General features: G+C 39.6%; 1 protein-coding gene across 3 annotated transcripts; it reads right to left on the bottom strand.

The window, feature by feature from the left end:
* Window positions 1-74,504: 74,504 nt before the first annotated feature.
* LRIG3 (leucine rich repeats and immunoglobulin like domains 3) lies at window positions 74,505-119,914 on the bottom strand. 3 transcript variants are annotated; one of them, XM_075080941.1, is made up of 20 exons: window positions 119,589-119,914; window positions 112,194-112,265; window positions 111,828-111,902; window positions 97,897-98,031; window positions 97,107-97,250; window positions 94,738-94,881; window positions 94,267-94,410; window positions 93,718-93,861; window positions 92,268-92,348; window positions 91,529-91,600; window positions 91,095-91,166; window positions 88,330-88,493; window positions 84,381-84,701; window positions 83,033-83,314; window positions 82,357-82,404; window positions 81,952-82,245; window positions 81,587-81,745; window positions 80,328-80,471; window positions 79,971-80,246; window positions 74,505-76,751 (listed from the first exon to the last, which is right to left on the bottom strand). In XM_075080941.1, exons 1-20 carry the CDS (start codon window positions 119,786-119,788, stop codon window positions 76,507-76,509), a joined length of 3,216 nt encoding a protein of 1,071 aa, XP_074937042.1. In that variant the 5' UTR covers window positions 119,789-119,914; the 3' UTR covers window positions 74,505-76,506. The 3 variants fall into 3 exon arrangements, with proteins under 3 accessions (XP_074937042.1, XP_074937041.1, XP_074937043.1); XM_075080940.1 differs by having other exon boundaries at window positions 81,952-82,404; window positions 119,589-119,913; XM_075080942.1 differs by lacking the exon at window positions 97,107-97,250 and having other exon boundaries at window positions 81,952-82,404.
* Window positions 119,915-144,179: the final 24,265 nt, after the last annotated feature.

Here is a 144,179-nt window from a genome sequence, read left to right as displayed (position 1 = left end):
TTTTGAAATAAATTAGAAATTAATCTTGAGATACCATATTTTTTTTCAAATTATAGCATTGCTGCCCTAGAGAGAAAAGAAGACAATGGTTAAGGAGACAAAATAATAGAACTTATTTAATTTATTTTGTAACTTATTGAATTCATGGTGTATTTATTGACAAAACAGAAGAAATTTGGTGATTCTAGAAAAAAAAATCCTGACTGAGAAACAAAATAAGATTTTCTTAATATTTAGGAAAATCAATCCTACTTTGCACTAGAGAAATGTTAGAATTGTGCAGAAATGAGACATGGATTCAATATTTTAGCAAAGCTCTGTTTAAATTCTGAATAGGTGGCTCATCACAAGTTTGTGATCAATATTATTTTTTAATAGAAGACACACATTCGTGGCCGCTCAAACAATTGAGCCATCCTTGAGTCTCCTGTAAGTACATAAGTCATTGTGCTGCCAACAGCTTTGAATATTGGAGGCTGCTCTCCCTTTATAAGTTACATTGAAATGCCTTGAGGAACAGTGTTTCTATGTAAGACATTCATGGGCAAAAACATGCAGCCACTTTACTCTATTGTGATGAATTTTAGAGGTCACTGTTATTTATTTCCTTTCAGAAGAGCCTGTAATGCAGTAGGTAATGTTCAAAGATTCACAGCTTATTTGTTTTTCTGTTCTAAAAATCTCTACAATTCTATGTCTGGAAATAATGGCAGATGCAACAAAGCCAGATTTTCTTTGAAAAATATCCTAGCCGGGCAGAGATTTCATTTTATTGTTATTTTTACATTGTTGTTTAAATAATGCTCTCACTGTTAAAGAGAAAAACAGAAGTTGAAATGAAAGGAGGGATACCTCTGGCAAGAAGAAAATTACCAAGATATACCTTGAAAAGTCTACAAAACCCTCACTTACAAGGGCACAGAAAAATATAGTCCATTAAGAGTCAAATAACCAATTAGAACCTAAGCGTACTGGGAATGCTGTGAAACGTTGGTGGGGTGTTTTCCATTTTTTGATAGAGCTGATAGGAAATTCAGGACTTTCGCTGCACTTACATGAAGCAAAACCAACCCTGGGGTCATATTCAGTATGTCACGTTGGACAAAACCAGACAGAAGCCTGGGGTCTGCCACACACTTGTTGCCACACCTGTGTAAATTTCTTTTTAAGTGAAAATTTTTCAGTCCTCTGGGCATGCATTCAACCTTACATTCAAAGCAAATGCTTTTCTGTTTTGTGATGAATGTTGAAGGTTCTTTAAAAGCCATGGAACTGTGGCAGTCCTGAGGAAATGCCCCAGTTTTGCTTGTCTGTGGTCCTGGTCAATGGCAATAGGAGACCAAACTGCTCCCTGTGTTCCTGTTGCATTGTAATAGGAAGGTGTTTGAGCAATAATAATCCTTTGTGTGCTTTTGTCCTCAAAACGCAAGTTTACTTTCATTGGAGTACGTGTGAGTAATGATTCAATTTCGTAATTGATACACCATAAGAAATTGTCTTCCTCTGATATGTTTTACTCCTACTCCCCATCATTTTTTTTCTTTTTTAGTTTATTTGTTATTACTGAACTGAATCAGCTCGCATATAGGGATCAGACAAAGTCCATGTCTGTCCAAGGTGCTGTATGTGAGGAAGCAGTGGCAATGAATGGCGTTGAGGGGGTGGGATAATTTTTCTCCTATTCATATTCATCACTCCACTTATTCTTTATGTTTCTAGCCTTTTAATCAAAGAGGATCTTGGCCTTCCTTCTGTGTCATACAAACTACAGATTATAGAAGCTGACCCAGAAATTTCTGAATCAAGTATTAGTTTCTTATTGATTCGGTGCATATGCAACTGAAAGATATGCTAAAGGTATCTAGTATTGATTGAAATATGTGAAGTGTTAAAATAAAATTAATCTGGCATTGAGTGTATGTTCCCTATTCCTGGTGTGAACTTACCATCAGCTTTCAGCCTTGGACTCCAGATTTTTTGCTTTGTTAGATTGTAGTACTCTAAACTTTTCACATAACGGCATATCACCCAGTGATGCAGATTTCTCTATAAAACTGACCTGTTCAAGTGAGTATGCAGCTGCTGGTGGAAAGCAAGCTGTCTTACATATTTTATAAGGGATGTTTTGATACTTTCTGCAGGCCTTTAACAAAGATATTAATTGCATTTGAACCAGTTACAGACCCAAACAAAACCCCTTAGAAAGCTCCTTTATTGGTGATTACTTTTTGTGAGATCTCCTGTCAGTATGATTTGTCTAAACATGATTTTTTTCATGTTAGTACTCGATGGAAGGTTGTGTTGTTCTAATGAAAATTTCTTACTGGAGTCAGTTATTTCAAAGCAGTTGTCTAGTAACCAAACTCATAATCTCATAAACATATATTTAAAAGCTAGTTATAATAGAAACATAAAGAGTCCTAGTATTTGTCCAATTTGAGTCTGTAAGGTATTCATCATGTTTATGAGCATGCTCATGAAAACCACTGAATGCTTTTGCTTCCTGGGGATACACGTATCCATCTCAGATTAGAAGCATTTGGAAAGGGTGCTTGTTTGCTTATGTTAGCATAACAGCTTGCCTGCAAACTTTTGTGCTGCAAACCAACTGTAAGCCCAAAAAGTGCATGTGCTTGCCATGTCAAATGGCAAAGGTGTGTAGTTTTTTTGAATTCTAATGAAAATCTTGCAAATAAATCCAACATACTACCAGCAACTCCTAAAAGGATCAGAATAAGTTTCTGCAAAGTGAAATGTCTCTGCAACATACATTACTGAAGAAATGGAAGAGAAAAAGTTTGGAGACCTACTTCTCCTGAAGAAAAGAGTGACTTCAGCACTGCTTTTTGCTGAACTTTGGTTTTAGTTACCTTTTCAATGACAACATTTCACTTCAAAATGTGTGTGTTCCCTTTATACTTGTACCCCTTTATGGCACATAAGAGAAGAGACTGACACAACTTGACACAATGACTTTCAGGCCTTTATGGAAACTGACACCTTTTAAATCAGAAAAACAAAAACATTGCAGAGTGCTGACAAAAATGAAGTAAAAAAGAAAAGAAACAGATTCACGTCACTACCCTCTCCAAATAATCTATGTTCACCATCTGAAACTTCTTAGATGTGAGTTTGCAGCAAGTCATGTACCCGTCAAATCCTGTCTTGAAGCATTTATAGTTAATATGAACATATTGATACAATATTAAATGTAACTGGACAGATAAGTAGAATATAAGAACTACACCCTCCAAATTCAGGAATTTTTTTTCCAGGAGCCATGGGTCATCTATTGAAAGTACAGAACAGTAAACCTGGCAAAGTCTCTAAGAAGGGGAGACTCTCTTCTACCACTGGGAGACAGTGGTACCTGCAAATCTCCTTAAACATTGAAATTAGCTGATTTAGTTGAGAGTCAAAAACTGTCAGAAGCAAGAGAAGAAGAGGTACAAGACAGAAGACCTAGAGAAGCATCTATGGAGAAAAGAGGGGAGAAAGAATATTCCATGAAGAGCAATGGCAAATACACCTAGAGCCTTACAGCCTAGGAGAGGGATAGAAAAGGTTTTTTTTTCCTTTTATTCCAGGACATGTTTTTCCAAAGAAAGAAAGGATCTAGGACATGCTGGATAATTTCGTACAAGCTCTGCAAAGCTCTGGGTTACAATCAACTGCTTTTTCCTCTTACCTTTCACCATAAATAAACAAACAAATAAATCTGTGCAGGTTGCAAACGAGGGTGACCCCTCAAACACTTTCCAGGCATCTTGCATCTCAAAGGCATTACAGGTTATCAACAACATACAGCATAGAGTTCATCACCCCAGGTTTCTTGTTCCACACGAGTATAGTAGCTTTGCAATGATATTCATGCACCACCCCCTTCTACAAGTTGTAATGGCACTGGTAAAGGTAGGTATCTCCTTCACGTGACAGCTTCAGGTACATAGGCACAAACCAGACCTCTGAGCAGTGCATGGGGAAATAAGGGTCACTGTCTATGCCACTAAATCAAACAAGCTGAGGCAAATTATCCTGCCCTAATGAAAACAGCCTTGGTAAGGCTGTAGCCATAGCGCCACAATCTCTTACTTTCCCCCAGAAAAACTGTAGACGTCCAAATGGCCCCCACTGTTCTTAAATGCCAAGCTGTGCCCAAAAATTACTCGCTCCAAAACTGTGCCAAGGTTTATGCTAACTGTGTCACTGTAAGAATGGTTTGGGGCCATTACTCAGCACAAGTCCTCGTTCTATTTAGATTACCAGAGCAGGTTTGACTGTAGGATACTTTAAGGCCACTCAGGAAAACCCTGAGCCAAAATTTAAAACCGAGGTGTCACAGTATTAAAGTGAAAATAAACATATAAACGATGAGGCTACTTGTGAGGGAAGAACAGAGATTTGTACACATCACTTAGTCTGGCTGTTAGCACCACTAGTTTAGATCAATAAAATCTATTCTCTTATTACATCTGTGGCTAGCCTTACATCTTCCCTTTCCAGAGGGGAAAAAGTGTGCCATCTCTTATACTGCATCTCAGCTCTCTATCAGTCCCTAGGCTGGTTTTCTTGCCTTGTAGATCTCTGAAGAGAGATGGTTGCAGACTTTTGTTACTCTAGTACTCTAGTCAGCACTTTCCTACAATGTTGTTTGAGTCTGGCTCCTCTGCAACCACCTCTTCCTGTCTTCCTGTCAAGGAAGCTCAGGATGTCTATAACGTTTTCTACAGTCTGACCCTCACCGAGACACAACCTTCCAGAAAATATGCATGTCTTCACTAGAGATGACAATTTTGGTGCCTGTGTTCTGTCATTATGCTCACAGACATTGTCTTGTGGCTAGGAAGGCATTGAAGTCATGTCATCCTTTGTCAGAATAAACATTTTGCATTTGCTGTCTTGATTTGTTTACATCAGTTCACACTTGCTAGTTTCAACATGGTATGCTAGGTCCAGAGGCAATCCAACTTTCAGTCCACACTGCTAGCGCTGTCCCTTATCTAATACAGCTTTTGGCACTTGCCTGATCATAATATCTAATTTAATTTATTAACCTGGCAAGGTATTATCTCTGTTTTTCTTTGTTAGATTAGTTTTCCAATCAGATGAATGCCAGGTCAGGCACCATAGCAGTGGCAGGAGTGCAGATCAGTGAAGAGCAGGGAAGGGAAGGAGGATTAGGAAGGATGGGAGGTGGAAATAGGAACAAGATCTCCTCCTTTTGTTTGTGGGGAATTGTTAATTCAGTATTAGGTATTATGCTGTATTATGAAATTGCATTTCTAGGTTCAGGGGAGGGCTGCTATTCCTTGCCTATTAGGTTATTCTGTGTTTCTAAGGATCTTTTTAAAATTTCAACATATTTTTTTCATAATACCAAAAGACTTTGTGTGTCTTATGTTCTACATCACATGCCTAAATCACACATTTTTTCAGAATATTTAATCTAGTGGAAATCTAATTGTAACCATTTACCTGTCATTATCATAGCAGGGATGTCACATCTAACAAATACAGATCTTATGAGATTTCATGTCTGAGAGTCATTTTCTGTGGTAATGAAGTTTCTTGATGGTGAGAATAAGAAACTAAAAACAATACGCAATTGTTTCTTCAGTGTATACAAACAAAAGTGTGCCAGTCCTGGAGAGAACCACAGTTTCATTAAACTTACCTACCTGCATAATACTGGACTAGTAAGTTTTTGTGATTTCATTCACGTACTTTAACACCACCAATGTTTTTAGCCCGTAATTTTCTATATGGCACTTTTTGTCTTTGGGGAATTTTTCTTTTCCTTGCTATATCTTCACTTCTTTTGCTTTAATTTCTATTTTTCTACATTTTTCTTTCTGCCTTCATGGGATGATAATATTTTATACATGGCATCTCTTTCAGGGACTCCTGAGAGGTAAACACACCTTACATCAATATGCCTCCAATACCAACATTTTCATCTGAACTGGTCCTCTACAATCCATTTATACTTAATGCAGAGAAACAGGCATATCCTTTAATATAACCTCAGTCATTGTTATAACTGCAATGCCAATACCTATCTCACATGCAATCAAGATTTCATCTGTGCTGCAGTTTGCATCCCAGCTAATGATATATCCATCACATGTTCTTACATATAGATTCTCTTCTTTGACAATGCTTAGTATGTGTTTTCTCACACACCTTCTGCTGTCTTCCATGTTGCCTCCCTTTGTAGTAGCCTTCTTTGTTTTGTTGACCCTTCCTATGATTTTGCTTTTGCTCTTTGGTAACGCAACTGTGTCACACAATCTGGTCTGCCTCTGCTCTATAGACTGGCAAACTCTCAGGGGTTTTCTACATTTAATTCATGATTTTCTAACAGTAATTTTTCAGTTGCTGTTCCTCATTTTACCTGATGTTGGATTCCACAATACTCTGTGGACTGCACATTTGGCTTTACAGACTGAAGTCTGTTATAAATGTCCTCAGGGATGCTCCATCATTTCATTCTTTCACACAAAGATAACAGCTTCCAGAAGTTCATTGTAGGTGTGCAATATGCTGTGGATATTGTGCCATTTAGTGCCATCCCATCCTGCTATTCATGTGTGCTTTATTATTAAAAAAGTCTAGAGTCTCTGCATCAGCAATATTAAAATAAAAATCTTCTGGCAGCATACACTTTCATGAAGAGACAGAACTCTCTTTTGAACCTCTTCCAATCTTTGCAGAAGAGTTTTGTTCTTGTATCTGGTTAAATAACGTTCTGGATTGGCATTAGTATCTTCCTTGCAACAGAAGATAAAGAAGTGATGAAGTGGACAGAGGCAGGAAAAGTGACCTCCGTGTTGTCTAACACTTACCAGCTCAAACTGCAACTGCTTCAAACCAGTATGTTCCATTTCCCTTAGAGAAACTACCCAGGATATCTTTACCATAGTGGCATTTCTTACACCAGTTTGGCCACTGTGTGAAATGAGAAATAAAAAGATATGAGCTCTATCACATCTCCAATCACAATAGGGTTGAAATTGTCTGAGCCAGAATTTAGCCAGTCAGCTTCCTGGAGATATGGCCTGCTGCCCTGGGCATCATGACTTCCGCCCTGTCCTAAATCTCTGTGTTAAGAGCATGCTGTATGTACATCACCAAAAGCTCACAGTTTTGGAAAAGAATAAATACTTTAAAGCCCCAGCTGGAATGGCCTTCAGGAGGTCACTGCCCCTTTTGCTTTGCAACAAAAAAATTACTACTTGAATATTCTGGTTGACGTAGGTGAAAGTCATATTTCTGAGGGGAGCTAGGAAGAGTAAGGGTCTTGATACCTAACACCATACCTTGAACCTCCTTGAACCTCCCCACTACTTTTTTATCATTCAGCTGTTTTCAGCTTTGGGCCATCAGAGAGATGTGGCCCCTCAGAGAGCCTAGTTTCAGGCAGTGTATCATAGTGTGCAGTAAATTAAATGTGTTCTCTCAATTTGTGTCCCTCCTGTGCTACAGTCTCCCTGCCTGCTGTGCTGTCCTTGAAATGCAATGTGAAATTAGCTCTTGATAGTGCAACATGGCAGAAATCAATAACAGAATTATGCCACCGCATAGGACAGGCTGCTAAACCCTGGCAGCCCGGCCAGCATCTCAATGCACGTCATTATGAACACTGAACTCTGGAAAAGAGAGGTGTCTCTCTTGTTAACTGCTGTGGTTCTGGCTGATATGATCCCAGAATGGCTGAGATATTGGAAAAGTACTGAAATACATCACCCGGTGATTTCTGGCTTTTATAAGTACATTTCCTGACTATGTAAGCAGACTTTAACTCACTGAGAATACAAGCTTCTTTATTACTACACTGAAAATGATCAGATAAAAGCTTCTAGAGATAAATATTTTGGAGTATGTTTGTGTGTCCCTTCAAGGAAACAGAATAATCTGTCACAATAGATGAATCTTCAATCAGATTTGATGGTTTTTACATCAATTTACTAGGTAATCTGATTAAAGCCTCAAAGTCTTCTCACTATGATACTTAATGACTTGTCCTGGGAAGAATGTAATACTGTCTACAAAGATGTGATTAGGACTTGTGGTTCTTTCTGGATTCAAAATGCTCAAGGTACATGAATAAAGATGAATTTTAGTGATATAGGTAATAGGAAATAATAATTAAATCATTTACTACTTCTGTGTTATTGTAGCCATAGAAAGATATAAAACTTAGCAGAACAAGTTGTTTTCAAGGGAATGAATTCTATAAAAAAGAAATAAATATTTTATTTGTAATGCTGTGGGCCAAATTCTGCCCTGGCAAGAGTCCTTTGAGCCAGATCCCTGACCCTTCTCCAGTAACTTTGTGTGATAAAAAAATGCACAAATCATTTTAACAGGCCTAGGAGAATTTCAAACTACTGCAGAAACTGCAAAATTGGACTGCAATTTTTTTAACAAAATGCTCATTCACTGGAAAACATAAACAAACTGAAGCCTAAACTGTTGGAGGGAAGGGGTTGCTTTGGACAAATTACTTCAGTACATTATATTATTCAAGTATACATGTTGCACAATTTTGATAATGTTTATTTCTTGAGCTAGTCTTGTTTTCAAGGAGATGAAGGCAGACACTTGAATTTTCTCCACTTCTGGTTTTATCAAGGACTCCAGCTTGATATTCATGGCATTTATTTATGGGTGATTATGTACCTGAGGACCACCTTCAGAGTGTAGTAAAAATAAAACACAAGGGTGCCTGCAAGAGCCTCGTTTGTTAACATGTTAAAAAGCCATGGTATGTAGAGGAAAAGGAGAGGACTTCTGTTCTCCTGTCTCTTCCCTACCTTCTCCTCCTACACACATATATCACCCCTTTGGCTGGTTCGGTATAGTCTTACATTGTAACTCAGCTTCTAGAGGAAAACAAGAAAATAAACGGATGCACCAGCGAATGTCCCCAGGCAGGCAGGAGGCCACCTCATCAGCCTGACTTCTGCAGCTGCCAGGCTTTGAGGTGTTCCTCTAGTGATATGTCCTCTAAAAGCAAGACATGAGTAACTCTGTTGGGGTCAGGCAACGGTCAGAAATCCTCTTCAGGAAAAGTATAAGGCTACCCTTACTCCTTATTACAACATCAATTTTTTGTATGACTTATCTGAATCCTGTCTTTCCGAACTGAGCCCTCCAGTGCTACAATCAACCTTTCTAATTTTCCCTCCCATTTTCCTTCTTCTTCCTGGCCTAATTGCCATGAGGCACCCTGAAATAGCTCCTGATGGGTCTCTCTTCTCTGCTGACTCTCTCTTGCCAAGTCAGTCAGTGGGGGAGAAGGAGAGGAAAGGAGGCAACGTTCCCGCTTTTGCAGCCCCATGGCAGTGGGGCCATCTGTGGCAAGGGCTCTGCTGGCCTCTGAGACCTGCACTTGCACACACACCTTCCTGCAGGGCTGTCAAAATACTTCAGCACAGAGCCAACATCCTGGGGAGAAGGCAAGGATGCATCTAAATTATTTCCTTCAGAAAATATCCAAGATGTTTAACTGCAGCAAATCAATTCTGATTATCACCAGGTGGATTTCAGATAGAACTTTGCTCAGCTTTCTGCCAGCCTATCCACCTCCTGGATCCCAAGGCAACCCTGCCAGAAACTCCCATCTCCTGGGAAGCCTACCAGGCACACGGCCAAATAAGTCTTTTTGAATCTGGCTTCCAGATTCTCCTGCTCTCTAGTTCCCCAGATGTTAACTCCTGTGCTGCCCTCCAGGAAAGCCTTTAGTGGCACATAGGATTCATAGCCCTGTTGGCAGGCCGCCAGGGAGATGAAATTACTAAATACATTGCAATTTACACTTTTCCAAATTTTCTTTTTGTCTCTCCTCAATCTTCTTGGTTGAATTTGAATTAAAGTATAGCTGGAAATGCAAATTTCCCAGGGCTCAGAGATTACAGTCTTTGCATAGATTAAGTTAGAGGCTTAGTTTCGGGATGCCATTTCAAGATATGCATTAGGTTAGCCGCTGATTAGTTTGGCGGATGGAATGGTGCGAAATCCCCAGCACTGAGATTTTCCAGGGGAAGGAAATGCTGTAGAAAGACTAGAGAGACAGCCAAGAAAAACAGAGAGAACTAAAGAAAGGAGGATGAGAAGTTAGAAGACAGAGAAAAATTCAAGATGAGGGGGGTGACAGAGTTTATGAACAGTATTATGAACTACAAAACTTTGGTTTTGTTGTACTGTAAAACTTGTTATTTTTTCAGTTAGGGAAAAATAATCTGAAAAAGAACCCTAAATACATTTAGGACAAGTTTGCAAAAGTTTAGCTCTATTGAACCAGCTCTAATTAATGTCCCAGGGTGAGTCTGAATGAGCCAATGAATTCTGAATAATAAAAATTTAAAAGCTAGAAGTTCAGCTGCTACTCAAAGACAATGACCTTGATTGCTATACAAGCCTCCTTTTGCTATCACTGGGAGAGGTACGGTGGTAGATTCACTTTATTCTAGCATGTTGAGTTTATATCCTGACTCCTGGATAATAATTTAGCAGATAATCCTGCCTTTTTATAAAGTAATTTTGACTTTGCTCACATAAATGAATCAAAGGGAAGAAAATGCTTTTAAACAGAGACTTTATTTGTGCTTGAAAATGAAGGTGTGAAAAATGAGGCTGTGCTTTAAAAATCTGTCTCTGAGCAGTCTTGGGGCCAAATTACAAATTGATTTACATTCTCTCTTAACCTCATGTCAGGAAATCACTTATAATTTGTGCAACTCTTTTTTTCTCTCTGAACAGTTCCAAGTGCTGTCTCTGATGATGTCACCCCAATCCCAGTTCTCCAGCTGCAGAGTTCCAGGCAGAAAGAAGCAGATTCAAAATAAATACAGAAAATAAAGCATTCAGACCTTCTTCATGCATCAAAAATCAAGGTAGACGAGGCTGGAGGGGCCAGGGGATGCAAACATAAAACTATTTTTTTTTCTCTTTGAATATACCTTAAATGTTTTTATTAAGTGTTTTCTGGTATATTCTATCCAAATACTATTTAAATGTGTAGTTCTTAGTACACAGCTAAGCATTTGATTCCAAGTAATGTTAAATAGGAAAGGAACTTAATCAGTTCATTTTAAGATACTTACAGCTCTTTGATATGTGTTTGGAAATCTGAAAGTTGGCCAGATCCCGAGTTTGACTATTTAAAGGAAGTTTCACTGATTTCAACAGAGCTGCACACATTTACACCAAATGAAGATTTGACCTATACTTCCTCATACACTTTCTGAAAAGTGCTGCAAAGAAAGATCTGGATTTCTCTAAGTAACAGTTCCCTTTTCTTGGCTTAATATTGCACACATGTTTTCTCACTTAAACTTTGCCTCATTTGGCTTTGGTTTTTTATGTAGCCTTTGAAACCATTTCTAATGGAAAAATGCAGCTGTTAGCAAGATTTCCTAAAATGTACATGGAACTAATTTTCCAGGCATTTCTCTCAAGGACTCTGATGTATCTAGAGAAGACACTCTGCCAAAAGGATTTTTAATGTAACTGAATGATGAAAAAAAAAAAAGAACAAAAGAAAAAAAATGTAGAGAGAAAACATTCACTATAAGGCTAACAAGAAGGAAAAATTTACTTTTAGTAGATCACATTTACATACTTGTGTTAAAGTATATCTTGAAACTGCCTCAACAGCAAGGTTATTTTGCAGAAAATCAGTGAATTTTTATTGTGAATTAAAATAATCAGAGATAAAAAGGTTCAGTAATGTGACGTGATCTATAATTGTATAAATATCATCGCCATGGTATCTGATTTTATACACTGTCTCTCTGCATCATGTTTTCAAAGGCACAAATGACCAAGACTATACAGTGCTCAGCACATGACTCACTAAGAGTAAGCAAGCACATCACAAAGAGCTATCTTCTCAGCCTGTATGACAGACAACGCAAGGGCAGTCAAAGCAGTTGGTCTACAGAGGAATAGGTTCTCAAGATAAGAGGGAGCAAGGTTCAGCTCATGTATCCTTCCTGTTCCAGTCTCTTCTCAGACATCAGAGCTGCAAATTTATCCATGTCTACCTCCATAAAAATCACAACACGAACCTCAGTTATCACAGATGAAGTTAAATGACACAATTATTAGGGGAAATAAACATATTTTTAAACAATCCCATCAGAAAGAGACAGTCTTGCAGTTAATTTTTAAAACCTTGGTCTACTCTTGGCTCTGAACTGGCTCACTACTGTTAAGGAATGTATCTCAAATTCTCTGGGACTGATTCTCTGTTGTCTTTTTTCTTTGTTGTCCTTATTCTTCATTGTAATTTACAGCTGTTAAATTTCAAGAAACTGACCAGGAGAGGTTACACTGGAAGTTTCTAGTCCATTCTGTGGATCAGTTAGAAGTTATACCACAACGTACAACATTTTAGAGAATCATAATTTTGTTTCTTTATTAATCCCAGCAGCAAAATATATTTAAGATACTGTCTGGCCCTGTAACTTATATACATAAACACATCATGAATTTTAATCTGTTTATCCTCATAAAAACACAGAACGGAAAGTGTTGTTATTCCCATTTTATTGATGAGTAATTGAGAGCACAGTTTCATGTTAATGGAAAACTAATTTGATGTTAAGTGGCTGCCAAAGGTATGGTCCTATTCCACCCTCTGCACCAGCTTGCTGTTTCTGCTTCTTCATTTATACAGGTCTAAGTGCATAGGTCCTTCATGCAGCTAAAGCTGCAGGAAGCTTACCCAGCAAGGTAGGAAGACAATAAATTCTCCTTTCAGCATCATCTAGTCAGTAGATAAGTTAGCACCACCCTAAATGCACTTCACCCAATGGCAAGAAATTATTTCAAAATTAAGGAGCCAATTTCAGCTTGCCTCAGAATGAGTGGGATATTTGTGACAGACCATAAAAATTAAACTTGGGCTCTCATCTCCTATGCTACTTTTCTAATGACTTGGTTCCTTGCTTTTGCTGCATCTACTTTAGGAATGATATGATGGGTTTTAAGGGAAGACAAAATACGACAATGAAAATTAGAATTATAAAAGTTGATATACTTTTTTACAAACAGTAATAATTCCACTTGTCTCAGGAGTTAGACTGAGATCATAGTTTCATGATACTGGCGCTTAAATAAATAAGACCAGTTCATGGATTTCATGCCTCCTTCCTGCCTCTGGTGGCCTGTGTTCAATAGCTCTTTACTATTCTGTTTTACCACTGCAGCTGTTTAAGGGGTCAAGCAGCAAATGGAATCAATGAAATGATCCAGGTTAAAGAAAGATCTTTATCTGTTTTGGAGGGCAGGGAAAGGTTACTTTTAAATTACCACATTTACTGCATAGTCCACAGTCATCTGTGTCAAAATGACTTGGAGGAAGAATAGCAACACTGATCAGGTTGGAAGCTGGAAGGCAGCGGGATGGAAATAGTTTAAGTCATATTTCCATTGCAAACAGAATATTGTGAAATGATGGCTTTATACTGTCAAAGGCAGAGGTGGCCAGAAGAATTTTTGGACTGTTTTAGATGACTGGAAGCCTAAATGTCAACATAGATGTTAAATGTGTATTATGTGTGAATGCATATAGTAACAAAACTGGATGATTCATAGAATCATTAAAATTGGAAAAGACCTCTGGGATCATCAAGTCCAACCATCAACCTAACACTGCCATGTCCCCTAAGCCATGTCCTGAAGTGCCATGTCTACACGTTTTTTAAATACCTCCAGGAATGGTGACTCCACCACCTCTCTGGGCAGCTTGTTCCAACATCTGACCACTCTTTCAGTAAAGAACGTTTTCCTAATATCCAATGTAAACCTTCCCTGATGCACCTTGAAGCCATTTCCTCTCATTCTATCACTAGTGACCTGGGAGAAGAGACCAACACCCACCTTGCTACAACAACATTTCAAGTAGTTGTAGAGAGCGATAAGGGCTCCCCTCAGCCTCCTCTTCTCCAGGCTAAACAATCCCAGCTCCCTCAGCCGCTCCTCATAAGACTTGTTCTCTAGATCCTCCAACAGCTTCGTTGCCCTTCTCTGGACACGCTCCAGCACCTCAATGTCCTTCTTATAGTGAGGGGCCCAAAACTGAACACAATATTCAAGGTGCAGCCTCACCAGGGCCGGGTACAGGGGCACAATCACTTCCCTACTCCTGCTGGCCACACTATGGCTGATACAAGCCAGGATGCTGTTGGCCTTCTTGGCTGCCTGGGCACACTGATGGCTCATGGTCAGCTGGCTGTCAAACAACACCCCCAGGTCCTTCTCGGCCGGGCAGCTTTCCGGCCACTCTTCCCCAAGCCTGTAGCATTGCATGAGGTTGTTGTGATCAAAGTGCAGGACCCGGCACTTGGCCTTGTTACACCTCAGACAATTGGTCTCGGCCCATCAACCCAGCCTGTCCAGATCCCTCTGCAGCACCTTCCTACCCTCGAGCAGATCAACACTCCCACCCAACTTGGTTTCATCTGTAAACTTACTAAGGGTGCGTTCAATCCCCTCATCCAGATCATTGATAAAGATATTAAACAAGACTGGCCCCAAAACTGAGCCCTGGGGAATCCCGAACGTGACCAGCCACCAACTGGACTTAGCTACATTCACAACTCTCTGGGCTTAGCCATCCAGCCAGGTTTTTACCCAGCAAAGAGTACACCCGAACAAGTCATGAGCCACCAGCTTCTCTAGGAGGATACTGTGGGAGACAGTATTAAAGGCCTTGCTAAAGTCCAGGTAGACAATATGCACAGCCTTTCCCTCATCCACTCGGCAGTGACCTGTCATAGAAGGAGATCAGGTTGGTCAGGCAGGACCTGCCTTTCATGAACCCATGCTGGCTGGGCCTGATCCCCTGGTTGTCCTGCACAAGCCTGGTGAACGTACTGAAGGTGAACTGCTCCGTAATCTTCCCTGGTACCGAGGTCAGGCTGACAGGCCTGTAGTTCCCTGGATCCTCCTTCCAGCCCTTCTTGTAGATGGGCATCACATCAGCAAGCCTCCAGTCATCTGGGACCTCCCCTGTTAACCAGGACTGCTGGTAGATGATGGTGGGTGTCTTGGCGAGCTCCTCTGCCAGCTCCCTCAGTACTCTTGGGTGGATCCCATCCGGCCCCATAGACTTGTGAGTGTCCAGGTGGAGCAGCAGTTCCTAATCTGCTTCCTCCTGGATTATAGGGGGTTTATTCTGAGATCCATCCCTGCCTTCCAGCTCAGGGGGCTGAATACCCTGGGGATAACTGGTCTTACTGTTAAAGACTGAAGCAAAGAAGGCATTTAGTACCTCAGCCTTTTCCTCATCCTCATTTGCAATGTTCCCCTCCACATCCAATAGAGGATGGAGATTCTCTTTGATCCTCTTTTTGTTGTTGATATATTTGTAAAAACATTTTTTGTTACCCCATCCCAACATTTTTTGTTATTTGTTAGTAATAATGGTTATTTCCAGAATACAAAAATAAAATGTAGGGAGGATTATTGAAAAGATTATTGAAGAAATAAATATGAACAAATAAAAATGACATAATTAGCCAACAACATAGACAGAGCAAAAAATGTTTACTGTTAGGTGGTGACCACATGCTAATAGTGGCTTCCCAGTCATATACTTATCATTCTCCATTCAACCTTTCTAAATGACAACAGATGGATGGCTCCCTGAATACAACAGAGAACAAGTCATAACATGACTCTCTCTTTGAAACATATATAGAAAACTCAGGTAATTAAAGTATCAATTAATATCATGTATGTTCTGTACTAATTGTTTTCATGAGTTAAAGATGGCAATTATTACAAACTAATGATCCAAGGTTGTGGAAATAAACTAAAATCAATTAAAAAGTATTAGAGCACAAGCAGCCACATTCATCAGTAACAGATACGATTCTGACTGAACAATGAGAAGTTTTAAGAAACTCTGTTTATTGAATGTTTGGCATATGCATTTATTATGCTTAATAGAAACTTAAGCAAAATAAAACACCTCTTCAAGGACTCTTTCATTCCCTAAGACAGGGGTTAGAAACATTTCATGGCCATGTCAGCTCTATAAACATAGACTACCTCATGTTACCTCAAAAAGCAATATATAGTGTATGGTGTGGCTGGGAAAAAGTACTGGGTGTGGGAAGTAACATAAAACTTGTTATTGCCAGAGCCAAATATTTTGTTAATCCTCATCCTGAAGTTCATTTCTCTGCATTGAGAATGCAGTGATAAAACCTCTCTGCATCTTGTCTCCATGAAATTTTTCATCCTGTTCTCAAATTCTTTATAGTTGCCTTGCTATAAAAACATTTTATTTTAGGAGTAAAGATTTACCTTGTGTTCACCAAGCAGGGAACTGCAGTGGTTTAAGACATTATCACTGTCCAGTTGTCTGCTACTGCACCACTGGATGCTACTGACCCATTAAGAAAACAGAGAGAGGGAAAGCGTACCTCTACTCCTTGCATCAACGGTGAAGGCTCATTCTTCTGTTCCTTTCCTACATAAAACTTAATTCAGCCTGTTTGCATTATTATATATGTTCTATTCTCCAAACAGTAGAGCAGAGGGATATTTTAGTATTGTCAAATGAAAACAACATCTTGACCCTGAAAAAAATTACTTGGAAAAATTTTTTTTTGCTTTCGTTACACTATAAAAAGGATTGTTTATAAAATGGGCCTCGGTTATTTATGGCAGGTCTGAGAGGAGGCAGGCATTCAGATTAGGAAAGGATGTCATTTGGAAAAAGGTCATATTTATAGATATGTGGTCTCCTTGGTAGTGTGAATGCAGAGACAGAATTGGCAGTGTTCCTGATTTGATTGTTTAAGTCTCAAAGGTACTTTTTCTATTGGTAAATAAATATTATGCTCCCTGATTATTTTTCTCAAAGAGTTTGAAACAGAGATGGTTTCTAATTGTATAGTTTTCAACTGGTTACAGTGATATAAAAATAGATTAGTGAGTGCTTTACAGGAAAGCAAAGACCTTTTTAGGGACACAGAACAAACTAAAGAAATAGTGATTGACATGGGATCACTATGTCAAGAATTAGGCATTGGCAATGGAAGACTTCAGAGATGTTGATGGGGATGGGGATGGATTCTGCACTTCCTTTGCCTGGCAGATAGTTCACCTGGCAAATAATTCCTCAGGTCTATATGATCTCCGACTTTGTTATTTACTTTCCCCGAGTCCTGTTTAGACCTTATGGGTTTTTTTTTCAGTGATGTAGTTTAGATAGTTGGAATACAGATGATGCTAACTGATTTAGTCATTTGTGCTCCTTTAATGAAAGGAAAATGAAAGGAAAACATAGACTGTTACAGCAGATGAGTCATCTGACATGTATTTTAGATGTCCACTGTGAAATTAGATAAATGTCATGAGATGCAGGTGTCTGCCTTCGGGCAGATCAGTCCTACTCACTGCCTCTAGGTGTTGACTTCAGCTTCCCTTAAGCATACACCAAAATAGTTTCTCAATTTAATTCAACATAAAGGGAAAGAAACAAAAGGAAATCATATAATGAGCAGATAAAATAGTGAGTGAAAACATTAGCAAAGCTTTTAAAGGAAGACAAATACCAATGGAATTATGTGCATTTTAAAATACATCCAGCACAAAATGCAAGACAAAATCCCAGCAGTTCATGACCTCAAAAATTCAGAACTAGCTGCAATAGAGAACTTAAATTTTACAGCTAGATGCCATAATACTTACCTTTTAGGTTCCTATTCTCTAGATTTGAATAGAAAAAACAGAGTGAGATAATTAAAATCTAACGCTCCCAGGCACTTTTGCTTACTGTTACCCTCCATTGAATGGGAAGGATATGGACAGTCTGAAAAAAATTGCAGTTGAACCAGATAGTAGAAAATGCTAAACAGAGGAATGTACCAAAAAACCACATTTTCTAAAGAGCCCATACACACAGATAAGGGTGCAAGAAAGTTTCTTCATCTGTTTTGAATCCAGACTTTTCTCCTCAGAAAAGGTGTCTGATTATTTTCATCTTATTAAACCCCATCTAATTATTTCACAAAGTGCCTGGAGGAGAAAAAAGCACTGCTGGTATCTACAGAATATATAGATGCTTGGTCTGTCTTACCCTGATTATTTGGTTTTTTAGCCAATGACTGTTGTATGTACAATGACAGAACATTGCTGTGAGCAGAGGCAAGAGTGCAGGTCTTCTCCTTCCTAGGTTAAAGTCCCAAAATACTGAACATCAGATTTAGACTTCCTTCTTCATGCTCTCCTTTTCCCTGTCTATGAATATTACATTTCCTGCTACACGGGTGCAGTGCAACAAAAGGAGGTGGGCTGAACCTTCTGAGGAATTCACTGATTCTAGGTGTCTTTTTCTGAGTCAATGCTCTAACCATTAGATTATTTAAAAAAAAAAAAAGACACCGTTTTGTCTTCTACATATATATTTGGAGGAAGTGTAACTGTGTCTACATTTTACTTCATCCTTCATTCTGTTACTGATTGTAATGAGCACATAGAACATCTAAACTCTAAGATGTTGCAGAATCCAGGAATGAGGGATTTGAAGATGGTAAAAAATGTGAACCTACACACAAAAATATGGTTTTACCTTCTTAACTTTACACATCCATCTTCCAGGCTCCTCGCCCTAGGCAGTGGAAATAGACACAGGCATCAAGAGCTATATTATCCTCTAGATTGGAACATTTCTCTCTACAGATGAAAGCTGCTAAATTTGGTGTCTCAGATGCCAAATGTCTAAGTAAGGAAGGATGAAGATGGGCCCACCCATATCTTAGTTTAGATGCCAAAATCCTTATTTTTAGATCACTTTATTTTTTTGGATCCAGTCCTGACTTCTCAAAAGAAAATAGACAAAGTAGAAATAATGAATTAAGAAGAGCAGCAGCCAACAAGGATTTTATTAGTTTACATATACGAGGTTAGGTTCTCCACTGGCATATCCTGAGGCAACTCTTCTATTGGAACTACATTAATATGCATCCACTGAGATCTGACCTTACATTTTCAATGGATTATTCTGTTCTTCGAGAAATCTGAGTCTTTGGGCACAACTGTAATAAAAATAGAGAGATGACAAGAAAACACATTTTTATATAACTAGTCAGTTGTTGTATCAGTAGCATCTCCCTTCAACAAAGCACATAAAATGGAAAACCTGGATTACTGAAAGACTGTGGGTCTACTTGATTAAAGGATGAGTTGCGTAGCAAAACCTTAGCTCCTTTATCATGTGACTGGATGCATGAGTGATTATGAAGCTCAATATGTCCCTGATATGCCCTTTCTCCATAGATACTCTTCTGGGCTAAATCAATTACTGCTCTCAGCTTCCACGGAAATTTTGTATGGATAGGTTTGCAGAGGGTTGTTTTTCCCCTGGGTCTTGAAAGAAAGTAAACCTGTAAAATAAAGCTTGACCATGAACAATAAAGTGTTAATAATTTCCAAACGCTTTATCAAAATATTAACTGAAAATCATGTTAAAACTTAAAGCACAGAAAACTTGAAACTAGATGATGACTCTGTCAGCCTTATAAAATAGTTTAATTCATATCATGTCTATGAATGACTTACCTCTGCACAGCTTTTAAGAAGTTACCTGCATTTTTTACTCAAATCTTCATCATTTAACAACTTCCTGTCTTTATTTTTTTAAACAGACTCCTGATTTTTTCCCACTGAATTCCCTCTGAATTGTCACATTCTTCACCAATATTTTAAATAGATGTGCACTATAATTTTTCTAGTAGATAAGATCAGAAACAATAGACTAAAATTGGTGATGCAGGAAATGATAAAGGGCTGAGAGAACTAGATAACCCCTTGTGGTCCATGCTGGACCTAGGTTTTTACAACAGTGGTCTGTGGCCAAAGATAAACCCATGAGAACATGGCATGTCAGGATCATGCCTGACAGAATTTACACCTTCTGAAGAAAAACTCCAGCCTTCTGCAGAATATCTCATTTGACAGTGTGAGAACTGACTGCTGGTCTTTTGTTCAGTAGGTCTCTGAGTTCTCTGTTGGTTTGCATATACCGTAGTAATCCAGGGGACGAAGTCCAGAAGGAATATTTATTTGGGCCTAGAGCTGATACATTCCAATTCAATCCACATAAAGAATAGTATCTATGTCACTGCTGTACCCTTTTATCACCCCAAAACTGGCATAGTGGAGACTTTGCTTCAGAAAAGCTTCAGATGAACTTTCCTGTACCTTCTCTATTTTTTCCATGGTATGATGGGGTGCTACCCATCCTCCTCAGGAACTGGTAGCATATATATCTCTTCTTTTCTTCCCACCTTAATACTGTAGCTATTTGTTACCCACGCACAGCCTTTTATGCAGGAGAGGGAATAGCAGTTCGTTGTCAACACTTTTCTCTCCTCTCTGATGATTTGACAAGTCCATATAGGGGAAGAAAACGTTACCTTAATCTCCTTACAGCTCTCTGCATGTGGCATCATTCTGAGCATAGTAGCTCATGCATATTTGCAGGCACAAAAAGCTATGAGCATCTAGATCTTTCTATTTTGTTTGTGCTTGCTTAATAAAGCCTGCTACCAGGCTGTTCTCAGCTCTCTATCCATGCACTGGATTCTCTTGAAGGAGAATTGTAAGGACCTCTCTCCTTTTCTTTTTTTTATGCCTGTCTAGAATTAAAGCAAGTTGGTGAAGGTTGACTGTTTTATTTTACGTTTTAAATTTAAACTGAGTCATGGGTTAACCACATTTCCACACCTGGGATTTGTTTTTCTTGGATTTAGTTTATATCTTTAATAAGTGTTAGAGCAAATGTGCTAAGGAAATACTTTCCAGTTTTACTATTTTTATGTTGTTATACTGAACTTAGTTTCAATTTTTGTTTTGAAGTCAGTTTTATTTTCTTAACGAGTTCCTTTGAAAAGAAAAACTTCAATTTCAGTGCTGGACTCTTCTCCCCTCCAAGTTGCCTCCTGCCCCCATTTCTTTTAAGTCTGGTGGTAATGAATGAATTCACACGCAGGTGGGCACAGAAAGTTAGCAGATCCCAGAGTTTATTTTTAATGTGGTTGGAATGGTGTTCCTTACACTCTCTTCTTGCCAAGCTGAGAGTGAAAGTGTTGGGGTGATCTCATCCACAGAAAGGTGTGTCTACATGCTCCCTTTCACAGGTGCAGCAATAGAAATCCTCCCTGCTTAGTAACTGAAAACCCATCATGTTTACTCAGTATATTGCAAGCCCGCCTTCTGCTCTTCGGGTGAGTGCTGGAATTGGCTCAAAACCAACATCAATTTATTATTGTTTTTAAGATCAGAGGCAACTCCAAAATTTTTATTTTTTCAATCAAATAATTTTCAAATTATCTTGATTCAAAGTTTCATTTAACATCTCAAGGAGGTTCCATGCAGATAAGCCTTTCTCTTCCCAGGGACAATATAATTTCTTGTTTATTTTTATGCAATCTAATACCGTGTTGTTCATGTCTGCACAATGTCAATCTTACTCATGACTGTATCGTCAAGAAAATTGTAGTGTCAAGTGTCATTTAAAATTTACAAAATGCCTCCTCTGGGAGGTGCTTACAATTTACAGATCCTACTCAGCTGAAAATTACATCTCCTTTATTTTAATCTTATAATTTCTAGTTATAACCTTGTTAAAGATATTCAATAATTCTTGTTCACCATTGGTGTTTACACTTAGCAAGTACATACAGCCTTTTATCCAACCTATTAAAGTGTTATAACTGAAACAAACTGGGTAAATAACAGAAGAAATTTTCAAACAATTATTAATACCCTCAGTACGCATCCATTTGCATAGCACATTTTGCAAACATCAAGGCAAGCAAGGTTCTGTCTGCATGAATGTGAATGGAAATGGAAATTATTTGGGATTTTAGAGGCAAAACCCATTTCAAGTGGTTGCAGAAGTCAGGTGGTAACCATAAATGAGGTCTGGCTCAGCAAGCCTAGTGCAGAAGGAGAAGCAGGGAAGTCACAAACAGTACACAGCAAATTGCATGCAGCCTACATTTTTCAAGTCAAACAAATCTGCTCAAGTATGACTGCGGACAGTGAGGGGGCACCAGCAATGGGGTTCAAATTAGTTACACTTAACATACATAGCAGTACAGCTTTGAGCCTCAAAATGAACCCAACCAGTTGATGGGCCACAGAGCAAGTGCATTGACTGTCATCCTCCCTGTGCTTTGGGGTCATCCAGTTGCCTCACCTGGCAGGGAGAAGTAGGAAAAGGGTATCTGATAACTGAAACCTATCTCTACACTCAGTATGGACAGAATTGTCACAAGGCACCCCATTGCAGACTTGGGCATAAGATCAGCTATCAAAGGCAGCATGGGTTCACTACCCGCTTTCACAAAGGGCATGTAAGTAGAAAGTTCCCATTAATTACTGAACGTTGTCCAAACTGTTTTAGCCATGCCCATAGGCACACATGTAGCACTGGGATGGTTTACTTCCTAATTCATGAAGACGTGATGGAGTACACCGACTCTTCCCGTCCGTCTAGGGAAAGCTAAGCTGGAAAATTTTCTTTCCATTTTTACCTCCAGTCATGTACAAATCTCCTCCCAATATCTTTGGAGAGTATGTTGGAGAGGAACCAAAAGCAGAGTTAGAAAGAGCCAAATGGAGAAGCCAGAATCAATACTCAGGAGAGGCACAAACCTCACAACCCAGAAAGGCAGATTTATATCTCTATAACCAAGGCTTCACTGTGCCTGCTAGTACTCTCTTTCTCTAATCTCCAGCAAAGGCTTTGCCATTGGACTCCATTTCTGGATGCCAAATCACTGTACCACCCTTGAACTGTAGCTGTGAGACACGATATAGCACTTAACTAATAGCACAGAACCCAAAAGGTCAAAAGAGAATTGATATTAGCTTAATTTCAATTTTTATGCTTTTGCTTAAGGACAAAGGTAATATAATTTTGGCAGAGAACCGTTATCTTAAATCTGCTAGCAAGCTGGAGGGGGAAAAGCCCTGAACAAATACTGCATTTTAAAATGTGAAATAATATGAACAATAGCACATTAAATTTCTATGTGCCCTGTTTACAGGAACAGGTAGGAGGGAATTAATCAAAGGATATTGTCATCAACTGCACTTTAGTAAAACAGCTACCCTGTGAATATATTGGCCTACCTGCCCACCTACCTCTTAACTGAAAGTTTGGATGCAGTGAGGTGGGGGAGAGGAGGAGTAGGGGGAGGAAGTGGAAGCACAAATTGCATGATGGAAAATTGTTTCTGCATTAAATGTGCAGGCCAAAACACCTGCATGATGAGCAGATCATCACCCCAGCACTACAGGGAGATTTATGAGACTTTTAAATACAGCTTCGCTCCAGGCCCTTAATTAACACACAGATTTGTCTGAAAGTAGAACTAAAATCTAATTAAACTTTGCATTTAAAGAGTTTACATTAAAGGCACTGAGCAACTGCAAGAGCAATTTTATGTATTGCCCTTAAAGCAAACACAGTAAGTACATGCTAAAGAAAGGAATGCAGATTCTGTTTTCTTTGTGTAATGCTTCTTTCCTCCATATGCTCACACATGCAGAAGATCCATGTAGGTCTCCCAGTATGGCTGTATTCTTGAAATGGGGGAAGGACAGATTCAGCTGATCTCCAATTTCAAACGTGGCTTCTTATAGCCACCTACTGTTTTATAACACTTCCTTGCCACCATTTCTTTTGCTTAACTTAAACTGAAAGCTCACTGTCTAGCTTAGTTTTATTGGGGTTCTCTTTACAGTCAATGAAAAGAGGCACCTCTGTATGGCAGTTCATCCCACCTACATCAGATACCTCTTTTCAGACGACAAAAATCTCTTTATGGAGGTTCTGGTCTTCTTCTATTCACTGCAGAGTAAATTTAACACAACCAGCTTAGATAAGATGTTACCTTTGAGATTATTAAAGGTCAGCTGCATTGAATCCCCAGGCGGGAATTACGCACATTTGTATTTATATCTGTACATTGGGATTATTTGAGGAGATACACTATAATGAACAATTTTGGACATTTCCAAGGCTAGAAATTTTAACTCAGAGGGCCTTATTCTGGACATAGCTTGCTCCTTACTCCGGGGTTTTTCACGTGGAGGAGAATCCAGAAAAATCTTTTCTGGTTCACACTAAGAGGAGGTGCTTGAATTGTAAAGATATGCATAAAAGAATAGCAGATCTGGGTAGCAGAGTGGATACAACGGTAGGGCTGCAGTTTGGAGCGCTGGAACAAAAGTGTCAAGTGGGAACAGCCTAGGAAGGAAGGAGTTAGAAAAACAAGCATCTCTGTATATAATGATACCCCTGTGCTTTTTGGTAGTAGGTAAATTTGAAACATGTAGTATGATGCACAAGTGCAGGAAACAGGTTGATTTCTGCTGCCCAAAGATGTTGAAGGCACGGCAATGACGTGCAGCTTACTTTAGATTAATGAAAATGCACAGGGCACAGCAGAAGAGGCAAGACCCAGCTGTTCTCTTGGGCCTCCTGGACGGTGTTTTTTAGGTGGCTTAAATATTCTCTGTTATCTAATATAATTTCTGTAAATACTGGTCTGAATTTGCATCATAAAAGTGCTGCATACCTAATCACCTATGTAAGAGAAAGACAAATCTTTTCTGTCCTTTTCTCCTTAGGTGGCAAAACAAGAAAGGGCTGAGGGGAATCAAAGCTGTATGCTGTCAATCAGGGATTGACTTTTTCATTTAAATCCATGATGAAGGAAGGGGAGACCTTTCAGGTCTTGATGCTACTTGCAAGAGCTGTTAGACTGGTTGCATTTTTAAAAATAATTAAGAAGGAAATTTCAAAAAGAAATAATAATGGTGTACAGTCTTACTCTTCCAAAGATAGGCTTAGATAGTGATATGAAATAATAATCCTCTAAATACCTGGAACATATTTTTCAGTGTAAAACTGTACCCAAACCAATTTTTAAAGTTCCTGTGGAAACATATAGAGGCATTAGCACAGAAAAAATTTCCAAGGATAGTTTTACTTGTAATTGAGAAGTACTTATTGGAATTAGCTATTTGCTTGCAGCAGTGCACTTCCAGTATTAAAAAAAAATAGTAATTTCCAGCCAAGAAAAAGAATTTCCATTACATTAAGTGTATTCAGTGATCATTGGAGTGAGACTCACATTAGGACAGGTGAATTAGTTTTGCCTGCGTTTAGACACCTATAAGATAGATGTCTATTTAAGCTAGTTGTTCAGTCTCCTCCATTACTCCATTTGAGTCCTTTCACTCATCCTTTCTCAGTCTCTGTCCCTCTCTGTTGACTGTGGAAATAACTCATTTAAAAATAGATATTTAACTTACAGGTAGCTAAGGTACATGTAATGTGTTTCCAGGTCTGTGGATTTCTCTAGCCAACTGCAGACAAACTCACAGCCTTAGAAATATCATCAATAAATAATGCTAAGGACAAACACGTTGGCAAATAATTGTCATACTCCTTTCTGTGACTTTGCAGCTTTCTTTTTCCTCTGCATTTTTAAATCCTCCTAAAAGCTCTAAGGAGAACATAGAGGTCACTGTTTTATTATTTTAAATAATATCATTATTTAGAAGTCCCCTTAAGAAAAGAAGCTTGTTTTCTTATACCTTTCAGGGTATCCTATTACATTACATTTTACTTTTGCAGAGAATCAAGAAATTTCAGGCATTTTCACAAAATGTGCTAAAAAAAAGCTATTTTGTTTCTTTTTAAAAGTACATATGTCTCTTTGGTTTTTTCTAAGTGTCTGGTGAAAAATGATTAGATAGTTCTGCACTTCAAAAAATTTCAGTGACAAGTTCTGTTGAGAGCCATACATCCTCCAATGTTGCTGTACGCTTCTATGGGAGAACTTATCTGGGGCCGCATATCTCCGGGACACAGGGCTCTACCCACCCTGGGGACAGTGATGCACAGACATCAATGTGATGGATACAATATGTCCATTTATTTAACTGCGTCACACACTTATATAGCTCTTGCACTTCCTGTTCCTGCCACCCCTATGGGGAGGAGTCTATCTTTCCGTCACATCCCGTGATCTTCCGGTCGCCGATCCCTGTCTATTCCCCTACACTCTGAAAATTTTTATGCTTTGCTAAAACAATCATCTTTCATCAAGAGCACATTTTTTATTCTAACCAGATCTACCTATAAACAAATGGGCAGGGAATGTGCTTTATCTGAATAGAGTTTGACAAGAAAAAGAGGGATTTATGGTTGAAGGCAATACGTAAAGATATGGATGATTTTCAGTAAGTTGCCAAAGCTAAGAGAGGCTTGCGTATCCTTAGATGAGTCCCTCCTTCAGATTCATAACAGCATTCAGTTGGTATTTCATGGAAAAACACAAAGTTCAAAATTTTTATTTAAAATATCTTTGGTGATTTAGGTGCTTCTGGAAATGTTTGTATAACAACAGGAAGGTGGGATGATATCATGTGCTAACATCATTTCATTAGTTTAGACAGACTAACACTGCTGCAGTAACAGAGCACAAGCTTTAGTGCATGGAAACAACCAAAATACCTGTCCTGGCCCTGGAGACTGTGTGCTCTCATTATGGGCTCATTTAAAAAGTGTATTGTCCCAGCTCGACTCCTGTTGTTCTCTGACCTAATTAAATGAAGTTTGCACTCAGAAGCAACGCATCTTCATGGTAAACGTATCCCACATCTTCAGCCTTGGGGAAGCATTTCCTATCCATGCAGCTGTGAGCCTGTATATGTGGTAGGGTGTGATGAGCCTGAAAGTGCTGATAGCAGTGGAGTTGAGGCTTTCAGCAGGCTACAATAAAGGAAAAGGTCTGGGATCCATAAGCTGGAGGACATCGTAGATGACCTTCCTGTCTCTCCCTTTTGGCTTAATGCTAATTCAGATTGTGTCTTCCCATACTAATGCAGAAGCACAGGGCATGGTTTTAGTAAGAGTGATAATATCTGTCTTTCCTCCCTTTCCTTCCCCAGCACACACTGCCTTCCTCTAGGCAGCACACATGTCCTTTCTACCTGGGAGGAACGAATCATCATTAATAGCCTGAGCCCTCGTTCTCCAGCCAAGGGCCTAAACCTGTCTGACTGGTGGCTTCACTCTGCAAGTGTTAGGTGCCTCCAGTGGGTCCAGTTCCCTGTGGCAGCAAGGTGGCTGGGGGAGAAAGTCTCCTGGGACAGGGACATGTGTTGCAGGGAGGTAGCCAGACAAATATGCAAGCTGATCTGAGGGTCTCAGGATGCAGACCATGAAATATTCTCTTGAGGGGGTGTTCATGTAAATCAGGAAATGGTAGCACCGGCCTGAATGGACTAAAGCATATGAAACAGTTTTTATGATTTCAGGTAAATGTCTCTGTGTATTAGCTCATTTCCAAATATCAAGAATGTCTTTCATTGCTGTTTACCTCAGGCTTACCACAGGGCCCAAGTATTCACACAGGCAGTTGCAGGGGCCATTTGATACCCAAACTGATCACACATGGTTACCTGTTCATTTGCCCTGCCTTTAGCATAACACCCTGATGAAAATTTTTCTTGTTTCACATGTTTAATATTTATGTTGGATAGCTGCAAGATATAATGAAAATTAATTTTTACAGCTGGTTTGAATCTGCTTATTTCTGCTCTTCCGAAAGGCAAGAAGACAGAGAGATGAGATATCTTCCACAAGAAGGTAAAAAAGAAGGGCAACAGTTAGAGGGAAAATAATGTAAGTGTTCTGCAGATAAAAACAATATGAGAGAAAAGATTGATTTTATTTTTATCTCTGAAATGAGACCTCCCCAAAGCACGGGGAGGGTCATTATCTAATGACAGAGTAGGTCCCTTGATACTTCTCCTTTATATGTCATCAGTGCATGTCCACAAGGACCTGTCAGCTTGATTAGAACCCAACAATTAGCTTTAGCAGGCTTTGAATCAACCCCTGTACTGCTTATTGGCTCTATTTCTGTATCAGATCCGTGTGAAGAAGCCTCCTGCCAGCAGGGGGTGGATCTGGTCTGGAAACAGGGACAAACCAAGAATGCATCTTAATGCACCAGACACCACCCTGTTTTAATCATTATATTTATTTATAACAGTATAATAGGGAAAGTGCCAAGACATTATCTAATACATGGATGGTGCCGCAACAGCTTTTCATCTTAGTCTGGGAACCATTAGGACATTTTGCTCATAAATAACAATGAATTAAGTCTTCTCTTTGTATCAGCACCATATGTTAATAACAAACATATTTATAAGGTTTATTTGAATAGCTTCAAAAGGGGATATTACAACAGAGCAGTTGAACTGTAAACACTATTAAAACACTTTTTAAATTGTGTTGCTAATGCCTCTTAGTAGATGGAGAAAAATACTGGTGAGAAATTTCAAAAGTACTGGAGAAAACACAACATTTCTACATATGAAGTTTTAATTTCTAGCTACCTTTATTAGCCATGTGAGTTCACTGCTGTCAGTAACCTGTATGCTTACTATTCGCTGATAGATGAGTAACAGCAAATGCTGGGCTGTGTTACTAGTCTGTGGTCTTCCATCAGTAAAAACTCCTTCTATTACAGGGAGCTGTAATGCTGACATTTACAAGTTCCTTGGTGATGTATTAGAGTTACCATAAATACAGCTGATAGTAGCAGTTGCTGTGGCCACAAATTAGGCTAGTAAATCAAATATAAGTACTCACATGGCTATTTTTGAGAGAAAGACGCAAATTAGCAGATCATTTTATGCAAGTTCACGTACCACGGAAAAATATTAGTGAGTTCAATCCAAGTGACACTCTATTTTTTTCCATTTTCCTTGTTTGTTAACAGTACTTCCATCAGCATTTTTTTGCCCTTTTTCAAAAAGGCTCACTATTCATTTCCAAAGGCAGTGTCAAACAGCAGGTCACCTGTATTATTTTTCGTGTGCTGTTTCCTTTAAATGCATTCTGGAGTAAACCCTGGTAGCTGTTAAGACAGTGATGGGACTACTCAGTGGGAAAGGATATTTAGCTTTCTGCAACACAGGGAGATGCTGATTTTTTGTGTCTGTATCCAGCCAGGTTAGTCAGCAGAAAAGCTGGCTGCACAATGAAAATATTTTCAAAGGTTTCCACAATGGATTAAATATTAATGCCAGAGGTTCACGTATCCTGAGTTAGTCCTTTAAAAGAAAAAAAACAGTGATACCAAAGTTTTGATCTAATGCAAGGAAATAAGTAAAATATTATATTGGCTGGAATTCACTTGCCTAAACACAGGCACCTAATGTCATGTAAAACGTGCTAAGATACATAGACTGTTGTGTGTGGCTGGCGTGTATGATACAGGATCTATAGGGGACTCTTATTTTTCTACAACATCAGTTGGAGGTCTGACAGGGTACCACAGAGCCTCTGAAATGGCATTACACTCCTATGCATCAGCAAATGAATCCTGTCCACACTGACAAAATCCCAGTTGCCAGTAAGTACATCTAAATGTCTGTGTATGTTCAACAGTTCTTTTCTGCTTATGTTCCAGAGACATGCCTCCCTCCTTGGCTATTTCCTGCAATTTAAGTCAGTCTGAGAAATTGGGTTCTTTCTCGATAGTGAAAACCTCCCCACATATGTGACTGGTCTAATTATCTGTCCCAAATTTGAGGGACTAGTTTTCTGAATAAGAACTGTTTCTGGCTAGAGGACTGCTAGTCTCAACTTCGTAAAAGAGTCCAGGAATGGGTTTATGGGCTAAGAGCTTGTTTGCTTGTAGAAACGAACTCACTAACTGTACTGTTTGACCATGTCTCACACAAGTTGTATATGTGAAGCTCTTTAAAACAGCTGAGCCCGTCTGCAGCTTCTAACCTTCTACAGTGAAGTTTGTGTACCAAAATAGAGAGCCAGCACTGAAATAATTCAGCTGGACTTGGCAATGTAGTTGCACAAGTATGGTATTTTCCATCCAAATCCCTGAAATTTCATGACCTAGACATAGATGCTCGCTGGCCATTTCAGCATGTGTGGATGGATCTAGGGCACTGTGTTGTATGAACCTGACTCTTCGTACCAATAATATGGCTTAGAAGCCAAACTTCTGAAGTCAATGCAAACTCAGAGTAACTGTAAAGACATTTTGACATATGAAACTTAAAAAAAAGCTGTCTGAAGAGCATTAAAAGAATATAATATTCTTTTTTGGCAAAGCCAAAGACTCCAGAGGTTAGGAAATGCCAGAGTTCATCTGGTACTGGCCACATACAATCCTAATTTCTTTTTCTTCAGGTATATGTATTATAGCATGGTGTGTAATTGCATTCAAACCTGTCACAGAGTATGAGCTATTTCAGTGCACAGGACAACACAAGTTCTGAATAAGAATAAAAACACCTGACAGCTACTTGTGCAGTAAGCACTGTCACTCAGAGACTGAAAAAGAAAGAGCAGTGTAAGGCTTTGTTTCATTCTATTGGTTTGCTATGCTCCCAGGCCATAGGTTTTAATATGTTATATGAGCTATGAAGGTGGGATGGAAATGAAGGTAATCACCAGCTATAAAGTGGATAAGGGGTCCCTAATCAATACTTGCACCTTGTCTCCTAAAAACCCCATTATTGTACTGTATGTGTATTCACTTTTAATATTCATAACGGGCCAGTTGTGTGCTCTTTGTCAAAGATGGCTTAAGATTCATTGAGTACTTTTCTTGGTGTCATAGTTTGAGAGTGTGGCAAGAAAACCTAATACAAAATATTGTGATTTCTATTGCATTTCATATGGGCTTTAATCCATATTTCTCTTTTTGCAAACAGTTTGCTGCTTTAAGAATGGTTCACGTCTTGTATTTCTAAACCAACAGAAGAATAATTCTGAATATATGGGTGACACCAAGCTGCATCGTGCAGTTGATTCAATAGAGGGAAGGGATGCCATCCAGAAGGACCCAGTCAGGTTTGAGGGGTGGGCTCATATGAACCTCATGAAGCAACAAGGCCAAGTGCAAGGTCCTGCACCTGGGTCAGGGCAACCCCTGGTATCAACACAGGATGGGGGATGAACTGATTGAGAGCAGCCCTGCGGAGAAGTACTTGGGGATGCTGGTGGATGAAAAAATGGACGTGAGCTGGCAACAGGTGCCTGCAGACCAGAAAGCTAATAATATCCTGGGCTGCAACAAAAGAATCTACTGCTCTCTGGTGAGACCCCACCTGGACTACTGCATCCAGCTCTGGGGTTCCTAGTGCAAGAAAGACATGGACCTGTTAGAGTGGGACCAGGGGAGAGCCACAAAAATGATCTGTGGACGGGAACATCTGTCCTATCAAGGTCAGGTTTGAATAGGGTTTTGAGCAACCTGATCTAGTTGAAGATGTCCCTGCCCATGGCAGGGGGGTTGGACTAGATGATCTTTAAAGGTACCTTCCAACCCAAACCATTCTGTGATTCTAGGTCTAAACTAAATGAGTCTGCAGACTGAGACTTGAGCATCTGGGCTGTGCTACTTACTCGTGACACCTAGCTGTGAATTCTGTAGTGCTGCTAGACTCTTGGATTATTGGAAAGATCAGGTCAAGCTGGGGGCATGGCGGGGGGGTGGTGTCAGCTCCTGAATTTGCCATTTCTCATGCACAGTTACACAGGAAAAAACATATGTTGTGACTACAATGGCATTATTCACTTAGCATGGCAGGAGCAAATTGCTGTTTTGAAATAACTGTTCCTGTATTAAGCATGCTAACAAGCAGAAAGGAAGAAATAGCTCATACGAGTACTCAGATCATCCTCCAAGATGCAGGAATGGCACCGGTTTTGACTTTATTTTATTTTCGCCAGTCTTATAACCTTTCATGCACTTTTGGTCTGATTACCAGAATCAAGTTTGAGAGCTTTGGGGAAGTCCACAGAGTAAACAGCCAGTCTCTACAATGGCAGAGTTTATGCTAAATGCAGGTCTTAAATAAGATATTATTTTAACTTTTTTTTTTTTATTATATTGTCTGAAGTGGAGCCACTCAGTCTGCCTTGTGCAGTCTGCCAATTTTTAATCATGAACTGAAATTTGAAATGCTTATTTTATTAGAGAAAAAATGCCAACATTGAAAATATTATTATTAATTAAAAAATAATGTTTTGGTTATTTTACCTCCAAAAATGTAGTCAAATCTTCTGTACATAAATTTAGAAAAGCATGTAACTTATTTTGTTTGTTTCTCTGAGAATGTAAGAAGAGTTTTTTGTGATAAAATCTTTACGTGATTAGAGACAGAGTAACCAGTAAACATGTTATACCCACAGACAAGATGGGTATATGTACTATTTAACCCATATGAACCCATTATGTCAAAACATTTAACAGCTGCCTGCTCTTCATTTTTATTCTTCAGTTTAATGGAAATTCCTTCTGCTAAATTCTTTGCTATGCAGACATTTTCCATTGCACACTTTTCTGCCATTGCTCTTTAAAAGGATTCTTTTTACCAGTGCTTATTGATATTTAATGATGGGCAATGGACCAAAAGTTCAAGTCTCAGAATGACCTCATTACTTAATTTTGGCTTCACTCTAGTTCTATATTTGAGGTTGAAACAAAAGACAAGTGAGTAAAGAACTCAATTCACTACACTACGGATCACCACGACCTTGAAAGCTGTATTTTTCCCCTTCATGTCCACCACCCATACTTTTAATGCAAATAGACTGCTCTAACGACTTTGCTTGTTGTTTCCTCAGTAAGATACTTGACTAGGTCTATCTTGTCACATTTTCTGCCACATTTAGGTCTACTGCTGTGACTCTATGAATCATGTTTCTTCAGTAAAGCTCTAATGATCCTGGCAATTATATGGTAGGCTACACTACTGACAAGGCATATTCATTTAAACACCTTAAATATTTTAAGGGATCTCACAGAACTTTGCTACTGCCTGAAAACCATCGCTTATCTAATGATATGGAGTATATATTTGCATTACAAACACTTTAAGATTTTGCTTCCCATGAGAATTTTTCACTCAGGGTTAAGTGCAACCCATTACCTCAGCTTATTGCTATTCTTAACTCAGGATATGTCTAATGGAAGTCACAGAAGTAATATACCCTTAGATTTTCTTATGCAATTTCTTCTCTGTCCTTCCAGACTTTGACAAAGAAAACCCAAACACACCAAAAAGAAAAGTCAATTGCAGAGGTTGTAGTTTGCAATTGATGTGGAAGAAAGAGAAAGATTAATTTATAAGAAGGAACATCTATTTTCACGTGAAAGTACACCTTTACCAAAAAGTGTGGTATTTTCAGCTGGATTCAACAGTGTTTTCCATGCCAATGTACCTGAGCTAGTTCCTAGAGGACTATGTTTTACACCATACAGAATAACCATACCACAGCATCTTTCTATTCAGATCATGTGAGGGTAGAAAAAGAGGCATCTCAGAGTAGGGTTGACAGCAGTAAGAGGCAGAGGAAGCATCCACTAGGAGGAAAACAATAAGGAAGGCTGCGCATAGATCTGTGTCAGTATGAATCTATGCCAGTATTTCCCCAGAACTTAGCTACATGGGAGGCACCCTGGGACTCACAGTCCAGCATTCTTTCTTGAGGGAAGTCCTTATGTGCTTCACTCCAGGAAATTAAACAGAAAGAACTCTTCTCTTTTTAATAATTTCACATAATACCTTAATGGATATTAACATGAGATATTGGCAATGACTTTGTGAACCTCCTCACCACCTTAAGGAAATTCTTACTTAAATTTCTCACCATACCATCAGGTTCCTTTATTATTCCAGTAAGTCGTGCTCCTCTTCTTTGTGTTGGTTTTGACTGGGATAGAGTTAATTTTCTTCACAGTAGCTATTATGGGGCTATGTTTTGTTTTTGTGCTGAAAACAGTGGTGATAATCTGGAGATGTTTTAGTTGTTGCTCAGTAGTGCTCACACTAGTCAAGGACTTTTTCAGCTCCCCATGCTCTGCCGGGTGCACAAGAAGCTGGGAGGGGACACAGCCGGGACAGCTGATCCCAACTGACCAACGGGATATTCCACGCCATATGACGCCATGCTCAGCATATCTGAGCTCAGCTGGGGGAAGAAGGAGGAAGTGGAGGATGTTCAGGGTTATGGAATTTGTCTTCCCAAGTCACCATTATGCTTAATGGAGCCCTGCTTTCCTGGACATGGCTGAACACCTGCCTGCCCATGCGAAATTTTTCTTTGCATGAGCACGTGGCTTTAGTTTTTTCCTATTAAACTGCCTTTATCTCAACCCATGAGTTTTCTCGCTTCTACTCTTCTGTTTCCCTCCCCCATCCCACCAGGGGGGAGTGAGCAAGTGGCTGTGTGGTGCTTAGTTGTCAGCTGGGATTATACCATGACATTCCTCCAGTTAAAAACCTACTGCTATGTACTGAAGAACTCGAGAGCTAGCGAGTTAAAAAGAAAGAATGAGGAGCAGATTGCTTCTCACTTTCTGAAAGAAAGCGTGTTGGTTCTTCTCCAGGACAGGATAAAACCAGAAATAATACTGATTCCATAGACCAGAAACCAGATTTTTCACCTGCCAGCTCAATACTCTTAAGCAGCAAAATGGGAGAAGCAGAGTCATATTCCACTGTGTCTCATTTCTTTATTTGCTCTGGCCCAGGACCATAGTTATTGGCTCTATCATAACCATACTTCACTGAGAGCAATGAATTGCTTCCCTGTCTAGACTGCCTCACTGCTTGGTGATAGGGGCATTACCTGGGAATAAAGGGAGGGGAATTTATCTGACAAGGGAACTGAATACCGACATCCAACATTGAGTAACAATAACATTTGGTGTCAAAGGTGTGTGGCTCCTTGTCTTTTAGAACAGACCTTCCATTTCTGTGCCATAAAAATGGTTTTAGAAAAATATAAGCCCATATCAACTGATTGTCACTGACAAAAAAGCCTCCATGTTCTGAATCCTGAGTGGAGGCCAGTGAGACACAGGTCTCTGCTTGATATTTATTAGTGGCTAAGTCTAAACAAGACTTCATTCTGGGTGGAGGCTTTCTGGTTCTTTGAAGTGCCTGGCTTCCTCCTATCAGCTATGCAAAGTATCAGGGTACTTAGCCTGGTTTAATTGCCTTGACAAGCCCCTACATTTTAGGTTTTCTAACCTTTAAACACACACAGAAAAAAACCTCAGGGTAAGATACCAACATCAGTGAAAATTTTACAACTAATAATCTTTGGATATCAAACCAACTTAATATATCTGCTGTAGTACTACACCTTATATGGGATGTTAGGGGCAAAATCACCTTCAAAGTGCATTTAGTTTGTGTAGTTTGCATAAATATAGTCTACAATTATGGTTCCATTTTTATAAAACAGGCAAGAATAACTTGTCAAAAACATTTCTAAAGGCCTTTGCATGATCCTTTCATGTCTATTACATTCTTGACAACTAAAGGATATAAAGTATTTAAGTAGACATGGAAATTCAACTAGAAATGAAGAAGATAATTCAGAAGTCCAGTCACAACTCTCTTTTGGGGAGGAAATTAAACATAAACCTGCTGAACTCACGGCTTTTGACTGATTAAAAAAAAGAAAGAATGTGTGTCCTTACTTGCATGATTGATCCAATTGCTTGTTAATGTATACATTTCTTTTCGTGAAGAAATCTCTTCTCCTTTTTTTTTTTTTTTTTTTTATGAATCATGAATGCTCAGTATTCCTGAGCTGTTCAGGCTCATAAAGTAAAATGAGCTGCTAACACCCATTACCAGTATGGCTTGGTCCATTTCTGCTGCTGCCTAACCTGGGGACCTGAGAGTCCATCCTAGACTACAGTAGCAGCTCTTCATCCCCTGGTCTGATCAGGTTCAAATGCAGAATCACATCCTTCAAGAGAATTTGGGGTAATTCTTGCTGTTTCCTCACTTGGGGCCCTACACTGACCCCACTTCTTGTCAGGAACAGGCTGGTATTCAAAGGTCAGCATGCTCCTTCCTTCTTCTTCCTTTTGTTTCTATTTCCCATGTTTTAAAAAAATAAACCTTTTTCTTGGTTTGAGTTTGTGGCGTTGCCTGTGTATAAAGAATTTTGTTAAATAACTAAGAATGAGTAAGTGCTGAATTCTATGCTGAGGAAAGCTTTCTACCTTCCTCAAGCTTGTAAAGAGCAATATTTCAACCAGCTTGTAGTGGTCAGTCATTGTAATGATGTAAATAGGCGTTTTGTATGTGGAAAGAGGAATAATGGGCCTACAATTTTACTTCCTATCATGTAGGCAAATCCCAAAATTCATGGGTAATGATCTCAAGTATAAGGTATATGGATACCAACCCAAACTTGTTACTAGTTAGTCAGGATTATGCTCTCATGCAAATAACCCAGATGGTTCATCATTGTTTGCATAATTGTGAACAGACATTGTTCTCAAACAATGAAAATCTTTTGAAGTGCTCTTTTTTTGTCCAGACAATAAATCAAGATCAGGAAAATAGAAAATACTAAAGTGCAAAAAGATAATCTATGAAAAAAAGACCCCAAATTAAATGAAAATTTTCTATACTTCTACTTAAGGCAACCTCTAGTTGCTGAAGAAGTTCCTAAATTGATGTCTGCATAATGATTTAAGTTTCTTATTGATGGAATTTTTAGAAGTAATTTTCCCAACTTCAGTCTTTTGGAATAGGTTGGATCATTTTCACAGATATTCCAGACACAAAGATTGTGACATATCAGCACCTCACCAGAGGGAAATTATCCCCAGGCTGCAGAAGTCCCTAGACAAAAGTACACCACTCTAATTACAGAATATGAAAATTTCATCCAAAAATAAAGTACAAGACAAGGAGTAAAGGAGCAAAGCTGGAGTCTGTGCCAGACTGGAAAGGAAACGAAGTAAACTCTGCAACTTAAATCTGTATGGGGAGGGCCTTAGATACCAATTGAAAAGCGAGCGTCACCCTAGAGAGGACAATACACTAAATATGTTCCTCTAGCTGAAGTTTTTCTCAGCTAGGATAAAACATACAATGCTTGTAGTTCCCCTCGGTAAGGGACTAGAAACTTGTCTCAACACTGTCGGCAGAATGGCTTGACTACCAAGGCTTCACCATGATGACAACTGAGGAAGTTCTACCCAGCAGGAACATATATATATATCTATATCTTGTTGTCTTGGAGCACATAGGCCCAGTCCTCTGCACATGCACCTGGCCCCAGCGTCATATTACAACATATGGGAGCGGGACTTGGACCCCCTGGAACCCTCTGGAACCGTCGAGCACCCTCTAGTGACGATACTGCGCATGCGCCCCACTGCCGAGTGGGAGGTGTGGCCCTGCAAACCAGCTCATTGACTCTGCAAGGAGACAATGCTATAAAAGGCGGAACCAGCGGAGACCAGTTGGAGCGCTCCCCCACTGGACTGAAGATACATCGGACTGATGGGATGCCGCAGATCCGTGGTGGTAGCTATTGTAACTCTCTCTTTCTCTTTTTTCTTTTTTTCTCCTCTTTCTCTCCTTTTCTCTTGCATACTTGTTGGCGGCCAAATAAAGTGACTTGGCACTTGACTCCGTTTTGAGTCTTAATTCTGTTCCCAAGAATACAACAAACCTGGTCACGATAACACATCCAATTGAGCATCACTCAGAAGTTAAGCCCAGCTGCCCCTAGCCACCCAGAATTATCTGAGGTTGGTTAGAAAGTAAGGGGCCTCAACTTCTGCCAAATTGTGCAACCCAACAGTGGATCGTGACACCCTCTTACATATTTTTAATGCTTCAGACAGCTGTTGCAGTTGGGAAGACAATGTGAAGTTTTAACTTTGTCCAATTTCTGAAAACCTCATAAATTCCTTTAAATTCTATTCCTTGGGACTTAAATGTATATTTAAATGTTATGGAACAAATAAATGGAATAATTCCAATATTCCTAAAATTGTCTAGTGACGTGTGGTCTCACTAAAGATGCTTCACAAAATCCTTAAGTGAAATTTTTTTCTTTTGTGACAGGACAGTCCTCTTTAATATTGAAGGAGTCCTTCAATAAGATGACCAGCTGAGATAGCCAAACTCAAACACAAACTCCTGGCCAGATTCAAACAAAAAAGGAAGCATATAGAAAGTGGAAGCAAGGTTGGATAACCTGTAAGAAATACAGAGACATTGTCTGAGCACCCAGAGATGAAGTTTAGGAAAGCTAAAGCCCAGATGGATTTGAACCTGGCCATGGATGTCAAAGACAACATGAAAGGTTTCTATAAGTACATAGGTGACAAAAGGAAGAACAGGGAAAATGGGGGCCCATTGCTGAATCAGACAGGGCATCTGGTTACACAGGACATGGCTGAGGTACAGAAAGCCTTCTTTGCCTCAGTCTTTACCAGTAACACTGACCTGGAGTCCCAGGTCCCAGAGACCAACAGGATAATCTGGAGGAAGGAAGATGCGCCATTGGTAGAAGAGCATTATGTCAAGGAATACTTAAGAAAGCTGAACACATAAGTTCACAGCCTGTACACACAAGTACTGAGGGAGCTGGCAGGTATCGTTTCAAGGCCACTCTCAATACTATTTGATCAGTCATGGTGATTCAGAGAAGTGTTCGAAGACTGGAGGAAAGCAAATGTCACTCCTGTCTTCAAGGACAGGAATGACGACCCAGGGAACTACAGGTTGGTCAACCTCACCTTGATGGTGATGGAGAAGCTAATCCTGTAAAACATTTCTAGGCACATTAAGGACAAGAATATCATCAGGAGTAGTGACCATGGATTCAACAAGGGGAAGTCATGCTTGACCAACTTGATAAACTACTGCGATGAAATGACTGGCCTGGTAGATAAAGGGAAAGCAGTGGATATTGTCTGCCTGGACCTCAGTAAGGCTTTTGACAGTGTTTCCTAGAGAATCCTCATAGACAAGCTGTTGATGTATTGACTGGATGAGCACACAGTAAGGTGGATTGAAAACTGGCTGAATGACCAGGCACAGAGGAAGTTTAACATCTTTTTTAATGGCCTGGTTGATAAGGCAGAGTGTACCCTCAGCAAATTTGCAGACACCACCAAACGGGGAGGAATGACTGATATGCCAGAGCGTCATCCTGCCATCCAGAGGGACCTCAGTAGGCTGGAGAAATGGGCTCACAGGGACCTCCTGAAGTTCAACAAGGAGAAGCACAAAGCCCTGCACCTGGGGAGGAACAACCCCATGCACCGGTATACACTGGGGGCCACCCAGCTGGAAAGCAGCTTAACAGAAAATGACAGAGGGATGCTGGTGGACACCAAGTTCCACATAAGCCAGCAATGTGCCCTTGCCACAAAGAAGGCTAATGGTATCTTGGGGTACATTAGGCAAAGTACTGCCAGCAGGTCGAGGGAGGTGATCCTTACACCCTACTCAGCACTGGTGAGGCCACAGCTGGAGTGCTGTTTCCAGTCTTGGGCTTCCCGGTACAAGAGAGACATGAGCATACTGGAGAGAGTCCAGTGAAGGGCCTCAAAGATGTTTAAGGGACTGGAACATCTCTCACATGGGGAAATGCTGAAAGAGCTGAGACTGTCCAGCCTCAAGAAGAGAAGGCTCAGAGTTGAGCTTGTCAATATTTATAAATACCTGAAGAGAGGGTGCAAAAAGGACAGAGTCAGACTCTTGTCAGTGGTGTGCAGTGACAGGACAACAAGCAATGAGCACAAGCAAACACAGGAGGTTTCATCTAAACTTCAGGAAACACTTTTTTACAGTGAGGGTGACCAAGCACCAGCACAGGTTGCCCAGATAGGTTGTGGACTCTCCATTCTTGGAGTTATTCAAAAGCCATCTGGACATGGTCCTGAGCAACTGGCTGTAGGTGGCCCTGTCTGAGCAGGGGGCATTGACAAGATGACCTTCAGAGGTCCCTTCCAACCTCAACCATCTGTGATTCTGTGTGAAATACTGAAAGGCAAAAATTAATGAACACACAATTACTGTTAGCTGGGGAAGAGAGGATTAAGTCTCTCTCGCTTAAAAGACTGCAGTTTTCTCAGCTATTTTAGTTACTCAGAATGACTCCAGCAATCCCTAAAAACACAGTATGGCTCCAACAGTTTCCGGAAAATTGCCAATATTTGAAATTATACTGTTCCTGCATTGCTGAAATATTGCTATGTTCAGCCTTTCAAGAAATTTTCTGGATGAAGTAAAAGACATGGATTATCAAGTTATGTATGAAGGCCCTTAGAAATTTACTTGGATGTGAGAACAACTTATTGCATGTGCAGAGTTGGTTTTACCTAACAGTTATTCACCCATCAGTTCATCTGCATTGGAGTTAAAGTTTGCACTTCTAATAACAGCATTCACAAACCTGGATGATCTAGTAAACAGATCATCACAGGACCATCACTGTCCAGGAGCCAGAACAATAAAAATACAGCCAGAATCTTCAGGTAAAGGCAGGTGAAAGTATTTTTCACACACACATACGGACATATCAAGTTGAAGAAAGGGAAATCTAGGAACACCACCAGAATACTTCCTGATGTTGCACTGATGCTACTGAGTGGTTCATTAGAAAGAACACTAAGACATTCCAGTTTAAACTAAGTATTGTGGTTATAAGGGATTGTTTGTGCATTTCTTGACTGTATTTGAGCTACAATAATCATCTTTTGAGCCATTTATAAACTGCAGAAGTTTCTGAAAAAATAAAAAAAATTCATAAGGGAACATTTCCATTGCCAAAGAAGAATAATTTATATGTGGGACTGGGACAATTCCTACAGGTCACTAGAAACACACTGTGTAACTGTAGTCCCGCTTCTTCAAATGAAAAGACCAAGGGATGAAGGCTCAACTCCCAATGGATGTACACATTTGATTCACACTAAAATAATACTTAGGCCTTAAGCTGATTAACTTCAGGCATCAGGATTACAGGGAAAACCATTTTCACAGTCCACCCATTATGGAGAAATGAAGGTGCACATGAAGTTGTCCACCCATTTCCATTGGCATCACTGAAATATTTATATTTGGGTTTTCTTGGTCATTTTTGTGTGCCTATACCTACTGAATTACTACCAGGGCACCACAAGGTCAGTGGTTCCTGTGGGCCAGGGCTACCCATGGGGTCCGTCAGGGCCTGGCAGCCCAGGACTGTCCCACTGCCCCAGCCCCGAGCAGAGCAGCAGGGGCTGCCAGGGCAGAACAAGCCCTGGCCATTGGGCACCTCTGTGGGGATGGCAGGCCAGGATGTGAGCTCATGGGTGGGCCTGGCTCAGCAGGGCCCATGGCTGGGAAGGGCAGGTCCTGGGCCATGGGTGGGGTAGAGGTAGATCCCAGGGGAAGGGTCAGGGACAGTCAGGGCTGGCTGTGCATAAAACTGACAAAGTTAAATGTCATGGCTAGTAAATGAGCTCACCAGTAATGCCCCAGACATACACTTCTGCAGTGCTAAGAAAAAACAGGTCAGGATCCATAAAAGCACATTCAGTGCACATTAAAGGCTCCCGCAATAGCTTTACTATCCCTAGATTCCCAAACAACATTTGTAGCGCTGCAGCCGTTCCAACAGCAAACTGGACTCAGGACAGTAGGTCCTTCATGCTCATGGGGCGAGGTGCAAAATCAGCATGTCATGCTCATCACAGCCTTGCCATGACAGAGATCTCTTCCTCTGGTGCTGCCTCTGCAGACACAGTAAATCATTTTCCCCAGCTACTGTTTGTGAGAATGAAGCCAAGGGAAAACTTTAAATTGTTACAGGGGTGACAATTCCTGGCAAAGATGAGTTATAGTACAGTAAAAAGAGCCAAGGAACTGGTTTATGTGCCATTCTGAACAGTGATGGATATTCTGCACTAAGTTGCATTTAGGAGCTACAGGGAAAGAAAGCATTTGCCATTTTCTGCTCTTACTCCTTCATTTAAAAGTCTCTCCAAATTGAAACTTATGTATAACATGCATAAGGCAGGTACAGCACCTATGTTGTACTGTATAGGAAATCTTACTTTGCATGCATATTTCTTCCATTAGAATTAGTTGAATATTGATTTTTTTCTACATTAGCATTTCTTATTTTCAGACTGATTTAAAGCTTCAGAAATATTCAAGCTTGTAGCAAAAGAGGACTTGCACAGCTTACTAATGCATTACATTTGCACTAGTAGAGGGGCTCTGGAGACACAAAACAACAGCATACCTATCTTTACCAGACAGTTTTGTGGGCTGGATGTCCCTTTATAGTAGATCTGGCTGTTACAATTCACTTTCTTAAGCCCGTAGCCTACTTTACTGATGCTTATCATGACAAATTGTGCTCACTTAGACCTAGAAGACCCCTTCCCAGTTCTTGCTCTAGAACTGTTTGTCATCAGTTTGACAGTATAGCCTTAATTAAAGTCAGACAGTAAGAATGGCACCCAAACAGAATTAGGTATGAATGGACATGATGAAAGAAAATGCAAAAAACTATTTCTCCCATCTGGCAGGTAGGAAGCTAAAGTGCAGTGATTCAGTGGCTTTATTCTCAACCATATTTTCTACCAAGCACCTCCTCTCTTGAGCACCATCCAAATCAAGTATTCTAACAACCAGCATAACTTTATTCCTCTGTAGCAAGGCATCTTCTCCTATTTTGATTTACTGTAGAATTATAAAATGCAGTTAAATCTTGGTTACTTGAAATTCAATGATGCAAAATCATTCCTTATTGGAAACAGATTTCTGTTGCCTGAATACATCAGTGAATTACTAAATCCTTGTTTACCTGAAGTTATGAAAATACCTAAGGTTACTCATAATTCTAACATAAGAAACACATAGCAAAATTTAGAATATCAATAATAAAAATAACTAGCAAATTTTCTCCCTAATCCTCTGAAGCAAAGTCATGGGACTTTGTTACAGGTAACTCCACACTTTGTCACCCACCCACCCATTTGATATGACAGGTGAAAAACTAATGGCTCATATTTAAAAACTTCTTTCTGGCTGGTGCCACCCACCTTACTTTGCACTCAACATCAAGGAGAGGAGTGAGTGGACTTTAAAATTTATCCAGCAGGAAGTGTAAAATGTGAAGAAAAGTCTTCTAGAGACTTCAACTTCTTAAAGTAATTTACTTGTCCTTGAACAAACTGACTGTAAACCCTCACTTGGAGATTACATTACACAGATAAATTACCTTACATCACATGCACCCAGGTTTTTTGTCTGGTATGTGTTTGTGTATTGGTTTTTCTTTTTTAATAAAATCAATCACTTCTATCTGATTTCAGAAAATTGTAGCAACCCACCTGTGCTGTGAAACAGCTGTACAGTCACACAGAGAGGAAGAAAAATGATCAGACAATGTTTTAAGCTACATGTTGGCTCACTTAATTACTATTGATATAAAGAAAAACACATTAGTTTTGTCACGAAAATCACAACTTTCTCAAGAAATGTTCTATGCTCTTTCATGAGCCTTAAAGAGAAAAGTACAACTGAAAACAAGGCCATTGTAACAATTATTCCCACAAACGCCTGTCAGATTTTTGGATGCAAACATGGATTTAAATTTTGCAGCATGAGGTTATTTCCAGTTTTAAAGATTATTTCCTTTTGGGACTCTTTTAAATTTTCCGCCTCATCATCTGTAAGTTAGAGCATTGGTTGTTGGTTTTCTTTACCATGTTGCCTTAATTTTAAAGCAGATTAAGTTCATTTCTTTAATTGACCTACTTTAATCAAACCCTTCCTAAATTTACAGCTGTGGAGTCACTGAAAGAAGATTAAAGAGAAAGGCTGTTGGTGGGTTTGTGTGTTGGGATTTTTTTTAAATTTCACTTTCTTGATATTCTGATACAACTGCCCTCCCTTAGGTAGTTGCCTTACAAATATCAGAAAACGAATATTCTTTTTTCTTTTCCTTCAAAGTCTCAAGAAATTGAATCAGCAAGTCCCAAATAGTTAATAACTTTTTGATATCTCTTTCAATCATTTTAAAAAACCCTTACTTGTATCTGACAGCTTTGCCACTGCTATCAAAGAAGGCAGACCTGAGTAACAATTTTTTTTATATATATAAAAAAAAAATTATCCAAAGATAAATTTTACTTTCTATTTCTTTCCTAGTCTGTTGAACACACTTTAACCAGTTGGGTAGGGAACCCCTAGAGATTATTATTTCATTCCCTAACCTCTAGGAAAATATCTTTACTTATCTTTATATTTGTAACATCAGTAAGATTCTTTTGTGAATACGGAATGACCAGTATGACAAAAACACATAGAACAGAGTAGTTTTTGTGACCAAAAGTGCCTGAAACTTCCTCACTCATTAAGGAGCCATTAGCAACAATAACAACAGTATCGCTCTCAACTAATATTGTAATATTTAAGCATCTTCTCCGAATTAGTCATCTAGACTAACAATATATATAAACTATTCAATGGGGAGAAACAGGCACTCCCAGAACTTGATTCATTTAATTTTTTTCAGATGTCTTTATTTTGGTTTGATGAATCACGCTTTGGAGATATTTATAAAGGCAGACTTTCACACGAGTCTAGACAAGCAGACCCCTTGTTTTCAGAGGATTAGGAGCAGTTGACATGGACTTTACCTTGCTGATTTGAGCAACTCCTTGAAATTTTTCTCATGCATCCAGAATCATTATAGGGCTGAACATTATACGTAAAGGCAGATTGACAGGGTGTGTTTTTCTTTCTCTGTAGCAAGTAACATTTTCATCTGCTGAATTTCCTCTCACAGCAGTGACCTAGAACAGAGTTTATATCACCAGTCCCTCTTGTTGACTTCTGTCTGAAATTTTTGTTATGACATTATTTCTAAATGTCTACAAATGCAGGGACCTTACCATGATAGCATAAGTAGTCACTTCAAGCTTAAAATTTTTAAATTTCTGGGATTTTAGGGGTGATTGACAATTACAAAAAGGAAAGTCACAGAATGGTAGACGTTGGAAGGGACCTCTGGAATTCATCTCCAACTCCCCTGCTTGAGCAGGGACACCTAGAGCAGGGGGCACAGGAACACGTCCAGGCAGGTTTTGAATACTTCCAGGGAAGGAGACTCCACAGCCTCTCTGGGCAGCCTGTTCCACTGCTCTGGCACCCTCACAGGAAAGAAGTTTTCTCTCATACTGAGGTGGAACTCCCTGTGTTCCAACTTGTGCCCGTTGCCCCTTGTCCTGGCATTGGGCACCACTGAAAAGAGTGTGGCCCCATACTCTTGACACCCACCCTTTAGATATTTACAAGCATTGGTAAGATCCCCCCTTAGCTTTCTCTTCTCCAGGCTAAACAAACCCAGGTGTCTCAGCCTTTCATCATAAGGGAGATGCTCCAGTCCCCTGGTCATCTTTGTAGCTCTCTGCCAGACTCTTTCCAGTAGTTCCCTGTCTTTCTTGAACTGGGGAGCCCAGAACTGGACGCAGCACTCCAGATGTGGCCTCAAGAGGGCGGAGCAGAGGGGGATGATAACCTCCCTCCTCTTGCTGGCCACACTCTTTTTAATGCACCTCAGGATACCGTTGGCCTTCTTGGCCACAAGGGCACATTGCTGGCTCATGGTTAGCTTGGTGTTCACCAGCACCCCCAGGTCCTTCTCAGCGGACCTGCTTTGCAACTCGTCAAAATGCTAAAGATCAGTCTTTAGGGACCAAATAAGTGGTCAACCAAATCATGACACATGCAAAAAATATCAATTTAAGCGTGCTGCTGTTGTTGGCATTATCTCATAAATTTGTGTTTTCATAGATAAAATATTTTTTTTTCTACTGGGGAAGAAATAAAGGAGAGGAAAAACACAAAACAAGGAAGAGAAAGCTAACAGTGGTGTGACACATTATGGCCTCTGCAAGTGGTTATGGTGAAAGAACAGAGATCAGAATCATAACTTTAGGAACCAGAAAGGTGGAATTGTAAAGGTCATTAGAGGTTGCTTAGGGTGAGAAAAAAACCTTGAGAAATAATCAAAGTAGAAAGAAACAGCTGGAGATGGCAAAAAGATGACAATCTTAACATAAAACCATATGTGGGTTCTTTAGAAATGAGTTGGTGGCTGTTACCAAGGCCGGGAGTGAACAAGTGGTAGCAATGGATTTGTGAAGAAAGTAGAAAACATTGAGCTTAGACATTTTATGTGTGGTGAGTCAGAAGAATTTAGCGACAGTCAGAATGTGGGAATGCCCGACTCGATTACTGGCTTCAATAAACCTAGTACAATTGCTGGGGATTGCAGGACTGCACCCATAATCATAGGTTTCGCCATCAGGATTATAGTCTAGAAACTGCTTCTCCAAATTAGCTTGCATTTATGTGGTCGTGTTTGTTTTGGCACTGCAATATGCATGCAGTGTACTACATATTGCTGCCTTTAAGTCTTTTTAACAAATACATTATTCGTGGCTTTTCTGAAACATAATTCTAATTGAGTCTAATTCTTTGTTAAACTGCACACTTCTTTACTACAAGCATATCTAGCTATGAGACTTATCCATGCTATAATTGTGTTGACAAGTTGTAAAAGACAAAGAAATTCTCATTCTGAAATATTTGATTTATACCTTTTATTCCTCTAGGCCTTTCAATCAGCCAATATAAGATTTGTTGTCTATTTTGTAGCTCTTGCATTTCATATTGATGCTCTGAGATGTGTAAAGTTGTTGCATTTTAGAATTCTTACTAAACTAAATTGTATTTCTTGTTGTTTTATTGTAACTTGTGATAAGAATAATATTGGACATTCTACTTATAGCTAATGACCAAAAAAGAAAACAAGTTAAAACCATATATTTAGTACACAACCTGGAGTTCATCTTTAGTCTAAGTCTAATCCGTAGTTAATAAATGATGGTACAGATGCTATTAGAGAAGTAAAATATGTATTCAAAACCTGCTAGTATGTTTTTATTTTGTTTCCCCCCAACCATTCTGTTATAAAACACGTTGTTATGGGGTTGTTGGGGTTTTTCTCGTTTTGGTTTGGTTTGGGTTTTTTTTTTTTAAATGGCTATACTGCATATAACAGCTCATTCCCAGGTAGAATAGTTCTTATTTGTTCTGCTTTCCCATATCTTCACCTTTTCTCCTGCCTTCTCCTGAGATCCTTCTCCTTCCCTGCCTTTGCTCATCACCTTGGAATCTTGTTCTGGTCAATGTTATACTATTTCATTTAGCTGAAATGACTCCCTGGGAAACCAGGTGAGAAGCAGAAATGGAAGCAGCAGATGAAATCCAACCAGAGAGAGCAAGAGTAGGTGATAGCAACAGAAGTGGGACCTGATTATTTTAGTCAAGGTTTGACCAATTTTGCTTCAGTTGTAGTGTGAGACCATGGCCAGACTGTCCTTGCTGCCTTCTTCCTTGTTTTATAGTGTAAATCCTCAGGACCTTCTGCAACAATATCTTATTGTGCATGAATAATCAAATATTTAGAAAACTGGAATACATGTAACCAAGGCATCATTTGGCCAGGGGAGATCTGGTAAAGGATGTCATGTTTCAGTTAATGTTAATTAATATATTCAAAATTATTTATGCAAGCATTTACACTGAGAGACTGCTAGACGAGAATATCAGTAATGCTGTAATCGGGAATTTAGGAGACTTAGTTACAAGTCACTTCTTTTGTACCATCGAAGGTAAGTGCCTTAACCACAGATATCTCCTTTTTTAAAGATGTCAGAAGATTGCAGGTTTGCCCTATTAGGGGAGGAGAATGTAATAAAAATATCAGAAACATTTAGTGAAACAGAAAAAAAGCACCCTACCTTTCTCTATTAATAACACCGACACTACTCATAGTTTATGCCTCGACATCCCAGGTCTTGTGGGTAAAGTTTTCAAGAGCATTCATACATTCATAAACTAAGACTTAAGCACTGTAAAAAATATAAACCCTAAGAGCTGACTGAAAGGGTCTTTAAGTTGTTAATCTTATTTTCAATAACTCTAGAAAGACTGGAATAATTTCAGAAACTGGAAGAAATTTAGTGTTGCGCCAGTAGTTAAAAGGGATAAACAAGATGACCTAAATATATCCTGTCAGCCTGATCTTGACCCTAAGCAAAATAGTAGAACAGATGATGAAAGATTACATCGACAAATAATAAAATATTATTAATGCCACTGAAACTAGTCTTCAGGAAAATAGACTGACAAGTTAACATGATTTTTTTTTTTCTGGTGGGGTTACAGCTTGAGTTGACAAAGGTAGCAATATTAGTGTATAAAATCAAAGCTCAGTCAAACCTTTGACAGTGTATCCCAGGACATTTTTGTTAAAAATATAGGATGCTACAAAGTTAACACAATGAACAGTGCATATATAATCCATTAACTAAGTGACAGATGTCAGAGGAATCGTTATCAAGCAGGTGTGCTTTTAGTGTGATCCCATAGGTAATACATTGGTAATATATTTTAACGAGTTTTTATCAATGGCCTGGAAGGTAACATAAAAATGTCATTAACAAAGTTTTGCAGTTATCAGGAAGTGTTAGAGCTTGGCAAGTAATAAAGAAGAAATGTTACTACCAAAGGGCAATCTTGATTGCTTGATAAGCTAGCAGCTTGCAAGCAGTATGTATGTGTTTTGATTTGGATAAGCAAAAAATATATATAAAGAGAGATTAAAGAACAAAGGACATAAATGATACTAACAGGAGAGGAGACACTAACATGGGAAACCGTAATTCTGGGAAGATCCATGGTGGTGATCCTGCTCTGAACTGATCTGAGCTTCACATGCAATCCTGTGTTTCAAAAGCCTAACAAGACCCTTGAATTTAGTAACAAGGGAGTCCTAAGCAAGTGCAAAGAGTCAATAACACTTATGTATTTGGCCCAAAGTAAACATTACTGGAATACTCAAGTCAATTCCTATGCCTGCAGTTCAAGAAGGATTGATATTTGGAAAGAGTTCAGAGAAGATTTGTGAGAATAATTAGATTAAAAAGAAAACATGACTCATAGCAAAAAAATCCAGGCACCCAAATCACTTTATCAAAGATAAACTGAAGGTATGAGGTGATCTTAGCAGACCAAGCTTCCTATTTGAGGAAAAAACAAAATAAAAAGGGGTTATTCTAAAGGTCATGATCTAGCTACAGTAATATCTAATTCAGGCTAGCCTGATGTCCTGTGTCACAGGTCAAGGTAGTTAACAACACTGGTCCTTTTTGAACATGTAATCTGACTCATGCACAACTACTTATTTCAAACCAAGCAGAATTACAAGTTGGATTTGAATAATGTGATGTAAGGTTATATATGGTTATGTTGTTGAGACAGACTTCTGTAAGGTATTGTATCTTAAAAGATTTGTCTTGACTGACATAGGACCTACCAAGCAGGAATGAAAACTGAACAATTTATTAGACTATAGGAATAATGAGGCTTAGTAATGGATGACATACCTCAAATATATAGTGCAAATGACTAACGTTTTTAGGAAGCAAAAGACTGTGAAAGAGATACAGTGTTTTTTTCAGTTTTTGATCAAACTGACTTTTTTTTTTAGTTAAGGTCCAATACTTAATTCTTTAAGATAATTAGGAGTGAGAAAAGCAGTTCAGTTAAAGTATTAAATGAATCACCTCTGTCCCAGATTCTAACAAAACATGGATGACCATGTGAAGAATGAGGTCAGGGCAAATGCTCCCGTAGTTTAAAGGGAACAAATAATTCATATTCTGAGCTCTGCTCTGGAAAAGTAGAGTAAAAACAACAGTCACAGCTGCTGCCAGAACTACAAGTGCGGCTGCATGCAGATATACAGAGGCAGCTTTAGGGAGAAATGCAGCATCACTTCTGCAGCAACAGACAAACAGCTAGTCATATTACCTAATAAGCTGCAATCACTTTGCCAAAGAGGACACATGCCGATGTTCAAAATGTTGCAGTGGACAAAAGGGAACAACAGCAGAAAGGACAGTATCACCACCAGCTTGCTCAGTTACAGGTCATTGCTTAACAACTTATCTGTCTTTGCATGCTTTGCTTTATGGTTAGGCAAGCTAAACTCAGTTCTTTCAGCTGCCTGACCTGTATGAGTGGAGAACCAGACAGAGATGTCTGCAGAGGGAAGTGCCACAACCATGAAGAGTTGATGACGGCTCTCGTTCAGGTGGGGAGAGGCAAAAGGAAGAAGAATCTGATAAGTATTCAAACTTTTGAATGCCTCTCTGGCCTGGAAACAAGACTGGAAATAACTTAAGCAGGATTTCTTAAAAGATTTCCAGAAGCACGTGGTTTTGGCTGGGTCAGTAGTACAGCAAGAATAGCCTTTCTGGTATATTTTGGTATTGCTGTTTCCTGTGTCAGGCACAAACACATCATTGGGTCTTCTCTTCTCTTCTCTTTCTCTTTCTCTTTCTCTTTCTCTTTCTCTTTCTCTTTCTCTTCTCTTCTCTTCTTCTCTCTTTCTCTTTCTCTTCTCTTTCTCTTTCTCTTCCTCTTCCTCTTCCTCTTTCTCTTTCTCTTTCTCTTTCTTTGTCTTTCTCTTCTTGCTTTTCTGCCTTCTTCTCCTCTCTCTCTCTCTGCTTTCAACATTTCCAAACAGTTAGGGCTGTAGTTCAGCTAGAGGTTAGGACAAAAGCTTGGATCAATCCCACTGAGTTGGTTGAAATAGTCACCAAACGCCCTACATGCTTCCTAAAGAAGACTGCTACACACCAAAGCCCAGGACTTTACAAAGAAATAAGAACATTTGGTACAGAAAGGAAATGGGAAGATAACGAATATTATCATTCAGGAAAATATATTTCTCTTTCTTCTTACAACTACTGTATATACAGAGATGCATATGTATACATATGTGTACATACTCGCAGCCAGATTCTATCCTCAGCTATGCATACACTGTTCGGGTTGAAGCACGGAAGCCACACACATGCATCTGAGGGCAAAATGCGGACCCAACAGCTGGATGTTTTAATGTAGCCACATTAATTACAGAGCTTAATGACCACTACATACAACTGCAACTCTGACCGCACTGAGCAGATCAGCCTTGCAGTGCCGTTCCCAGCTCCTGGACTGCAGGCAATGGTGTCTGAGAAAAGAGAAACAACACAGTTTTGAAAATTCTCACCTGTTCATTCTTCCCTTGCACACTAGCATTGGTGCCATCCTTCCTTCGCCAAGGACTGATTGTTACATACATGGCCACACACAAAGCCTGCCTGGCAGCCAAACAGCTCATAAACCTAGCACTGTAATCTACTCTGCTGGCAGTACTTAGTGTTATGGATGCAACTGGGATAGTAGTGTTGCTGACTTGGCAAAACTTTCTTTAGCTGCTTCTGTTAACATTTCAAGGTTTGGCTGCCACAAGGCCTTCCCAGCTGCCTTCTTTCACTGGCTTCAAAGGCTCAAGTGAATTGAGTACACATAGGCTAGTTCTACTTTGTTCTGGTATGTTCATACACCCAGACATAACTGCATTTATTGAGCTTAAAGTGGTCTGTCCATACACATCCTTATCAACAGTCAAGCAAATGAAAATCAATTTCCAACTCATGATAATAAAAATTATTTAAAATGACAAAAATTATGCGATACAATTAAGTACTGGTGAAAAGGATATAATGAAATAAACATGACATAAAATTAATACAAAAAGTACTCTGTATTTCTGGGTGTTGTACAAGGCCTTAGGAAACGCTCACCTGAAAAAAGGCAGTGGTTTTTTGGCAGAGAAAAGAATCTGACATCATACATTGGATTCTAGCCCCACCTTTCATGTTTTTGACAAAAAACATGCATCTTGGCCTGAAAGTTTAGTGGAAGTACAGCAGGTTGAATTTTGCTCTCTGTGATTCATTAACTACTTGTTTACCTCTCCCTTTGTTTTAATGCGGAAGAAAATGAAAAAAAAAAAAAAAAAAGAAAAGGTTGATTCTTTGGGTGCATCCCCTTCTTAAAAATAAAGGAGATACAAATTACTCTTCCCCCAAGAGCTAGCACCACTGCACAACAGCTGAAGAGTTACTCTCTAACAGTATGTCACCGATTTTGCTTTTTTTGCCCAATGCTGAATATACCTTTGGAAGGTGGAAGACATGGTGAAAGTGCCTTTAGCATACAAATAATTAGCTTGGCTGATTTCTTTACAGATACAGTTAGGAGTCAGAAAGACTGACTACATTTTACCCACTGGAAATCCTACCCTACAAGACCAGAAGGGAATAATGCTGCTAACATCAAGAGGAATGAGACAACAAGGGAAAGCACTGTTACCACAAAAACGTACTACATCAGGGGACATCTGCAGTTAATAACAGCTTTTGGGGGTAGTTAGTTCAATTGTGGACTAGTTGATTTTTATTTTCTTCCCTGAAAGTATTTTATATATTTATATTTTAAATATTGTTCCTTCTGCATCAAAGATTTGCAAGCTTTTTTGATTTATTGACCTAAGAAATACCAAGTGAATGCACAGACTCCACTACCGGACACTCTGTGGCCCCAGGTTGCAACTGTAAATTAAAAATAAATTATAGTCTCATAATCTGCTTTAAAATAAAAAAAAAATACATGCCACAGAAACAGTGGTATTCCAGTAAGGAAAGAAGCTGTGTTTTTCACAGCAAGGAACAATACCCAGTGCAATTAAAGTAACAAAGAAAATAATAAAAGAATGGAGGATAGCTCTGAAGTACTTGCAGCTGAGATATTTCCATTTGCTTGATGTAGACCTTTTATTCCAGATGCTCACTTAGCTCTCACCCTTAGTCTCTGCTCTTTCATGTGTGAGATTCACTCATTCACTCCTGTTCTCTATGCTGTTAATGGAAACTGTCATGCCTTGAACCCATCTCCGCGTAGCTAAGGTTCTGTATTTTCTTTTGCCCCCCTAATATAGCACTCAGCCAGTGATGAGTACACCTAGATTCTTCATCTCGTCACACCTCCCTCACTGTTCTTTAGACCAGGTATTTCTGCTTGTTGATTTGAAAATACAACAAAAAGAAAAAGAAAAAAAACAAGCAGTCTGCCAGGCAAATGGATTTTACAAACCGCCGTCTTCTTTGCTGATATTAAATATAATATAGATTTATTTAAATAGTGTTACATTTTAAAGATATAGTTCCTAAAAATTTCTCAGGCATGTCACAGCACAGATTCATTAAATACATGTTCCTCAAAATTATAGTTTTCAGGTTATAAGGACCTTTGTTCTGAGGTTGTAATCTTTAGCATTAAAAGCCTGATAATGAAGTAATGATTTAGCGCTGCAAAAATAACAAGAAGAAATAGTTGCTAGCATTGTAACAAAACATTTTAAAATATTTAAATGATGGCTTTTTTTAAGAAAATGGTATTTTGAAACAATGTATGCAGATAAACTGAATATATATAGAAATACCAAGAAAATTAACTTTAAAAAGAATACCATCAAGATTTTTAATTTTGTTAGAGGAAGACAGGTTAAAAATAGCAAAATATTTACAGTTAAATTCTTTTGCTTGCCTTTTTACCTTACTTTTCTCCATGGAATATGCTTCTGTTGCAGTGATTTCACATGTATATAAACATCCTCTGGTGTAGTTTGGATAAGTCTGTTCAAGACATGGCTACATGCGAGCAGGGCAAAGCCATGTAGAAGTGCACATATTAACTTTAAATGAACCATCTTAGAGTCTTGGGACAAGAGAGTTTCTTTAGTGAGATCAAATGCTGGGATCAAAGTGGGGAAAACCCCACATCACTCTTATCCAGTACATAGAGTAGCTCATTTAGGACTAGTCCCTATAGTGTAGTTTAGCACTGCCTACTCTGAATTTACATTCAGTGGATGTAAGGCTTCAATGAACAACCCTTGAAGGATAACTTCCTATGGCTTGGTCCAAGTCTGCTCTGTTTAATTTTGATTCAGAATGTGTGGAGTTTGGACTGCATCAAATATCTTGATGCAGAAGACAGCACATGTCACTTTTAATAGGACAAAAGGGAGGATACAGCCTGCCTTGCAACCTGGTCAAGAAGCTGAAGGAGCAGATGGCAGAGAGATTTGCTGCACTGACTATCTGCTCTAATCTTACTCTCCAATAGTGATGGGTTCATATTATATCACTTTATGATTTCACTACCTCAACTGCTCCTTTTATCTAGAAATTCTGCAGCTAGGCAGACGTTAGGGATTTTCAGTTCAATATTTTTAATATTGTTATTTAAATTAAGTGAAATTTAATTCAGCAATTGAGATAGTTGGGAACAATACAACCAACCCCCTGACATTTTTGAGCAATTGCCAATGTTCTCACCACCTGTTTAGTCACAGATGCAAGTCTGTGTCTAAGATATACCCACAAGTGTACCTACATACATAAACTATTAATCTTAACTCCAAAAGAAAAATAGTATTTTTCTTTTAAGTAATTTTTGTGTGTATGTTGCTACATTTATTCGTAATCTTCATTGATTCACTTACGTAAGTATTTGATGATCGTACTCAAGCATATGATTAAATCTCATAGCCATATTGAGGCATGCTGGTCAATATTTGATTCTCATTCACCATAGAATTGTTAAGGATCCTGAATACACAGGATCCTGTGCACCCCTTTCATCATGAAGCATGCCATGTTTCGGACTACAACTCTATCAAAATACCAAAAAATAGTGCAAGACTTCAACTTCCATAAAATTGCAAGTGAGATTCATCTCAGTGAATATTTAAGCACTTATGCAGCAGGCAGGTTTATCTCAGTTACTCAGCTAGATTCTTTTTATTGTTGTTGGAGAGAAAAAGGCACTACTAAATCACATTTTATCTGACTTACTTTAAATCTGCGAATCAGGATGAGATGAAGTGCTTTCTAGGAGTAGCTGTTTCTTATAGCAGTCTGCGAAAGAAGATGGGAATACCCTGTTAAGTACAGATTTCTACAGAACAGATATGTACGCTAGAGACAATTTGAAAGCTACTGTTCTTGCCTCTGACGTTAAAGGAGTCTTTTGAAATACAGCCCTTCAGAGAGAGCTATACTAGGCTCTTATGTACATACTTTAGGTTGTTAAGTTTAATTACCTATTTTCCCTGTGATTTCATTCAATTCATCAGGCTTACCTCTTGGCCATTTTTTTTCCCCTTGAATAATGCAGATCACGTCCCTCTCTCCTCATGAAAAAAAACCACAGTTATATCTTCATGTGCAAGGACTAAAGGACAGAAAACTAAATATAGTGAATTCCGTGTAGCAGACATGTTCTACTAATATATGTGGGATAAAAAGCAAGATCAATAGATGAATGAACTTCCTGTATCCATTACCCTTCTTCAGGTATAATCTGTTGCTAGTGTAGCATTGACTTGTGATAAGAGTATCTGCTGCCCAAGTAAGATAGGAGCTGAAAAAGAAAATAAATGAATTTGATTTATGTTCTCAAGGCCAATTGCCAGCCCAAAACATATTATGCCAGTACCCACTGGTATGTGAAATGGCTAATGTTAATTCAACAGAAACCCAGTCCAAAGACCTTTGCCTGTATCTTTTCCAAGCTGCACTTACTAAACCATTCAGATCAAAATAAATAGGAAAATAGATCATAAAGGAATTACAATCCCAAAGGTAGTTGACTGAGGCTCAGATGCTCTTGGCAGCACTACAAATGACGTGCATATGATCAGCAAAAAGCATGGAAAAGATGCAAAGGATAATGACATATTTGGCTATCGTGTTTGTTTTTCTTCTATTTTGTTCATTATATACAAAATTAGAGGTGGAAGCAACAGCCAGAAAACAACAGCTCAATACAAAGTAAAACATAAAGCCTATCTAAACAGCTGGCTGAAATCAACCAGGAACCATAAGAAAAGCAGCAACAACACAGAATAGAGGCCTGGGTAGGGAAAAAACTCAAAGACCCAACCAACAAATGAACAAACAACAAAGCAAAACAAAGTAAAGCAAATCAAAACACTCATCTTTCCATGGCTGTCATAAGGGATGAAAAGATTGAGAAAATAAGTTTTAAAAAAAATCGGTCATACTCAGTGCTTAATTCTTGCATCAGCTTCAAGACAAATTCCTACCAGAATTCTCTGGGAGAATACTGCAGCTTCCCTGGGGTCCTGCTGGTTTCCACCCTCACTTGACTGCTCAGCCACCCTTGCTGTATCATCATCACCTGCCAAACGTGTCGCTAGGCCCTGCTGAGAAGCTGGAGCCAGGTACATGGGATAAGAACAGATGAACCTGGGGCAAGTGTGGGATGTGAATTCCACCTGCTGTGTCATGACTGCTAGATCGTGGCTCTTGATGAAGGCTACAAGACAGCACATCACAGAATCTGAATGCTATATAGCACAATTAGGCAATGGAGATAGCTAGAGATAGGCAGTAAGATGTTGCCTATCTCATTTACTCTACATTACAGTGGATTCAAAGTCCCATAAAATAACCTACAATAGCATCATATAAATTACTGTAGCCTGAAAGAGCAAAGATTCAGCATTTCAGATTACCACAGATACACTGAGTCTTACAGAAAGGGTTTCACCTCAACCCTTGCACTACAGCTGCTGCTTTAACAGAAGCTGTCTTCCACTATCAGTCCTATATAAAACTGATGAAAGCATATACGTAATCATTTATGCAGGGTGGAAAATTTACTGGTCCAACTGGGGAGGAGGTCTGTCTTTAGTTACTGTGAACGCTCATGAACACCCAGTTGCGGTGCTGATTGCCCCTGGGAGAGCTGGGAAGTCCTGGCCTCTCACTGAGCACTGCTGTGGACAGCTGATCTTGTGGAAGGGCTTGGAAGGAAAGCAGCTTTTCCTCAAAATGATTTGAAGGATGAAAATTTTCTCTCTTCAAGTCTCTTCCTCCTATTCATATACCAGTTTGAGTAATCACCCCCAAAACAGGCTAGCCATAGTAAGCATTTTCAGCACTCTTCTAACCAGAAATTTTTAAGTTGTTGGAAAGAAATAATTTTCTTCCTTAAAAGTAAAACTAACATGAATTCTACAAAATTACTTTCTATTTTTAGAGAAAATATCTTTAAAAAGTGGAAAAAATATAAAACCTCAGAGTTTCTGACAAAAAACTATCTAAAGTTAGTTAAAAAATATTCTATGCCAAACAAAATTTTAAAGGAAATATTTCCACCAGTTCCAACTTACGGTTTCTGTGATCATTTTATACCTTTCTTTACAAGAATGTTTTGTACTCTTTAAATTCACCCAACCTTTTCTGCGGGCTCTGAAGGAGGATTTATTGAGTACAGCCTCATACAGAAAGGTTGATGTCAGTAAGTTTTTCTGGTTTGTGTTTTGATTCTAAGGAGATATCTTGGTAGCTGTGCTTGTGATAGTGTCCCTGAAAACTGCCTTTTGCATCAATGAATTAATAAAAAGCCAAACTCAAACAACGTTTTGCCTTGTTGTGAACCCTTGCAAAATAACAGCCTCAGGAGCTATCAGTCAGATGAGACTGGGAAATATACAGCAGGGTAAGCACCTTGAGGTACCTTTCGCTATCCACCCTCCCACTTTGTCTTCTGATTTTCTCTATTTCAAAGCTTCTCTGTGAGTGCCAATCAACAGGTTAAACAGAGAGTGAAAACAGTGCAGTCATGTTATTCTTAATTCCTGTTGCATTTTAAAGGATTGGGTTTTATCTATCTTCTGTTCATTCCCTCAGCTGGACTAGGTGCCTCTGAAATTTCATGCACTTCCCTCTGGATCCAATTCCAGCCTGACCCAATGGGGGGGGGGGGGCGGAAAGAGAGATTTGGGTTCTTTATGGCTCTGGCTTTCCACATGACCTTGGACAAGTCAGTATACAGTTGTCTGATTTAGTTTCCCCACCACTGTAATTTTTAAAGGCTACTTTCCTTTCTCTGGTGTGTTGATATCGCAAATTGAAATTACATTAGTGCCAGAAAACCTGTCACAGGAGTTTGGCAAACTAACAGAAATGGATGAGAGACTGAATCCCTATAAAAATCCCTTAAAATAGCACTGGGGGCTATTCCAGTTTAGGGAAGATTGCACTGCTAGTGTTCGTGACTTCCCTGTTATGCATGTAAGGAGGGAAAATTGCTCTCTAGAACTGACAAAGTCACAAGCTGTAAATTCACTACATAAACAGATGAAATGTTAAAGCATGCTTCTCCTTTCTCAGTATGGATTGCGCTTGTAGCTTTCTTTTATCAGCTCAGCACTCGCCACACACACACAGAATTAAGGTGATTTTTAAAGACTTATAGGTTAAAACCATAAATAAACTGTAGTCAATCAATAGTTGTAATGTATCCCATCTTTTTCTTTTATCAGCCAAGTGTGAAACACAGGCACAGCCACTGAACATTGGTTTAATTGAATCACTGTTGCTTAAATGCTCTCAAGAGGTGATAAATTAAAAAGTATTATGCATGAAAGAAATAGGTTTCTGCAAGCTGGAGAGGCAATATGTCAGGTACCTAGTAACAAATTGTTGGTTATCCATTAACACCAAGTTGCTACCAATAAAAATTGTCTGTGAGTGTTTTAACAAGGAAGGAAGAATAAACAGAAGATTCTATCACAGACATGATTTTGTTTTGCTCTTGTCAAATTATTGCCAAGTTAACCGGAAAGCTTGTCAAATTTTATCTTGAAGACAATTATTTCAGTGAATCCAATTAATTTTGTCTTGAATAAGTCTTCCCCAGAAGATCGCTGGTTAGATTTTATGGCTGTTTGCCAAATTTTGAGACCATGACCTTTTGTTTTCTGCAAATTTTATTAAAAAAAAAAAGTCAACTTTTGAAAGGATTGGAATTCAAAATTCAAACTACTGTATTTGTTTACTCAAATCATATGATAGTGGTTATGTAAAGTGAATGGATATGGTAAGAGGTTTACAGGCTTACCTCCAAAAATCTTTTTTATATTTTAATGCTTTTTTTTTTTTCTAAAAGCTTTTGGGCTAAATCCTGACCTGTCTAAAGCTAATTGATTTCAGCAAGGGCAAGATGTCATATTGAATGTCTTGTAAGTAATTTAGAAAGGCAATGGAAAGAAAAAAAAGAGGAAAAGTACTTAGAAAATAACCAAAAAAGGATGTTATCAGGTAAATTTAACAATATTCCCCATTTATGATCTCATACTGCCTTTTCCTCATGTACTGGTTTTTGCTGGAATAGAGTTATTTTTCTCATAGTAGCTTTTAAGTTGCTGTGTTTTGGATTTGTGATGACAACAGTGTTGGTAACACCAGTATGTTTTAGTTACTGCTGAGCAGCGCTTACACAGAGTCAGGGCCTTTTCTGCTTCTCACACCACCCCAACAGCGAGTGGGCTGGGGGTGCACAAGAAGCTGGGAGAGGACACAGCCGGGACAGCTGACCCCAGCTGAACCAAGGGATATTCCATGACGTCATGCTCAGCGTAAAAAGCTGGGAGAAGAAGGGGGGATTTTAGGAGGTATGGCGTTTGTCTTCCCAAGTAACTGTTACACAGGGCAGAGAGAGCCCTGCTTTCCTGGAGATGGCTGAACACTTGCCCGCTGCTGAGAGGTAGTGAATGAATGCCTTGTTTTGCTTTGCTTCCGCGCGCAGCTTTTGCTTTGCCTATTAAACTGTCTTTATCTCAACCCACGAGTTTTCTCACTTTTATCCTTCTGATTCTCTCCCCCATCCCACTGAGGGGAGGGAGCAAGAGGCTGTGGTGCTTAGCTGCCTACTGGGGTTAAACCACAACACCCTCCTGAAATATGAAGCAGTAAGACTTTCAGCATATTTGGCCAACAGTCAGGGCAAAGTATGAGAAGGAATTGAGTGCTTATGGAACTGAATGGAAAACCATCCCATGAGCTAACTGTGCTATACTGATATTCTGTAGAAATATTGTACAGGGCAGAACAGGACCCCGGTGGAAAAACTCCATCCCTTGAGTCAGAAATTGATTAAGTCCTCAGATTCCAGCTCAAGCCAGCTCAGACTACTTCAGCTGCAGTCTTATCTGGACTCATTCTTAGCAAACTTCATTATTATAAACACCTCCCCCAACCTCCTTTCATCTTTGCTGACATTCTGCGTTCTGTTGGTGTTTTTTTCCTCTCTACTTTTTCCCCTAGAGTTTTTTCTCATCCATCTCCCCCACTTTTCTCATTTCACGTGTGAGTAAAAGGCTTTGCTATGGAAGCAAAGATCATAGCCACAGCTTTATTAAACATAAAGTGTAATAAAGTATTTTCTTCAGAGGCCTGTTGAATAAGTAAGTGGAAACTAACAGATACAAACACAACCCAAATAGTCCCAAACTGATAGATGCTCAGAGCTATTCCTCCTTCTCCCCTGTCTGCACATGGAGACTGATGCTGTTATAGCTTTTAACACAGATCATGCTGTGGATTCATCCAGCCAAAGATCTAAATTGCACTTGCGGGATGCCAGGACTTGTTTTGCATCACGCAGAGCCATCCACCCAAGGGACCAATGCCTGGCTCCCGATCAAGTGACACAGGGTGGGTTGTGTGCCTGCTGCTCAGAACAACCTCTGCTACAAAACCCTGGCAGCAGCCCTATGGAATAGCTGTAAGCCTGGGTTGCCTCCAGGCTGCATTTGACAACTCTGTGAATTTAAGGCATTACTTCTGGGGCTTTTTAAAATTTATTTCTTTCTTTCTTTCCAAATACAATATCCTGAAATGATGTAAGGACTGTGTTACAGCCTGTCAAGCCAATGGTTGTACACCATGATACCAAGGGCATGTGTTGCAAGCCCTGGACCTTGGTTTGAAGGCACGTGAGAAGGTTCTGCAGGGAAGAATGGTGGCCCTACTCTTTCCCCAGCTGACCACTGGAAACAGACTCAGAGTCATCCATAGAAACACGTCTGAATTTCATCCCAGAGAAACTGGTTGATTCATTCCCAAAAAAACAGATCAGGCCTGGACAGGAAAACCGAGATTTTCCTGTCAGTGAAGAAACAGTGAAGATATTCTCATAACCCTGCAGGCTTCCAGCCCAGAAATCTCATTTTGCTGTGCAAGTTTACCAAAGCTAAGAGTGAATCTTTCTGATATATGAAAGACAGGCTTTTGATGTATCGGAACATCAGAGATTTCTCTTTCATCAAACAAACTGATAATGATGATGTTTCTGAAAACTTGAAGACACTGGTTGGGAAGCACCTTAAAATTCACTAAAGGAAACTAAATTTGAAAGATTCAAACTTCAGAAAAAAGCAAAGAAAGTAAAATAAAAAAATTACTTTTTTTCAGTCTGCAGCTATTTCAAAAGGTCATAAACTTTTTTCAGGATTTATTGACAGGGAACAATATTTTTTGTGGAAAAAAATTTTCTTAATCTCTCTTCCCATTCTGTATCTTAAGAAACACCTTAACTTTTGTTTATTTATCTAGGTGGTAGTATAAAATTATTAGTTTCTAAATAAGTTTCTAGCAGCAAAAATTTTCCCATTCAAACTTACAAAATAAATACCTACATAGTAGAACATTTTATAACAAAACAGTAAATTAAATACAATACTTCTTCATGTTCTTTGGGCTCACCTCTCAGGATTCATAATCACAGTGAATATATTAGGCCTTTGGGGAGTGTGTGATTAAAACTGTGCCTGTTTTCACATTTGCGTGCTTAAACAAAGAGTTTATAGTTATAGTTCCATCCAGTTTAATAATGAAATCCTGTTAGCTGTTAGAACCTCATACATGAGTACAACACTTCTCACTGTATGTTAGCGATAAAGTAGTCTCTCTCCATCATGCGTGAGAAGAGCAATGCAAAGCAAAAGCCCACAAGTGATTCTTGTTAACTCAAGATATTTCCCTAGGTCTCTGTCCCAAGAATGCTTTCTTGTCATTAGAGAAACACAGGCACTTCCAAAGGGCCATCTGGACCGTGGGCTCAGCCAGCCTCTGCAAGGCAAGGATGGCAATGCTTCCCTTACAGCACTCTTGTCAAGTGTTTCAGGACCAATAGGATGAATTTTCAAAAGACTTAAATTTCCTTTCTCCGTTTGTACAATTTCTTGTATCTCTAGGTGGTTCTGTGCTCAGCTGATGAGGGGTTTGAACAACCTTTTCAATTAAGGAAGTATTAACAGGAAACTATGCATTCTGTTGTGAGAAAACAAATTCCTTTTAGGTGATGCTGGCTGCTCAATATGTAAGGACAAAACCCTTCACCAAATACACAAAAGCAAAAACCAAACCACAGCCAAAAGCTAGAAGCAAACACCTATTGAGCTAACAAAGAGTAATCCCACAGTTGCAGAGCAATGCCAGATGCCCTCTTTGTGAAATCATGATGAGCGTGAGGAAGACAGAAGAAAGAAGCACCTGGGACACAAAGGTGGACCTGAGGGCTGAAATAACGTGGAACTTGCAAATGCTCCGCAGAAAGCTGTGAAGCTGCCTCTGCTTACTGAAGGAATGGCCCTCTTAAGGAATAACCTGCTTTCCCCTGCTTGGCCTTAGCTTCATGTCACAACACAGACAGAGACAGAGAGGCATTTAATAAATACCTGAGCGTGGCAGCGTGGCAACCATTTCCACCTAAGGTTTGCAATTCAGGTGATTATAAACTCAGAAGAAAGACCATGTTTCCTTCATATGCATGTCAGTTGAAAGAAGGAGGGAGATAAACATGAAAAACAAGACCACAAGGTTTTGAAGAGACTTTAACTCTGTGAAAATACATTGAGGAAAAATTTTTTCTGCCACACGCAGCTAAGATTCAGATTGATGCATCTCTCAGGCCGTATGTGGTAGGTGCTAGCTTCAGGGCATTTTCAACCATCTACCACTTGTTTTGGGATTCATTTCACCCAGCTTTCCCACCTAGCAGTTACGTATTCACTCCCTGTGGTCCTGGAGGTTCCTTGTGAAGGGAGAAAGACTGATCAGCCAAATCTCCTCCTGGAAATGCTGGTTCTACGAAGGGCCCAGGGAAGTACCAGTGGTTCTTTCTCACTATTGTCTCTGAGGAAAGGCTGGATGGGTACACAGATGCCTTACTTTTAGGCAACAGAAGCACCATGAGGTAAATTCCAACAATATGCAAGTTTAAGGTAAAAAGTGTCATCCAGTCATACGCTGCCCATACAGAAAGAAAGGTTCCTGTACCCCTGGATAGCCTGCAGCCGAAATGCTTCGTTGCATTCTTGAATTCAGATGCAGAAGCTATTGCAGCAACAGTGTTGGACATGGTGGTGGTCTGAATATGGCTTTATTTGCTTCGTTAGTTACTTTCTGGGGAAAGTTTATGTTCTGCTTTTTTCCCTTCACTGCCACCTTCTTTATATATCAGTTCAGGTTTAAGGCTAGAATGTTAAATTGGTACAGTGTAATTAAAATTAATCACGTGTTTTAACTAACATTCAGTGAGAACAGAATGGAGATCAGACAAGCTAAAGTGTCATAGTATGTTCTTGCTTTTCATTAAAATTCAAGTTTCTGAGAAATGACAGATTTTGAATGATGATCAAATTGATTTATTTCCATTAGACATAAGTGCCAATTAATTGCTGGCTGCATTAATGAGAAATTATATCATTTTAATAGCAAGATTTAAACCCGGTGTTCCATTGCACCGTTACCAGCCTCTCCAGTAGTCCTATACTTAACTGCTAGAAAACTAATAAAATCTTAACGTAAATAGGAATGTTACCATTGACTTCCAACAAGGCCAACTTTCCCCCAGTGTAACATGACCTGACTCTGAACAAGCCACGGGTGAAGGGATTTCTTTTTGTGCTTCTGTTCAACATATACTAATTTTTTCCTTCCTCCAACTACATCAGTTCTTGTAGATCTGCAGAATTTGTTAAAGCTGTGTTATAGGTTTGGTGGACTCCACAAGGGGCTTTAATCAGACATAAGTGATACACCCAAATTAATTTATTATGTTCTACTAAGGGGGTTTCCATATTTAACTCAATGTTCAAAATAAAGCTAATTTTTCAAATTATTGCCATTGTTGACTTACAGTGATGTTTGGTTGAATTTATAAATTTAGAAGAAAGAGATGCCAAAAAAGGATACTAAGTTGATTAAGGAAAAGGCAAGTCATATTTAAAGGGAATACAGTAATTTGGCTTCTTTAGCCCAGCAAAAGAAAGGCTGAGAAGGAATATTCTTGGTCTTTATAAAAACATTGGAGTCTAAATGTTGGATACAGTTCCATCTACCTTCAGCTACTGATAAATGTTATTCCAAAGAGTTAATGCCTGTCCTGAGTGAACCTAGGCTGAAAATCAGAAAGAGATTCCTACACCTGTGTGAGCAAGAAGGCCTTTCTAAATGGGTTGAAGGAGGAAAACCCAGATGGCTTCTACGGAGGAGCATTTTCTGCAATAATTATTTGTCATGGTATTGGTAAAATGAATCAAATTCTGACTATCTCTAGTCCTCATGTCCTCCATTCCAGTTATGAGAATTTAAAGTTAGCAGGAAAGGGTACCATGTTAATGATCTCAGCTTCAGCATCAGATGCACCACAGCTTACAATTAAAAATCTGTTTCCTTGTTTGCAGTTTTTATAAACCCATTTGGGCTTTCTGAAGTCAGCTGAACTGTGCTCATTTTTCTTGTTTCCAATGAGGAACAAACATTGTTGTGGCACAGGATTCACTCACCTAACTCTACATGACCAGAAGTTACGATTTAATCGGTTGTCTAAGGCTGTCAGCAGAGGTATGGGCAGCCCTGGACAGCAATGCAGCTCCCCCTCAGATGGGTTTCCAAGACAAGCAGGGAGAAGCATCTCCTGAGATGCTGATTGCTTATCCGCTGAGTCCAGGGGAAACCAAGACTGTTACCAGAAGCTAGAGGCCCAACTTCCCGTCAGCTAAAATGAAGTGGGAAGAACTCAGGCCCTTACTACCACCTGCACAAGTTAAAACCTCCCCCAAAGTCATCAGACTGCACAGCGTGGGCTCTTCACAGTGCACATGAAGATCTGAGTGTCTTTCAGGTGTGGGTTGGGTGGTGCTAATAAAAGACAATGAAAGTATTTTTCATAATGATCTATGGCAGAGCAGCTTGATTTAACTGTGTTCAAAAGATCTCAAAATGTGCAGGGTAGACCCTCCTTGTGGCAGTAGGACAAATGTCCAACTTTCTGTTCTTCTTCTGCCCAGCCCAACCTCCAGCCTACAGGGACAGGTGCAGGAAGGAGCCAGTCAGACTCTTTCTGCTGTTTTGTTTGGACTTTCTCAGGGTTTTTTGGTAGCTGATCATCCCTGTTCCTCCCAGTCCATGCATAGATATATAGCCCACTCCTTATAGTCCTAACACACACTTCTCCCCGGTAACTCTCTTTCTCTTTTCCTATATTTTCTGCCTCCCACATTTATTGAGTCTTCCCACAATAAGCTCCTGAAAAAAACCAAACAAGCCACCACACAATGCCACATCCATATTTTAGCCCTTGCCTTCTCTGTGCAAGCTGGAGGTCCAAGGCAGGAGCCTCAGCAAGTGGGAGCTAGTCTAGTGTGTCTTCTCAGCACTGAGACAAAAGAGGGACCAGGAATAGCAGCAGTAACAAAGAGCAACAGCTTTAGCACTTACGGGAAATTATACTACTTTTGGTCACTTTTTGGACCAATCGGTTTAAAGTTATACAGGACCTGGTTTTTAAGTATGCCATTTTGCAACATGCAGGGTAATAATAATTTTTAAAAGTAGGATGATTTTGAAGTCTGCTGAGAATAGGATTATGAATTTTCCCTTAAATCAAATCCTTTGATGGATGAGAGGACCTAGCTATGCGTGCTCTGTTTGGGAAATGCTGGTATAAATACTGATAACCATAAAAGAGTAGATAGCAGAAAAAATTAGAATACTTACTGTGTAGTCTTCCAATTAAGTTAGCTGATTTATTCTGCAAATTTTAAAGTCTAATAATCCTTGTCAGTTGACAATGCTGTTGCATATTAGTGAGTAGGCTGTGTCTGAAATAAATTTAAGAAGTTAAAATATGATATACATACATTACCATATTTAAGAAATCACTTGTTTCCAAGCAGCTAAAGACAGAAAGTGCATGAAGACATTGTTCAAGCCAAATACTCATTTTTATCTTTAGCAATACCTAATTTTAAAGTCTGCAACACTGAAAATAAACATTCTTTTAACACCACTTTCATGTGCAGCTCAATGTTAGTCACAGTATCTGTGGATTATAAATATTATTATGTACCATAACTTGGTATTTTGTTCTAAAGCATGTTCCTCTAGTGATGATTGAAATAATAGCTAAGAAAGAGGTTCTTAGACTGAACTTATTATTTGGTTGTTAGGCAGTAATTATACCTAGCACTGATCATAAGAAGAGGTGATATTCATAAAATCAGTGTTCCCAGAGCCCAGCTTTCCTCTCACATAGTTCAGCAGAACCAGTTCCTCAAACTCTGTCTGAGATACATCCAAATGTTTAGCCATCAGCTATTGTGTAAGAACTCCTGAGCAGTTCTACGCTCATGAATTCAAAGGCAGCAGCCAGAAGCTATTTATTTTTGGGGGAAGGATGGTTTAACTCCTTGCCAGGCTCAGCATGTGTTCAGGTGAAGGCCATTTCCTGCAGGGGAGGCAGAAGGATCAGCATGGCCAGGCTGGCTGGTTGGGGGCCGCCTCATCAGCATGGACCACCCAATCGGATTAGCTGTATTGCTAAACGTGACCTTCCCTTTAGGTGGCCTAAGGACAAAAAGGAAAAAGGAAATATCCAAACACCTTGCTTCTCAGAATTGATCCTGCGAGGGAACAGGAAAGCAAAGGTTGTTGGGACAATGCACGTTCCTGTCCTTGCCCGGCGCTGTGACCAGCATAGTGCTCCAGCCCACTGCTGTTTTCTCTTAAAGGTAATGAAGGGCAGCTCAGCTCAGCCCTCTGAGAAGCAGAAGATCATGGTAGGTAACAGAAACAGCTCTTTCATCATTATCTGAATTGCTGCAGTGAAGCCTGGCATGGCTCACCAGGGCCAGCTCGTACCCACAGCAGCAACAGCCTATTCGCTTCAATTTGTGCACGTTCTTTCTCTAAAACTTTGTTAGCAAGATTATTTTGATTTTAATGAAGGGATTTCTTTTTTTGAATTTGCTTCAACTAGCTGAATTAAATTGTGGAAGTAGTGAACCACCCAGGGAACTCTTTAGGAACAATAAGTACATGTAAGCCTCTACTCTCCACCCTCTATGTACACGTGTGCACGTGCACACACATTCGCACGTGCACGCGCACACACTTTATTTATAACTTTGTTTCCACCTGTGCTGACATGGCTGGGAATTTACAACAGCATTGAAAAAGTTACAAGCAGTGCCTCAGAAATTCCACATTTTACTGAACTGCGTTATTATGGCGCATTTGTCAGGCAGCCAAATGCTATGTCAGCCCTGTAATTGATTTACAGCAACATCTGTAAGAATATTTGAGGAAGACGAGGAAACCGATGTCCATTTTTGAATCCAGTGTTTCAAAGAAACTAATGGCAGTGGGATATTCACAAACAGAAAACACAGAAATAAACAACATGTTTAAAGGGATATATGCTAAATATTACAAAAAGGAGGGAAGAAAAAAAAGTGCATTACTTTTCAGACAGAATAACCACAGCCTTTCCAGACATGTTTTAACTTAGCTATATAAAACACCTGGCCCTAAAAAAGCAGACCTTTTTTATTATTTTTTTTCTCCTGAGGAAAATATGAAGCTTAAACAGGAAGCCCGCATAGGCTCAAAACTCCTTTGTGAAAGACCTCATTAAAAAAAAAAAAACAAAAACAAAAAGAAAAACCCCACTGAATTTATATAATAGTTACTTTGTAATTGCTATGAACTATATGAACAAATCCCTACTTTTCCATTTAAGAATGTTTTGTGAGGAGAAAAGAGGTCCAACACTACTGAAGAGCTGGAAAGGTTTGGATGGAGGAAAGAGGTAGGAATGCCATTCCCAGATCACTCTCCTCAGCCTCCGCACCTGCAATAACTTGCTTTTCTGTTTGCTTATCGAACATCATCTTTGCAAGACAGCAAGCTGCTGAAGAAAGCAGGGAAGACAGCTGATATATTTGGGAATGCTGAATATGATTGCCATCATCCTGCAACATGGTGCTGCTCAGTATTTGCTTTAAAAAAAAACAAACAAAAAAGTTGATCAAATATTATAGACTATAAGAAGTTTCCTCAGCTGCCTTGCTTGAAAGATGACTGTGTGATGCAGCCTTTTATTTGTATTTCTGTTCAACAGGGGGGATGATTTGGGCAGTGCTCACACAGCTTTTGAATCTGAGGTACTGTTTGAGATCTGCTGGAGGAAAGCACGCCTGGGGTGGTAGTAACCCCTGTCACGGCGGCTCCCCTGGCCGCAGCACACACGGCAGCACCTCTGCAGAGTCCACTCGGTGCTTGTTCCGAAGCAAAACCACCTCGCGTTATGCAGAAAGTGCAGGGACCAGCTTCCTACAATTGTCAATGTGTACAGAGACCAGAACATTTCTAATCTTACAGCAAAATATTAAGCCTGACTCTTTACGACTATAGAAACTTGTTGAGTCAGAACAACTAAGAAGAAATCAGGAAGAGAAACATGCTCTGGCAGCAACAGGACTCGATACGCAGAGACCTCACAAGCTTAATTTAGATGGATTTGGGAAGAGGGATGTGCAGTAGGGAGAGAACAAGCAGCAGTTCTGCCCACACCAGCCTCCACGCCTGGTCTTTGTTGCCCTGATAACCCAAAGGGTTCCACACTCTGTGTTCTGGTTCTGAATAGAAAAAGTGAGACTTTAAAAATGAAAATGAGAATAATTTTGCAACAACAAGTAATTTCAAAGTGAAAAATGAAAGCATTTCCATTTTCTCAAAATTTTTTTGATGTTCTGATTTAAGCAATTTAGTAAAACAAATTCAGTGGCTCAGCGTCACGGAGCTTCTTTTTTATTTCACCTTCTCTTTTTTGTTTTAAACCTACTTTGAGTGCAAATACTATTTCAGATCAAACTGCTAGAGTGTGCTGCTAAGTGAAATAACACAGTTGTTACAAGCTACAGAGCAATAAACAAATGTTTTCAAAATGAGGCACTTAAGAACCTCAGTTTACATTAGAGCATAATTTTGTTCATTAAGTTAATACAGCTTTCTGATTAATCATATTTTCCATCATCGCCATCACTTTGCTACTTTGCTTACTGTGTGGTCGCAGTTACATGAAACTTAATTCATCCTAAGTACTATTTTACACATAGGTTTTTGTCCCCTGGCCAAAATCTGAGAACAGATTAACTTTTCCCTGCTTACAGCAAATACCTATGAGGCTGCTGCGAGCACCCCTGACACCTTCCCTTCTTTAGCTTACATGGAAGGCTGTGTAAGCTAATTATGATGGGGGCCTTGTTTCCCCTTTCCTGAGGGAAGGTTAATAGAGAAAGAAGTTTATGCTAATAAAGAGTACGATCAGCATGTGGCAGAAGCCAGGCTCTGGGCAGTTTGGTGCTGTAGCACTGATGCTTTCTTAACGCTGTTGGTGTACACACCCGCAGCGGGTAGCAGTGCAAGTACAGTTTATTTTAAGCCAAGCGTAGTTTCAGTTGTAAGACCTGGCTTGTTTACATGCATCTTCTACCACTTACTCAGATAGTAGCTTCTTCATTGCTGTGCTAGTGAGCCACAGCTATTAAAAACGACTGAACAAAAGCCTCATCTGTTACAATTATTATACGGTACCAGTGGATCAAATATTTTTTGTGTGTGAGCTCTCTGGTTTTTGACTATGCCAGTCAATAGCCTACAATAACTTTCTATGTGCAAAAAGGCAAGTCATGGGCAAAGTCAAGGAACTCCTGATGCCAAATTAAGGACCGAGTTTTTCTGGTTATTTTTAAGAGTTTAGAATCACAATGAGATTGAAAAACAGTTTCAAAAACTCCTCTAACATTTCTAAGGAAAATGTATGATCTTCTCAAAGGCAATTCTGGAGGGCTCTTTGTCAGCAATAATTCTGCCATTTGCGGACTGAGCATCAGACAAGTATCTCGCCATGTACCTCCAGTCTGAATGTACTCTGCATCCTGCAGAAAATGGCACAGCTACCCCATCAAGGGCTGATAGAGTGGTAGCTTACTGAACTCCAGAACTGGGCTCATGTGAACCTCATGAGGTTCAACAAAGCCAAGTGCAAGGTGCTGCACCTGGGTAGGGGCAACCCCTGGTATCAATACAGGCTGTGGGATGAAGGGGTTGAGAACAGCCCTGCAGAGCAGGACTTGGGGATGCTGCTGGATGAAAAGCTGGACATGAGCCAACAACGTGCGCTTGCAGCCCAGACAGCCAACCGTATCCTGGGCTGCATCAAAAGAAGCGTGGCCAGCAGGTCGAGGGAGGTGATTCTGCCCTACTCTGCTCTGGTGAGACCCGACCTGGAGTGCTGCGCTCAGCTCTGGAGCCTCAGCACATGGAACCGTTGGAGTGGGTCCAGAGGAGGCCACAATAATGATCCAAGGGCTGGAGCACCTCTCCTGTGAAGACAGGCTGAGAGCGTTGGGGTTGTTCAGCCTGGAGTAGGCTGCAGGGAGACCTTATTGCAGCCTTTCAGTACTTAAAGGAGGCTTATAAGAAAGATGGAGACAGACCTTCTAGTAGAGCCTGTAACAATAGGACATGGGGTAATGGTTTTAAACTAAAAGAGGATAGATTCAGACTAGATATAAGGAAGAAATGTTTTACAATGAGGGTGGTGAAACACTGGCACAGGTTGCCCAGAGCGGTGGCAGATGTCCCATCCCTGGGAACATTCAAGGTCAGGTTGGACGGGGCTCTGAGCAACCTGATCTAGTTGAAGATGTCCCTGCTCATTGCATGGGGGTTGGACTAGATGACCTTTAAAGGTCCCTCCAACCCAAACTATTCCATGATTTATGAACTGTGTTACAAGGGAGTAAATGTTAAAACCTGCAGAAATTGTTCCCTTGGAGCAAGAGGATTATTCAAAACCACTTTATGATATGACAGGAACTCCTGCCTTTCTCCCTTACATTCACTTCACAGTATTTCTGTAGCTCTGACTACTTGCCTTACACAGGGTTTGCCAGCATGGCAGAAGCAGGACAGAATTATATATTGCTGTCAAGGACGGGCACATCAAAGAAAATCAGCATGAAACCCCGCCATTTGTCGATGAACAGAGGGCAGAGCCCTGAATTCTCCGTTATAGCAATACGAAATGGAAGACAGCAGCATAAACAAAACCTAAAGACATCAATATAATTTCCTTCATTAAGAGTATTTTTCAGTAGATTTCTAAAATAAGTAGACTGGACACCAGGATCAGTGCCACAGGTAGTTTCTTTAACTGAATAGGAAGTGATGTGGTTTTGCATCATTTTGCCTCAGAAGAAGCTGATGCCTCACTGTTCAAGAAGATACTATTTTAAATGGCTGTATAACCAATACCTGAATTTTTATTATCCAGCAGTGGACTGAAATAATGTCTCAGCTTCTCCATGCACATCTACAAAGGAAGTGCTGACCACAAGTAGGATGCGCATTGCTAAGGCAAATGAGGATGTCTTTAGACCACGCTGCATACAAGTCTTGCAAAGTAAAGGCATCATAGCATACAAAATCTCAATGCCTGTCTTATATTCAGGGGATCTTATTACCTCAGTCAACCAAGTAAAACCTTCATTTCCAGTGCCATCAGATTTGAAATTTCCAGGGTTTAAAATTAGTCACAACTCATTTCAGGTCATACAGGTGCTCAGATTGGAAACTCCTGTATTGCATTTATTGGTGAACAGCCCATGGCCAACAGTTAGGCTGAACGGGTATAACAAGAAAGCACTTATTGATGGCTGAGGAAAAGGGATCATGCTGAAGTGCTATCAGTCGTCCACATTCTAGAGTAATTTATGGTTCTGTTCTCTGTTGTGTGGGAAATAAAATCCTGGATTCAAGTCACAAAGCCTAAATTTGTTCTACGAGCAGTAGACTTAAATTACTACCAACTTCACTCTCAGGTCGTGTTGTCCCATGGCATTCCTGAGTCACACTGATCACAGGCATTCTGACACAGTGGACCCCACGGACCACACAACTCTGGGAAACTATGCATTGCACCAGCAATATTTAGTCTTGAACACAAACACAGAATAACAAACGGATCTTGTTTCTCATCTACCAGAAAAGGAGATTTTAGATGCAGTAAGACATAACTCCCCAAATGACATGCTCTTTGGTACATAGCTGCTTTTGGTATTTTACAGAACAAATGGTAAGTGGAATTAAATTTTAAAAAAAAAAAAAGTATTGTGAAGGCCACGGGAATGCATGTATTGTATTATAAATATTTTATATGTCTCCTCAATTATACATTTACTGCATATTCATACCGAGAGCTTCCTAAAGCTACGGCTGGCTTGTCTCCCCACGCTTCCCCTCCTCTCCTCCAGCACCCAACCACTACTGACTTACTGCCTTCAACTACACTGTGCTCTCTGAACCAAATGCATTTGTCCTAGCCTGCAACCACAGTGACAGGACAAGCAAAGGAGTAGCGTGGGTTACCAAAGAGGACTCCTAAAGGACACAGGAGCAGCAGTACTGAACTACGAGAGAAAAAGCTGCATGGGAAACAGGAGAGGGCTCCGGTGCCTTTCGGTAAGTGATCGGATACGGACAGATATTGTTTCAGTGGAACAACTGAACCCTTGTACTTCGGCACAACCACTGTGAGAAGCACTTCTCACCACATGTGAGTGAAAGACACTATGGCTTTTATCCCCTGCTGTAACACTTCCCTAAAATATAATAAAGGAAGGTATCTGGTAAGCTCTTCAGCTGAGTAAAACTAGATGCACGACAACTACATCTAGCTATACGTTGGTTTCCTCCCTTCACTAAAGAGGCTGAGGCTCTCCCCTCCCCTTTACTTTCTTAATACAAGAATTTCACATGGTTGGTAAACTAACGTTCAACTAGCCAGACACCTTTTCCATGACAATACCGCAATACAGACAGTTGGGAAAAAAGGGCGAAGACCTCAGCGAGGCAAAATAATTCTCTGAGACATGTTACATCCGCAACATGAAGTCTTGCAAGTAGCAAGTAAAATTTCTGCTTACATTTACACTTGAAAAGAAATACAATCCCCAGTTATTGTCCTGGCTTTTAAGGCTGGCAGAACACAAGTGTTTGCAGGATAATCCTTCACAAGCTTAAATGGATCTTGAATCTTAAGTCTTAGTTTTAAGCTCCTTTGAAGCAGTTCAAGGGATAAGACCTAAGTGTTCAAGAGATTCCCCAAGACTGAAATAAAAAATACTTGGTGACAATAATGCGTCCTCGGTTGGAAAAGGAGCAATATTCTTCAGCAAAAAGGTTGGGCCTAACTCTTTGCCACTGTGGCACTGTCAAGAATTTAAGAAAAAATAATTCTCAGTTAAAGCATTTGGTGCTGAAATACTGTAGCATTCCTTAAGGTTTTGTGTTTAAAACAGTAACATACAGCCTTCAGTTAAGAAACTACACAGGTATCCCCCAGCGTCATCTCAGATGCACCATTTAGGTTATTCAGCTATGAAATTATTGCTCCAGTGAGATTCTGGTAAACAGGTAGCTCCATTTATCTAAAATTATTAAAATTATTATTCATGGCCTGCAGAGACTATACCTCATTGTTTGCATGAGTTACCTGGGTAAAACATTTTGTTGTGTAAAGCATTAAGAGGACACTGCCTTTAAAGAACATTTTACAGCTTTTCAGTGAGCCCATGACAAGATTCCAGTTACTGCTGGTCCTAAAACTGCAAAAAGTCTGTTCTGTCATTCAGCAACACTTGTTTCTCATTCTAAGACTCTGAGATGCAGTGCAAGCTTTATTCAGTCTTGGCCACAATTTATTTCCCCATCACATCAAGTTATGATTTAGCTTTCAGCTGTGTAAACACCAAACTACCAGCTCCCCAATGCCTGGATCTTCAGAGGAAAGGAAAAAGAAAATAAAAAAAAAAAAAAAAAAAAGAAAGAATTAAGGAAACACTTGCATACCTTTAAAATATGTTTGGTTACATCTTTGGTCTTAAAAGAGCTATTAAGACATTACAAGTATCTTGCAATTTATAGATTGCCACTGACTTAAGCACAAACAACTCAATAAACATGAAAACTCATGCTGGCAAAAAGAGGACGGGTGAGCTTTCATTCCTATTTCTGGGCATTGAAGACATCAAATAAAATCCTAGCCATTCTTATTTTTAGGATGCTAAATGAAACTTACGGGAAGCATCTAAAATTCAGCCATTGACCCTGAAAGTTTATTTGGGTACAAAGACCTGTGTCCTTGGGAGATTAGGATCTTTATACACTCCAACAGTGAGTCCAAAAAAATGTATTTAAGGAAAATGAAAATAGAATAAGATGACATTGTCACCGTTCCCAGCCTTCCCCTGCTACAGAAAACAAATTTAAAGCCTGTTTTTCATGATGGACCTTTAACATGGAGCCTTAAGCATAAACATTAATACTGGAACAGAAGCTGTACTTACTGTTCTTTTTTTTTTTTTTGGTACGTTAAAAAGCAATGTCTGGTTATAGACACAAGATATCCTGGCCCCCATCTCTCCTCCCCATAAAAATGCTAGAGTCAGTGGCAGGGGGAAGAAAAAGGAGAGCTATTCAGTGAATCAAATTTAAGATTTCTTGCCTTATTGACTTATAGCATGTGCTTAACTCAGGAAAAATTAATCTCTTTCAAAATGCACTTAATTATAATCAAATACCCATATCAATGTCTGTCACCACATCAGCACATCTGGCAACAATGAAGACATATTAACAATAAGAGTCAGAAAATCTGGCAATATGATCAACTAAAGCACGCAAAATCCATTCTCTACACTTAGACCACCAGTGACTAAGGATGGATTAACTTCCTGTCTCTAATACTGGCGCCTAAATTAAAGGGAAATTGCATCGCAATCTGGGTACCAGGTTTCTGGCTAGAAACAACAAAAAGCCCTTAGCTGAGCTACACCAGGCAGTGAAACCTTTGCTCTAGGTTTAGCCGCGATGTCTGTGATGGCCTACCCTAACAGCTGGTTTTAATTTAGTTTAAAAGAAGTGATTTGGCAACCATGTAAGTTTGCACCTTCAAAGTAGACAGATGTAAAAAGCCAATGTCCTGTAACATTAACCATTCTGGAGTCTCGCTGTTTTAATGCAGTGATGACAGCAGGATTCACAGCTTTTGCAAATAGTAGGCATCTGTACACAGAAAAACAAAACAGAGTGTTTTCACTTAGTTTTAATTACCATTTTATAGTAAGCAATCCTCTTTCTCTGACTTTGTATAGTTAAAGGCATTGGGTTCATTACTGCAAATTCAATCCAGCAAGAATTTACAATTGCTCAACTTGACTGAGCAACTGAATAAAGCACAGCGCTCATCTATAACCAGAAAAGGGCTGCTGAATAACGAACACAAGCATGAGTTAAACCAAAGAAAACATTATCTTGTACTTGGATTACCTTCTCGTATTGAGCATGGAAGTGGTTGCAGAGGCAAAAAAAGAGGGAGAAAGGGTATGGGAAAGCAAGGACTCGGGCATGCACTGCATATTTGGCAGATGCTTACCACTAAGCCACTTAGCAAAGAGTGATGCTACCAGGCAGACATCCAGTGCCTTTTTTCTCCTTTTACTAAATAGCCTGATATAGATTTGTACATCTACTGTGCATATCCCTCCACCAGATGCGCGCTCGCTCTTTGCACACAGGCAGGGGCAGGCTGTTGGTACTACAGCCTTCCGTGCATGAAAACTGAGAACGTGTGCACGCACAGCTGACAGTAGGAATTCACAAAGTGGACGATTTGCATGCTTATTTTGGTAGAAAGAGCTTCAACCCACCTCAGCAGCCACCAGTAGTTGTGGCAGGACCATACCTGCTCTTAGAAGCTGAACTTATTTAACACAGTAAATCCAGAGATACAAGTTTTAGTCAAATAAAGGTGCAGACATGCAACAGAAGGCACCTGCATATGCAACACTGCTACCCACAAACACAATTCACTCTCTTCATTCTTCATACACTAATGTGGGTCAGAGACCACATGGCAGCATATTTTATTAAAAGTAATGTGCAAATAAGATGCATGATACCTGCAAAGAGCATGGAGTTTCCATTTGTAAAAAGGTACAAGAAACAGTACAAAATTAGAATGCTTACTACTCATTTCAATAAAATGAAGTCTGACATAGAAATACATATGCTGTATTATTTACACCATTAATTTACAAAAGATATTATTTGCATAAAACAAAGCTATAAAATAATTAGAAATATAGTATTTTTATAAGGAATGTTTTCCCTGTATAAAAACGTAGAGCATTTTGGCAATTATGCTTTATTTGAATAAAAATGCATTTATTTGTTCTGAATTCATAGCATCACGTGGTTTCCTTCTTCCCTTCTTCCTTTCCTTATTCCCTTTTTAAATAGAATTCCACACTGAGGTAGTAGTATGTCAAAGTATTTCTTTGGTTCCCGAAATCAATGGCAGGTCCAAAAGGAGCTATGTATCCAAATCACAGGATTGGAAAGTAGAAGTCCTAAAGTTTTCAAAGGGCTGTTTATAAGTATAAATGCTATTTTCTCCTCTGGAAACTGTCCTTTCCTTTCCATCTTCATCTGCCTCTGCATCGAAGTCCAGTGAGGCATGAGGATTATTATAGGAGGTTTTTGGTTGGCAATTTGCTGGCTGTCTACAACTTGAAAAAGAGTCCAGCTGAGGCCTCCATAAAGGCTTTCCAAATGTTCCTGAAAGACAGTAAATGAGTAAGTAAATACAGAAATACTGATGCTAACAGTTTTGTGCCTCACTAAGGGCTGCACGTTAGACTGCAAGCCAAGGATCGACATAAGCAGAAGGTCACCGAAGTGAGATTTTACTGAACTGTTATTTTACCCCTTAAAAGAAAACATCCATGTGATTGCAAGCAAGAGTCAAGATTCTGCCACCTGAGACATTAAGAACATTTCCAAAGTCAATGTATAGCCACACACAACTTCATTACTTTTGTTTTCATGGCTACTCCCATCTCCCATTCCTTGGGGAGGGTGGTGAGGGCAGAGGTGGGCACACAGACCAAATGGCAAACATAATCACAAGTCACTTTCCGATGCAAAGGTCACAACAGTCTCTGTTTTGTTCTTCAGTGAACAAATGGCACATGAAATCTGCCATGCAGTCACAGAATGGTAGGGGTTGGAAGGGGCCTCTGGAGATCATCTTGTCCAACCCCTCTACTTGAGCAGGGACACCCAGAGCAGGGGGCACAGGAACGCGTCCAGGCGTGTTTTGAATGTCTCTAGGGCAGGAAACTCCACAACCTCTCTGGGCAGCCTGTTCCACTGCTCTGCCACCCTCACAGGAAAGTTCAGCAAAAAGAAAAAAACAATTTAAACCCCAACATGTATAGGGTTACGTAACATTCCCCCACTGTGCAATCAGAATGCTAAAACTATCTTTTTCTGGCTAGGATCTCCCATTAATAATAAAGGTACTGCCAGCCAAATTCTCCGTTCACACCTGTTCCTCTCTGCCCACAACTGGCTACAACAAACAAAGCCCAAAGAGTTTGGCATTTCAGTTGAATCTTTATTAATAAACTATCTGGATTCACTATCTAGAAAATAATTAGCGTGCCTGTCCCTCTTCACCATTGGGAAGGTGTTAGTATCAACACCTCTGAAAAAAGAGCCTTATTTTTTTTCACTGAGGAAAGATATGGCTGTTGCAAGTCAGAGTGTCTGTAAGTGACACTCAAAAGACTTATTTTCAGAGGATCATGTGCCACAGGATGATTTTGAAGAACTCAGTTTTTATTAAGAACTTAACATTACAATCATTAATAAATTTTGCACCCAAAAAGCCACACTTCTAGTTTTCCTTACTTGCTAGAAGCAAAGTTTTCAGGTAAAACTCTATCTAAGAAGTTACTAAAAATGGATTTGGACAATGTCCATATTTGCACCAGTGGTTTGCAGAGCAATTTTGCTCCTAAGACAATATGAAAGGACATCCCTCACAGCACCAAAGCTACAAATTAATCCTGTCTTTTTAAAAAAAAAAAATCCAAGCTGTGAACATTTTGGCTCATGCATCAGCAGTGATGTTAGTGCAAGCTGTTGTTGTCTTTGTGATTGTAAAGGCAAAAGGGGTGTTGAATCTGGAGAAAAAAATGCTGAAGAAGTGAATCCACAACTAAAGACAAGAAATCCATCAAGGCTTCCTCCACAGCCACCACCTCCAAGATCTAACCATAGGCTCCTTGAGTGGGGAGTGCCAATGATTATGAAGCCTCTGAGGCAATAATGATGCAACTTGGGTGGGGTAGTAGCTCAGAGAACTGACAAAAAAATAAAAGCAGCTCTGCATAGATTTTTAGGACAGAAGGGGGAATATGAGCCCTCAAGGCTGCATTAACTCCTGGGTATACCCACATACAGTAGAACTACTTTCTGCAGGAGACGTGGTAACGCCCTATCTGCACGGTCCCACCACAGCAACAGTGGCAGGCAGCCAGGAGAACGTGTGCAGTCCCAGGGCCTCTGCCAGATGTCATGGCATGCGATGTTTTACAGTCCAAACATCTGGCTTTAGAAGGGGGAAAAATTCAGGGCTTGTACGTCTCTCCCCACCTCCTGAGAACAAAGAGCCCAGTGATGCACATTTCCCTAGGTCCCCTTGCAGAGCCAGCAGACCAAGGCCCTGATCAACCATGCTGACACACCAGCTGGGAGACAATCCATGGTACCAGGGCTGCACTGGGTGCTGAGGTATCATGGGGATGAAAGCGGTGTGTGGTTTAACACACATATAAACCCAAACAAACAAACCAACACCCAAAATTTAGGGAGCTTCAAAGGTAAAGCAATGATCTTCTCCTTCCCTCCACCTCTTCCTGCAATCTGGATTAAAATTGTAAACTTTGAATTAAGCTTCAGGAACTCTTTTGTCATACACACCCTGAGAAAAGAAGACAAAGGAGGGATAGAGAGGGTATTTTCCCACAGTGCCTTACTCAGAAGGGTAAATAGTTTTGGCTCACTGTGTTATACAATATATCCTCATACACTGAAGTTCAAGTCTCCCCACCTGCCCTGAGCCTTTCTGCCAGCTACATTAATGTAAGAGTCACACCACTGATGAGATTTTTGTGTAAGCATGACCTATTAAGATCTCCTGATAATCTAAATATGCTCATTACAGAGTTTTACTATAGACACTTTTCTGTTCCTGAACTTCAAACATCTGGAACGTTGTATCTAATGGTCCTTAGAAGCAGGGTTTCCTGAGAAGCAGAAGAGGGCTCACAGGTGCACCCAGACGTGAATCACCTCACTGGACTACCACATCTGACCTGAGGACTCCTCCGATGTATGTCAGTTCTGCTTCTGACTAAGCCCCAAGCTGCTTCCTTTGTAATACAGGATAAGGCCCACCTCCCAGCTAACTCCTGGTAGGATCCAGAGGGCACCCTGACTCCTACTGAGTCAGAGCGCATGACTCCAACTGTCCTCGTGCACTGCAGTGGGGAGAGCGTGAGCCTACGGGTACAGGTCATCTGTGCAAGCCTTTAAAAAGATACTGCAGTACTGCAAGTTACTCAGGGAGGCAGAGGGGGAAGAAAACAAAAAGACAAGAACACATGCAAAACATTAAGGATAACTCTCAGACTGCGTTTCCTCAGCTACATCTTGTCCCTCCTCTCCTCCTTTCTGAAGTATTTATATTCCATATGCTGTATTCTCTCACTAGATTCACAGACATCTGCAAAAATCCCACACAAAACCGCACAAAATTAGTTTTTTCATGACATTAGCTATATAAGCATCTAAACGCTACCGCAGAATTACCTATTGTAGGAATGGGAAAGAAAAAGCTGAGAAATCAGTTTTGCTTAGTATTGGAAGTAGGAAACGAGACAGCAAGGATACCAGCAGCTTGAATAAAAACCAATAGGTAGAACATACCCATGAAAGTGCTGTTACTGACAATAGATGAGGGTTCCAAACTTGTGTTTAAATCAGATGTGTCCAAGTTTAGACTTTTGCTTTTTAGTCCAGTTCCTTCATTTTGAGTATAAATGGAGTTAGTCAATTTGCTACTTGTAGCCTGCATACCAGTAATGCTAACACACTGGTCAAAGGGGTCCTCCAATGGAGGTGAGTATTGATAGCATTCCTTTTTCTTTAAATATCCAGACTCATAAGGGTCCAGGCATGCTGTTCTTTGGTCAGGGCTGCAATCTGAAGGAAATGAAAAATTGTTTTTAGAGATTCATCATAGCACAAGATAAAATCAGGACTAAAACTCCCCCCGCAACTTACTTGCACTGTATGCTTCAAAGGCTTCAGAGCCATATGTGTTTCCTTTTAAATACAAAGTCCCCGAAGTCCCCAGATAGTGGCACAGGAACGGATCTGTAGCACCCTCCAAGTCTGTTTCACTGCCGTTATCTAGATGGCAAATGCCTTAAAAGTAAAATGGACGTGTCAGCGTATGGTCTTTTCTTAAGCTTCAGCTTATGGTTTCTTGAGCAGGTTTTGTTCTTTTAAGAACCCTGTCTGTTCAACTAAATTTCAGTGTATTTAGAGCTTGCTTAAGATAAACCTAACCTTTTGATGAGAACTCTAATTCTAGCAAGTGTTCAATTAATTAGCTTGACAGAGAATGTGTCACACTTTGCATCATTACACAGTCCCTGGATAACAGAACAAACCCAATCGCAGCGATCAGAACAAGGGACTTCCTTCCTCTAAAGCACTGGAAGCCAGGCTTGTGCTCTGTCACATAGCCACCTCTCAGAGCAGAGTACTATTGAGAGAGTCCTGTGTGGAAGAATGTGGGGGAGTCACTGGCTGCTTCAGCAGCTCTACTGACTTTCAGCTTAACGGTTCCAGAAAGCTGTGGACATGGTCTGTAGTTCTTGCTCCACAGGCTTGGAGTGAGAGGCTACTCCTCTCACTACCCTACAACTGCACAACTATCTCACCACTGCTCCATTCCCACCTGCCCCAACCCTGACTGTATCTCGACCCCAACCCCTTCCGAGCCAGGCGCCTTTTCCTCCCTAACCCAGGTATGTTCTGGATTCTCAGGAGACAGATGTATAAACATTAAGTACTGCAGCTTTTAACTTGCAGTCACCTTAAATCCTTTATTGACTCTGACCCTAATGACTTTTCTAACAGGAAAGTTTAACCTGTTATATTATACTAAAGCTACCTTGGTATTACCACCCATGGCTACATTCCATTAAAAGCATCCCTTTCAAGCTGTAACAGAGGAAGACATGCTGTTGCAATTCCTTTTGGATACTTGTTTTGGAAATGCGATCATCGGCATAAATTTACCCTTGAGACTAGAGAAAAACTTCATGATTTAAGCAAAGCTGTAATGTCATTTGGATGGACAGAACCAAGTTTCTGTTATCTCATTGAAGCAATCCCAAGCAATAAATTTCACATCCTCTCTTAAACTTCAGTGAAGACATTTCTTTAGTGTGATTTCTATTAGTTAGAAAGACAGTAGCCAAACTGCAGCTACTCAAGTAGCACGGAAAATCTGCTTAACATTTTACACCTACCATTACTGTCCCTCTGCTGCAAAAAATACCCTCCCACAGAAGATGTGAGGAACTGATGATGGCTGCCATTTTCAGACGAACCATATCCATCCTGCCTTTCAGCCAGCGTCCCCTGGGATGACAGGTAACTTGGAATGTCAGCAGGCAAATTTGTTTCATCTGTGGGGAAGCAAAACACACACAAAAGCCATCAGCATACTTCAGAGTTTGTAGAAGCATTTTTAAACTTGTCAGCAAAGTGCTGAAGGTAACAAGGAACTCTGACTCTGAGTCAAAGCACACAAATGTTCCTACAATAAGGTCATTGCAAAGCAACCACAAACATTTTTTTTTTCCTTTCCAAGGCAAATCTTCAGTTTACACACCTGTATTTGTGATGCTGCAATCTTCATTCCTCCTTCTGGTGTGGTAGATGATGACCACCCACACCAAGGAAGTACCCACCACACAGCAAACCACAGCTATGATCACAATGCCAACTGTGGCCCATCCATCATCATCAAGTGATGGGGCAATGTTTTGAGGAGAATCACAGGTGGGAGTAGGAATTACATTAAGACGGATGTTGCCTCGTTCTGTTCCAAGCGTATTAGACATTTCACAAGTGTATTTCCCAGCATCTTCTACATCTGTATCCACAATAATTAGTAACTGATTGCCTGCAGCAAAAAAATGTCTTTCCGTTACCACGAGAGGGCTGTCATCCTTAGTCCAGTTCAGTCGGGGTGGAGGGCTACCACCAGCAATACACTGCAAGACTGCAGTTTCACCTTTTGTTACGGTTCGATCCAGCAAAGGGCGCAAAAATGATGGTGTTTCTGAAAAAAAAGCATAAGCCTTATATTCTAAATGACCTTGCAAGAATGGGAACATGTCCCTTTCCTTTGCAAGAATGGGAGCATGTCCCCTTCCTTCATAGCTCAAGAGGAAAAGCTAAATTAAGTGCATCAGTAAGGCCTAATGAAGCTTGCTCTCATTCTCAGAAAAAAACACATTCAAGGAATTTGAACTTAGAACCTATAGTTTACTTGTCAACTGATCAGACGTAGACGCTTGATTACCTTCGCAGGTAAAAAGACCACATCATACATGCTCAAGATTGCAGAGAACTAGATTTTAAATGGTTAACAAAATATCAGGAAATTAAATGCTAAACAAATTCTCCTGTCTCTATACAAAAATAAAAGCCCCCTTTTTTGTCCCTCTGCATATGAGACATTGTGTACACATTGAGAAATGTAACTAACTTTTATTATTTTGCATCATAATAGTGATGGTATGGTGGAGCACATATTTCTAATCTATGTGCCAATACAAATTATTTCAGAGTATTTCTATACAGCACTTTCATAACAATGCTATTTTTGATCAGCTGACAATTTTAAAAGTGTTCAGCAATAGTTCTGTTCAAGGAGATTATGCCACTGAGGATTGCCAATGTCTTACCTAGTACTGTTAAGGTTGCATTAGCTGAAATGCTTCCAGCAGTGTTTTGAGCTGTACAGCTATAAACGCCTGTGTCCTCTATCTTTACATCAACAATAAAGAATACGTCATCTTCAGGCATGACATGCATGCGCCTCTTGCGTGCCGCAGGAAAATCTGTTCCACCATCTTTCTGCCAAGCAATCTGTGGGACAGGATGCCCAACTGCAGCACATTCCAAACGTGCCATTGCCCCGGCACGAATGGTTAAGTCCATCGGGATCTTTGTAAATGAAGGCAGCACTAAAGAAAAGTTAGTGATACCAAAATGAACAAATGAAACATACTTTTCCTTTTTTGTATAGCATATTCTTAACACCCTTCTTGGACCTAAAAGTTTTCAGAAGCATACAACCTAAATTTATCAGTAGCCAGCAAACAGAAAGGGAGGGAGCTGTGAAGTATGAGATAATCTAGATCAAAATGCCCTAGTGAGACCACATTTGGAGTACTGTGTCCGGTTTTGGGCCTCCCCGTTTAAGAAGGACGTGGAACTGCTTGAGCAAGTCCAGCGGAGAGATACCAAGGTGATTAGGGGACTGGAGCATCTCCCTTATGAAGAAAGGCTGAGACACCTGGGTTTGTTGGGCCTGGAGAAGAGAAGACTGAGGGGGGGATCTTATCAATGCTTGTAAATATCTAAAGGGTGGGTGTCAAGAAGATTGGGCACCACTGAAAAGAGTCTGGCCCCATGACAGGACAAGGGGCAATGGGCACAACTTGGAACAGGGGAAGTTCCAGACAAACATGAGAAAAAACTTCTTTCCTGTGAGGTTGCCAGAGCAGTGGAACAGGCTGCCCAGGGAGGTTGTGGGGTTTCCTTCCCTGGAGACATTCAAACCGTGCCTGGATGCGTCCCTGTGCCCCTGCTCCAGGTGTCCCTGCTCAAGCAGGGGGTTGGAGGAGATGATCTCCAGAGGTCCCTTCCAACCCCTACCAGTCTGATTCTGTGAAAATCTCATTTCTGCTAACAGCCTCCTACATGACCTTTCCATAGTACCTTGAAACAAAGTATAAACTTACCTCCTGTAAAGAAAAGATTAATGTTTTCTAATCTTGTTATATAGTTGTTGTCAGATTTACTATGAATTGGGTCTGTTATTTTTTTCCTATACTATGGTTCAGCACAATGGAGCCAGATGTAAAACTGAATGGTGACCTTGTAACTAAATACATTTTAAGAAATAATCTCAGCTTATTAAGGGATCTTCTAAAAGACACAGATGATGACAATAGAAAAAACTATGTTTACATATCCTGATTAAAATCATTCTGCTTTAAGTCCTCAAGCAAAAAGTAACATACTTACTGTTTACTGTAAGTTTGGCTTTGACAGAGTAGGATGAACCAAAATGATTTGAAATAACACACTGGTATTTCCCTTCATTGCTGAATTCAACATTGCGCAGTCGAAGGATGGTAGTGTACTCCATCACTTCACCGCCCTGTGCCCGGAGGTGTGCATAATTCTCCATTTCAGCATCTTGCAGTAATTCGTTGTCTTTCTTCCATGCAAAAGTCATCGGGGAATCACTGCTGCTGGCTGCCGAACATACAAAACTCAAATTGGAGCCTTTGATTGCTGACTGGGTTTCTGGCTGGACAGTGATCTGTGGTTTAGGAAAATCATCTGCACAGAAGGGAGAAAAAGGAAAAGGAAAAGTAACACAGAGGAAGAGAAAACAATACACATATATATGTATGTGTGAAGCCTTTTTAGAAAGAGCTTGTAAGCCCTGTTTTATAGGTTTGAGAGAAGAGTCAGATAAGTATTTATAAAATGGATACACAATGCTTTCATTTTAAATTTTGTTAGCCTTAGGTCATTTAAAGATGCCGTATTTATGAGTTTATTGTGCCAAGTCATCTCTTATTGAAGAGAAAGCACATTTAAAAGCAGACTGTGTGTTCAGTTTATTCAACAGCAGCACTAAAGGGGAGAGAACAACCTCCTGACATCCGTAAGAACTATTCTGAATGTCAGTCATGAAGCCTACCCTTAATATTCACAACACCTCAGGCTGCTGTGAGTTTTTCTTTATTGAAAGCACAGTTGTTCTGCCATCAGAAACTGCAAGTTAACGTCAAAGGTTTTCCCCAAACCCACAAAAAACAACCAGGTACAAAAGTCACTATTTCAGTGATTTGTGGCTGTTTGGTCCATCTTACAAACACAGCAGTGCTGAAAATCCCTTAAGCAGGGCAGCACAGAAGAATTTTAAGAGACTAGTTTCTGGAGGTCCCTAATACTATTGGAAACTTACCTTAAAAGTGCTATTTTGTGAGTTTACAGGATTAGTTGCCCTCTGAACTATTTATTCTGTCAATTGTGTGTACATTGCTTGTGCAAAGGGAGTGTGCAACAAAACATTTCATCTCCCAGAAGCAAAAGCTTTAGCATATTCCCACCTTTCAAGATGTCTCCTACCTCCTGACAAAGACACAAGCCCAAACTTCACAGGCACTGCAGGAAAAGCACTAGGCCTCAGCTACTCTTTACTGCAGGCCCTGCCTGCACTGCAGTCAGGTTTTACCTATAGCCCCTTTGCCCCCTTACATCTCGTCTGTTCGGGAACAACACACCAGAGCCAAAGCTTAATTTCCTTGAAGAACCCCCACGCCACATGTTACAAAAGAAAATGATACGTGCAGACAGCCTGAACTTGAGCTGCCCGCAGAACACGTGCAAGTCTGGACCACACTCCAGCGACAGGGCAACACAGATCCCCCGATCTCGGACCGTAAGTATGGGCCTTAAGAACCTCCTGGGCCATTTGGTTTTCATGCTTCATATCCAGGCTTTAAGTCCTCCATGACAAACTATAGCATTTCCAAATTGAGTTGATACTTTCACTGACTTTGCACAGGGATAACTAAGGAAAACATTGTAAATACTTCAGTTTGCCTTGTGAAAGGACAGGAGAACATACTTCATTCTGTTTTAGTTATACTGTCAATGGAATAATAAAATATTTTAAAATCTGAAATATTTGGCAGGAAGGGGGGATGAAAAGGTCACTCAAATAAGCAGATACTACAGAAAAACACTCTAGGATAAGACTGGCAACGTGTTTTGTCAGAACAGGAAAATTTGAGTGTATTTGAATACATGTATTACAGAAACACATGCACATATATATACACACAGACACACACACTCTCTCCAAGAAACGTATTTCTCATTTTATAGAAGCCACTCAACTACTATGTAACAGAAAACAAGCTATTCATCACCTACACAGTACTCTTTCAGCATCACTATGTTAAACTGAATTAATTAATACAGGTCAAAAAAGCATCTATTCTGTTTTGCTTCCAGTTACCTTTAGTACAGAAATCTCTTATGATGTGTTTCAGCTTGAAAGACATGATCTTACGAAGCACAAATTACACAGATCTTCTATTTATTATCTATAAATAAGTAATGTTGTATTTATATATTGTTATGTATTTATATATTATATAAATAATAATATATTCTATAATTAACATATATTTTATTATTTCTGTTCTAGTTTCACAGATATGGAACCCTTGCCTAACACGTGCTTTCCTTGAACAAATTTAGGAGACTCCCTCCTATCTCCTAGCTGTTTTCAAAAATGTAACATGGCATGATTTGGAGGATTTATACACTCATAAATTATACTTAATAGATTATTTATTTTCATTTCAGACAGGACTTAACACACTCCTCCTGAAAATTCCATATAAGCAGAAGTGGCCATTATAAACTTACAAGGGACAGTGTGTACACCCAAACACCTAGTGATAGCACACTTTAAAGATTTAATAAACAGTGAAACACTCATTGATTGTATTAAGAGATTCTAGTTACTTCTGCACGACAATTACTTTATGTATGAAATGTAACAACTTCTAGTACATCCCTTTTTGCTAATACATCTTAAAGGTTTGAAATTAATTCATTAAAAATGGCATTCAGCAGCTAGAAGATCACGATCCACCATGGTTTGACATATAAGAGATATATTTTAAATCCCTCAATTTAATTTCTTGCCAGAATGAGCTTGTCATAAATAAGAATGTCTATTTCATATATACTCCATTAGCTATCGAGTAATCTTCAATTTCCTGCACTATGTCAACTTCTCCTTTCCAGGAGTAGCTAGATTATGCACCACCTACTCATTATTTAACATTAACACATTAAACATTTGACTGCTAATAGGAAGGGAGAAAATAACAGTTTTGTACACTATTTTATATTCTGTGCCTGCTTTCCCACCGAAAAAAGGGTATGAGTGGCAACAGTAAAAACTAAGCAGTCATATTTGCTATGAAAGTTATTGAGAAGACAAATATGGTTACTGTTTTGCCTCCAAAGAACATAAAGTTTGAGTTTTCTTTAGTAAGAAAAATAATATACAACAAAAATACATGAAATCCAGTTATCTTTTAATTTCCTGGTATTTTCAAAGCTCCCACTTAATGTATCAGAGGACTCACACATCTTTACTCTGAATGCTTAGCTTCACTTTGCTTTAAATAGAGAACATAACATACAGGTGATAATGCATGTCACTAAACACACATAGAGAAATTTCAGTTTTAAGGCAGATGCTATCACCTCAAATTCTCGAGTCTTAAAGTAAAAATATTTTACTAGTATTTACTATCTGGAATACTGAAATATAAAATATCAGTAGCATAACTGTGGTAATCGGGTGTTTTAAAATACAGTTTACATACAGGGAATAACTTACATCGTCCAAATAGTTTTTAAAGTAGACAACAAGTACATATAAAAAAAGATCAGAGCTGAGGCCAGTATGACTATTTTACCTTCAAATTTTCTCAGCTCTGGAATAACTACAAGACTGATGAAGTATGAAAATAATTTATGAATAATCAAAACCAAAAAATGCATCTTAAGTTTGCCAAAATACATCTCACTTAAAAATGCCAGTTATCTAAACAATATCTATCCTTTAAATCTGGAGGCATATATATTTACCACCACAAACTATTGAGCTTTCCTTTGCATGCTATGTTATGTACTAAGTAAACAAGCTGTACATGAAATAAAAGTCAGAAAACCGTCACTCCCCATCTGTGCAAAGCCACAAGCTTTGAGCATCTACATCACAGTTTGGGACCAGAGAAGGAAATGTTAACAAATATTAAATCCTCTCCATTTTATTAGAGAAATCAAAACATATCAGAGAAACCACAACAAAAATCAACACATTCAGCAAAATATGTTCTATGGAATGAGGAACAGAGGCTATACTCACCACAGACAAACCCATCCAGGCTGACAGCAAAAATACTTTTCCCTTTTAGCAGCTGAGGATGGGCACAACTGGCATTTACAAAGCTCTGAAAGTTGTTCTCTGACATCCACTGTGGTAGCCATTTCAACTGGCAGTCACACAAGAGACTCGACGTATTTAAGTGCCTAAGAAAAAGCAACCGCATTCAAAGCCTGTTTGCTTGGCTTTTTTGTTTGTAATACAGATTTATATGAGCACACATCAGTAACAAAACTGAATTTTTAGGCTAAATACATATATCACAAGAGAAAGACAGCAATGTTATTTAGCTCAGATGTGGCGACACCACTGTCATGATTCCTACATTCTACAAAGCAGACATGTTATCTTGAACTTCCAGTTTCTGCTACGAATATGAGTCCAGGCAGTCAGGCATGTTTGAGTTGTCTTTTGTACAGAACTACTGTCAGCAGTAGGACACAAAGAATGGGCACATAGGACAGTCCAGAAGGGAGGCGCTCTGGAAGCTAACATCAAAAAAATTCTGAGACAATTTCATTCCCTTATTTCCATTTCAGTCAGAATTTATCTCGGGGAAGATCTTTAAAAAGAGGATTGGGGAGACGAAGAATAGTTAAGTGTTGAAATTATCAGCTTACCTACCCTATGCGAATAGCTACATTCACAGAGGGGAATAAAAATAAGAAAGCAAAGGGATATTCTGTGAAGCATCTAGAATCAGGAGTTGAAGTAGGAAGAGTTCTCAGTTTCGGCTGAAAACTCAGAATCACCTTTAAAAAAAAAATATATTAAAACCCACAGTCAGTAATAAAATTCTTCCCTTCAAATCTTACCTGTTCTTGGAGAAAAAGCAAAAATAATTTATGGCTCCAGGGAGAGAAACAGCTTTAAAGATAAATGAAGACATACCAATTCTTGATTTTTGTTCTTGAAGAAAAGGAAGAGCGTGTCTCTGCTTTTTTTCACACTAACACTGCATGGATAAAACCTAAAGATGCCAGCTCACCAGTTCACATTGAGATGAAACAGAGCATCTTTCACTGAAGTTCTAGGGGCATTCTTGTTACCCTTAGGAGGCAGAGAAACCACAGCATTTTTTGCTACCCTGACGCAGAGGGTATCTGTCATATTATTTTCAGATTTACTCTCTAGGGGCCTCAGAATAAAATTACTAGATGGGAATTTATACTAAATAATCTTACTTCTGGGAAAGTACTTTCTACCATCTGTCTACATCGTCCTCAGATATAATGGATGTCTACCAGGTGCTTCAAGAAAAGTAAGGAAAAAAAAACCCCAACAAATCTTGAATAGTTATTTCAGTGAAGTGTTCAGAGTCTGGTATCTTGTAGCATCTCACACCTTCTGGAGCAGTGTTAGCCTGTCATTTCATCACATTTGATCACTCTTCAAATCATTTATATCAATCCCTAATTGTCAACACAGTGCTCCCACTGCTTGTCTTGAGCCAAATGTAGCAATAGCCCTGCTGTTGGCTGAGTGAATTCAGCGAACTAACCAAGCAATACAACCAAGGAAGAGGAAAGCCAGAAAACCCCTGGCTATGGGTAGAAGCATGGCTGCTGCTTTCTAGAGCAGCTGTAGCTACACCAGGATATGGGTAACATCAAACTGAACTTTGAATGAACTAAATATTGTCTAGATAAAAGGAAGAAATATTTTACAGTGTGAACAATAATATGCTGCAACAAGCTCCCCAGGGATGTGGTAGAGACCCCAGCACCGGAGATTTTTAAGACAACTGGACAGGGTGCTAGATAATCTCTTCTAGACTTCCTTTTCCATGAAAGGCTGGACCAGATGACCTTTTGAGGTTCCTTCCAACCTGGGCTGTCCTATGATTCTGTGAAATACATAAGGCTCCTCATTACTTTCTCTATGGCACCCAACATGGCGTAATACTGTAAGATGAAGTAGAGAGCCAGCTGCTAGGGTGATACTTAATAGGAGTCTGAAGAACACAAATGAAAATCTCCAGAGAAGCTTCAGGCGGTTTCTACTCATAATGAGAGCAGCATCTTTTTGTTATTCTTTAGTTTGTTGACAGATTGTCCACAGAGCAGCTCAGGACAACAGATCTAACTAGAGAAGGCTGATATGAATAGAGGAGACATAAGATATATGCAAGAGGAAGAATTAGCTGTGCTCAAAACACAAGGAAGAGTTACAGCATTTTTTCTGCATTGATCAACAGAAAAAGAGGGTAGAAGGACAAAAAAATCCCCCAAAACTCACTAAAAGAAAACATTCTTCCCAGTGACCGCTTCATGACTTCTCTGAAGATCTGCCCCTTTGCTACTACAGGGCAGAAGGACCCAATTACAAGCACTGACAACCAGGTCTTTACAAAAGAATTACAGCACTGCATTTCACTGGTCCACTAAGCTTTACTCAGTGATAGCACTGCTGAGCTTATAGCACATTACATCAAAGTCTCCCTTATCTAATACCTATTAGAGATCAGCCAATTTAAAATAAGGACTCTAGACACCAAATGTAGCTGAAAATGAACACCTCTATCCTACACTATCTCACTTAAATACAGTCATCACACAAAAAATGGGAAAAAAAAACCCCACCAAAAAAAAACCCAAACCACTGACATACCCTTTTCGTGTGACTTCAGAGAGATTGCAGTGGGAGTTTATCACTGCATCAGGCAATACCTTACAAGGCTTTTATTTATATATTTATATGGAGACATATATAGTTAATAGAGGTGATGTCTTTAGACAGAAACTTACAATTCTTTGAGTTTCTTCATTTGTGAAAATGCATTTCCTTGAACTGACATAATTGCATTGTTACTTAGATCTCTAAGGAAAAAAAGAAAAATAACGTTAGAGGAGGAAAGAGTTATTTATTAAACCAAATGTATTTAAGACTCAAGGAAGAGTTTGCTACCTTAGTGATACACGAAGGACCCCCTAGCTCATAAACTAAAGAGACAGGATTAAGGAGTTTTATAGCATGCTTAATACATAACACTTTCCGCATTAGTTCTTATATTCAGCATAACTCCAAAATAAAAGAACCTTCCCAAGATCACAGTAGCAACCAGGGTAAGTGTATTTCATTCAAAGTTGCAAGTAAAGCTTGTTAGTCCTACTTTTATTTCAATTATTATCAAAATTCGTTTTTTCTAATGTTGAGTGAAATGTGAATTTCTACTACTTACAGGTGTTCAAGTGCATCCAAACCAGAAAATGCTTTCTTTGTAATGGATCTAATTCTGTTTCCTTGAAGTATCCTGAAAAACGTTAAGTACATGATGCAAAAAAGATGCAATAAAATGGAAGCATTTTTTGAACCGAACCATTGTGGTTTTGGCATTTATTTCTAAACTGTGACTAGTATTCACCATTCAACCTTCCCCAATGCAGCAAAATGTCTCACCTCTAAAAGATATTAATTTATTCCCTTGACTAAACATCTAGATTTTAGAATGATTTTAGAAGATGTTTAATATGTAGAGTTCAGTGATATGGATTATTCTAAATGTGTACACGTAAGCACCTTTTTATGTCACAGATGTTCATTTGACAGTTTCAATAAAATGAAGCCACTTCCATTGGATGCTGCATTACTTTATCAAAGATTATCCCTGTCACTATGCCTTTGTCTTATAATGCACTTATTACTTCCTACTATGGGAAACCCTTATTCTTTGAGAAATGTTTCCATAAATAGAAGTAATATTTAAAATATTTCAGATTAGTTTGACTTCACAAATCTGGAACTTCTTTTATAGGAAAGGAACATTTTAAAGAGAACAAATTGGTAAGGGAGAAAAAAAACCATCACAGGTATATACATTGTTACATGTTGGTCTTGTCCCTTGAATCTAAACTAAGAAATAGGCTTATTCCTTATAAGCTTAAGGAACGATGAGATACAAACACTGCAGCAATACTCACAGCTTCCTAAGTTTATCTAGGCCAGAGAAGGCACCATTCATGTCTTCAATAGTCCATGATATTTCATTGTTTTTCAGATCCCTGTTTAAGAGGGGAGGGGAAAAATCAAACCACAAGAGGTATTAAAAAGAACAAGGTACATAGTTCTTCAAGAGCATGTATTATTTAAAACAATTTCTAAAATAGCTTTCTGGCAGGTTGTTTTTTGTTTGTCTGGGGGTTGGTTGGTTTGTTTAAGAGAAGCTTTTCCCAATTAGCTATTTCATTTCAATTTTTACTGAGAGACTTTGAAGACTGTTACTACTTTTTCTACTGACAATTAAAAAGATCACAAACCCAACAATTTTAAAAATCACTAGAAAACAAACCCACATTCCCCTACAAGGGTATTCAGATACCGGACTATCATAAGAGAAGGAGCATCATAGGAAAGGAAAGCATCAACTGTTTTCCCCTTCGAAACAAAATATACTCATGCCTAAGTTCATAATATTAACACACAGAGACCACACAGAGATTTATTAATACAAGTGAATCATATTTACATACTACAACATCCACAACACTGGCTTGATTATCTGTGAAACATAAAGAGATTAGAGATTTGTGAAGAGAATGGTGCATCAGCAAAAAAATCAATAGGGTAGGGCTAGAGGAGGAAAAAAAAAAATCTAGGGGGAAAAGCCTATCACTTAATTCCTAGATACCTTTCAAGCCTCCGACTTCCTCTCTTTATTATCTGTATCTCTCTGTACTTAAAAAACATAGCATACACCCCCCTGAATTACATCTTTGCTAGATGCCCAAAGTGCGAGTATGTGAGCAAACCCCTGAAAGTAAAGTTTTAGCACCCTTTTCAAAGCCTAGAGGGACAGGCAACCATTTCATTCATCTGGCTAACAGATGGGTCAATGGTACGCAACTGGAAGATTTTAATGGAGCGGAATATATTTAGATTAGTTTACTTTTTCTTCCCCTTCCATTAAGAAATGCTATTTCAAAAAGATGCCCAAATGCTTAAAGCAATTGCTCAGTCACAACAAGCATCAGCATCTGTATTAATACAGAGTTTTAAGCTTTATGGTCTTATTTCTGCCATGAGGGAAAATGTTGATTTGGTTAAGCCACAACTATGATCCAGATCCCTAAAGCTGTGGGTAGCAGTGCTGCTTTGGTTGCTGCTTTTGTACAGCAACATGCCTTTCCTATAATAATGCTACTGAAAGTTCATATTGTAATTACCACCATCCATTGCGCACAGCCTTAACGAAAGAGGAAGTTCTCCCTCTCTCAACTATTCTGAAAAAAAATCCTACTGTAAGAAAAACATGCTGATCTGGAAAAGTTAACAAAAGGTTCTTGTATATTTCATAAGAAAAAGACAAATCTATAAACATTGAGGGTTTTTCTTAATGTTTTTGACCTTTAAAAAAAGAGTTTGTCAACTTACAAAGTCTGTAGACTGGAAAGTCCCCGGAAGGCACAATCGGCAATGTAATTTACTTTATTGTTTCCAATGTACAGTCCAACCAGCACGCTTAAACCAACGAAGCTTGAATCATCTAACCTTGCTAAGTGATTGAACGTCAAATCTCTGCATTTTTAAGGAAAAAAAATATATTTTAACGTTTATGCTGCAGTGTTTATTACTCAGTTCAACCCAGGTGAATTTTCAAGGGGAGGGGAAGTTTTTTCCGTACACCTATCACAAAACCTACTACACCATTTTTGATCACACAGCTTGTGTGTAAGTTACTGCAGAATTAATTTCTTTCATTTGAATACAACTGTGTTACAGTTTTAGTACAACTGCCACAGTGAAATGAACCAGTCACAGCTGGCTTCAACTTCTTTCAACAAAATATAACTGTCTCACATACAAAAAAGTTGTTGTCACCTTGGAAACTTTGTTATGAAAAATTCACAGATTGGTGGTAAGAAGCTCATGCTTTGGCATGTACCTGGCTTTCAAAGCTGGAATAGAATAAAAGCTACTCACAGCTCACTGAGTTTTTGGCAAAATTCCCAGGCATCAGGACTGATCCTGCTGATGGCATTTTGGCTGAGATGGAGCTGCTGCAGCATCAGCAAGCCATAAAGCCAGCCTTTGGTTACCTCTGTTAAGTTGTTATGGTCCAGCTGCCTACAAACACATACGAACACATACAAACAGAAAAAAGAAAGACATAGGGTTCAGAAACTCAGTGGCATGTGTGCTTTGCCACAGGTCCATACCTGACTTCATGATACTGGCTAGATAGCTGCAGCCTCTATTTACATTTAGAGTTGTATGCACGCATTCAGAATGTGCTGTCCTACACATTCACCAACGACTGCTTGCTGCTTTTCAAACTACACTGGAACAACTTAATTCAAAACATCTTTAAATTTTATCAAACAATCTATGCATTTTTCACAATTCTACTTAACATGTTAGAGCAGAATCCATCAGCATAAAGTTAATACTTACAAGACTTCCATGTTGGTCAATCCCCAGAAGGCACCATCCATGAGCCTAGCAACCCCATTTCTCTGCAGTTTTAATGATTTCAAAGCTGGAAGTCCTTGGAAAGTAAGCCCATCTATTTTTTTAATTTTGTTGCGATTCAGTTCCCTGCATCAATAAAATGTACAGTTACAGCAGAGTAAGTATACCTGCATGCCAACAACCTTTCTTCCCTCTCTGGAAACAAACCTTATTTAAATGCTTTTTTTGCACATAAAAAGACAGAGACAGGATGTAATAAAAATCAAACATTCTACTGTAATACAGTATGCTTAACCATGCTAATACTGTTCTGCCTTTCTGATACTGAGGACAAGTGCTTGGTAGTTCCTTGGTTTTCAGATTTAAAGAATCCTTGTAGCCCTAGAATGCCACAGTCAGTCCTGTTCGCAAATTCAAAAGCAAAAGCAAGTTCCTGGTGTTTATCCAGGAGTAGAACTGTTAAGGTTAGCTTGTACTTGCAATCAATAATCAGTCAGAAAGAAAAAATTAAAATGTTTAGTTGTGATAACTAGGCAAAATTAAATATCCTGGGTGATCCCTCACTTTCTTAACCTGGAGTCAAGCATTCGTTATGCATTCCACCCTCATTCTCCACAACTAGTTATGGATAGGTCCTTCCCTCTTTCTCAAGTGGTCTCGGCACTCACCCTTCTGCCACTACACACACCCCTTGTAGGTCAGAAGCTGGGGACCCATGTGTATCCTGGAAGGGAGTCGTGAGGCATAACTAGCTGGAGGTCAAGCTGCAGTGACAGTAGTACTCAATATTTCTATTCTCCTAGTTTCCACAACACTTTCTTGGCCCTGGTCCTTTTTAACTCCAAACCCTGCACCAACCCCAAGCAGCTTTCCAACTTTCTGAGCTATGTGAAAATGGAAGTCTAGCCTCACACACATTGCTCTTAAAGAACAATGTTAACTGTTTTAATAACAGTGAATTTTAAACTAGCTATCATTTGCTAAATTAACAGTTAACTTTATTAGCAGCAACTGAGATATGGTATATGTAGACAGGATTAGGCAATACTACGAAAAGGCCTTCATACAACAGTGAGTGAACATCTGCCGCTTCAAGAAGATCTTCGATCTATCAACCTTCATCCTACCAAATCAAGAAGAATCCTCTCCTTCCAAAACTTGCTTCCCCGTGGGAAGTAAAGGCCAAAATAATTCTGTCTCGATAGTTACACCACAATTATTTTTCAGAGTCTCTGTCTTGGTAGCCTGATATGAACCCTACCTGGTAACATATACCCGACAGAGAACCCTACTTGTCCTCCTGTGTTTAAACGCACATAAGCGGTGCAGAGCGTTCAGTAAGAACAGCCTTCAGTTATCTCTCACTCCTCCTCTGAACACTTCTTTCAGGTGGTAACACAAATTTTTTACCTTAATTGCAGATTAGCTGCCTAACATAATTAGATCAGCCTACTAATTGAATTGTGAGCGAGTAGAACTTTCTTAGGTGGGAAAATCACCAACTTCCAAAATTTCAGTTGAACCTGAAGATCAGAAATTCTGCTAAGATTGTTAATAAATCCTGAGCTTTGCAGGACTGTTCTCACACTCTTCTACTGAGGCCTGAGTCAAACTCTTCCTGCATTTGTATACAGAAAAGACCCAGTCACTGTTTCCAGATGTGTCAAGAATCCTAACACTTCACTGTTCTTATGACCTTTCACTTTCAAGGTTAACTTAAGAGAGTTCATAATTTTTAACTCTTGACTATCTAATATGGAAAATAATTATTCAGGATTTGACAAAGTGCAGTCCTAGCCCATCCTCCTGTCAACTTCCTGCACTCTAAGGTTAAAAAAGAAAATAAATAATTCCCCATCCTGTTCCACATTACGTAACTTTATTATTTCTTAGGTAAACCATTTATAGACACAGCACTGTGTCAGTGAAGCTGATGGAAGTCTATTTACTCAAGCATATTGCTTATTGTCATACCTTCTGAAATCAAACTAATTCCCTTCATTTCACTGTGAAAGCACAAAACAAGTAAGAGACTGCTGTAGTGAACCACCTAAGTTTACTTCACTTAGTATTTTTCCAGTGCCTTCTTACAGGAAAACTGCTATTACCCTTTCTCCAGCCTTTTCTTATTTTTCTTTTAATAGGCAAACACGATTTTAAACACAAAGACTGTTCACATCTCACCAATATGACAAGTTTTTTTCAGTACAAAGCTGCAGTTAGTAGGGGTTGTAGTAATGTTTTCTGTGTCTGTCTCACTCTGCCTCTGATTAAATTAAAGGCTAAAGTTCAAGCACTGCCAGTGCTTTGGAAAATCTGAAAACAATTAGTCAATTGTAGGTTGCACTTACAGGTGCTGCAGATGGGAGAGTTTAAACATCTTTTGAGGGATTGCTGAAATTTTGTTCCTGTTCAGTTTCAATACTTGAAGTGTGGTAGACAAATTGTCAAAGGTACCAGGCTCCATGGAGGTTATTCGGTTACTGTTAATGTACCTGTTGAAACAATGTCTAGAAGGTTAAATTTACAGTTATTTAATAAATTCTTAATACCAAGTAGTGAAACACAAAGCTCTTGCATTGCCTACTCCTTGATAAATGGAATTTCGTTTACCATATTAATTAGAGCTCTTGACAGCTCAGTCTATGGTCAAATAGTATTTCACCACCAACGTTCTGCTCCCTCTGCAGGAGTGTATTATTGGCAGAAGACAGCACGTTGCTACCCCATTACTTTAGTCTCACCCGGTATAGCTCTGGCATTAAGTATTACTGAATAAGGATTAAGGCAGATTCAGAAAATGTCCACCAAACCCCATGTAACTCAAGACTAGCACAACCACGGAGAACTTAAGTTGATTTTGTTACATAATTATTCCTCTCAAGAAATATATCTGTTTGTTTCACCTCAAAAGCATGACCTTCACTTTTTCTGAACTAAAGCGTCTCACTGCAACAACTCACGTATTCAAGTTCACAGCTTATGTTAAACTCAACAGGTGAAAGTAGGAATAAATATTTAATGCGTGTCTAATTGAAAGAATATTTAGTACCTTAACAAACAACTGCCAGTCTAAGCTTTCCAACAAGTTTTTTGAAAGTAACCTGAAAGAAAAAAAAAGTAATACTAAGTTTTACTTACAGATACTTGAGCTGTAACGATGGAAATGATGATATTTTTAGCTCCGATATGTTGTTGTTGCTCAAGTCCAAAGTTTCTAGACTCTGAAATGGCTTCAGATGTTCAGACAAGATGTTGGCAATCTTGTTACTGGTCCTGAAATTTAAGGACGCTAGTCAAAAGGCTGTCATTTCCAGAGTAAACACTTGTTAACTACACAAGACTCTGACGAAAGTTAGTTCTTAATTCCCCCACTTGAAAATAATTTTTAGTTAAGGAAAACCAATGAAGTATGTTCTCTAGACATAACATTCATTTCTAGCCATCCCAAATCACGAATTGGAATGCTCTAAATAAATGTGTTTGTCGACATTTCTTAAAACATATTCCCAGAAAACAAGATGAAAAAAATTGCATTATAAACCAATTACGGCAATTCACAGATTTGAAAACAAGATGTAAAACTCTATGATCATCTATTTCTGAACAGCAGAAATATCTAGTATTTGCATTGAATAGTATGCCATAGTATTGTAATGAAATCAGATTAGAGTTGTTTTCTATTTTAACCAAATTAACACCATAGTAGCTAGACACTGGGGTTTTTTTTTTTGAAAACTCCTACAGCATGAAAATCAGACTGAATTTCCATAAAAACAGAGCTAGATTAGAGAAGATGGATGACAGTGCACCCCCTGAGAAAGACATTCAATAATTTTGCAATTAGACCTAGTATTTAATCTATAGATTTTTCTAGTGAGTTCTCAAAGAATAAAGTTCGTACTTTTTACAGCTCATTACAGAGGTTCTGGACTCCATGTCTTGTCAAACTTCAGCTAACCATCACACCCAGTTCCACAACAAAAATTCTGCAACTATTTAAAGACATGGGTACCCTTCTTTCACTTCCAATGAAATGCACTTTTTCCAGCGATCGTATTTCATGGTCCTACCCAGCAACCTACCAGTTTTTACCATCCCAGTTGCATAATGTACAGAATCACACACACACACCAGCAACATTAACAGGGTTACTTGTTTGGGACTAATGGTACATAGGGGAAAACAGATCACAACCAATTAAATGAACGTAACCCGAAATGATCCTTGTTACCTTGGGAAGTTCAAGTCAGTTCTGGCTGTGGTACATTCTGTACCTAGTATGATGAATGATCAAAGTTTAGGACCTCTCCCTGGCTCCTAGAGGTTGCAGGCAAAGGCAATTTCAGTAAAACTATCAACAAGAATGTTGATTCTGGAAGGTGTTTGCCTTTATTGGAAATACTTGCTCTGGATCAAACAGTAAGCCACAGATTTAGTGGACACATGGACAACTCTCACATATTCAAGTGGTGTGGGGGGGATTACTGCTCAAGACAAAAAAATGTCCTGACTCAAAAACCGAACCAGAAGTTAGATTAATGGGCCTTCTGACCACATGTGGGAACGGGTAAGTGATCTTGCAGCCCCTCCAATGCTGTGCTTGTATCGTGTTTCATTCCTCAGGCTGTCTGGTAGTGGTACACTGCATTTTTTTAACTCTTAGCTGAAAGTATTTATAATAAATGGAAACAAATTACTTTAATAAAAAACAACAACAAACACCACCACCATGTGTCAGTTCCACTGGCCAAATAACACTGCAAGTAAGATAACAGGTCATAGAGCCTTGCCTTTATGCATTAGTTTGTTTATAAGGTAATTACTAACAAGGTATTAAAACTGCCAATTACTTGAGTGACGAATAAAATTTTCCTTGCAGTAAAAGTGTGCTCCAGCAGAAGTCAGCAATTTCCTGAACTGCACGCCTCCTAAATTGCAGTGTGAAAGTGCTCAGTTATAGAGACGGCTTGCACAGTGCTGTCTTTGTGTCAGCGCTGCTCCATAAAACAGAAATTCCTCACAACTGGCAGGATAATAGTCCCTGTATTACAAAGTTTAGATGGACCTAATGGAACCGAATAAAACTCTTATACAGCCTACAGATTAGCACTTAAACTAACTGGCAAATTACCTGACACAAACCAGGTTACAACAAAACCAACCAAACAAAAAAACCCAGCTTGTTTGTTTCAGGGAACGTTCTTTTTTGGTGACGGTAAGGTCATATTGTGTGGAGAAAGTAACTTCTTTTGTTCACTGAAACAGAGCTACACATCGAAGTCCTAGTCCATCTCACAGTGCAAATCAAGCCAGCCCCCACTGCACCTTCCTGCTTACTCATATTTGTAGAAGCTACTTAAATGAAAAAATATCCAAACCGTTCACTCCTTTTTGCCCCAACCTGCTAGTCCAGTTTTCTCTTCAAAAAAATTTAAGTGCCGTAATTCACACCTAGAAGGGCATTATCCAGCACTGAACATATCCAAATAGTTCTACTTTAAGGCCCAACTTAAAATAAGAAAGTTAAATTCTAATTTGATTTTTCTTCACAATCATCACTTAAGTAAATCGAATAAAAAGAATGTATTGACTTCCTCATAACTGCCAAATCACCATCTAAATTAGTCAAGAAGGATATGTTTGAAAATACAAGTGTCTCTTATTGTCAAGGCAGAACCAAACATCATCCTCTGTGTCAGCACAATGGCGTACAAGTTCATTCACTGGGGGGGACGACAGGGGACGGACAGACCCAAAACACCAAAAAAGCCCCCCCAACTTTCCAATGTTACTACTGTGCGCAGCTCCTTTTGTCTGAGCACACCTCATTAGTTTTATTTCACAGACCCTCATGGGAGATCAGAGCAACAGAGATCCCCTGCAACAAGAGAACCAGCACATCAAGTTCTCACAGAAGCAGACCTGCAGCAATCTGCAATTTCTTCATGTGCAAGGAACAGCAACATTTTGCAGCTTCCTTGGAACTCCTCCTGTTACAGCTATAGAAGCAGGAGCACCAAGGAACACAGATAAAACCACCAAAAATACCTGCATTAATTTAAACATGCCTTTTGCAATTTGAGTGCCTACACCCTGACTTGCAGCAAAAAAAAAAAAAAGTAACCACCCACCAGACTGATTTAATTATTTTTACATAAGCCTGTGTGAAAACCACCTTAAGACAGAATATCAGTTTTTCATTAAGCATATGAGAAACCTTAACTTTCCGTCTCAGCATTCATGACTTTAACCACACCACTAGGCCAAAACATCTATAACAGCCCTATCAACTGTGATCTCAAGATTCACTCTATATAAACAACAGCTACAATGTATCTGACATATCAACTTGTACTTTCCTTGCCTCTGGGGAAATATACAGCAGGACAGCAACTTCCGTACCCATTTTGTAAAGGATCTAGTTAATACCATTTAGACATAACAGTTCTTTATGTGCTGGAAAAAAAACCCCAATTTTTAAAGATCAGAGATACTATGACTAAGTTTCTGTTGATAAAGATTGTCAATTTATATGTAAAGTTTTCTAAAGAGAAGTGTCTATGCAAGCTTCATTACTCTGACCCTACAGTGTGGAAGCCCCAACTCTGAAATAGACTAAGGCCTGAAGTCCTATCTTTTGTTTCTATTGAAAACCTCAGCACAAAAGAATATTCTTGCACTTCCTTCTCCAGCGTAACTCTTTTGCCCCGGTAGATCTTGACCCGCTCTTTTTTTAAAACGTCTTAGTCTTATCTTACACCATGATCCTGACAAGGAACATGTAGGAGTCTGGAGGTGGAGCAACCTGGTAAAAAACACGTTGTCCAGAAAGACAATTTGAGAGAGCTGTGTCTGTGCAGCCTGTTCTTCAAAGTTGTTAGATGTAAAATAACTGTTTTAATATCTTTGTGATTGTGGACTAAGACAGTATCTTCTGTCCCTCAGTCAAGCCATGAGAGGCAGGATATGTTGAATTTACCTCGCACGCAGGGAAATTAAATCATAGTAGAGTCTCTTGCTAGAGACTAAGAGGATATATAAAGAGGAAAAAACACTCTGTAAGGGCTAGATGTATCTTTCTGAGCAGTGCTGAAGCTCTGGGGCTCGTACATATTTAGTTTGACCATCTTCTGTTTACATGGCTTCCAAATTAGAGCTGGCTTGGAGGCAGCCATGTCAGACCACAGGCAAAGCAGACATGATTGTCCACATCCAATCACGTACTGGGTGGTCTCCATTACATGCCACTAGAGCTCACAGCCTCCTTTTTCACATTTCCTCAAATCTTTGTGGTTGCTTCACCCATTCTTCCCTCTACTCACCCACTGAATTAATTCGATTCCTGGCATATCATCTATTGTTTCTTGCACTTCCCCTCCTGCCCTCCCAGGTCTTTTGGATTTTTGGAGCTCTTGTAAGAAACAATGATGTCAAGATACTGAGTGGAAGAAAATGTAAGAAAAGAGAAAAAAAATTGATAATAAAGATGAAAGATCAATACTGTAATAGACTTCCTCAGAAAGTGCTGGAAGACTCATGTTTTGTGGCTTTTAGAATAAGGCTGGACAACTTGGAAGAAGCACATACCAGAAGAAAGTCTCAGTAACTCCTACAAGAAAAAGAGAAAAAAGATCTCTTTCTTCAATTTCTACTCATTTGACTAATAAAATTAGCCAGACTGTAATGAACAATTACATCATTTAAAATACTGTAATTACTGTTTCAAGCTGAACACTACGCTTACAAAAATCCCCTGATGTGAATGGGGCTACGTGCTCTTCTTGCCATTAGACACCCAACTGCAGTGAATTAAGAACCTCCATTTTTTTTAAAAAAATCTTTGCAACTGTTAGATACAGAAATACTTCAAGTGAAACTGTTTTTCTCCAAGACGAAGATGCCAGAAATAGAGCCAGCATTCTGGCTCACTTCCAGTCCTACTGGTAGGTCTATGAGCCTGATGCCTCCTTCACACACAGGCTCCTCACGTTCCTTGTGGCAAGCAGTTGTTCTTTCTTTTGCAGGCCTCCTTCACTCCATGATCCATGTCTGTCATTGCTCTTTCAAACCAGATGTCAGCAAATCTTTACTCTTGTGCTTTTTGTGGTATACAGCATAAAGGAGAAAATGAAAACTTAGAATTCTGTTGGCTACTGATACCCCATCCAGAACTTGAGACTAAAGGTTTATTGATTCTTAAACCAAATATAAACTGGGAAAAGGGGAAGAGAAAGATGCAGGATGAAACAACTCTGGGATCAGAGGTGTTTTCGTCATCAAAGAAGACAGAGGCAAATCCAAACTTCCAAACACCTGATACTTCCATAGCAATTCTTTCCTGATTCCAGTCATAGTACCAATATGTAATTAAACAAACATCTCTTCCAAACTCTCTTCTTGATACTCTGGAGTCTGTTTCCCATTACGCTTTCTGGTCTTTCCAAAATAACCACAAGTTACTTAGCACATTATAGCCAACTGAATGTCTAAGTCCATTATTTTAAAGAAGGTAAACAAAAGCAATGCAAGCATAGCTATTTCAGCACAAGCTGACAACAGGAATAATAACCCATTGCAGACTTGGTACACTCTGTTAGTTAATGCTAAAATCTTCAACAGTAAGTATGACCTAGATTAAACCCAGCATAATGCCCTGAAATATTATAAATCATATTTCTAATCTGTGTATGCACTCTAGTGAAAACACCTATCCTCTATCGTTACAGAGCCAACCCTCCTTTTTGGAGGGTGCAGGCACTCCACACTGCACACCCTTCTAGACCTACTCCTAATCTCCACTGTTAGTACAAGCTGAGGGATGTTCTCGTGTCCGCTTCTACTTCACTCAAGGCACTGAGTCATTACATTTCACTGCGCTATTGCAAAAGCCACCTATTGCTTCTCTAAGATATAACCCAAGTACTTATGCCTGATCTCTTAACTTCATTCTGACTTCCCTCATTCTCTGCACTGTGTGCTCTACAAACTGGCGCTTCCTCCTTGGTAAAATTTCCTACCATTCTTCTATTTTGCCACACAGGAACAGTGCTCTCTATTTTTCTGATCCATTATTATTCTCTTTAATTCATCTTTTTCTTTAACACTGTTGATCAGAAAATCATGCCAGTTTTTTTCCACTGCAAATAGCTCATAAAATTTGCATTCTTTTCCATTCTCATTGCAAAAGCATTCGTCTAGGCTCTCACTACTTTATATTTTTGCTACAACAAACTCTGGGTTTCTACATACTTCTTCCCTTTCCCATCATTCAGCCTAAATTGCTGCCATAAAAATCTAGTTTCCATGTCTGCAAGTCTGACTAAGACAGGTTCCTTTTCAAATTTTTTAATTTACTTCCTCTTAGTCTCCACACCAAATGTCAAAGACTGCAAGAACTAATTCCAGTAACTTTCTTCGCTCTAGCTTTTTGCTCACAACCTCAGCCCAAGTCACACATGGTTCACCACCACTCTCATTTTTGGGACTTTCTCCAAGTAGCCTTATGCCTGAAGCCCAGTTTGGCATTCCTCTATCCTTTCTTTCAATCCTTCTTCAAAACAAACTCTTCCAGGCAGCATCCAAATCTTAATCCTTCCCATAATAAAGTGGTAGCTGAAGAGATGACAAGGATGTAAAATATTTGACCAACATTTTCTTAATATTGGGAGCCAGACTTCAGTTTAGTACGCTAGCTTTATAAACACACAATACCACTTTCACTGGCAAGCGTAGAAGGGAAAGGCATCCACTCCTACTGAATGTAAGCTTTCATTTTCAGAAGTTGTGTCTAAACCTCTTTCTTGTGACTGTAGCTTTCTAAATGCGAACTGAGACAGCGTTCTCCTGGATTTTGCACACAGCTTCCACTCCCAGCCTACTGTGAGATGACAAAGAGGCAGATCTCTCATACCCACCCCTATTCCAAATAATCTTGCAAACAAGGATTATGAAAAACACTTCCACCTTTACAGAAGGCCCTTTACAGGAGTTGTCCTTATTAAGATACTGCCACACGGTGCAAACTATCACACTTATTTCTACATTGCCAAATGGGGCAAACATATAATCTATTTTGCATGTTTCATTCAAAAAAATTGAATTTTACTTCTCTGACTATTTGAAGCATGGTCCAGGATGCCCATTATTGCAAAACATATTTAAATACACTTTTCCACATTTTAAACAGAAATGGACACACAATACTAAAATAAAAACTCTTCCAAATAGTGTAAGGGATTAATCACTTTTCTTCAGCAACTACATTTGTGCACAAAGTTAGATAGGTTTTAGGCTGTATGTTGATTAATCAAAGCTAGGATGCAACAGTGAATGCTCAAATTTTGGAAGACTATCTTTTTGGCCACAGAGGCTTTTTTTTTTTTTTTTTTTTCAACCAAGAATGAAATTCAGTGACCAGAATATGCTCTGTTATCCGCCCCCCCCCCCCCCCCGCCCAATGAAGAAGGTAAGACTATTTTATTCTTCCTGGTAAGGAGAATGGAAGCAAGCACGAAGCTGCATAAGATACAGATGAATTTACTAATCTTTAGTCACAGGCTCAGCATCTTGTTTAGCAAAGATCTATGAGAAGCCACTTCAACTTAAGAGTTAGTTTACTTAGTTTTAAGAGCTATAAAGAAAAATCCTTTTTCAGATTACATGTTTAAATTAGGTAGCATGAACAATCCCATTCACCCTGAAAGTAATGATGCTGACACTGCAGTATCATAAGCTCCACACGCTGAAGGTTTGTATTACATCGAAATTAGCTCTGCACTGCCTGACAGCACAACGCTTTACTAATCTCACGAAACAACCACATTGTAACCAAGTCTTTCATCAACGGGATTCTATTCATATAGGAGCAAAGCCTGCTGTCCACTGAAGAAATTTTACTGATGACTGAAATCAGGATTAATGAGCAACTAAGCAAGGTAGCAGGAAGGAGCTAATACAGGAAGACACAGCGCTAAACCTGGGCTCTTCTAATAACTTAATTTTAAAATTACAGAGTTTATTTATGAAGCCTAGTACACACTAAAACTTGCAAATCATCTTCTCCAATAAACTCCCCACTGCAGCTCTGTGGGTTGATAAGCAACAAGTAGAACCTCCCACTGAGAACACACACTAGTCTGGACCTGAAAAAAACTCTTCTGGACAATTCCTGAATTTTTGTTTGTTTTCCGTGACCAAAATAATAAATTTTTTTAAACAAATCATTGTTGATGGCTTAGATTTTTTTTTTGTTGCTTTGGTTTGATTTTTATTGTTTCCTTTGATAAGAATGACTTTGCACTTTTTCAGTGCAGCAATTCATGTTTAACTTTGAGTTGCTTCTCAGAAGTGCTCATTGGACACCAAAGGCCTGAGATGAATAATGAAGTAATTGGAGTCATTTCAGAGTGGCTGATCAGAAAGCTACATTTAAAGCTGGAAAATTTTGCTTACTGTGAGAACTTTTGACCCCTGCAGTCAATTAAGACTGGCTACTTTCCAGGCCTTTTGACCTGTTTTATCTGCTGACCAAACGTTTTCGGTAATATTTTATTCATTTACCTTTTTAAACATCCAGGACACAAGACGTGTCTTCAAAGCCAATGCATTTAAACGTGACATTTACCAACAGAAAGACATTACAAACCAAAGGCTGTAACACCTAACAAACAAGTGGGCACGTTTTGAGAAACCTCCTTAATACTGGCAACGTTTTCTATCATCTCAACTCAAAACTGAATGGCCATGCAATTCCTTGTTTCAACTGCATTAAAGACTTCCTGAGCAGATAGGCTTGGAGGATGCTCTCAGGGTAGCAGAGGAAAACCTGTACCATGTTGCATACTCTGTAAGCCTCTTATGAAAAAGAGGATTTCACATTCTGAAAAAAGTAAAGCGGGAACCTAACACAAAACATATATTAACATAAAAACTTGAAAAACATGACTGAATTGTGAATCATCCATGCTCCTTTTATTTCCACATCACAAATTTTGTTCTTCACAACATCAGCTACAAGGTTATTTCCATCTAAATCACCTACACCATAAGTACTAGTGGTTTTCAATAAAATACTTTCCATTCAATAAAATGTAAAATCAGAAATTTATTTTTAAAACTCCATCTTTTAAAGCTAGTCTAACATCAGAATTTCATTATATGTACTAGAGACTTTGGCATGTGCAGCTTTTCTAGTCCCTACAGACAGCAAGATGATTACTGTATCCTAGATGTGGGTAATAAGAAACCTGTTTTTTAATATTAATTCTAGTTCTACATATACATTTTGATAAGAACAGTAAAACTTAGTTGGAAAGGCAGGATGCTTTCATACTCAAAGTTGTCCTACCTCTCTGAAGTCACTGCTGCCTTCCATTTTCCACAGTACTCAAGGACACAGTGCACTGATTATGTTGGATGGTGTCTACTATTATGAGGTGGTTTTTTTTAATTCTGCAAGTAGTGTGGCATGGGTTTCTTATTGAAACTGTGTATCCTTAAACAAAACCGTAAATGATGTTGCAGCATTTGCATATGAGTGTCTTTCTTCCACACAAAGCACTAATCACACTAAAAGTACTTAATATTTCCTGAAGAGTTTTAAAGAAAAACCCCTACACAAATGGTAACTGGTAGTTAAACACCACATAGGACTTCTACACAAGGGTATTGCACTTATATTACTTGGTTTCAATCTACTTCTGAATTCAACCTAGGTACAAAACTTTACAGCAATGACAGACGTGAAAGACAATGCTACTTTTCTTCTCCTGTACCAACATCATGGATCCCAGCAGATTTTCAGGATATATAGGACAGGACTGGTACACCTTGGATAATGACTGACAATAGAATGGGAACAAACTTCAGAATCTCTACTTGTTCTCTTAGAATGAGGGCATTAGTGCCTATTTCTCTACCTGACACAAAAGTGATCCACCTATCTAGAAACAATGAAAAATGATCTGTTTATTCTCCCGGAACTGCAGAATTTTCCAATATAAAACTACCACAACTGTTTAAAGCAGTTCTACATTAATTTAACCGGTTTTACAAGCACTTCAGGAATGCAAATTAGGAACCATCTAACATATTTTAGTTTTAGGAATAGATAAATACAGTATTACTGTGTATGGTTCCTCTACATTATATATTTGTGGTAATCTGTTGTTAAATCCAGTATTCTCCCCAAAAGCTTATGTTGTAAAGCACTTAGTGTGACCTGGCCTCCTGGCTAGAGCCACTGTGCTGACTGGAGAGCTGGCAAACAGCTGAACTTCTTTCTGCCTTAATAAACTCCTCTCTTCTTGCCTCCTCTCACAGAGGACAGAGAAAAGGGCTGGGTGGCTAAGCAAAAAGAACACCCTGCAATTTCAACTTCAAATAATTTACTTAAACGGTCAAACATGCTGAAAGATGCAATCAGACCTTTGCAAGTAACATCACTGTAAGACAGGCATGGCCAAGTACATTGGCCAGATGTTTCAAAGGGAACCTAATTTTAGACATCTAAAGGTTACTTTAAAATAGATATCTAGATGGGCTTCAGTAGGAAAGCCATCTGAACTATCTTAGGGAAGACAAATCACTTCAGAGAAGCCTTTTCTTCTCCACTCACCCTGAAGCGGATCTACAATTAGTAACTCATACTTACCATGTCAAACTTTCAAGAATTTGCTCTGTCCAGAACATACTATATCTGTTAGCATCAGGCAAGCCATCACAGCTTCACAGCCTAAGGCCTCCTGACCAGATTTAGCCCAAAGTACCACCCATTTAGTTCACAGCAGTTTCCAGATTCCCAGGAGGCTCAGAAGCTCTCCTATGCCATGGGACAAGACACATACTCATCACATGAATAAAATAATAGATGCATCTCCAGCCATGTAATGAGAGTGTGCCTGCATGCACTTGTATACTACTACACACAGACATGAAGTCTTTCCAAGGTGGCGGGGGGATTTGCCTGCCTGATACTTTTCTCTCCCATGGTGTTCAACTCTCAACTGGCATCCATAAAAACAAAATGTTGGCATCATTTTTTCATGTTACAGACAGACTGTGACCAAAAGACTGGGAACATCTACTACTGCTCTGGGTATGTTTACCCTGTGTAATTCAACAGTATGTAAATATCTAAGCTAGGTAAATATCAATTACATAGCTAGAAGTGAGGTAGCGCCAGAAATGGAAACTACACTAACATGATAATCCACCTGTGCTTGTTTATACTGCTCAAAGAATTTAGACATACAGTGTTGTATGGAGATACCTGCACTACTGACATACCAGTAGTGTAACTTCCTTTGCAGGGCAAGAAAATTCTTGCAAAACAGGTAAAATTCTAAGGCTCCGCAGCCAAGTGACAAGTACTAAGAAGTGAAAAAAATATTATTGCAGGAAGAGAGTTTCTTCAACAATTAAGATTTTGGCAAGAAAGGAGGGCACCACTTCCACAGCATTGCTTGAAGACTCCTTGGAAAAAACAACTGGCTTTCAACAGACAGCAATGAACCAACGTATATGTGTCACATAAGAAATGTAATCAAATCAAGTTTTTGAAGACTAGCACCCTCTTTTCTGCTATTATTTGGAAGTCAGAACAAAGACTCAAAGAAACAGTGGTTTGTTTTGGAAAGGCTCCACTCGCTCCTTTTATATAAAAGTTTAAAATCCTGAAGAAACTCATCAGATGTTTCAAGTACAGTTTTTCTTTGAAGAGTGGTTCTAGAAATTATATTCTAATTGTTCCATATGTGTTCTCTTTGCATGACTTAACTATCATTAACTTAGTTTAATTCAACCCCTCCAAATAACAGAAAAAGTTAATATATTTTTACTTCTTTAAAAGTATCATTAGATGTAATATTTTTCCATCTATGATATCACTATATTACATATATTTTTATGCCAGACAACTTTGTTTATTCCTTATTTATATGCTTTTCTGTAAAATGAGATTTAACATCTGTACATAAATAACTTCCAACCTGCAAAATGTTTTAAAGAGAAACCTTTGCAAAAGAAATGAGATGCTTTATTTTTTGAACAATGCAATGCCACCCACTAATTTTATGTACATTCTACGTACAATTCTATGTACATCCATTTTGATATGGAACAAACAATTGTCTTAACTATTACACACTGACATAAGTTAATGTAAAAATGTTTAAATTATTTAATTAATTATTTCTACCATGTTAATCTCAAGGAATCTCTGCTGTGGTCATAGAATAGGTATTAAATCTAAGCTGGAGCACACTTATATTCAGTAATCTCCCAACACCACACAGAAGTAATGGAAATTAGAACAAGAACAAGCTAACACCCAACCAGACCAACTTTAACTGCATTGGTAGTATGATAACAGCTTTTAGAAACACTTTTTTTTTTCTTTTAAGTGTCATAGATATAGTGCAGAGCACTGATCTAACAAAGGTTTTTCCATGTTTGACCACCTGAGTAAATTAATCAAGTCAGCAACATAAGGATATGGAACAACCAATCCAGCAGTGACTGATTTTCATGTATTCTCTCAAAGGAATACAAAATCTTTGCACAGCTGCAGAAGGTTGATTTTAGGTTCATCTACATCAGTTAAGTTTCCATGAGAAGGACTAGAGGAGATGTTAAGACAAATTTGCAATTTTATATTAATCAGAAGTAAGGTAGGAAGATATAAACCACTTTATTATGTCAATATTTCCAACCTTGTGGTAAAAAAAAAACACCTTAGCAAGGTAAAAAAAAAAAATATATTCTTTAGATCAATTAATCAATTAGATATTTAAACTACAGAATGGTATGCCAGTGTAAAAATAACACCAATAGAAGATGTGCTTAATTTCAACAGTTATTTGTCAGACACCATCTGCTTTTTCTTTCATTCTTTTCTGATTCTGATCTGTAAGAAACCACATCAGTATCAAATGTCACTTAGTTCTTATTCAAACAGAGCAGTCCAGACACAGCGGCTGCACCGGCTGACTTAGCTGACCTGGGCCTAGAGTAAAAACAAACCCCTATAAATCACCAGATGTAAGCAATTGAATAGTGATCAATTTAATTAACTGAACAGCTTTCCGAAGTTTACTGTATTGTTTTAACCCTTCAGGCTTCTTCAGGAAGAGTAACTTGCAATTTGTATTCAAGGGCAGGATTTGGCCAGAGGGCTACATATTACTAGCTTTAGACACTTTAGATTCCCATTTATAAAACCCAAATCCCCCACATGAAAAACATGCCTTTTCTTTTTTCCAATTAATAGTATGATAGTAAGTGGTTTTGTTAGCAGTTTCTTGAATATTTTAGAGAAATTAGACCACGGAAGGGAAGGGAGGGAAAATCAAACTGAAATACTCAGGAATAGAATTTTCTTTAAAGTCAACTGTTTTGGTTATGGGCCCTATTTGTCTTACAATTGTATACCCATATTACAGATGCCACATCAAGTAACCTAACTAATTTCTTTCAAACAAAACAATGAACATAGGCATAATTGCATGTCACAATTACATGTATTAACTGCAGCCATAAAAAAAATTATGCCACACATTAAAATGAGCTCCAAAAGACATTTCAAAGATATTGGCAAATAATCTTCTAAACTAGATACTTGTCCTGAAGCTGCATCTCGAGGGGATTTCCCCACGTTGCCCACTGAAATTAATGGAATCCTGCCATGATTTAACACAAGTGGGACTTCAGCCAAGATGCATAATGTAAGAGTATAACTCTTGTTTTAAAGTCTGCATTGTACAAGTTTGTATAACGTTTACTAATGTTTGTTCAGTGCCTAGCACAACAGGGCTGAGGCTTCTGGGCACTACCACAACATAAATTAATTCTAATGCAGCCTTTGTATCTAAGGGAAGCATGAAAACTACAAGGATTAAGTTCAATTATACACATTTTAAACAACCTGCTAAATAATATGACATAATCAACTTCCTAACCACAAGCTGCTCTATTTCCAATTATTTCACTTTAATCTCTCTAATGCACACATATTTCCACGAACCCTGCAGAGTTAGTTCCACTAACTAGGGACAACAGTAAGATCTACTTACAAAGACAGGAGAGTTATATTTGCAGAGACTGGCCCCAGATCTGGAATGATCTCCAGTTCATTGTTGTTCAACTTCCTATTAATATTAGAAAAGGGAGAGTCAGTTTTGATGTTAATCAGATGTATCTACATTGGATTTGCTAAATTGCTTAACAGTGTCACCCAAAAATTTAAAATTCATTCCAGTTTCACTTAATGTAAAACATCAAAACAGCCAACATCTTTGTTGTTCAACCACCATCCCTAGAGAAATAGCTATACAATTAGCATTCACCAACACTGGTTGGTTTTTTGGAATGGGTTGGGTTTTGGTTGTTTGTTGTTTTTGTGTTTGTTTTTTTTTTTTAATTACAACAAATTAACTTACACTTCACGAAGACTATGTAGGTGATCCAAGAGACTGGTCTTCATTGAAGATAATTTGTTGTGACTTAAGTCCCTATGAGATTACAAAAATAAACAGTGTGTTAGTTTCGCCATGAAATATTGGGTAAAGCAATACAATTTCAATCCAAAATATGCTATCATTTGTTTCCAAGTACGTAAATAGGATTTTTTAATATATTACTAAAATCAGAATAGAAACTCATTGGAGTACACAAGGTATAAATAAGTGTACCTTGATCACTGCTAGCAGTGTCAAAGAAGTTCCTATACTTCTGAACAATTTAGAACTATTCATTGGGGTGCATGTAAGACCTGCGAAAAACATCTTAAGATATTGACTCATATACACAAACAACAACCCCTCTTCCCCATCCCTTCACAACAAAAGATTTGGCTAAAGCAACCTCTTTGCTTTAGCATATAAAGGAAAATTCATAAACCAAGACTCATGGCAGTCTCGTTCCTTGACTCAATCGTATTATTTGTATTGTTTTCTCACTTACTTCTCTAAAGCAACACATACATTGTAAGTACACAATAAGGACTGTCCCTAAATCTCGATTCTAATTCATGCTTTCACACAATTCAGGACTCCATTCCTACATAACCAAAATTGATGGGGATCTTAAACAAGAGATATCAGAAGAAAACAGACAGAGGAAGGCCTAATTCTATTCTGGGTTTTAAGATGTCTGTATACTAGTCCCATTAATACCGCACTTAATCGGACTTGAAGAAGTAGCTCGAGCACTTAACATGTGCCACTCTGTACTGAAGATCCCAAATAGATATTGACAAAGTTTATAAGAAATCTTGCTAATGTCTTTGCAGTGTTTGCTACAAAACAAGCCAGGGTACTAAGAATGTAACACATTTTCTTGACCACTGTCAAGAAATTCTTCTCCCTACAGATACCATGCATCTTTACCATATGTCCTCTAGAACATTTGACAACACCATAAAACAGAGTTCTACAACTTTTGCTGTAGCCTCAGAAGTACTGGAAACATCACAGAGATAAAAGAAAGGCCACCTAATAGAAGGCAAATAAGTTAACTACAGAAATTCAAACCTGCGCGTCTACAGAGTTCTGCACAAGTGGTACAGGTTCACAACTGATCTTGTCACTGTGGCTAGCCCGGTTGAACAGCTCCCCCTTCTCAGTCACTCCTCCACCACAACATGCACTTTTCCGCTCCCATGCTGCAACCTGTCACCGCCTCACCTGCACCGATTCAGCCACCTGCAAAGCATTCGCTGGACACTGTAACACTGAGTTTATGCAAGCCAGCAAACAAAACACTGCACTGTTTTTAAGGAGTTCTTAAATTCACTCCAGTGAGAGTCTGCAATGCAGACACAAGAAGAATTGCATCAGCACGCTTCAGTAGTGAGCTGCTGTAGCATCAGGTAAAGGCAAAGAAATTTCTCACAACTCATGACACTTTTCCCCATGCTAATTAAGCACTGAAAACTCATCCAACATGCTTGGAGTCCTCATCAAGCCATGCAGTGTATCTCAAGTTGAATCTATGAGGAAACTCATGGATTACTTACTTTTTCTAGAAGACTCAGTACAGTCACCTACACTGTGCATGCCAAACACAGGCCTGACTGCCATGGACACATCTACTCTCTATGTACAGTTTTGGAAGTGAAGAAACCTGATGATCAGCACCTCCTTGCCGCACACAGACCAGAACTGGTTTAAATTAAGCCAGGTTCAGGATCTGGGCTAGATGTTCTGCTCTGTGACTAAGCCCTGAACAACTGCATATCCACAGAACTCTGGTTGCTCTGCACACACCGTTGCTGATCCTTGGACACAGGCGTAATGCCGCAACCCAGCCAAGCACACAGGCTTCTTCAACAGCACGTGGGGATGGTAAAACCACATTTTAGACTCCCCCAACTGTCTGGTACTTCGTGCAGTCAGCACTTGTTCAATGTTGCCAGGATAATTCCATCGTCCCCTCTGTCCTCTCCCGGAGTCAGCAGTTCAAAAAAAGTAATAATAATAAAAATCAAATGTTAAAAATAATCCCAGGCATATATGGGCATTATGAGGGGTACCACCAGTACTCGGTTATGAGGTGTGCTCTGAGGCAGCCACCTGGATCAGGCCCAGCGGGCTGTGGAGCTGTGGCACCAATGCCTGGCTCACGGCCACAGGCAGGGAGGAGATATGCGCTACGTTTCCCAAGCCAGGACTATGCAGGAGTGTGCACAGGGCAGACCCACAGGTGCAAAAGGCATTTTCCAGCACAAAGAAAGGGGTGTAAGGGCTGTGGGAAGCCACCTAGAGAAGGAGAACACTCTCCACCACCTTCAGGTGGCCACAGAGGGGATATTTTCCGAGACTTAGCTCTGGACTCAAGCACCAAATATGTATCCACGCCTTCTTCCAGGTGTCTAAACCCCTACAGATTTTCCTCTTAAATATGGAAAACCAAGACAGTGTTAACATTTGCAAAAAACCCACAAATGTTAGTTTCATCATTATGATTTTGAGTTCTCCTGTAAATGAGGTTAACCACGCTTGAGTTAGAGGACTGCATCATTCATTGCTTAAAAATCTAGTGCAAACATTCATCTGACCACAGACTGGAGAAAAATCCCTTTGTTTTTAACACCTGAAGACATTAACTGCATAGATTTTAAATTCTCATACTGCATTCTTAAATGTGAAGACTGGAAAGGTATGCTGTTACAAAGACCTAGACGGGAATCTAACTTGGTCCTTTAAAGCAGAGAGAGTAGAGACAATTTTTACCCTTAAACTTAATTCAGTGTTTGGCTTTAGTCTGAAGGGATTATAAGAACTATGCAAATAAACAGCCAAAATTCACTTGTGGCTGAATAGCTAAGTTATGGCTGTTAGTGCCTAATATGTTACTGTTCTTCATGCTGCAGACAAGACTTTGGAATCAGTAATTATTTCAACAAAGAGCTTTCAAAGTTAGTGCTAAAAACCTGCATTTCTTCATTTCATCTAAAAACCCTGCAAAAGGTTTATTTAAAACATGTTTGCCTAAAGGACCCACCAGACAGTAACAGACGTGAGCAGATTTGTTCTGCTGGAGTTATAACATGTTAAAAAAAAAAAATCTGGCAGTCCTTAAACTATAAAAATCCTGCAATTACAACCACTGCTGTGCATGATCACCATACTGGAGCCAGACACTTTCACTCATAGCTCAAGCTCACATCCATCTGGAGTCTATCAAGGCAACCGTGAGTGTAACAACTTACACTAAGTTTCAAACTATTTTTGTCGTGTGTTTGTTTTTTAAAGACACCCTCAGATTTTCCACAGAGCGCCTACTTTAAAAAAATACATACATACAATTCCTGGTTTACTTAGAGCAGGTTTGTCAAAACACAAGCTGCAAAATACCCGAAGCAAACCAACAACATCCCCCCCTAACCCCCGTCAACACTGGGGGTAGGTGCCTGTTTCACACAGCTGTATACATGCTTGTCTACCAATTGTTGGATAAAATACGAATTATATTTTATTAAACATTATTTCAGTGCTACTGGCATGAGAAGCTTCACCAAAAAGCCTTGTAAGTTACATTTTTAAGTGAAATCAGAGTGGTTGAAAATGAACCAAGAGTTAAAATATTTGTCTTTTACTAATATTCTAAGAGAAGCTAAGGCCTACAGAAGTTTCTGAAACTTATCAGCACTGGATCTGCAGAATTTTTAAAATATAAAGATCTACCATCCCTGTCACAAAGCTACGAGTACATTTCAGTCCAATGCATTCCTCAACATATCTTAAAACAAGTATGAAGAAAAGGTTTGAAAATGAATCAGTACTTTTCCTTCACGGAAATGGAACTGACAATGTTAAAACACTGAGATTATTACTATGCATTTTCCATTTCTGAACTTTCCTTGTCTGCTAAAACCACATTACAAGTTGGGAGTAAATCTCCTCTGTGATTACTTTTGCTACTAGAATTTCAAAGAGTGAATGCACTCAGAAAGTTCAGAAACCAGATTTATATTAAGAAATTCCTTATAACAATAAAAAGTATATATACCTGTTCTTCACCTCAGATTTCTAATAAAAGTGATTGAGCATTTAAGTAGAATTGCCTCCACTTGAAAGAGCATGCCATAGTTTTTGAGGCCTTTCAAGAACGCGTTTTATGAAAGAAACTATTTTCTATATTCCATTACATTTGTATGACCATCTTCTGTAACTCACAAGTCTCTGTGTTAGAAAGCTCAAACGTAACTCTGAACATCAATGTTTGTGTGATAAAAAATTGGAAGGAAGGCCAAATGTATAAAGGGAGAGGGCGAGTGTTTCTTCACACATTTTATAAATATAACTTTTAGACTCTAACTTAATTTACAACACTTAGTCACAATTATCATCTTCTTCCTTAGAGAACTCAGAAACCTGAGCCCCGAGTCAAATTTTAAAATGCAAATCCAGCAACAGCTTCTTAATCAGTCCCACTGGGGCTTATAGAGCTGCTAATTCAGCAGAAATCAGGAGAGCTGAAAAACAAAAAGCCAGGCTGTAGCTGTTTTAAGACACTGATCCAAAGTGACTCATAAATCAGCTTGCTATGTTCAAGTTTTAGTCTGGAAAATATTGAAAAACAGCTGTGAAAACCATACAGCCCTTTTTTCTGGCAATTCTGGTAGAGAAGTAGAGGATTTATAAAATGTAAATACTAAAGATGTAATACAAACACAAGTGAAAACCATCTTTCTGACTTTCCCTCCTGCCTCACCAGCAGTTTTAGCATTCCTCGGTAAACCTGGCGAGGGGTATGGCAGTGCCACCGGGAGTTTGCACACACGGAGGACACCAGCCAATGCTCAACACTCTTCCTCCCTCCAGCCGCCTCCAGTGCTGCAACACCAGCTCTAACAATGCCATGTTATTGCAATCTCGGGACATACATCCTGGAAGTAAATCCAAATCTAACTTCAAAACTATTTGTACACAAAACCATTACAAATGTTTATCAGTTCTCAGCAGACTGTTATCTCCCATGAAGGCAGCATCACAGAAGATGACATTTTGGGCTAAAATCACAGTAAAGCTGGCAGTTATACCCTATCTACACCCCATTTAATGATATCATTTCCATACAAAGCAGTGGCCTCACGCTAGCCACCAAAAATGAAATGGATACAACTCAGCATTCAGGCTCATTTTCTTATTTCCCTCCTTGTCCGCTCTGAGGTCACAGAGCCTTCCTACATTAGACACACTCATTTTATTTCACCAGGGGATCTGAACACAAAAGGAATGAAATAGTCAAACAGCGCTTCAGAAAGCCAACTTCATCTAACCCGCTCTCCATTTGGCCGAGTAGACACACAGGCAGAGGAAGGTATAAAGCCTAGCGCAGGCCTCAGCATTCTCAGGCACAATAGCTTTCCCTCTCCTGCTTGGGAGATCTCAGCCTGCATATGTGGAGAACATGCTGTAATCGTTGTTTTCCAAACAGGATTGGAAAGCCTGCAATTAAACTACTAGCCTTCAGCTATACCTGCTATGGACTTCCATGGAAAACACAGTAAACACATACCAATAAAATTCATAAACATCTGTAAATGCACGGTTTGTTGCAACAATAATCCAGGCTATTCAAACCTTTTTTGCCTATGCAGAACTGAAAGGCATTATAACCTTAAACATTGCGCAATCCCAGCTCCAAGTACTGGAGTAGCTGGAGGTAACAGACAACAGCCACACACTCTTCCTTGCTCTCTTATTAAGAGGAGGGGGGAGGAAGAAAGAGCAGGGTACTTCTAAGGCATTTGACACAAACAAAAGAAATATTTACACAAAAGCGGCCAGACCACATGGTTTGGTGACACCTACAAAGATGTACTCCTGTGAGTTTAAGAGCGAGTGACACAGCTGTCCAATGAGTAATCACAGCAGGGTTTCTTACAACAGACCAAAGCTTATTTATACAAGTGGAACTTATTTTCTCACACTTTTAAAGGAATGTGAACTTACATAAGGACAATTTACTCTACCAAGGGAATTCTAATTAGAAAAACCTCCCTTGTGCTAACAAGAAAGCCCTGCAATGTGTTTTATTGTCTCTCAGTAACATAAGTGGACAAGACAAATTTGGATTACTGCTAATACAAAATGCTTTTTAAAGCAACTCTACAAGTTCCGCAATTTTTCCCCCCCTTTTTTTTTGTTTAGCATGCCGTCACACCTGAACTCTAACTTAACAGTGCTAAACTTAGCTAAGCTAAGAAACTAAGCTATGAAGCTTAGCTTAGTATCAAAAAAGCCTCATGTTTTGTCAGAAAACTTATGTCAGCGTGCTGAAATAGTTCAAAGGAACAGGAGGGATGAAATTTAATAGGAAGCAAAGCCAGTTGTTGAATGTAAAGCAGATCCGGCATTTGATTCGTACACTTCAATCACATAAGCCAAAACGGAAAAAAAAAAGAAAAAAAGAAAAAAAAGTTTCTTTCCCCTCACACTTTCCTATACCCCTCCTGGAAATATTCATCTCCCAGAGCCATTCCTATGCTCAGTTCCATATGGTGTCAATACAGCCATCCACATTTCATGAGTAAAGCAGCATGACCTCCAGACGAGGCAATTGAACAGAATTAGCCACAACTAATTGAAAGTCTTCCTGTTTACTTTAAAGTCCTTATCTCAATCTCCTTTGGAAATGTAATAGAAAATTAATACGACTAATATAGAAGATCTCTGAGTGACAAGTGATTAAAAACAAATGTGAGAAGTCCCTCAGCTATTTTCAGGCTTTTAGAAAGCTCCCGTAATTTATGGCTTGTCCATAAAAGTTTGTCACTGAAAGTAAATTTTCTGCAGATGGCGTTTCTGTACGCCTTACCGCGGCTCGGTGCATCCGTGCCACCGGACCGAACGGGGCAAGCTCCAGCCGTAATAACACCACCAAACCCAAAAGTAAGGGAGGATGAAGAACCGCACAAATAAAACCGTGACCAGCTTTCCCGACACACAAATCAATATTAACTGGACGACTATTGCACGTTTCCCAAGAAAGCCATCAGAACTTTTTTACGCCCCCTCTCAAAGCACCGCGCAGCGCTCCCGGGCCCGATCGCAGCCCGCCCGCCGCCGCCTCCCGGGGCCGCAGCCCGCCCGGGGGACGCTGTCCCGTGGTCCCGCGGCCGCCCCCCCTGACAGCTCGGCCGCCAGCCCCGGGCGCTGCCCCCTCCCGCTCCCGCACCTCCCGCTTCCCCATCGCCACGAAACCCACGCCTGCCCCCACCAAAACCCGCCCGCGGACGGGACCCCGGCCCCCGGGGGCAGAAGATGGCGGACGGGCGCGGCCCGGCGCCCCCAGTCCCCCGCGGTGCCCGCCGCCCCGGTACTTACAGCTGCACCGCCCCCCGCGGCAGCCACTCGGGCAGCCGGCTCAGCTCCAGGCGGCTACAGGCGACGAGGTGCCCGGCGCAGCGGCAGGGCGCGGGGCAGCGGGCGGCGGCGGCGGCGCGGCCCCCCAGCAGCGGCGGCGGGGGCAGCAGCAGCAGCAGGGCCAGGAGGGCGGCGGGCGCCGCGCGGGGCCGGCGGGGCATGGCGGGCTGGGAGCCGCTGCCGGCGCTCCCGTCACTGGCGCTCCCTGACAGAGCCGGGCACGCCGCGACCTCCCGCCTCTCAGCGCGGGTGGCGGCTCCCGCTCATGCCCCGGAGCCGCCGCCAAGGGGGGAAGGCAGTGGGAGAGGGGCGGGGGGGGGGGATGTAGAAAAAAAGTAAAGGGAGAAATCGGGGGCGGAGGGGGGGTAGAACGGGGGGGGCGCAGCGCCGCCCGCCGCCAGCCACTCCGCAAACTTTCCGCCACCTCAGCCCGCCTCCGCCCGGCCGGGGGAGCCCCGCCGCGGCCCGCCCCACTGCAGCCCCCTCCCCCTGCCATGTGACACCCGCAACCCCCGCCCGCCCCGGCCCCGCGGGGCCGGGGGGCGCAGGGCGGCGGGACGGATCGCGGGTGGGCTGCGTCGCGACCAGCTACTGCCGGGCCGCGGCGGAGGCCGGGGCACAGCGGGCCCACTGCCCGCGCCGGTTGTTGCCGGCCTCGCAGCACGGCGCGGGGCACGTGTGGGCCCTTGCTTCGCACCCCGGCCTCTCTGGGCGTGGGAGGGAGCAGGCAGGGGGCCCTGTGTGCCCTCGGGGTCGGGTTCTGGGCGCCCTGAGCGTTGCCCACCGCAGGCTGGCTAAGGCGTGAAGGCGAGGGTGCTCAAGCCCTGCCACTGTGGGATTTCCCTTCGCCACTGGTTAGCACGAGTCGGGGCAATCCAGAAGCTGCTCCAGAGGCCCCAACAGGTTCCCAGCCAAGCCTGGGGTCACTGGCATGTAAAAGGTGAGGTGAGGTTAACTCCTGCCTTCCGGGTCCTGTGCGGCTAGTCCAGACACCGTAATTAAGCCCATTATGTTCCCCACAGGATCCCAGCTCCAGAGGTTCAGGGAAGTGGGCAGGGCATACAGATTCCACATCTCTGAGGTAATCTATGTAATTTAAGTAAATACCTATTGTTCAAGTTCCATATGTAAGCCCAGACCCTGCGATGGATTCAATTACTGTAGGCTTCACACACCCCTACTCTGGCAGCAGCAGACGTCAAACTGCTCACAGACACTGCTTTCTCTCCCACCTTTATATCTATACATTTCACCTGAAGGACTATAGACAGCTTAGACACTGGGGACCTGGAGCCTCAAAAGCCTGATAGCTCCGATATCAATATTTTCAAGGCTGAAACTTTGACCCTGTTTTTATTGTTGCCATGTGTATCTCAGGACAGACATTAAATTAAAGAAACTACATTTTAAGTCAAGGGTCATGAATTTGCAAGCCAAGCAGGCAAGTCCTGAGTAACTACAAACATTCACGTGCCACTGTTAACACAACTGTTTCAGGCACATAGTGTGCGCGGAGCTCTGCGGTGTTTTGTCTGCTTGTGCTCTGTTGACCACTGGTGCTTCTTAAGGAAATTACTACAGGAAAACAAACAAAACACTGCAGGAACACACATTTTTTTCTGTGTGTAAAAGCAAGCAAGCAAGCAAATGAACGAGCAAAATACAGGATAAAAATTAATTAGTATATATTTACAAGTTACTCTCATTTATTTGTTGTAAATGAAAGCTGTCTTGGCATCATTGGTGTATCATAGTTCTCCACTTTCTTTGCAGCCTTTTTCCTTTCAAAAACATTAGGTTTAAAGCCTGTGAAACACTGAGCTGTTCTAAATATCCGGTATCCAATGCTAAATAAAGTTTTTTGAAACTATCCATTATTTGCCTGTACCTGTTCCCACTGAGGTCGGTGGGAAAGCTTCCTTCTGTTTCAAAAGTGCCAGCATTTATTGTAGCTGTCCACTATACTAAGATACAAAGGCACTTGAACGTGTTGTGTTCATATTTAGGCAAAATATGCTGTACTTGCTACTTTTGCAAAGTAATCAAAAATTCAAGAGGAAGACCTTCACGTTTATGATGCTCCAGAGAATTATTGAGCACCTTACTAAAATTAAAATGGATTTAAAGTAACTAAGCCTTCTACTACGGTTCCCAGAGTATACCTCAAAGGGCCTCTTACTTGGGGAAAGTGAGCTTGTCTTATCTTGAGTGTTGGCAAGGGCAGTGATTCACTGGTAAGTGGCAACAGACTAATTAAGCTGTCAGTTTTAACATCCAAGGGAAATAAGAATCAGAAACAAAGCATTCTGAACTTATTTTATCATAGCAGTCAATAATATACACAGTGCATATTTTAACTATGGTACAAGAGAGAATCTGAGAAAAGAAAGCAGGAAAAAAAAAAGATGAAAATGTCAAAAAGGGCGAGAACTTCTGTTTTTGTAATTTTGAAAACCACTCATGCAGTCATGGAATCCTGTGCCCTTAGAAAAACCTAATGCATATTTAGTGCTAATATATGAAGCTGTTTTAAATTAAGCAAGGTAAATCAATTCAGAAAATTAATCCATTTGTCTTTGCAGCTTCTTTTATCAGAATACTCAATAAAACATTTTAGAACTGATTATATTATGAATTCTAAAATGCTTATGTGCTGTACTTCAGAGCCCATGACAGAAAGTCTTTCTTCCCACAGGGCTATTTGCTCTCTTCAAGAACTCTCAGGGACCAATTCTGCACCTGGTACAAATGCTGCAAGAGCTGGCAGCCCCGAGTCCCAGGGCTCTCTTCATCATTAGTTTTAGGCTGAGAGTGCACCATGACTGTACCTAAGCAAATACAGATGTCTCCTTCACAGGTTTGGCTGGACTGTGTCTGCCCTAAATAAGCTTATATCAAAATGAGGGGTCTCACATTCTTCTACCCTGTTATCTCCACATGTAGCAAGGGATTTCTGCTGACCCTTGTTTGGCATCAGTATTAGCATAAATGCATATTCAGTGGGATTAAGGAACAGATTTGACTGAAACCCCATCAAAAATAATAACAACCCTACCACTTTAGTTCTGATTTGGAATAATTCCCTCCTCTGGTCTTCCATGTAGCTGCACAAGGAAGAGGTCTTATTCGTGGTGGTTGTGCAAAGACAGGCCCTTTCCATGGAAGCCTGAATATAGGTCAGCCTGAGGGGGTGATGTTGAGGAGGGGGAAGCACAGCTGCAGAGAAGAGTTCTTGTAAAACTAGACCCTCAAGCTCTCTGGCTTATGAGATTAGTTTCCTTCACGAGACTACCGAGCATAGTAGTCTGGGTGAGTTGTTAGTGGAGGAAAGGAGGTTGCGTAGTGAACTGTAGACCCTTCACTGGGATGTTATGGGTTGACTCTAATGGTGTTTTTTGCACTCCCTGATTATTTTAAATCAGATAAACATGGCTTTACAGATTCAAGTCCAAACATATGTTGTTTAAAATATGTGTTCACTTCAGGCAAAAGACACACCCAGAAGCTAAGTATAATGTTTTTACATATCATTAACGCATTGAATCAGGCACTGCTTTCAAGAAACCTACCTCCAGAAAAGGTCAACCTCAAATCAGGTTCATTTTAGCAGATGACTAAAAGTAATCTACTTCTTGCTAAATTAAGCAAAACTCAATTAAGATACTGTACATTTTTTCTTCTGAGTTAAATTTAGAACATATTTTGTAACATTAGTGACTTGTAACAGTTTGATTAATCTAAATTCAGTTTTTTAGTCAGTTTTCAAAGAACTCTCAAGTCACTACAAGAGGCAATTGCATATAGTTCTATGTAGTTCTGTATAGTTAAATCTGCAGTATTTATGTCAGAAGGTCAAAAGGAGTGAACAGGTACATCTACTAAATGATTATATCCATGAAGGAGGCCACCCTGGGAATTAAAAGTCTCCCCATGTACTCCTGGGTCACCAGGTAATCTAAATCTGTGTCTAGTATTCATTTCAGATTTTCTACTTTTCATGGGTGGTAGATAAAGTGATTTAGGTAGTGTTCAGCAGCCAGAAGCAGAAGCAAAGCAGGACAACATTGCTATGCTCTGACACATCTCATTTCTGATAGAGTGAGATAGAAATCAGTGGCCCATCTATCTACTTCCCTAGCAGTAAATGGCCCTGTAGGAGTATTGGCAGAATTAATGTCTTGTCTATTTATTCCTAAATCTTCCCAGTTCCAGTTTATTTCTAGTCAAAGAAGATGTTTAGGACTATCTCGGAGAAAGGAGATGAAGAGTTCGTTCTCTCAAGATTATCACTCCCTATTGCAGGTTCCCCAATTTAATCCGCTAAAGAAAGAAAAAAAATCTTAAGGCTAACAAAACTTTTTCTAAAGCCACAGCTGGAGAGAGATGAACCAGTAAGAACATCCTGCTTGAAAAACAAAAGTGAAGCAGGACATGCTTTTTGTGGAGACTGTTTGCATATGCAAAATAGCTTGCAATAGGCAATAGAAGGTTTTGCCTCAGGCGCCTGTCTGGAAGTTACTAGAGTCCCACGAAAGCTCCCTCTTGGATGCAGAATACCCTTTTGACTTCTTTCCTTTGCGTGCGTAAATAGGAATCTCATCCAATATCACAGAATATTTTTCACAGAAATGACTAGAAATGCAAAGGTTTCCCACCTTCCTTTTCTTCTGCCCACTGGGTATAGCAACTGGTATTACTTTTAGTTTATAATAGCACTAAGACTTCTTGACTACTTATTTCAATTTCTGGGATTAACCATTGTAATTTCACTTGCATTTGAGGGAAACAGTAAAATGTTTTTAAATAATTTCCTAGTAATTGTGAATCTCCTACTAGTGTGTCGTAAGTCCATGGTGAATATCCCAAGGTACATAGAGAAATTTATTTTTGGTAGTAATTATACTTGACTTTATGTGATCCAACACTGAAACCATGAAAACCAAATTATGCATAATTTGAATGCTCTGATTACAACCAGAAAAACCATATGAAGTCTTTCTGAAAACTTTGCCTAGGGCAGAAAATGTTCAGCTTTTATAGAATTCATCCAAACAGTGAGTGTTTGCCTCCATTACAAATAAACTTAAACATCCTAAGGCAATCCACATTAGTGACGATTGTTAATGTCTTCAAGTCATGTCCTGCATGGGGCTAAGTGGGAAGTTAAGTGCATGATTGGAAGGACAATTAAACAATCAACATCTACAGTGATGTAACTTCAAAGAGGAAAAAAGAAGAGTTAGTTTTATGTCATTAAGGAACACTCAGGTTAAAATGTTGTCAATTTGAATAAAAATAAGTAGATGTAATTTCAGGATGGTGTTGCTGTAATAAAACACCTGCTAGGTCTGTCCTACTCGTTGTTTTAGTTTGTTGGGGTTTCTAAAATAATCTTTTAAAATAAGTAAACAGTTTGTGGTAAGAAAGATCAAGAAGTGGCCAAAAAGGGAATCTGAAAGAGGTGCTGTGTTGAGTCTAGCGGTGACTCTCTCAGAAAGTAACATCTCCAGGTCTCCCCTCCTCCCCTTCCTTGGGGTGGGGGATTACTGCACCTGAAACATGAACACATTTTCTTCTGCCAGAGGAGAGGCATGGGTTCTTGATGGCTGTATTTGCTTAAATCATCATGGGCAGACTTGGTAAGGTGTCAGTGTTATGTGCCCCCCCCCCCCCATGTTAAGTATTCACCACGGGTAGGTGTGTAACACTCATTGAAGTCAACAGCTAAAAGAATCTCACAGTGAAATCAGTGGGAGTTAAGGCCTAAATCTTTGAAGAGTTTAGGTCTGATTATCTGTTCCAGGGGGGAAACAAGCTGCAGCTGGGACTCATCTTGTGTAATTTTAGCAATTTGGAAGTTTGGTATCTGTTCTAAAGCAGTTGTCTTGGCTTCTTCTGTAGTTAGTGGAGAAAGACACATCCAGAGAGTGATTACTACCTTTCTAAAATAAGCAATCAAGGCATTTGGAATGAATCAGCCTCTGGAGGTTTTTCTCCCTCTCTGTTGACTAGAAAGAGACTTATGACTAGTTTAGACTAGACCCGGAATTTTTAGATGATTCCCACTCTGTGCCTTCATACACATGCAATAGCTAAATAGATAAATATGTATACATATTTCTCAAACTTTTCCAATTATAGGTACCTTAAATGTTGTTGTTACAGTAATAAGCAACATTTCTCACAAATATGAATTGTATTTTTTAATTTTTTTATACTCCTCTAATAGTTTGCTTTGTTGTCTGCTGATGTAGCAAGCTGTATTAAGGGTTTAACAGGTTAAATCTTATAAGGTTTAGTAAAACAAAGGGGAAGTGGTATTCTTAAGTCAAGTATCATGTACAAATACAAAGCGAGGACCCTGTGGAAAAAGACCCAGTAGTGCATCACAAGCTAAATAAATCTGTGTCAACAATGAAACGTCAAAGAAGGCATTTTGGGGTGTATCAGTTAGCGTTTCGTCTGTGAGAGAAAGAAATAATGTCCTGTTGAGGGCTGAGATGAAGTACTATATCCCATTAGGGGGTCAGATACAAAAGGAGAGGAGTGGATAGGAATGGAGTGGGGAGGAGAGGGCTACAGAAAGCTGGTAACAGGCTCAGGAGGGCACAGTTTACAGCTCTCACAAAATGAATACCCAGTGCTGCAGCGCAGCAAGCAGTGCTTGAGGTTTTGCACAAAGCAATCCCACTGCCATCCTTGGGAAACCAGGGAGTCATAGCAGACTACTGTCATCTGGACTTGCTCCCCCCTTTCTGCTGTCTGCTGCCTGTTGCTTTCTCAATTATTATATAAAACAAAGTAAGCAAGCACTGTCCCGGTAAGAAGTTGGCCAAACACACATTGCACCACTTCCACAGCTGCCCGAGCGGTAGCTTGCAATAGCCACATTTCCCAATAAAGTCTGGCTTTCTGAGCCGGAGCATCAAAGAGCAGGCCGGATCAGACAGCAGCAGACACAGCCTGCTGATCTGGATGGGCCGGGTGCCAGCTATAGCCCAGCGGGAGATGCAGCAAACACCAGACCTGTACACCAGCTGGCCAGGTTGGGGAACAACGGTCTGCAACGCGCCCTTTCTATTGATCTTGTCAGTACGGAATTGGTACAAACTGCAAGGGATACTGGTACAAATCCTGTTCATGGCTCTGATGATTTTTGGAAATCTTATACAAGCAAAACTTTCTGTGGCCTCTTTCACATCTCTCACATGCAGGCAACGTGATTTGGGATGCAGATGTCACCTTTCAAATAGCCCCATTAGCTGCCAGCTAACGCTAGAGGCTGAGGTTGTCCATTTCCTAATGGCATAGGCACATCTGCTCTTGGCCCTCAGTGACTTTCTCAAGTGTGTTTTCTGCTAGGGTAAGCTAAGAGAACCATCAGCACATGTTTCCATGAACGCTGTCTGTTGTGAAGTTTTTCCTTTGTTGTTTTCTTTCCCAGGTCTGCAGCTCAGTCATCTCCTCTCAGTCACTGCTCCCCCTCTCAGGCCCCTCTACGCTCTTCAGTCTATCAAAGGAAATATTTAGCAGCGCAGTGAGTTGCACGTGTTGAATCTTGAAATACTTTTCTCATTGTGTGCTGTCATCTCCAAACAAGAAACTTATGGTTCAGGGACTCTCCTTGCATTTGTGTTCTCTATTGCTGTTGCAGCTTATGGAGAGGAAATAAATAGGAGAAAAGGGTGCGATGCTTTAGCATTGCTACAAGGCAAATAGCTCAGTGTACAGTTCTCTTTGGAGTGTACTGACCTTAGGCAGTAGAAAAAGCAACCTTCTAGAAACACACCAACAGCAGCGTCGGCATCCTACCACATCCTAGGTGGATAAGACACAGTGCCACGATGTGGGTTATTAGGTGCCTTGGCCCACATGTACAGTGTCAAAATCAAAGCAGTATTACCACATACATGATCAGGCTGGGCACCAGTCTGGCAGCAGTGATTAAGAAACCATGGCTTTCACTGAATTACAGACACTCAATAATTGAGTTATCCTTTGAGTGATTTATGATCAGAAGAGTTTCCATAAGGTTGGCTAAGCTACTTCTACAGTATGAATTTCCCAAGTTTGTGAAAAAGAAAAAAAAATCAAAACCCGAACAAAAAAGCTAGAAGCTAAAGTAAACAGGAAGAGGTCTGCTGATCATTTTAAATTTTGGGAAAATTACATCTTGTTTTAATCATAATGAAAAAAAATCCACCACTAATACACCATGTTATCCACACTAATATTTTTCATTCTGATTTCTTGTTGGAAAAAGAGTACTAATGATAAACACAGAATTACTTTCCTAGAATTTTGATAAAATCATACACACACTCACCGAGTACCACATGTAAGTAATATTTCAGTTATCCCTCTGATGTCACTGAGATGGAATTAAAAGTGCTGAAATTTTCAGTGATGGATATTTCACCGCAGCTGTGAGCAATGTGTTCCTCAGAGACTGTAATTCTCCCAGGGCGATGTTAAACCCTTGGACTTGCGTCTTATTAGTAAAATAATGCAATTTAAAAATAGTATCAAAAGAGATCTAGCCAAGAAACTTAGCCTTGTGTATATTTCAGTTTGTGTATAAATTAATCTCTTAGATTATAAATAAATGTGCTTTTTACACATATATATGGCTGTGTGTCATAAAAATAAACCATAAAGTATGTTTAAAAAAATCAACAAGAAAAGGGCATTCAGAGTTAAAACTAAAACCATAATCTCTTACATGGCTTTTGAATGTATGTCATTGTCTGAAAAATAGCAACAGTTAAATATGAAGTGCTAGGATTTTTTTTTTTTAATTTTTTAAGCATCGCTGCCTGAGTTCCTTTGCATTTCAAGTCTCTTAAACTTACTCTAATGCTTTCCAAATACTTAATTCTCTAATTTACTTTCTTAAAAATGGATGTTTTTAAATTAGGTATATATTTAATTATAAATGTGTTAGAGCAGCTCACACAATGAATAATTCTACCAAAGAAGCTACTGCTGACTACTTTGCAAGTGCAAACAACACCCTTTGTTTTTGTCATTATTTAGTGGCACACACTGATCTCCAGGGCTGTAATAGACTATTGTAAAAAGCCCTGATTCGGAGGAACACTGGAGCTTGTATTTAAGAAGGTTCGGACACGAAAGGGAAAGCCTGGTGGGGTGGATGGTGAGAACCCTCCCTGATCAGGACCCCTTCATGAACTGCAAGCATTTGGTAACCCAAAGTAGCTCAAAGCTGTCTGTAGCACTTCAGCAAATCAGATGTGCCTGAATAGGCTTTAGCCTGTAGCCTGAGTACCTTTCCATACCCGTGGACAACTTCTCAAGTGGACAGGGTGAGTAAGTGCAGTGGAAACAGAGCACCCCTGCAAACAGTTCCTCATACCATTTTCTCAAGCAGCAGTGGCTTCAGATTTTCCCATCCAGCGCGCTGCCTGCTCAGACCTGCCCAAACCACCATTTCCACGGTGTGAGCACAGCTGCTTCTGGTGCCTTACAGGAAGCCAGATCATTATTTTTTTGTTGGAGTTATTTTTAACCTGGGTATTTTCATTCATTTGGTTTGTCATTTGGCCCAGCAGATGATGCCAGGTGCCATGATATGGACCAGGGAACAAGTAGCAAGGCATTAGGGGTCCTGGGTGCAGCTTAAGCTGTTGTTACCAATGAAAACAACATATCAAAAAAATAATTGTGGCTTGAAGAATCTCATTTAATGTGGTGGTAAATCCAGGTTTTGAGCACTGCGCCTGAGATTAGAAACAACACAGTGTCTTGAAATTACAAAACCTGATTCTGCCTCTTCAGATGAATTCAGGTTTTTTTCCACCTGGATCTTTGTGCTTGAAACTATGCTTGCTCAAATGTTGCCTCTCTCCACTGGTTTAACTTTATGCTGGATCAGATGCAATCTATCTGTAGCTCAAACAAAACTAGCGTGATATACTAATGATAGCATTAAACCTCATACTGTCCAGTTTATCAGAATGTAATTGCATATTCACACCTGATCTGGCTCCACTTTCATTTATCCCAGTAATGCACAGGTCTGGTATTAATGATCATGGAACCTGCAGTACAAGAAAAACAAGCCCATTTTCACAAGCCCGACAGACGACAGACATTCATATTGCCAGTAAAAAATGTATAGGGTCTCAAAAACTGAAAAATAGTTGGAAGCAAACCAGACAGCATGCACCAGTGCTTCTGCTTATGTTCTTCCATTTCTAGTGCTGTAGAAGCTTGTCTAAAGCCACAAAGTTTGCATGTGTGCTACAGTTCTATAAGGCACATTTTTATCCTGCTTTCTGATTTTGAATTATGTGCAGTCAATGCTCAGACCCCCATTTTTTTATCGTACACGTAAATTCATATATACACACAAAGATATATACACATACACACACAAATATTTTATATGTACTTTAACTTTCTGCGCACGTGATATTTAACTTCATGTACTGCATCCACTTTTGTCAGGAGGTGTAGGGTAGGTTCCAAGCACAACTTTACAGCCTTCAACTGAGACTATCTGTGGCAGCCTCAGGCTCAACAGCCTGGCAGGAAAACCTGCAAATCCTGCTGCACCCCACAGGTGTCTGTGACTTGCAGTGCAGATAGAAACATCAGCTGTGCTGAAGCATTAGAAGTTCCCAAATAAGGAACATTTGCTTCAGCCTTTCAAACTCACCAAATTGTTATGCAACTGCAATTTTAAGTCTCTTTGACGCTAAACTTGGAATATGTGTTATTGTCACGCATACAGTAAATAAGCATCAGGTAAGGGGGATAACTGGAGCTCAGGGGAGTTCTGTTGCATGGCTTTAATGAGGCTGGCATTTCTCCCCATGAAAGAAAAAGCTAGGCATTTCTCCCCATCAGAAAGATGCTGTTCTCTCCCATAGTTAGTAGTACATGCAGTGCTAATTCAAAGTGTCTAACAGTGACCTTAAACACAGTCCTACAGCTGCTATGGATTTGGTGAGTTATTCCAGGAACGTATGTGGTCCATTCTGAGAAATGAAGTAGAGCACTCAATACACTGCATCACGAAATCTGATTTGTTTGGGTTTTTTATTTGATCTGACACAGATTGGGTTTTCAGCTGGAAACTTCAGGGAAGACCAACAAATGGTCTGGAGAGACATTGGAGAAAGATGTCCTGTAGGATGCCAAGGCTTGTATTCCTTGTTTTCATTTGTGGTCTGAAAGAATAGGCAAAGCCTTTTATGTATATTTATAATTGGTAAAGAGTGTAAACACAACAGAGGACAGCAAGTAATAAATGCAACCTGGAGATATTAGAAATAGAGATGAGATTATTTAGGCCTCCGTTCTCCAAACAGTTACACGCATGCTTAATTTTAGGAGTGTGAGTGGTCTTTTCATTCCAACAGACTACTCCCATATCTAAAGACACAGAAAAGCATGAGAGTGGTGGTTATGTTTTCTGAAGGACATTAATCATACCAAAGGTTAAATCAATACATTTAGTGAATTGTACTCTGAAATTTAAATTGCAATGGAGGAGAATACTTAGAAGGCAAGAAAATTAACATAAAAGCAGGTGTACAAGTGAAAGATCAGGGAAGTACACGTCTGTGCTTACCACGCAGCACACACAAAAGACTCAATCCCATTTCACCCAACGGGACATTTGATATTTTCCTTTCATTAAATTCGTATAAAGACGTGGGTGTGACAAGCCACTTAAAAGTTAAGAAGCCTTTGCAAATAATTACATTTATTTGTAAGAAAGAGGCAGTGTATTCCTATGTTACGTTGAATAATAATTATAAATGGACTTTTAAAAAGGTATTTGTCTGCTGTTTATTTGCTTTTTGAGGTTGCCTTCAACCGAGAGATCACAAGAAGCTTTCAGGAGCCATTTCCAACGCATGGTATTAATTAGAGCTCAAAAGAGCAGGCGTATTAGCGCTGACTTTCGCAAAGGGCGAGGCAATTTGAGGTGCTGAACGGCCTCGGTAACGTGCCGTGTAGGGCACGGGGAGCCGGCGGGGTTCTGAGGGTCCCAGCCCAAGCACAGGGCGGCTCTCACGACCCGCGGGGACGTGGTTGGGGGCGCAGGCTCCCAGCTGCGGCCTCATGGAAGCCATGGGATTGCTCCTGGGAGAATAAGAGAGCCCCTAAATAAAGTGTTCAGCCAGGCAGCGCAGGTGGGCAATGAATGTGTTTCTTTTCCTTTCTGAAAATAATAATTATCGTTATAATTATATTTGTGCAACTGCACGCACTTCAGGTATTAATCACTTTTGATTTTGCAAATACCATTATCATATACCAGCAAGTAAAGACATTCCCTTTACTTGGAACGACTTACTCAAGGATTTAAAAGCTGATTAATCAGCATATTAAAGGGCACTAATCCTTCTAGAATGTCCCTTGGTAATTACTTTTTCAGACCATCGCTGACAGCTTCAAGTCTGTTTATTCCTCTGAGCCCCTCAGCACACCAAAAAGCTTTTAGTATGGCGAAATGTTCACACCTTTTCGAGTCAGCTTAAAGAGGTAATAAAGATGTGTTTTAACTAAACAAATGAGAGACCTGTTGTGAAGTCTCAAGATGTTTATTGCCTAAAAAAAAGTCTTTTAACACTGCTCTTTAGATGTTACTTCAATTCTAAATTAATTTAGGATAACTATAAAATATTGAAAGGAAATAGAATGAGGAAATTAGACCCAGAATAATTTTGAAGTCAATAGGATGATTATCACTGTTAGGAATTTTACAAATTGTGAACTTGTAAGAAACTTTTTTCTCCTTAAGGAATAGACTAAAATGAAATAAAACCAAATGCATTTATGCACTGAAGGGAGGCACGATAAAACCAATTGCACTTGAGGACTGCAAGGCTTGACCCTAATTAGGTTTAAAGGGAACCTTAAGTAAGAGTTATTGAGGGAAAAGATTGTTCTTATGAAAAACAATCCCATCTCTCATTGTGCTGGTGGGAAATTGCCAAGGAATGTATTGATCAAGCGTTTTACTTTGCACCATTCTAACACTAAAGGGGGAGGACCTTGTTTAGGGCAACAAGGTTTTGCATTTAAATAATAAGAGAAAAGCACACAGGCTTTTGTTAATAAAGTCTATTATTTAAAAAACCCACCAACTCAAATGCAATAATGGGTACCTGTAAGGAACTGGTAGTGTTTCAATTCAAGCTAGTTTATTTCTTTGTGATCAAATATCCTATTGATCTGACAGATGATGGTGCCTGGAAAACAAATGGAAAACAGATCATAAACCCCTGAGTCTGGAGGATGAATTGTGAACAGGCAGATGCCCATTTGCTTCTTGCAGGTCTTGTGAATGCTCAGACTTTTGAAAGGTTGGAACTCATGGCAGGACTAAGACCCATGTGCTTTAGAACCAATGATTTCATAGGAAACTTGTCAAAGCTGAACAAAATAGATGTAATTCCTCCATCAAATGTATTTTAAGCCTTCTTAATGAAATAAGTAAGAAAAGTAACTTCCTTTCCTGCTTCTGAGTTGAAATTCAGTAACTGAAGTACTAGGACATATTTTTTTCAGACTGAATGAGACCCATTCCCCATTGCCTGCAGAATAAATGTGGTAATTTTCAAGCCAAGGCAAGGTACAGGTATAAAACAGCTTTAAAAAAGACTTAATAATGGATGCAGGGTAGTCTATTGCCTCTCCAAAATAAATGCATAGTAAAATAATAAGTAATAAATATGTAGTAATTACCTCATACCTATGTAAAATGAATCAGGTATTTCCATGCAGTGACTGATGGCGCTGCCTGGGAATCACATAGTCTGTGAAGGTGTGAGTTCATTTCTGGAATAATTTTGTTAGATTTCAATAACAACAGAAGGTTGTGCTTTGTTTGCGTTTAGACATAGGTAGGTATTTTGTGATTCTTTTGATTCAGAGGACTGAGGAAAGCTAGGGTCCGGTTTAGAGCCTGTTCTTCACTGTGCCCAGTGTATTCCCTGCAGCGTGGCCACACAAGCAGGCTGCTACATACTAAGACCCCTGGCAGTTCTGGGTTGCAACCAGGTACTGTGGATGTGAAGTTATCTGTGCCTCAGGCTTTGAAGCAGGCATTAACTCTTCCTTGGATTTCCAAGTGGAAATATGTGGGGTCAGCACGGGAAGCTCCTGCGGCTACCATAGGGGCTCCCTGTCCTTCTGCTTTCCATCTCTAAAACTTTGTGTTATCCAAAGGCAGGAGCTTCCACAGAGTAAAGAGATATAAGGTCATGGAGATACTATAGATATCCGTAGATATCTTACCTCCAATAGGTAAGAGACAATAGGTCTCTGTTGTCTCCCTTACATAAGCAGAAAAGACTATCTTAGCGTCAGGCAAAATGGATGTTACAAGTTTAACAAAATTTTGCATACAGAAAAGTAAAATCTGTATTTGCAAAATAATTTTGAAAGGGAACTACTGATGTCCTCTTCCTCCCTCCCTCCCTTGCTCTCCCAAAAATCTAAAAAGAAATATAAAGTACCTATTTAAGAGTGATTTATAGTATGAAGTCACTCTCGGGAAAAAACCAAAGAGTTTATCTCTGCTTTAATATAAGCAAGGACACTGTTCGACATATATTGTCTAGATTATGGACCTGGTCATTTCAGTTTCCATTCAGTCGCTTAAAAATCACCTCAGTATAGAGTTCTAGTATATAAGTCAAAACTCAGTTTCCAACTCTGCCATTGACTTCAAATACACCTTTGAATAAGTGACTTAGGCCCACAGAAGCAGTCAGGTACCATAAATTAAAATGATGTTCCTAATCCTAAAACTACTGTTATCAAAATCCTGCCTAGGTTTTGATTGCTGGAGTTCCTCAGTGCACACTGCCAGAGCAGTATGCTAAGAACAGTTCCTTATTTTGTAAGTAAGTAGTTAATTTACCAAGCAAGGATTCAGAGATTCTTAAAGAATATAGTTACTTGTAGACAAACATCTGCAGCCAACATCTGAAAAACTTCTGATGGCTTTCTTAACCATTTCCCTGTATCTGTCAGCACTCCTTTCATTGATTTCCTCACTTGGTTGTGTAAATCTGCTTCAATATAATGTAAATCCTAATACATATATAAATAATTTACTCTGTTTTAATAAAGGATGATCTCACACTCTTTGTTTTCTCTTTCGGATGAAGAAGGAAAAGTGTCAGCTGCCTCCAACATGACCATCAGAACTGTCTGGAGAATTTCATAGACAGACCCAGAGAAAATCCTCTCATAACACTAACGTGGAGTGTGAGGTCTGAATGGGTGATGTTTCCAAGATGCTGTTTTTGGAGAATGCACATCTTTATCCTTTTTCAGAGGAAATATAAAAATCTGCATTGCGTGCTTATCCTCACTGAGTTAGTACGCGCTCAGCATATACTTATTGAACAGTTTTGCCTGAAGGGAATCTCTCTCCACAGTTTAAGAAGCAGCTAATGAACAGTTCCGGGCCTTATCCCTCCCTTTGAGTTGTACATAAAAGTTCCTTTAGTAACTACTGTGTGTTCTCTGTGAAAGCCTTTCTTGACTTGCTGGGGCCAGACATTATGTATGGCAGTATGCAGGTTTTCTGGGAAGGCATCCTTTCCCTTCATGCCATCATGGTTTTACTAGTCTTTTCTATGTGCTTGTTTGGGTTCTATTTAATGTAGCCTCCAGATTGCTTCTGATGTTTGCTATTATCTGATGTTGTTTCCAAGTCCAAGAAAAATCGGGAGTGTTGGGTGTCACTGATCACTGAGATTCCTGTTAAGTTCAGATCCTGGCCTTGGCCTAACTACGTATGAGAAGACTGATCACTGGTAGCTCTTCATTGCTTGCCTTGCCTACTGCACAGCAATCTGCCACACTTCTCCCATGCTCTCTGTTCCTGTGCAGCTTGGGCTTTTGCATTTTCCCAGTCCTTGAGGGCTGTACCCAGATCTGCTGACCTCAGTACCTTGGCCTTGGATCTTTGGAACATTATCACCCCCTATCATTTACTGCTTTTTTCTGTTCTGTCATTCATTCTTCTTCTAGAGTGTGAAATAAAAACATTGTTCTTTGACGCATCCTTTTCTGAGGTCCCTCTTTGTATGGTTGATAACTACTGTGACACTCTAGGATGTCTTGCAACTCTGTCTTCATTTGCTTTCAAAGCACCTATTAGATGATAATTTGTGCTTAAGTTCCCAATTGACACTGACTGATTTGTGTTCTACCGCGGGGCATGGAGGCCTGTTGTCTCAACAAGTCAGGTTTGCTACACATCTTTCAAAGATCAAAAAGAGAGTCTCTGCCAGGATTTGTGTGTAAGCTGAGAATCAGTGCACACAAGTAGAAATGATGATAGGGAAGTGCAAAGAAGCAGTAAGAAACTCTTGGTCAGCATGGTGTTAGTGGTCTCAACAAAATCAGAGCAACCAGTTGACAGGCTTTATAAGCATCACAAACATTTTTGCCTGTGACCTTAGTTTTGCCCTCCATTCAGCCCCCTTCCTAGAAAACAAAGTACTAATCTGTTGCTATCTTGTAGTTTCTGTAACTTTTAATAATGAAAAGATCTATTACAGATCTCCTGGTTCTGTTGGTTGCTGGACTATGAATATTTTTTCATAGATCTATGTATGCTACTGATTTAGTATTTCTGCTTGTGAAGTAGCTGTTCCCCCAGCTCATCTCAGACACAGCTCTTTCTCCACATGTGATGAATGCATTGGTGTCAATTTCCAAATCCTCAGGAACTACTGCTTTATCCCTGCCTTTTTAAACAAAACTCTATCTTGTAGCTTTGTCTGTAATAGGGACTGAGTTCCTGAGGCGTTTGCTCCTTGAGACATGGCTCGCTCTGGAGTACGGACTTTTCTACTGTCTGCCATTCTCAACACTCACAAAAAAGAAACAAAGGTATTGCATTTTGAATATATTTTCTGTTTTGTAGAGCTAGAAGGATACTTGTCTCCAGAAGGCATACTTTGATGTGTATCTCTGTCATTAGTAATGCTGTGAGGGAGTTGTTCCTTACCCTTGCAGCATAACGCCAGTGTTTCAGTAGTGTGAATTGTTTTTAGTCTTGCAGCATGCAGTGTTTTCTTTGTGATGGTTACTGGTGATGAGACCATGCATCCCACTAACTCATCTGTTTCCAGAGAGTATGGCCTCGGGTTTTCACGCTGTGCTAATGCTGCTCCGGGCTGTGCAGTTCTAGCTGCCCTGTAGGGGTTGTGCACCTCAGGACTAACAGTTTGCTTATGTTCTGTTCTTGTATTCTGTCTGCTTTTACACTGCATAATTAATTGCCTGAAGGATATATTGATTTCTCATAGGTAATTTCAGTATCTGAAAAGATACAACACCACAGTCTGTTTTCATTTTTTCTTCTGGGCACTGCACTCATGGCTTTCCATGTCTCACTGTCTGACTGGAATCCGAACATAATTTTCCCCCAGTTTGCTTTCAGCCTGATGTCTCTACCTTATCACCTGTGTAGACATCTGCTGAAGCTTGATGCCACGATCATGGACTGCATCTTTCCAGACCTCTCTTGTCCAGTAATGAGAATGTTCCCAGCTGCTGTCTCGATTCATGGGAGTCCCCTTGATGCCTGCTTCAGTTTATAGTGAACACCTTCCGGGGTTGGGATGATGCCCATTGGCATCCATACCAAGTGCTACCTACCAAAAAGTGTGGGAAAGGTTGTCAGGTGGTGGGGTGGCTCATCTGGCCTGACAAACAAGAGCCCATTCTTGATGAGAGCTGGTTGGGAATTTTCCAGTGAAAGTTGCTTTATTGGAAAATATAGAAACTGGTATGTATCGACCAGGTGGCATGTCTGGTCAAAACCAAAGGCCAAGAGACCTACCACAGAGTGGTCTGGCCAGTAATGCAGCGATGTAGAAGAATATCATTCATACCCATGCTTTGCACAACTAGTTCTTTGCGCAACCCCGTGGATGTCTTAACCACAGGATCACCAAGCACTCAGTCACACCTCTCAGCCCCTCATGGTGCAGCTGCTCAAGTTTCTGTAAGTAGTTCAGGAATTAAACCCAGGGCTCTTATACCGTAGTTACCTCCTGCAGCTACTTGGCTGCTCTGCTGTCTTCTTTATGCTTGTTTTCATCAAAAACTCCATGCTGAAAATCTCCCCTTTAAGAGCTTTTTGTTAAAATTTCATTTTTGTCTCTCAAGAAAGATCAGAAACTGTATGATATTTTCTGGAAAATAATGTAAATATCTAAAGATCTAAAAATCACAGCTGAAAATATCAGTGCCCTTATCATTGGATGCACTGCTGCTTTCTAAACTCTTACTATGGCATTAAGATATAATGGAGCTCTGATTTTCATAGTTTTAGTATAGATTTTTTTTTGTCTTTGTTTTGCTTTCCATAATATGGAATTGTACCATCCTAGCCAAGACATTTGCAGTCAGACTGACTCTGTCTTGAGTTCCTTTATCCTTGCTTCTTCACTAGGAATAACTTCAAACTGGAAACTGAGGAAGAAAAGTTTGCTCCTTGATTAAAACGGTTTGTGTTATTTTCACAGATAGAGCAAGAAATCGTCTCATTCTATAACAGTAATATTGTTAATGCCATCACTTCCAGATTGATTCATAATACTCTATTCTTACATAAATGCTGTATTTATAAGAAATACTTTCTCTGTCATCTTCTAGCATATGAACTGCTGCTGACAGAAGCTCAAGAAAACCAAACACAGTGAAATTTTTGGATCATTGTGTAAAATATTTTCTAATTCCAGAGGAAAGTGGCAGAAGTGCCTTTACTGTGGTATATGAAACTGTAACATACAGCAGCAACGATTCCATTTTCCACACAGGATATGCTTCCAGGATTTTACTCTCTTGAGGGGTAGCTGCAGTTCTCAGATGGAACTGGCAATTTAAGATTTTTTATATTTTTCTGTTTTTTTTTGTTTCACTTAGTGTAAAATTACTTATTCCAGAAAAGAAAATGTTGTCTCTTTTTCTCTGTGGAAAACATAACACTTCACATTTTCTTTAAGTTTGGGAACACTGAGCTATTATTTGAACTTGTCTAATAAATGGGAATTTCTGATACTGGCAGAGAATAACTGTGGAAATATCTTTCTCTCTGCAGTAATCTTTAAGGATTTAAATTGCCCAAGATACTCAATACTTTTGAAGTACTGTTAGCATTTTTACCATTCAGATTTCTATGTGTGCGAATACGAGAAAATGAAGGAATGCCTTTTCAGGTTTGTTCCTTTGCAGAATTTCAGTGCCTCCTTGCTTCAGCTCTGTTCTTTTAGCTCTGTTTGCCCATGTAACTTAAAACCAAAATGGAAGTGAATCATCTGAAAGAAAGGTATTTGCTTAACAGCTAGTGGCTCCAGCTAAAGAAATCTGCAGTGTCCCATTGCTCTCACACACAGGGTGAGGCAGCCCAGGTTTGACTGCAAAGCTTATAAAGCATCGGGTATTTCTTGTTTAAAGTAGTTACTTTTTTGAGTCTTCTGCTGTGATTTTGGTAATGTTTTAGTTGCTTTAGCCTTTGTTTTCCTAACGAAATGAAGTTCAGAGGACTGAGCAGTCCTGCATGTTTGTCTGTCAGATCATCCCCTATCATTTTTGAAGCTACTATCAGTTTTAACTGAGACAGGAGACCAGCAGCTAATATGCCACTAAGTTTCCAGAAAATAGACAGAGAAAGAGGAGAGGGACCATTCTGAATGGAATGAGGAAATGGGTTGAAGGAGCAGTTTACTTGTAGTGATATGGAAGAACTCATGTAGGGCAATGCTGTTAGACACTGTAGATAGCATCCTCGTCATCTGAGGTGGAAAATGTGGCATTTGCCTTCCTCAGTTTACAATATGCTCTTTGTGTCAGACTCTCACTACAATCAACAGGGAAAAATAAGCACTCATGGAGCTAGACTCCATCGATTTTGTTGACTGTATCTCCACTAATCATAAGGAGTGCGCTTTCGCCCCCACTTCCCCTGCATTAGTTCACATTGCAGATGTATTCCAGGAATGGACTCAGGAGGCCCCAATTGTTTAATGGGCAGTCTGGTCCACAGGACCAGACTAGAAGTCCAAAATAAACCCCTCTGAAATAAATACAGCACCAGCTTGCATCTACTGGTGTGCACTACTTGCTCATGTAGTGTGAATGTATAAGACAGGTTTTACTTTAATAAATTATTGCAAAGGCATCCTTTTTGTGCTCTCTTTGCAGCTAGTTCATGTCAATTTATTAGCAAGGTGTAATAGTGCTCTGCTGTGTTTATTCTACCTAGCATCAGGCAAAACTCTCAGTGTTGGGGTATTTCCCTGTTTTCCCTTGCTCTGCTGCAATTGCTAGAGCAAGAGAGGGTATGTTAAAGCTGTTCAATTAAAAACACACATTCCTGTGTCTAAATGAATTAAATGGTAACAAATTTGAGGTCAATTTATTATAACTCTTCCACTATTGCTACTGTAACAGAATAAAACCAAATTATTCTACTGTCAACAGTCTTTGGTTATGGTGTGGAAGAAACTTTTCCACCATAAAAAGCCTGAGATTTGTTATCATCTTCATTGAAAAAGAGACCTTGGCGGGTTTCGCAGAGCTGATTTTGACTGTTTAAAGTGTCTAGCTTGGGTGTGATTCAAAACTACACACTGAAAATAAAAGCCTAAATTTGTTACAGCTAATATATCTTAGAAGAGTTATTTAAATCACTTATATTAAACTCCATTCTCATACAATGAACATGTGATGGGGAAGGACTGCCGGGCTCATACAGTCCATTCCCTTGTACACAGCAGAACATAGATTTATAGTCCCTGGTTTCCATAATTTTCATAGCGTTGAATGTTTAGACCCTTGAGAAAATGGTGACCTGAACATTCTCTCCTTTCTATGAAAGAGATGCAGATGAATGTTCTCTCTTTATATATCCACAAGTCTTGTATGATCAAGGCATGGGTCACCAAAGCTTTTCTTGTTAGCTACCACCACTGGCAGCATGATGTCAGGTATATCACACGTAGCAGGGGCAGCTCTGCATGCTGTACCTGCATGTATGCTGACTTCAACATTTGCGGGTCATGGATCATGTCCATACTACAGCTTGATTTGTGCTGTGCAGTGGGAAACACCCTACACTCAGGTTATCTAGTGCAATTTGGAATGACTCCACACATTTCAAAAGAGGAAAAGAGTTGCCAATGCAATTTAGAGCAAAATCTGGGTTTTTTGCCCTTGGAGTAATTACAGAATGGGTTGTGTTTACAAACTGTTGTTTGGAAAAGTGTTGCGTTAAAGGTTAAGTTACATACAGTGTGAGTAATGTTCTGCATATACCAAATACCCCTGTGGGCTAGTTAAGGAAAACTAGTCAGCAATTCAAGCAACACGTTATTTTGACATACAAGATCCACTGGTAGGAATGACAGAGAGGTAAATAGCTACCCAATTAATTTTTATCATTATAAGGCTTTTATGTTTCTCCTGATTAAAATGGGGAAGGTTTAATCACTGGCCTTGAAAAGTAATTAGAATGTAGAATGAAAAAGAATTTAGGGAGAAAATTATGAAAAGAAAGTATTGCTATTATCTGTTCTGAAATCTTCATATATTTCTCTATTATTTTCCAGTTTTCATTACTACTTTTTTCCTGGAGTAAGTTCACTTGGCTGTATATATACCTCTGATGAGCTATATTGCTCTCATTGTTACAATAGAAGGTCAGAAATATTGAAGACCAAATTAATTATTTAGACTGTTAGCTTCACTTGCCTAGTCCATTTATGTGGCAGTCTCACCACAGGCACATTGTATGGTTACAAGTAAACAAACAAGCTCCTCTCTAGGTCAAAACATATGTTCAGTTAAGGTTGCATTTCAAAATAAATGATGTGTTAATCTTTTGTAGCTTTTGATTTAATGTGGTTTTAGTCAGTTAATAGTTTCAACAGTAAAAAGGATATAAATATATGTGTCAAAACTGGTTAATGAGAAGCCATGAATACTTTTAGAAACTGGCTTTGGAAACATGGAGTACCTTGAAATTGTGTCGCTCATGTCATTTTCTCTGAAAATGAAAGCTTAAAAATCCCAAAACATAGTGGTTCCTCCTGCCTGAATAAAAAAGACTTAATCTTCATCTCTGAACATCCTCCGTTTGGTACAACCCTAAGAAAATGGTCTGTGAAACTGTTCCTGTATTCTCCATCTCAGGAGGTGGTACAACCGTGACAAGATCCAGCTCTGTCACTGAAATTGTTTCTGGACTCTCTGCATTGTACACTGGAAGAAAAGGCTTAAAACATCCAAAAAAGTGTTGAAAAGGTAACATAAAATAATTCTTCCCATATTCTGTATTGTCTTTCCATCTTAATTTCTAGTTTGCAATATACCATATTTCTCCTGCTCTTGTCTCTCCTAAAATCCATCTCCCCCTGTCAGCATGGCCCTGTCTCCCTGCATGTCATTACCATGCTTCTTTACTTATTTTCTATTGAGAAAATAACATTGTGGTTTGCTTCTGAAGGGTAGAACCTCTTAAGACATCCTCTGTATGCATTTCAGTCTGGATGCTGCTTGTGGGCTCCTTTGCATTCTTTTAGGTTTCAGCTACTGCACTGTTTTCTTTCAGCATATTGAAAGATAATGTCTGATTCCAGCCCTCTTCACTCAGGGGAAAATTTTAAGAAGTGGAGTTTCCTAGTTACTCTAGATCCAATGTCAGAGAAGCACTTAAGTCACAAACTCTTCAAGACCCAAATATCCAATTCGCAGGCAGTTAATGGAATGCCAAGTGAGGGTAAAACAGGCTGCATTTATCCTTTTGATTAGTGTGCACTGACATGAGAAAGATCATTCACTTTATCAGATGGATTATCACAACATCTAGCACTTCTCATTTCAATGCGTACAGAAGTACCTGGATTTTTAAAGATTTCCCACATGTCAAAGATCTTACTTACAATAATGAGAGCAGGTAGGCACTGACCTATCTTGATAACTTTTTCTTTTCCTTTCAAAGCTTTAAGATTTTGCAAATCTAAATTCAGATTTCCAGTAAAGCATATTTGTCCATATGGCTATCGGCTTCTCTCCTTGTAAAGTGGCAAAAATATTTAAAATATTATTTGCAGTATTTTGAAGGGAAATAGAACGTGTAAAGCAGCTTTTCAATGCTCAGTGTTTTAGGTGTTTGGAATTATTTCCAGGACCAAAACCGCTTACTTAGAGGTGCAATCCCAGGTTCATATCAGAGTCTAGACTCCACGTCAAATATTCTGAGTACTTGGAGAATATTGAAAAGACTTTCTTGTTCTTTGTAGTAACATACATTTACATTTCTTTCCCAAGCAATGCAACAATGCTATTTTAAAGGAAAAACAACCAGAGATTCACTAATATTAAAAATGAACATGAAATATGAACTGGCAAAGTCTGTTAAACAGATGATAGAGCAACCATAAATTTTACTTAAAATACTAGACTCCTGTGTTTAATTCATGGAAACATTAATTACAGTGGCAAACTGCTCCTGACAGGCAAAGTATAACAAGTCTTCAAATAATAAAACACACCTAATTTCATCTCAACCCCTCTTCTATAAACAAATGCATGAGTGTGTCTCCAGAAGTACACGGTCTCATCTACATGGAAACCTAAATATTTAAAATTAGAATCTGTATTGAGAGGGAAGGTTACTATGGAGGGACTTGATCTACAGCTGCTGTTTAATACCAGACAACTTAAATCTTGTGCCAAAAATGTCTAGTGTTTGTTTTCTTTTGTGAAGAAGCAGATGATTGTCCAGATGATATCCAGATGATTAAAAGGAAGCTGAATCTGTATCCTATCAAAGCCCCTCTGAAGCTTATCCATAATTTCTCCTTTCTCTCCACTTCTTTCATGTGCAAAAAGTTGCAAAAGTTTCAGACAAACCAGAGTCTAGCCATTAAGCAAAAAAGAATACAGTAGTGTACCAAAACGAAATCTCTACAGTATGTTGCTAGGTGATCACTAGCCAATACAGTAAATATCTTCCTTGCAATGACAATCATCCTGTGTTTTGTCCTACTTCATAAATGACCCCAGAAACAGTGGCTGATATAAATATCTTTATGGTCTAGGCCAATATTTGTAATACTTCACCATTAACTATATAATAGTGCATTTGTAGTAAATTTGTTTGCCAGAGAAATCTTATGAGGCCTGTTTTCAAAGACCAAAACCTACAAGTCTTGTTATGCCAAAGACAAGAGATTTCTGCAGTAGAGAACAGATTTTTTAAAAATTGCTTTAAAGTTATTTTTAGGGACCATGACACTAATTTAGTACCTTAGAATACCCCATGCATACCTTCTGTGCAGAGTAAGCACGTCAGTTGTATTTTTATTCTATAAGTTTTAACAAATTCCACTTTAAAGTTCTGTGTAACTTGAAGGAGACACTAATTTTGTCCAAGTTTAGTCTTCGTCAGTGTAACTACCCTATGCTGCCTCTATCGAAATAGGCAATTTTAGATCATGGTTCATCTCACCTTCTATAGGCACTTATATAGACAAGATT

This window comes from Phalacrocorax aristotelis, chromosome 1 (genome assembly GCF_949628215.1).
Source record: "Phalacrocorax aristotelis chromosome 1, bGulAri2.1, whole genome shotgun sequence".
Classification (NCBI taxonomy): domain Eukaryota; kingdom Metazoa; phylum Chordata; class Aves; order Suliformes; family Phalacrocoracidae; genus Phalacrocorax; species Phalacrocorax aristotelis.
The sequence above is the reverse complement of the archived record's forward strand: the minus strand, read 5'-3'. Positions and strand labels throughout refer to the sequence as shown.

What these genes read in the sequence shown, in the direction of transcription:
- LRIG3 (XM_075080940.1), bottom strand. Translation starts at nt 119,788, where the DNA reads ATGCCCCGCCGGCCCCGCGCGGCGCCCGCCGCCCTCCTGGCCCTGCTG. An exon ending in CTAGATAAACTTAGGAAGCT is followed by an intron (nt 91,601 to 92,267) that starts GTGAGTATTGCT and finishes AACGTTTTTCAG; the next exon opens with GATACTTCAAGGAAACAGAA. An exon ending in CTTTGAAGCATACAGTGCAA is followed by an intron (nt 80,247 to 80,327) that starts GTAAGTTGCGGG and finishes CATTTCCTTCAG; the next exon opens with ATTGCAGCCCTGACCAAAGA.